Here is a 144,179-nt window from a genome sequence, read left to right on the forward strand (position 1 = left end):
AAGGTCGATCAAAGTTTGACTTTTCAAAGTTAAAAGTCAACTCTTTGGCTTTTTACATCTTTGACCATTTCCATTATTTTCGAGCTTCCGAATATGAACGTATTCATATTCTTGATATTTAAATCACATTTAAATATTAAAGTTGTACCTCTAAACTGAAAAATTCGACCACTATATCACATTACTTGTCGGTTTCTCTTTCTTCACCTAATTTGAACACTTCGAATTATTCTATCATACTATTCTAAGTTTATTCCATATGAGCTAGTAGGGGAACCTAATGGACCTATAGATCATGGGCTCCAACAATCCGAGATCAACCAGTAAAACTCTTTAACCTAATTAATCCACATTTGTTAACTAACAGGTCATTCCACTAAAGTCTCGTAGTTACACTCCCCTCACTGTAGATATATTTATGTCCATTTGATATAACCATGATTAGTAAGCTAATCCTTCGCAGGTTGTTCGTAATCTCGGTTGGGTCATAAAAATCGTTTTACCTCCGAGACTACATCTTGTTCCTTAAGTTCCACTGATCCTCTAATGAACAATTGGTTTAAGGTCCAACCGAATCCCTCTCGGGCCAAGGAGAGGGTGGGGCCTCTTGTTCAAGACCTGGATTCAGTACTAAAGGAAACAACCTATCTACTATCCCTATAATGGGTAGGAGTGAATTCCGTCTTGCACCCTATGTTCCCAGCTATCCACTCGATCTTACCCCTTAAATGGGAGGTTTATTGGGCCAGCAATGATGAGCTGCCTTCACCTATGCAGATCTAAGGATAATTCCAAGTGAACAGGAGTTCATAGTTAGCTCAGAATTAAGATTAAGTTACCTAGGTCATCAATTAACAAAATAGTCAGTTTTATACATAAAACGGCATGGTTCAATCTTATGCAAACTCATTGCATAAGATGCCCCCACTCACATCTCTATATGAACGATTCAGGATCACATCGTTTGTACTAACTACAAAGTGGGCCGCATCCATAGTGTCTCCAGAATAAGGCGCCCAACCTTATTCATATGTTATAGACCATTTTGGCTATATATTTGAACTTGATCTACATTTATGTCACTACATAAAGTTCAAACTACATTAAATAGCCTTAGGACCTTAGTTTATTGGATTCAAGATTACAATTTCAATAATAACTTTATCGAAAAACAAAACAAAATATGTTTATTAATTTAAAAACTACGAGTTTTAGGACATAAAATCCAACAAACTCCTGCTTGGACTAAAACTCCTAGTGGAGTATCACAATGTTGAATTTAAGTGAGAAACATATGAGTATAATAAACATATGAATACAATAAACTAGGGCATACACCCAAAAGTTCTCCCACTTATCCTAGTTTACAAACTTTGTAGACCTAAACTTTGTAGGTGACCTTCAAATACTTTAGCCGTGAGGGCCTTTGTAAAAGGATCAACAATATTTTGCTCAGAAGATATCTGGGTTACTACAACGTCTCCACGATGTACAATCTCTCAGATCAGATGGTATTTGCGCTCAATATGCTTGCCGCACTTGTGGCTTCTTGGTTCTCTTGAATTTGCAACTGCACCACTATTATCACAATATAGGGTGATAGACAGATGCATATTTGGAACGACTTCCAAATCTGTCAAGAATTTCCTCAACCATACTGCTTCCTTTGCTACTTCATAAGCAGCTACGTATTCAGCTTCCATTGTGGAGTCCGCAATACAGTTTTGCTTCACACTTCTCCACACTACTGCTCCTCCGTTAAGAATGAACACTGATCCAGATGTAGACTTTCTAGCATCTTTATCGGTTTGAAAATTAGAGTCAGTGTATCCAGTAAGGATCAAATCCTTAGTACCATACACAAGCATGTAGTTCCTCGTTCTCCTAAGATACTTGAGGATATTTTTAACGGCAGTCCAATGATCATATCCAGGATTGGACTGATACCTACCGAATATCCTTACTGCGTAGCATATGTCAGGTCTAGTACAAAACATTGCATACATCAGGCTCCCTACTGCGGAAGCATAGGGAATGTGTCTCATATCCTCAACCTCTTGAGGTGTCTTAGGACATTGATCCTTTGACAAATGAATTCCATATCTGTAAGGTAACAGACCTCTTTTGGAATTTTACATCTTATACTTAGACAACATTTTGTCTATATAAGTTGCTTGAGACATGGCTAGTGTTCTGTTCTTGGGGTTCCGAATAATCTGAATCCCGAGAACATACTGCGCGTTTCCTAAATCTTTCATTTGGAACTGCGTTGCTAGCCATTTCTTGATGTCAATTAGGTAACCTACTTCATTCCCAATAAGTAGAATATCGTCAACATATAAAACTAAGAACGTTATAGTAGAATTGACGATCTTCTTGTAAACACAAGGCTCATCAACATTCTGTTCAAAGCCATAAGATTTGATCGCAGTATCAAATCTTATATTCCAAGATCTAAAAGCTTGTTTCAACCCATAAATGGATTTTTGAAGCTTACAAACCTTTTGCTCTTGACCTTGTGCAATAAACCCCTCTGGTTGAGCCATATAGATACTCTCCTCAAGATCACCGTTTAGAAAGGCTGTCTTGACATCCATCTGACAAATTTCATAGTCATAAAAGGTGGCAATGGATAAGAGTATTCTAATCAACTTAAGCATGGAAACGGGAGAGAAGGTTTCTTCATAGTCCACTCCTTCTCTCTGGGTATAACCCTTTGCCACAAGTCGAGCCTTAAAAGTTTGTACTTTATCGGCTTGGTCTCGTTTTCTCTTGTAGATCCACTTATAACCAATTGGTTTTACATCATTTGGTTGATCTACAAGTTTCCAGACAGAATTGAAGTACATAGACTCCATTTCGAGGTCCATGGCTTTGACCCACTGATCACGATCCACATCTTTTATTGCCTGTTTATTGGTCGATGGATCCTCTATGCCGTCATCAGGTATGACGACTTGTGTTTCTGTTAAACCCAAGTAACGGTTAGGCTGATGAACAACCCTCCCACTACGTCGAGGCATTCTCAACTCTTGAGAAGGATGTGACTGACTAGATGTACCAGTTTTATCTACTACTTTAGTAGATGAACTAGCTCTATCTGTAGCGTTTTTGGAAATTTCATTCAATACTAGTCTACTGCGAGGTTGATAACTTCTTATGTACTATTCCTCTAAGAATGTGGCATTTGTCGATACAAATACCTTATTCTCTTGAGGATCGTAAACTAGACCACCTTTTGTTTCTTTTGGATAACCTACAAATAAGCATAGTTTTGAACGACGTTCCAATTTTTTAGGATTTTGCACCAACACGTGTGCCGAACATCCCCAAATCCTAAAGTGACTTAAACTGCCTTTACGCCCTCTTCATAGCTCATAAGGTGTTTCTGAAACACTTTTAGAGGGAACGTTATTCAAAATATAGACAGTAGTCTCTAATGCATGTCCCAAAAAGAATCAGGTAACTCAGCAAAGCTCATCATTAGGTGAACCATGTCCAACAAGGTTCTGTTTCTTCTTTCAGATACACCGTTCTACTGAGGCATATTAGATGCAGAGAGTTGTGACTTTATTCCGTGTTCTATCATATAGTCCTGGAATCTTAAGTTCATGTACTCCCCACCTCGATCTGATTTTAGTGTCTTAATTGTTTTACCTAACTGGTTCTCAACCTCAGCCTTATATTCCTTGAACTTTTCAAAAGAATCAGACTTATGATGCATTAGGTAAATATGACCATACCTTGAATAATCATTAATAAAACTGATGAAATATTCATACCCACCTCGTGCTTTGACATTCATCGATCCACAGAAGTCCGAATGTACGAGCTCTAAGGGTATTGTGGCTCTGAGACCTTTTCCCGTAAAAGATCTCGTAGTCATTTTTCCCTCAAGACAAGACTCACATGGAGGTAAAGAATTGTCTTCTAACTGATTTAGGAGTCCATTCTTAACTAATCTCTCAATCCTATTGAGATTTATGTGACCAAGTCTTAATTGCCATAGATAGGCATTAAAAGAAACTTTTTGTCTTTTATTCTGAGTTTCAACTGTTCTAAATATCTCAGTATTTAAGACAAATTTTACTTTAGTTGGTCTTAACTTATATAAGTTGTTTTCAAGTATAGCAGAACAAATTTGAATGCCTTTTCTGAAAATGAGCGCTTCATTAATGTCAAAAGATATTTTATATATTTGTTCCATAATACAATCGATAGATATTAAATTCCTCTTCATAAGAGGTGCATACAAAACATCTTTAAGTATGATATATCTATCGTCGAAAAACAACTTCAAGTCTCCCACTACTTCGCCCGAGACAACCTCTCCTGTTCCAACTTTAAGGGTGATTTCGCCTTCTTCAAGCTTTTTCCAGGAACTAGTTTCTTGAAAAAAGAAGCAAATATGATTAGTGGCAACTGAATCCAATATTCAGGTTGAGGTATCATCCTCCACTAAACATGTCCCAGCAACTAGTAAAGCATATTTACCTTGTGCTTCTTTCAAGGCGGGAGCCTGAAGACATTCCTCAGCTAAGACAAATCTCAGGTCATCTATTACTAGTGTTGAATTCATATTGTTTTTCCATGTTGAGTAATTATCGCCATTTAGTTTATCGGAAGCTAAGAGTTGATCTAAAGAGCTAGTCATGCTGAAAAAGAAAACATTTCCTTTTTAGTAAAAAATATTAATCTTTTAAATCCAATCAAATTTAGCAAAAAAATCTAATAATGTACCCTTCATTATTATATTTTGCAACGATATTTCAACGGTTTAGAATAACCTTCACCGAGGGGTGATAGACTATTCCTCCGTTGAACCAAGACTATCTTGACTAGATACTATCACCATAATAACTCTTATTCCTATAGCAGCTCAGTTATCGCTACTTTGGTCAAGAATTTACTAACACTTAGTAATTCTCGTAAGTATGACCCTCCATTTTCAGACCTCAAAGATTTGAATCATTATGCTCTCGAAGTTGGAAAGACAAGAATGAAAATGGACCTGAGAAACCCTATCTATTTCTAGAGTTCGCGGAGTTTCGAATCCTATAATATAGCCCTCCGATTGGTAAGGTCGCTTCAGGGCAGACATTCAGATGCATTATAGGAATCTCACGGTGCGACCTAATGGAAGAGACTGTAGGATGCGTTGACACACTTCCTTCTCCTACTTACTATGAACAACTTCCCCTATTCACCTTGGTATTGACTCATGCAAACACTCTCCGAATGGAGTCCGCTCCCAGGGCGGCCCAAAGCCAAGCATGAATCTCACGGTGTGAACTCTTAGGGACGCTAGAGCTAAAAGTATATTACTTTTCTCCAGCTGAAGTGTTCTAGACGGTTAGGGTATAAAATACTTAGCGATACATTTCGGCTAACTAAACATATCCTAAGTCTAGGTGATTCATCCGAGTATAACTTTTATACTGGATTTTTAACCTACGATGTCTAGGTGATAAACAAATTTTATTACCTCACACCGCTCACGCATGCTCATAAAACTGGTTTAACCTAACTCAGACGCCGACTTGATCTCCAGATAGTAGGTGTTCCGTGAACCGCCAACTTAAAAACCTTCAACCTTAGTCATCTTATCTGACTTTTTGCCAAGATCTTGCCTGGTGAGTTTTCTTGTAACTTCGATTTTACAAGATATCGACCTATTTTCTATGAAAATTGGGATTGCTCCATGGTTAACTCTAAATGAGCATGCACCTTATCTTTGTTATAGATTTTAGAAGTCTAGGTTATTTTATAACAATTATAAAATAAATTATAACAAATATAACCCTAGAGCATTCATCTATAACATGCTTTCTTCAATCAAACATGCTTTAATATAACACTTATATTAAAACTAAGCATGCATAGTATATATTTTATAACACTTATAAGATATAACAAATGCATGTCACATACTCTTCCTATGGTGGGGTTTTAAAACTATATGACATACTATATGCACACATAATCATACAACATTATACATCACATGCATAATAGGTAAACAACACTAAAGTGGACCGATTTTGGCATTAAAAACAAACAAATAATTAATTTATTACACAAATTAGCAACCAGCTTCCCAGAATTGGCTTCAAACACTTTGAACTATCTTGAACCGGCCAAAACACTCTCGAACCGGCCCAAAAACTCCAAAAACCAAGTTGAACCGATCAAATCGGCTCAACCAGGTCAAATGGATAGGTCCAGACTGTCTGGACCAGCTGGTCAACGCACGCTGGTGTAGTCAATGGAAGTGCGGGTCGGGTCGAGGGAGGCGGAGCGGGCGTGCGGGTCGCGAGTAAGCGGGAAGCGCGAGGGCAGCTTTGAACTGAGTCGCGCGAATCGGAGCGGGCAGGTGCTCGGGTCGGATCCGGCCGGGCAGGCGTGCGAAGCCAAGTGCGCGTGCGAGGCTTCTCCGAACTGGGTCGAATTGCTCAGGCTGGCGGGTCGGGAGAAAAATTCGGGTCTGTGATGCAAATTTTCTCCAATTTTCTACTGTCCTCTCTCCCGAAATCAAGAAATTACAGCCTAATTTCAACTCTAATGACTCCAACAAATTTACAGGCCCTTTTTCACACATTAATGCTCATAAACATGTGAGCATTTACAAATTTCCACAAGAAATTTAGAGAAAAACAATGCCAAAATCATAATAAATTCACTTTAGTCCACATTTCATTGAACACTTGAATAAAAAGGAGAAAAACACCCACCAAAAGCAATTGAGCATAATTCTAGCATGCTCTGATATGACATGATGGAACACGAGACATACACAGCGGAATTAGGATCTAATTACACTCTAATTGCTTTTAATGTAAAGGAAAAACATGTAATTTGAAAGAAAAAAACAGTAATTAACTTACCTTTGAAGCTCCCGAAAATCACTTTTCCTTGCTGAATCTCGACCCGAACTCTTTCGAACCACCACTAGAGTTGACCTACTATCCTCTTGACTCAGAACCGAGTTGTGGGACCCGGTGGATGAAGAAAACCGAGAGAGAGAAAGATATGGAAAAAATAAGATGGAATTTTGGGTTTTGGGTTTTCCCTTTGTTTTTTAGCCCAATTTTGAAAAACTAAATTTGACAAAATTGCAAGAGTTTTAAATCCAAATTCAAAAGCCCAATTTATAGAAAAAATCATGCAACAATTGCATAAACCAAATCCATAAAAACCCAACACCTATAATCCACTATCTTAATGGGCTTAATGTCTCCACTTAAGCCAACACCTAGCTCACTATTTTGTTAGTGGAATTATCCAACAAAAATTTGGATTTTCCCACTAACTTTAGTCAAAGGACAAAATAGTCATTTGGTCAAAGTCAAACTTTGACCAAAAAGTCAACATTTAGACTTTTTATGATTTTTTCCGTGTTGACTAATTTTGACCTCCCGAGCATGAATCCGTATTCATATTCTTGAAATTCAAATCACATTTGAATATAAGGTCGGTCAAAGTTTGACTTTTCAAAGTCAAAAGTCAACTCTTTGACTTTTACATCTTTGACCATTTCCATTATTTCCGAGCTTCTGAATATGAACGTATTCATATTCCTGATATTTAAATCACATTTAAATATTAAAGCTGTATCTCTAAACTGAAAAACCCGATCACTATATCACATATACTTGTTGGTTTCTCTCTCTTTACCTAATTTGAACAATTCGAATTATTTTATCATACTGTTCTAAGTTTATTCCATATGAGCTAATAGGGGAACCTAATGAACTACAGATCATGGGCTCCAACAATTCAAGATTAACCAGTAAAACTCTTTAACCTAATTAATCAACATTTGTTAACTAACAGGTCATTCCACTAAAGTCTCGTAGTTGCACTCCCCTCACTGTAGATATATTTGTGTCCATTTGATATAACCATGATTAGTAAGTTAATCCTTCACAGGTTGTTTGTAATCCCGGCTGGGTCATAAAAACCGTTTTACCCCCGAGACTACATCTTGTTCCTTAAGTTCCACTGATCCTCTAATGAACAATTGGTTTAAGATCCAACCTATAAACTGAATCCCTCTCGGGCCAAGGACAGGGCGGGGCCTCATTTTCAAGACCTGGATTCAGTACTAAAGGGAAGAACCTATCTACTATCCCTATAACGGGTAGAAGTGAATTCCGTCTTGCACCCTATGTTCCCAGCTATCCACTCGATCTTACCCCTGAAACGGGAGGCTTATTGGGTCAGCGATGATGAGTTGCCCTCACCTATGCAGATCTAAGGATAATTCCGAGTGAATAGGAGTTCATAATTAGCTCAGGATTAAGATTAAGTTACCTAGGTCATCAATTAACGAAATAGTCCGTTTTGTACATAAAACAGCATTTAGAACGTAAAAAGTAACTATTTCATGGTTCAGTCTTATGCAAACTCATTGCATAGGATGCCCCCACTCACATATCTCTATATGAACGATTCAGGATCACATCGTTTGTACTAACTACAAAGTGGGCCGCATTCATAGTGTCCCCAAAATAAGGCATCCAACCTTATTCATATACTATAGACCATTTTGGCTATATATTTGAACTTGATCCACATTTATGTCACTACATAAAGTTCAAACTACATTAAATAGCCTTAAGACCTTAGTTTATTGGATTCTTCAATAACAACTTTATTGAAAAACAAAACATAATATGTTTATTAATTTACAAACTACGAGTTTTAGGACATAAAATCCAACAATCGGGAGTTCCATTGGAACTCCCGACGCCTATTTTTAATCGTCGGGAGTTTCTGGGGAACTCCCGACATCGGTTTTAGTCGTTGGAAGTTCCCAGGGAACTCCTAACGGGCCTTTACGGCGTTGGGAGAGACCGTCTCTCCCGACGACCCAACTCCCGACGCTCTATTTAGGCATCGGGAGAACTCATTTTTCTTGTAGTGATAAATGAAAATTTACTCGTACATCTGGTATTTATCTATCTTCCTAGACAATTCACCCAAATTAAGATAACCTATAATACTCAGAAAGACAAATGGAGTACTAATGAGCATATCACACAATGTGTGAAAGAAGAAAACAGGATTAAGAGAAAAAGGGCATAAAGCGCTCACTTGAACATTGATTCACGTGATACGAAGAAAAGAAAATCTACAGGTACTACAAAAGGGACATCTCAATAGAATAAGAACAAGAAGCAAACTATTGAAAATTCTTGTTTTTCTGCAAAAAATAAGGTCACTTCAAGAAAGATTGTCCCAAATACGCCAAGTGGTATGTGAAGAAGGGAAACTTCTTATTTTAACTTTTTCTGAAGTTAATTTAGCTTTTTTACCTATAGATACTTGGGTGGTAAATTCTGGTGCTACTATCATAAGTATATCTATGCAGAGTTGCCTGTAGAGTCAGTCGCCAAGTGGGCGATGACAAAGCAATTCCAGCTAAAACTTTTAGGAATTTTATATTACTTTTAAAAAATGGTTGTTATTTGGATTTGAATTAGGCTTTTGTTGTACCATCATTTAGACAGAATTTAGTTTCTATTTTTAGTTTGGACAAATTTGGTTTTTCTTGTTCCTTTGGAAATAATAAAGTTAGTCTATTCAAAATTCAAAGTTATTAGTACCGGTTCTTTATTTGATAATTTATATATACTTGATTCTTTTGCTTCGTTTAATAAGATCCTATTATCTAATTCTTGTGGTACAATGCATAAATTAAATGAGAATTTTGCTATGTTATGACACAAGCGTTTAGGTCACATCTCTAAACAGAGAATTCAGAGACTTGTATCAGATGGAATTCTTGATCCCCTTAATTTAAGTAACTTTGAAGTTTGTGTGGATGTATTAAGGGAAACCAGACAAACATAAGAAAATTAGATGCCAGCAGATGTTCGGACATCTTAAAACTAATACATACAAACATTTGTAGTTCATTCCCTACGACTTCTTGGAATGGACAACAATATTTTATTACGTTCATAGATGACTATTCTGTTGGGTTTTATGTCCTAAAACTCGTGGTATGTAAACAATGGAGCTTATTCTGAAAATTCAATAAAGGTGTTTTGAATAGATCTATTGCTTGAATAGAAATCCAATAAACCTAAAAGTCCCTATTGGATGAGTACTTGAACTTTATGTGGAGACATAAAGGTGGATCAAGTTCGAGTAAATAGTCAAAATGATCTATAGTACATGGATAAGGTTGGGTACCTTATTCTGGTAACATTATTGGATACGGCCTGCTCTGTAGTTGTCACAAGGAGTTGTAAAGTGCTACAAACGAAGTGATCCTAATTCGTTTATGTTGAACATGAGGAGTGGGGGTGTCCTTGTGCAAAAGAGTTTGTATAAGATCGAACACAAAATGAGTCACTCTTACTTTATAACGTTGTTTACTGTTTAAGAATGACTATTTCAAAGCGATGACCTAGGTAACTTTACCTTAATCCTGAGCTAATTATGAACTTCTGTTTATCTGGGATTGCCCTTAGATTTGCATAAGTGAGGGTTGGCTCAATAGCGCCGGTTTAATATGACTGTCATTTCAGGGGTAAGACTGGATAGATAGCTGGGGACATAGGGTGCAAGAGGGAATTCACTCCTACCCACTTTAGGGATAGTAGAGAGGTTGTTCCCTTAAATGCTGATTCTGGGGCTTGAACAAGGGATCCCGCCCTTTCATTTGACATGAGAGAGACTCGGTTTTGTGATTGGATCACAAAACAATTGTTCATTAGGGGATCAGTGGGGACTTAAGAAACAAGAGATAATTTCGAGGGTAAAACAAAGATTTGACCCAGCCGTTATTACGAATAACCTGTGAAGGGTTAACTTACTAATCATGGTTATATCGAATGGACATAATATATCTACAGTGGGGGGAGTTCAACTATGGGCTTTAATGGAGTAACCTATTAGTTAACGAATGGGAGTTAGATCGTCTAATGAGTTTAGCCGATTAATCTCGGGTCGTTGGAGCCCATAATCTGTAGGTTCATGAGGTCTCCCACTAGCTTGAAAATAGATTAGCTCTAGAGTAGTGTGATAAGTTAATTTGAAACGTTCAAATTAGAATCAAACTAAATTGGAGAAAGTATATTTAAATATGATTTAAATATATAAAAATTAATTTGTGTAAAAATTAATTTAATATTGGATATTAAATTAATTAAAATTGTTTAAATTGTTTGAATAATTATTTATTAATTTTATTAGAAAATTAATTTGTAAAATTAATAAATTTTTTATTTTAGAAATAAAATATGATTTTAAAATCAAAATAGATTTTTGGAAATTGAAAAATTACACAAACTTGAAAATGGGTTTTTCAAGTCATCTTCAACTTGCTCACAAGGAACCCACCCCCTCTTCTTTAGTTTTCTCCAAGCATGAGCTGCATCCCATGTAGCACATCTCTTTGCATGATAGTCTGCAATATATTGAAGAGATTGGAGTGAAAAATGAGTGAAGAACCGACTGAATTTTTGCTGAAAAATTCGGATGAAGAAGGTGTTCTTCAATGGGTTCTGTTTAGTGAGTTTTATCCGTATTTCCTTTGATTCCAGGTTATTTTGAGTCCCACAACTCAATCTAGAGCATCAAGAGGATAGAAGGGAAGATCTTGCGGGGTCTACACAAGGATTCGGAGAATTTTGCAGCCGGAAATGGAGATTTTGTTAGTTCGGCCAAGGTATGTTCATGAAACCCATTATATTCTATTTTTAACATGTTTCTTTTCAACTAAAATTAATGAATTAGAATTCTTATGGATCCTGATTTCTTCCGTTGCATGATCGTGTTGATCCAATAATTGGTATCAGAGCATCTTATAAGCAATCAGTTCAGATTAATTCTGGTTTGGTGGGTGTTTTGTATGAAAATATGAAACTACTGTAATGATATGGTTTTCTGAGTTTTGGCCTTTAATTTCTCTTTGATTTTCCATTTAAATTTGTAATTGGCTCTTGCTTGATGAGCTTTAATGTCTTCCCAAGAGTCTATAATTTATTTGGAGTCATTAGAGTTGAAATTAAGCTGTAATTCGAAGAAAAATGCGAAGGGGCTGAGTTGCAGATTCCAGACGATCAACCTCTGTTCATATCGTTGTTAATCTTCAGTAGCTAAATGATCGTTTAGCTTCATACGTTAGACTATATGAAGGAAAAGCTAAACGATTGTCTAGCTTCGGGCATTAATCGTTTAGGTATTGTGCACTAGACCATCGTCTACCTCGGGAGCTAAATGATGCGTTGTTTTGCTATGCGATGGCACTACACGATCGTGTAGCTTCGGGTGGGAGCTAAGTGATGAAGCGAAGAACTATGCGACAACACTGAGCGATCGCTTATGATCGGGAGCTAAGCGATGCGGCGAAGAGCTATATGATGGCGCTGAGCGATCGCTTACACGATCGTTTACCTATGAGCTGCAACTGGTGATGCGTCGATTGCTATGCGATAGCACTAGATGATCGCTTACCTCGGGCGCGCGCTAAACGATCAAGATGCGATGCTAAACGATGGAGTTATGTGATAGTGTTTGACACTAAGCGATCGTGTAGCATCCTTCGGCACTAGATGATGACACTATATGATAGAAGGCGAACTTATACGATTGTGTAGCTTTGTTAAACGATAGGCGTTGGTTGCTAAACGATCAAGCCAATTGCATGACGATGGTCGTCATTGCTAAACCATCTGACTTAGCAAGATTTTGGGCAAGAGCAAGATCAGCCGATTCGACCGGTTCTCTTAAGTTTTGGTCTGGTTCAGCTTCAAATGTTTGTGGTTGGTTCGGTTCAGTCTCTGCTGGTCTAATTTAGACGGTTCGGGTCTGGTTCAAGCGGTTTTGGCGCGGTTCGAGCGGTGTTGAAGTTGTTTTTGTAATAAGTTAGGCTTTTTTTTTCCTTATTTTTGCCAAAACTAAAACCATATCAGTACATGTTTAATTATTTATGCATTGGATATATGTTATAATTAAATAAATCTTGTATGTACATATAGTATGCCATTTAGATTTAAAATCCCACCATAGGAAGCATGCAACATGCATTGAAAGTATGTTATAATTTGTTATAATATATAGTATGTACGTTATGGTTTCTTGTATTTAATATAAGTGTTATATTAGATATTGAATGTCTGTATGTTGTGGATGTTTAGCATGTCTAAAGTTTTATAAGCTGTTATAAAATTGGGTTAGACATTTAAAATCCATAACGAAGAACAGTTGCATGCTCACGTAGGTTAACTACTTGTTTTAATTAGTTAAAATAGGTCGTTAAACTTGTAAAACTAGGGTTGCAAACTCAACCGGTATATAATCATGTTGAAGGTTGGGGGTATTTAAGTTGACGGTCTACAAAACACCTCCTACTTAGGGATTATGGCCGAATAATTGAGTGTTGGTAACCAGTTTTATGAGTATCCGTGAGTGATATGAGGTAATAAAAGAATTTATCACTTAGACATCGTAGGTTTAAGTCCATTTATAAGAGTTATACGTGGATAAACCACATAGACTTAGGGTTATGTTTATTTAGCCGGAAAATAAACTAAGTACAAGGTTACCCAAACAATAGAACACTTCAGTGGTAGTGAAAAACTTCTATATGATAGAATTATTAGAAAACTTCAGCGGGAGATTAATAACATACGCGGTATGTTATTCTTAGCTCTTGCGTTCTTAAGAGTTCATAGTCTGGATTTAAGTGGTACTTCGTGTCACCCTAGGAGTGACCTCCCTTCGAAGAGTATTTTTAGCTTAAATTTAGATTCGGGTGAATAAGGGGAAGTTGTTCGATCAGAGATCAAATGTATGATTTCAACTGCCACGTCTTTATATAATTCACATCGTGAGATTCATATGACGATTCATGTCACCCTGGGAGTGACTCCCTTCGGAAAGTGTTTTGTATGAGTCAATATCAAGGTGAACGTAGGAAGTAGTTCATAGTAAGTGGGTGAAGGAAATGTGTCAACATATCCTGCGGTCTCCTCCATTAGTTTGGACCGTGAGATTCCTATGTTGCGCCTGTTGGTTAGCTTTAAGCGGCCCTTTGCTAGTCGTTTAACAACGGCTATCCCCTCGAAAGGTTGTAAAAAGGATTCGGAACAACTCAAGCTCCAGAAATGGATAGGATTTCTTTGGTCATTAGTGGGCTCTGACATCCGAAAATGGTGGGTCTACACTTATAGAATTATTAATTGTTAATAATGTCTAACCAAAAGCGGTACCTAAAGGACTATCGGAATATGAGTTATTCTGGTGGTAGTATTTAGTCAAGAATGTCTTGATGTAGTATCGTTGCAAAAGAATAATCTTGGGTAAATTATTAAAATTGATAAAAGTTGATTGGATATTTAATTTCATAATGACAAGTTCAATAATACAAGTGTTGGCATCAGGTAAATTTATTTGGGATAATTATGTGAATTGGAAATCAAATTTGAACACGATACTTGTGATAGACAATTTGCAGTATGTCTTAACTGAGGACTGTCCTCTCATTCCTAGCCCTAACACAAACCGAAATGTTCAGGATGTATCTGACAGATGGGTCAGGGCTAATGATATAGCCCGTGCCTATATCCTCGCCAGCATGTCTGATGTGTTGACAAAAGAAGCATGAGGATGTAAGTATTGCCAAAGAGATTATGGAATCTCTACGAGGGATGCCATTAAGCATGTTTACAACAGTCGCATCAAAGTGGGGACCAATGTTTATGAACATGTCCTGGACATGATGGTCCACTTTAATGTGACAGAAGTAAACAGTGTTGCCATGGACGAGAGAAGTCAAGTTGGTTTTATTCTAGAATCTCTTCTGAAGAGTTTTCTGCAAATTTTGAATGCATTAATGAATAAAATTTGAATACTCTACTCAATGAGCTACAGGCTTACCAGATAATATTGAGAACAAAGGGTCTGATGCCAGAAGTAAATGTTACTACTGTCGAAAAGTGAGAAATGTCCTCCAAGCCTGAAGCTGCTTCCTCTTCGAAGAGTAAGAGTATTCTTGTGAAGAAAGGCAAAGGGAAAGAGAAGAAGAAGCCTACTGAATTGAAAGGCAAGGATAGCGCTGCAAAGGGAAATGTTTCCACTACAACGAAGAAGGGCACTGGAGGAGACACTGCCCTCAATATCTTGTCAAGAAGAGAGCAAAGAAAAGATAACCAGGCTTACTTGACCCTGGGACCATTTGCTTAGCTCATCCAGTGGGAGAAGTTGCTACTTGGTTTTAATTGTTAAATCTTGTATAGAACAAATTGTATATATTTTTGGGATAAATGAAATGTTCATTTTCAAAAATTTTAGTTGTTCTAGCGACCTCTGTTGAGAATCAAATTGTTAAATGTCATTTGAAGATATTTAGATATCTAAATGGCTAGATCAAAGTATAGAAAGTTTAAAGATTTATAGATCTGACTGTTAACAAAGAGTTGTTGAGACAGGTCAGATGCATCTTGCTCAAAGAGTTGAGAGTATCTCAATGTAGTGGGAGGAAAGTGTGCTTCTTGGCCATTATTGAGATTAAGATGCTAGTTTTATCTAAAGCCTATTGTATACTAAAATGTTTACAATAATTCTTTCGGCTAAAGTGTTTGAGAATTACCTAGTAGGACTAGGAATGCCAGATAACCTAGGGCAAGTTGGAGAAATATCGGGTATAAAGATACCGAATGGTAAAAGATGGGTATGGAATGCCTTAGTTTATTGTATTTCTCTATAAAACTAAAAAAACTCAGTCTTATATATCGGATGTATAAGTTACCACTGGATTTTTAGTCCAAGTGGGAGTTTGTTGGGTTTTATGTCCTAAAACTCGTGGTATGTAAACAATGAAGCTTATTCTGAAAATTCAATAAAGATGTTATTGAATAGATCTATTGCTTGATTAGAAATTCAATAAACCTAAAAGTCCCTTGACTATTGGATGAGTACTTGAACTTTATGTGGAGACATAAATGTGGATCAGGTTCGAGTAAATAGTCAAAATGATCTATAGTACATGGATAAGATTGGATACCTTATTCTGGTAATAGTATTGGATACGGCCTGCTCTGTAGTTGTCACAAGGAGTTGTAAAGTGCTACAAATGAAATGATCCTAGTTCGTTCATGTTGGACATGAGGAGTAGGGGTGTCCTTGTGCAAAAGAGTTTGTACAAGATCGACCACGAAATGAGTCACTCTTACTTTATAACGTTGTTTACTGTTTAAGACTGACTATTTCAAAGCGATGACCTAGGTAACTTGACCTTAATTCTGAACTAATTATGAACTCCTGTTCATCTGGGATTGCCCTTAGGTTTGCATAGGTGAGGGTTGGCTCAATAGCGTCGGCTCAATATGACTGTCATTTCAGGGGTAAGACTGGATAGATAGTTGGGGACATAAGGTGCAAGAGGGATTTCTTCAAACTCAATGGGGATTTAAAGTTCCTCAAAATCGAAATTTAAAAAATAAAAAAAAACACTTCAAAAACTCCTTCTCTGTCGAAATAAAACTTGATGATATATTATAACAACTTTTCTTTATTTCTAAAGTTAAATTTTACAGAATTTCCAACTAATTCAATATAATTGACACATCATCAAATACAATTACTATTATTGTCCACGTCAATACATAACAATCTAGTAAGCATTCTATTAACTTAAAGTTAAGTCATGAACCATTTAGAAGTATTTAGCAAATGTGAGGGACTAAAATGTCTATTTTCAAATTTCGAAAAACAAATAGACATTAATCTCAAACCTCAGAGACTAAAAGTGCATTTTATCCTTTTTATTTTTAGGAGAATCCAAACCTACAGAATTTCGTTTTCTTTCCTTCTTAAAAATCTCTTCCGGTCCTTGAAACCTTGGTGTACCAAATTTTTTGTCAATGGCCAAGATGAGGTGCACTTAACTAGACACAGACCAATTCATAAAACTGCAGCATCATCTATAAAAAAAAATAAAAATCGTCAAAGGTCTTTTTTTTAGCCATGACATGATGGAAAGGAAACGAACATTCTGTCGGTCTAGATTCTCCCAAAAATAAAATATTTCATTTTTTACTTCAAAATAATTTAAATTTAACTATCTAATTTGAGTGAAAATAGACATGCAAGTAATTCTACCCCATTATTTAACAACCTAATCAACAATCGTTAAGTCAACTAATGGTAAAATGGGTTAAAGAACTATTTACAACTATTATTAAAACATGAGAGACTAAAAGTGTTCATTTTAAAACACGATGACCAATTAGATACTTACAAACTTTAGAGACCAAAAATATATTTTTCTCACAACTCTATTATTCTTCTAATTTACCTGACTTTGAAGTACTCAACCTATTCTAAATCAAACCTTCTTGAAGTCTCTCAACCAAAGGCAATAATGGACTTCTTTAGAGCCTATTCTATAGCCTTAAAACAATTCTACATTCTTTGGAATTTATTACTTTTCAAATGGTGAGCTATAATTAAAAAAATAAACTTGCTAAAGGATAACTTGGAGGAACACAAAATCAATTAGAGCCAATGTAAACTATAAAATGTTTCATTTCTTTTTTAATTTATCTTAAATTATTGGATTTTATTTTATTTCCTTCAATTGTGTGTTGAGCGTTCGGTGCCACCCATCATGTCGCCACGCCGCCACCGCCACTCTCAGTTGGTTTTCATTTAAAGTGATGTTGGTGAGGGTTATAAACTAAAGCTCTAGAAAAGAACTTAAGAGAGAATTCACCAACTATCAAAATTGAAGACTCCTAAAGATCTTGAAAATGAAAGATTATTGAAGATTAAAGTCCTTTGAACATAAGAACATTCTTCAAATACTTCGATTTCAAGCACATAACATTCAACGTTCCATCTCTCATGTGAAATATATTTTATTTCTTTACAATACGTGGACTAAATGGAACTTTTAACCTAAAGATTGATATATAATATGTAGAGAGAGTGAAGTACACTTCTGAGATAAAGAATTAAATAATTAAATGATTAAATGATTACACGGAGTGAACTAAATTTATAAAATTTTGATAGTACAATATGCAGAGTTAAAGGGTATGAAGCATAAGTGATTATAGGACTAAATTTTAATATTTGACCAAATCAAGCTTGATAATGGAGGAGGTGAACCCAACCGTGGTAGCAATCTAATTTTGCTCGACCTTTCTTTATTAATTTGATTTAACATGTTTATTTGCATGTTTATGTATATTATTTATTAATTAAATCGTCAATCCATACGTTAGGTCAGGCCAGATGACAAGGTCGGTTTGATCTTTCTTAGTTTAAAATCTTTCTATATTCTTCTTCTTAGTTTTAATTCAAAGTTTTTAGAGCAATTATTAGGTGCAGTCTAGGTTGCACTTTACCTTCATGCTCCCTTCCTCTTTATCACACAAATAAAAAAAATAAAAATATTTTTTAAAAGAACATAATTGCCACGTGGCAATTTTTTACTAGGTGCAACTTGGGTTGCACAAAAGATTGGTTGCACGCAAGTTTTTTCCTAACTTTTATCTTTGTGGATTGAATTATATATTCTTTGCTCGTTATGTCCACGATCATCCTAATGGAAGATACATAACCTATTATTACCTATGATTACATTGTAATTCCATATACATTTTTATTTGCATCTTGTTGCATTGTGTTTGCAAATTAAATCATATTTTCATCCAAACTATAGGCTAATTCAAGCAACCAAGTTGGATTGACCTCTCTTAATTTGAAATCTTTCATAGTTTTCTTTTTAGTTTTGATTCAGAGTTTTTATCTTTGTAGGCTGAATTGTTTATTCTTATTAATTTTGCTCGTTATGCCCACCTATGATTACCAATTTAGGTGCATCGTAATTGAAGATACATCCACCTATGGTTACATTGTGATTGGGAAGATACATGTATTATTTTTTTAGTCTTTATGTAGTCACCTGATTTTTTATTAATTTGAATTAATATGTTTATTTACATATTTTTGCATATAAATTACTAATTAATTCGTATATTTATTCATACTTTAGGTCAAGTTAGGTGACTAGATTGGCTTGACCTCTCTTAATTTGAATCTTTCCATGGTCTTCTTCTTAGTTTCTATTCAAGGTCTTTTATCTTTGTGGATTGAATTGTTTATTCTTATTAATTTTGCTCGTAATAGCCACCTATGATTCCCTAAGTACAATGAGGTATCTACACCGACCTCTTTTAGAGTTTTCATAGACTAAAAATCATTAATAATGGAATGTGAGCAAGGTCGATAACAAAGAAAGAAGACACTAAAAAGGGTAATAACATAATTTCACATAGCTGCTGAACCAAGCAAAAGGTTATACAACCTTCATGTCATGATCGAAAAACAAAGTCTTATTTTGGGTCTTTCTAATTAGTTTCAAACCAACACTTTTTTATTACCAATATTCATCTAATTCACCTCAAGATCACATAATACAATAGCCCATGCACCTATTTGACCAAAATCAATTATTTCAAAAATCGACCATGTCCCAAGATCATAACTAATAGTAATAGATCAGCAAGTTAAATTGTAAACATGATTTTTCCTTCTTATATTTTCATAAATTAATGTTCAAATAAGTCTTTCAATTTGTTAGGTGACCTCAAACCAAATGCAAGAAATAATCTTTTTAAGTTTACAAGTTACTACTCATTTGAAAGAGTAATTTCCTACTTTATAGAAGGGGAAAAAAAACACCAATTAAAAAGAGAGTTTATGCACATCAAAGAGTTTGTTTTATTCTTTTTTACCTGTGTTTGGTCAGTTCTGTTGAACATACCAATACTAAGAATACATGGAGAATTTAAGACTGGTGAAGAAGAGTTACTAAAACATTGGGATTCATCCCCACCCTCTAAATGGAACCTAAGTTAGTTGCTCTACATTCATCACTTTTTTGCTCTAACCTGAAAAATATTAGTCAATATGAAGGCTTAGTTTTAAATTTTGAGGCTCTACACTACAAAAAGATGACCGCAAGTCGCTTCTCTGCTTGAACATAAATTATATCTTTCCAAATCATCGTCGTATACACGATTATAGCCACCGCTTGGTTGCCTGGGTTGATGGATGGACCGGTGGAGGGGTCCTCGCATTTCTAGTGTCAATTACTTTTTCAACATCTGCAAGAACACAACATGAAGCTCAGATCCTCAGTCCAGTTTTGACAACAATGAAAAACTACCATAAAAGCTATAGGAGGAGAGAGATGGCAATATGTAAAATCTATCAATGTTCAAGTTAGTTTTACTCACTTGAGTCACCTGGTTTCCCTCCAAGAGATGATCTTCTAGATTTGCTTGACCCTGTCATTTGGATGCCAGTTAAAGATTGTCTCCTCTGCATCCTTGAATTAGTCGGAAACGGTGACATCTCGAGATCAATGTTACAATTAACTTGCATTGGAGTACGCAATTCTATCAAATTCTGTCGATTCCTGCAACATTGTTGGGAAGAGTTTAAGTTTATTTATGTGAACAAACATTATGCTTCTTCTTATAGTAACAAGAATAGACTTAAGGTGTTTGGTTTAACTTCTCAAGTGTTTAATTTTGAAGTGTTTGACATCTACTCAAAATAGCTTTTGAAACACTTTTAAAGTGTATTTTAAACGGTTTTTATCAAAAGAGTTTTAAAAGATGATTAAAACAATAAAAAATAAAATATTTTTTCTCTAGTTATTCCAAATGGGTCCTTAGAGTGTCTAACTACTCTCTCTCATATAACATCAAAGAGAAATGATTTAGATAGAACCTACCTTTTCTCAGAGCCATTAATTAGCTTCCCAATCGTCCTCATGGATCTTCTTATTCGAGACCCTTTTCCACTTGTTGTACTCATCATGTTGGGTGTTTGGGCATCAACGGAAAACATCGCAACATTTTGCATTTGATTTTGGATGTCATTTCTAACGTGTTTTGGTGCTTCAGGTGTCTTTGGTAGCTGAAGGTTAAGAGTTTGGGTACCTTCAACGTTGATCGCTCGCTTCTTATAACCAGTACCACCTAAAGGACTTCGAGGACTCTTGAGACGGCTCATCTCCAATGAAACATCAACATTGCTGATGCTATGAGAAACTCTAGAGATTGTCTCTGAATTCTGAATTATGCCACATTTCTGGGATTTCAGAGTTTGATTCTTACTTCCATCTTCTAAGATCTTCATCCTTGAACCATCCTTTATAATACATGTTGGGCCCTCCAAGCTTGATCTTCTGGTGCGTACAGAGGGAGTCTTTGAGCCCTTTCTCATCTCTTGTTTGGAAGGTAGCTCAATTTTAGTCGTGCTACAACTCTCAATGCTCAACCTTCGAGGGCGTGGAGGAGTTCGATCAACTACTTGTGTAGGTGATCTAGGTTCCTTCGACTTATTGGTTAATGTTTGTTGAGCTTCACTATTAACCAAAGCTTTCTTGAGATTCTCAACCTGCATAGTGATAAGGAGAAATAATCTCATCATAGTGACTTACCTAACTTACAATGAACCAATGACATATATGACAGACTGTTGCCCAAATGGCACTTCTATAAAATAGACTTTTCAGAGAGAATTAAATTATGCAAAAAGCAAATCAAGACAGTACTTTACAAATCCAAGTAGGTGGCCACTTTGTGAACAAATATTCAAGCTTGTAGCTAATACTTTTCATAACTGTATGGCGATTACCTTACTGATCATATGAATTTTGTCCATGTAATTTTAAAAGTTCAATTTTGTCCCGAAACTTAAATTGTTATCCTTATTAAAAAGCTGTTAAGCATTAAATAAGACCATCTTTGTTGGCTTGAAGATTTACCTGAGCCTTGAGTTGCATGACTTCACTGCTTTCCTTGTTCAAACGAGCAGCACCAAGTTCAACAGTTGAAACACTTTGGGCAAATTTCAAAGTGCTTAATGTTTCACAGAAGGAATCTTCTTCTGGACTTACATGTGCAAACATTACTGTTTTAGCATGTCCACCTGCAAAGTAAATTTACAAAAGAATCTTTGTCAATATATGAGATCAAATGATCATCAAACACGAACTTCTCGATTACGCCATGGAACGCCATGGAAAAGGTTGATTAGAATTTATTAGGGACCATTATTAGGATTTAAGGTATGTTTGAAAGTACTTTTTAATGTAGCACTTGAAAAGATAAAAGCTAGTAACAAATTGTTTTGATGTTTGGTTGTACCACACATAAAAACAGAAGTATTTGATAGCACTTTCACAAAGCACTTTTAAATCACTTCCGAATATAAAACTTTGAGGAGCAAATTTAATATTTTTAAAAGAATTTTTATGTTACTCCCCACCGTTAGTCAATCTTCTCCAACATGGAACATATGTATGTTAGGATACTTCCGAATAAGAAAACTCAAGAACAACAAAGCACGCCAAAAGATATCGTATATTACAATATCAAAAGAAGTTACAATATATCAGTCAGTCGAGAGGGTTACACTCTCCCAAATTCCCCCTCTTGAAATTCTACTAAAATCTTCACACTTCTCAAATCTCCAACACCCTCTCTTCATAACCCAGAAACCGTAACCAAGTTACTAGGTTAATTACTAATATGCCCCTCACTAATAGTGATAACCAGAACAATAGTCATACTATATCCATTTCTATGTACTCTTAACGTTGTTTGACATTAATCATAACAAGAAGACACAAACACAATCTCCATCACTTTATACTATAAAGAGAAATCCCTAAAAGAATTGGCAGTTAAAGCAAAGACAATACCTAGAGAATCTTGCAAGAGAAGTGTGAGTTTACTGTTTCTGTAAGGGATATGAGAATTCTTATGAGCTAATGCCATAATCACATCTCCTAAACAAGAGAGAGACTTATTAATATACTGCGCCTCCCTAAGCCGGTCTCCCGAAACCTCGGATTTGTTGACCCTTTCACTTCCTGCAAGATCAACCAAATGTAGGCAGCTACGAATAGTGCTCCCAGAATTGTCCATTCCATGAACATAAACAGTCAAAATACTGCAAACAAATGAAAAGTCATGTCAGGAAATTGCATAACTTCAAGACTAAATAGAAAAGGAGCATACTACAGTAATAGTTTACCTGTGTGAGCGGCTACTTCTATTGTTCATAGCAGTGAAACTTACAACACGGTTCAACTCTCCTAGTTTCATTAGATTGAGAACATCATCAGTTGATTTCACAGAATGTCGAGTTGCATCTGGAAGGCTCAAGCCAGTGTCACTAGTACAGCTTCGAATCTCTAATTTATTATTAGTTAAAGATGTAAAGTCAAATGTAAAGCATCGTCACGAAAAATTTGATTTTTCTAAGACTAAGAACCTGATTACATAGATCAGAGAAGTTTTGAAAATTAAATAAACTGCAGGCAATTATTAATGGTGGTTTCTTCTTTTTATGAGAACAAAGGTATTCGTATTTCATAGTGATGAATCAAATTTAAAGAAAATATCTGTTTCTTTTTTTTTTTTTTTTTGTAGAAACAGAATCTGGGCAGATCAGAAAAGATTTGGCAAAAACACAAGGTTAGCACACCATTTTTTGGCTACTTTGGGTCTCAATCGATTTTAATCTATGTACTTTTAAATGTCCAAATTTACCCCAGTACTTCTAATAAATCTTAAATTTAATCTTTCGACATAAAATTTTATAGAAATGGTAATAATAATTTTATGCAAGAAAAGACACTATGTGAATATGTTTACATATTAATAAAAATAACCATAAACTAAAAGTAGGGACTATTTTCAAGATCCATACTATTGGGACTAAATTTGGACCTTTGAAAATATAGGAACTAAAATAGAACAAGTCTCATACAAGAAGGACCAAGATGGTATTTTAACCCAAAAAATATAATAGAATAGACAGCAGTCAGGATATTTGGTATTTGATGATTCTGCAACAAGAAGGTCTCGTACTTGTTCATTGTAAATTTCGACCATCTGGACATTGATTTCATAGTCTATGTCCTTCCTTACATTCTGGATCTGGAATAGATCATTAAGAGCTAGATAATTAATTCCGAAGTCTTTGTCAGCTCCTCCAGACGGACCATTCTGTTAGCATACAATACATTTTAGAAGGGCGAACTTGCACGTTGGTTAAAATTATAAGTCACTTGATGGAGATGGGAGAAATGCTTGAGATGAAATATTAAATGTGGATATCTTACCATGGTGTGTGTTTTTCCTGATCCAGTTTGACCATAGGCAAATATGCATACGTTGTAGCCGTCCATGACGGATCTAATTAATGGTTGAATATCCTTAAAAACATCATCTAAACAACATAGATAAACGAAGCACTTTGGTCACCTAACAAACAGCAGTAACATTATAAAGTACCATTAGTGATTGTACCTTGCTTTGCAGCTGGGGCAAATACACGATTAAATCGAAAAACCTTCCTTCCATCTTTTTTGGATTTTAATGGATCCGAGATCATTAGTGAACCATCCTCCCCAATAAATTCTATCACATTTTTTGATAAACAATTGAACGAGGGCCTTACTCTGCAGTAAACTCGAATATTGCCTGAATAAAAATAAATTACGACCATTATGAATAGCTCAAGGTTCCCCAATCAAAGTAGTAGTCAAAAGATTGTTAGTACGTTTGTATCGTTAAGCATACTAACCCTTTAGATCCTGAACAATGTTATACAAGCTTCTGTTCTCCTGAACCACACTATGATAACCAAGAGCAGCATTTGATAGTTCCTGCACTAGATTTTCTGAAAGCCAAAATAAACAACTTGGAAATTATCGATGAGTCAATCTTGAAAGTAAGTATTAATAATTCAACCTTGGTTTAGCATCTATGTGTAGAAGAAAAAGGGGGGGGCAAATATTGGTAATAAGAATAACACTTATGACCAGTGTTTTAAAATGCCCTCCCTAACACGGGCATAGGTATGCTGAGGCACCATACTCAAATGTAGCATCTCGTCTTGAAAAGGCGAGGCTCACAAAATAAGATGCACCTTAACCGCATGCCGTTTGTGAAGCCCCAACGCTCAAAGCTCTGGGCCATGGAGATTTTTCATTATTTTTAAAAATAATAATTATTAGAGTTTTTCCTTTTTTATTAACTAAAAAATCAAATTTACTAAGCCTATACGAAAATTTTCTAGTGTTTAGGGATCTTTTTTACATATTTCCACTTCAACTATGCTTCTCTTCTTTATGTAGTACTTTTATGCACACAATAAAAAGTTTGCGTCTCCTTTTGCACCTTGCGCTTAAGCCCCATAAGACTATAGCGCTTTATTGCACCTTGAGCTTTAAAAAACCCTGCTTATGACTAATTGTAAAATGTTCATGAAAAATAATTACAACTCAAGGCATTTTCACGTGTAGGGCATCAATAGTTCAAATAAAGGAAAAGAGTTCTTCTAATTGTAAAAATACCCAAGTCTTTCAAGTCCCTTTGTAACTGCAACTGCAGGTCATGAAATTCCCCTTTTGTCTTAGATAAAAGGGCTTTGAGATCCTGTATGATAAAGAAGATATTATATTAACAATCCAACTTTATATGCACATACTTGCAACAATTCTTTACTCTTGTAATGCATTACTTGCAGTTTCAAATGGGATCTGCTCATGTTTAAAATATTTGAAAGTATATAATCCAACCAGACGGAATTGATAAAAGCATATTCCTTTTTTTTTATATAAGAAACCATTTCATTGATAGATGAAATATCCAAAGAGTACAAACAGATAAATCACATAAAGAGATGCATGAAGATCCATGGGGAAACCCCAAACATAAGAAAAAGAAACCAAAACCAAGGGTAAAGGGGATGACAAAAGGGAGAGGAAAAACAGAATGATATACGACGGATTATCAATGTATGATCCTTAATACAAACCAAACAAAATAATAATTGTCCATACGGAGAGAAATCCATCAAGAGAGATGAAAGTATATTTATAGTCATATTTAAAAATTAATATATATATATATATATATATCATATCCAACACATCAGGAGATTACAATGAATATAATAAATATCATATACTATATTAGATGAGAAAGATAGGAAATTACCAAAAGCTCCCTCTCTTGAACACAAAATAATTTGTGGTGATTGCAGCTTTTCCTTTTGAAGCATGCTCTGAATCGCTTTAAGGAAAATGCATAAGCTGATATTAGCATATTTGATAAGTCGTTATTAAATTATATTATGCAAGTCATTTAGGCTCATTGGATAATTATTTTCTTTAAAGCTGTTTATTATTTTTTTCCCTTTAAAGCTGTTTTTTACTAATTTACTAAAATTAAATAAAAGAAACTCCTAATTAAACATAAAATTAAAAGCAAAGTACAGAAAAAGAAAACAAACACTTCTTCCTCATCCTATAATTCTTCTTCTTAAACCAAAAGTAAACATCCGAAAAAATCAATTAATTAAAAAATTCTACTCAAATCCCAAGCCTCCTAGCACAAAAACATAAAAAGATGGGGTGGAGAGAAAAAGCAAATCACACACAATTTGTGAGATAAATTATAATAAAAATTAAAAAGAACATTGATTAAAAAACAAATATACAATTAAAAAAATTGCAACATAAAATTAATTTTACTGATGAGTAAGCCCTAACTTTAAACTAATAATTGTATCATTTAGATTGCTGAACTTGAAATCAAATGATACCTTGTTTTTCAAAAAAAGAAAAAGAAAAAAAAAAAAAGAAAAAGAAAACATTAAGATTCTGGTTTAGTAGCCATTGACACACTCATTCACTTAAATATGGAGGTTCAAATCCACATAACTGGTTATACTAAAGAACGTCATATTCAATAACATGTGAGGTAGGGATTCGAACCTTTGACCTCTTGATCGAGAGTTTAGACTTTTATGTTAGTTGAATTGTGCTTGTAATGGTTATGTAAAACTTTTTTAAATACAAAGGTTTGAGAAAGATAATAAAATTACATGGATAGGAAAACTCATTAGTATTAGTCATCATCTACTTATTGCTCTATTTTCTTATACTTGCATATAAGTAATAATTTTTCTTCCTACGTTGGTAGGACTTTGCAAGACTATTAATTTTTTTAGGTAAAATTAACTTAATTTGATCTAGATCATTAACAAAGGATATAAACTGATTCACTTATGAAACTAATTATTAATTTCTCCCTTATCTATTTTAACAAATATGCACTAATGTAGTTTGCCCTCATTTTTGAGATTAAGTTGACAAATTTTGAAATTGAAACAACGCCTTAAAAGACTTGGTTACATGTTAAGAAAAAGAAAACAATATAGTTCAAAGAAAGTAAAACAGATGATGCATACCTGTGAACTATCAAGGTCCGAAATGTCATCTAATACTGTATCAAAATGAGCAAGGGGGCTGCTCCTTTCTTTTAATTCAACTAAAGTTGTATCAATCTTTGTATTCTTCTTTTTCGTGGAAGATTGGAGGAAAAAAAAAAAGTAAAAGTATTTCAGTTATAATAGAATTTTATTGAAAATATACTTGGCAAGGGCGAAAAGAAAAGAGAGATTAAGATGAACAAGATCCTGTTTTCGAAAGACGAGCAGTTGAGCTTTCCGGTTGAAAACCAAATAATGGAAGTAGTTGTAATTAAATAAATACAGTTCTTCTATAACGGTTAAAATTTAAAGTCATACGATAATGATTATGTGCATCATTCCTAATAACAAGAATACTAAATTATGTGCAACATCCTAATAACAAGGAAACTAATTAAAGTAGTAGCCTACGATGACACTAGGTGGAAAAATGTCCCTTTCATTCATCACAATTCACAATGAGTTCACTCATTGCAACTGAGCATCTTTGACTTCTTTAGCGATGTTAAAAATGGGATTTTAGAGAAAATTAGTAAGAGTAAGAGATTTTCACAATCAAAGCAAACTGACCTCTGAAAAGTTTTCTTGAAGCGATTCTTTTGAACAATTTGATACAATACTTTGGAATAACCTTACTGCATCCTGTGTATAAGCTACGAATTCATAAAAGGAAAACAAAATCCACTAAAAGCTATCTGTATAATCAGTAATGAATAGTAAGAAGCTTTCAGTCGACCTTATCTCGATTTCTCAAAGATGCAAGAAGATTCCCATCAAAATTCTCCTTTTCCTGAACTAGGGAATCAACAAGTGACTTGACAATTAACTCTAGAAAAGTCAAAGAAAACCCATTGTTAGAGTACAATAAAACATGTCTTGAGGTGTTGATATTCTATAGCTGTAGATCTCATATGTACCTAACAAATATTTTCCATATATTCCTATACATGAAGAGTAAGCAATTCTTTTGTTGTCCAAAAGAGAACAGTGATCTCGTGAACTAATGTTGCAGCTTATTCTTTGGGAAACATTACCAAATTTCCATAAACCTCAGTTATTATAGGAGTAACTATCTAATTGAAACGTTATCAAACTATCTCCTATGCATCATCCCGTTAACTTGGCTGGAATATCTACAGTAAAACTGTACAAGCATAAAATGTAGGAAAGGATGGTTAAACCTTCAAGTTTTTCACTCCCAACAAGTCGCTTTTCACACGTGGCAGACATATCCAAGCGTCTACAAGAGTCCAATGTGACTGTGGACAAAGGTCTTGGATGCGTCCTGTTGGAGGAATGCAAAAGCAGAGGAGATTTCACATGTTTGTGAAATCCATTTTCATTACTCATCTGCTTCGACTCATGAAGAGATTTCAGAGCCAACACACAATCCACTATCTTCGCTTCAAATGTATCCTGATCAGTTCAGTCATGGTTCCATGTTTCAGTTATTCATATAATAACAATTAAAAAAAAAACATATATTCAGAATGAAAAAGCACCCTTTCTAGATCTGAAGCTTCAAAAGCAGGTAGATTCAGCTCTTTCGCTGCAACCAAAAAATTTCGAACGTTCTCAAAGTATTGATAGGCAGGCAATGGCTGACAGTCCCACGTAAGTGATTGTAAAGAACATGGATTATCCACCACCTTCAATTTATTCACCAGAATATGGTAAGGATGCGTAGAAGAATAATAGATTCAAAAAAGATAGAGGTCATACAAGCTCCAAAAAGAAAATCAACAATAACTACAAAACCTTGGGCACTGCTCCTGGTTGAATCTTGTTAATTGCATTGCACAAGATCAAACCATTTCTCAAACAAGAAATAAACTCCACCTCCGATGGCTGATTTGGCAGGCCTAGTGGGCCAACAAAGCTGTCAAGCCACCTGACAGCTTCATACCGCCTCCAAGCTGTAAAATTAATCAACTTCACTTGAATTACCCTATGGATTACATTCTCAAATATAAACGATTGTGTCTATTCAAAATCTAGAAAAACACAGGAATCAAGAACAGACTACGAGGACCACCAGTTGACTGCGTGAAGTAAAATTCACATAAATGGATAATGAATAGATCAACGAGACTTCAGTACAACTATACTATTTGGATGAATAAAAGTAAAATGAGAGGAACGAGGAAGAAAAAGAAAACCAACCAGCTTCTTCAGCTTTTCTTGACGCGAGAGTCAAACTAAAACCATGGAGCCCATTTCTTGAAGAATCATCCATTGAAACGCAACCTTCTTGCTTCTATTCTATCAAAGAGAATATGAATGAGCAACAGTGACTAATTGGTACATTGCTCGTTTGCCATGGCTATCGAAAGTACGAAAACAAAAACTTAGGACGGTTTGGTAGAGAATTCATATTATGTTTTATCTTTTCGGATTCATTGAGTTCAACAAATATGCGTTTAATAGACAATTTGGATTTTGTTTCTAAAAACTGTTTTCAGATTCTGTGATTCAAACGTGTAAATTCTGAAAACAACATTTTTATGTTTTTATTAAATCCAGATTTTGAATTTTGAAATTTAAAGTGCTATTAAACAAAGATAAAAACACTTAGAACTACAATATGTCATATTATAAACTTAATTCGTTTTTTGAAGAGTAAAACATGTATTATGTAATGTATTATAAATTATATCATATGACAAAATAATAATTATACAAAAAAATTTAACATAAAATATGTTCATAAATAAATTAATAGTAGTTTATTGTTAATCTAATATTCAGTTTGTAACTTCAACAAGTTTTATGATTTATAAATATAATATCAATCACATTTTAAAAAATTATTCAAACTAGAATCTTGTTTTGAATCTGCTACCAAACACATATTTGAAAACATGAAATACAACTCTGTTTTCATTGAATCCCTTGTTTTCAAATTTTTGTTTTCAAATTCTCTACCAAACAGGCCCTTATACTTTCAAGTGTCCAATTTTAATTCATGTACCTTTATGTTATTTATCATTCCATACTGCTTGATTATGTTGATTTTTTCAAAAACTTTTTTGTTATTTAGTAGTTTTACCATAAGTTTTGAAAATATATTCACATATTATATTTTCTGACATGAAAATTACTATTATTATTTAGCCAATTTCAATAATAATTAATTGAAAAAATAAATTTAAGATTTATTAAAATTACAGGAGTAAAAATTGAATACTTCAAAATACTAAAATTAAATAAACCTCAAATACAACCAATAGTGTGAATATTTCATATGAATTCTAATATAGAATTTGGATGGAAATGAGATAAAGAAAAGTACATGTTTGATTCTTGAGGTTTGAATTATGGTGCATTTGAATCCTTAAGTTTTCAAACTCCACCACTTTATCCTTAAAGTTTGAATTTGGTTTTATTTTCATCCCTCCATTAATTACTAATGGAAAGTTAACATGTCACTTATTTTTTATTAAAAACATTATTTTTCTAATCTTTTAATTATTAAAATTTAAAATATTTTTTATTTTTCTTTTTATTGTTCTTTTTATCTCTCTTCTTTCTTCCTGTTTCCTCTTCTTTCTCCATCTCTCTCCCCATCTTCTTCCTTCACAATCAATATTCAATGGCATCTACCACTGCTTGTAGCTCTTGTTGCCACTAGGGCTGTAACTGTTTTCCTTTTGTCTTCTACCACTTCCCCTCCTCTCATTTGTTCTTTTTCTTTATTAAAAAGAAAATGCAAAAAGAAGGGAAAAAAAAAAAGAACAACCCTACAATTCTATCTCTAATCTCTTCCTTCAAAAAAACAATAATTGCATGCCCCATCTTCTTCTCACTCTCTTCTCTAGCGACATCGTTTCCCTAAAGAAAGTCTTTGGGATAACAACCATTCTAATTCATAAATCTATATTTAGAATATCCATATTCCTTAAAGTTTGTCAACACATTGTCCATGTAAGAGAAAACATACAAGTGGCACCCCCAGTCTAAGATTCAAAATCCAAATTCGACACCTCACAACCCTGAAATCCATTGTGACCTAACTACGCCGCTCATAATCAACTTCTTATTAGTTGACAAAGTTACATAGATCCATCTTTCTTCCTTAACAAATAAAATTGGTTCGCTCCGAGATAAAACATTAGGGCGTATGAAAACATTGTTAAATAGTTTATGTATCTATGACTTGGACTACTTTAATTCAACTATAGGAACTTCTTGCTATCAACTCAAGTTCTATTCTCAAGTCCACCTCTTGTGTCAATGGTGATCTTGGAAGATCTAAGTTACCTTACTGTCACAAACACAACTTATTGTTTCCTTTGAGCAATATTACTTTTCCCTATTCTAATCAACATGATGGTATCACCAGTTTCTAGTTATCACACATGCCCAAAGTCAAAATCTCTTAAGCTTTCTAATACTTCCAACGATTTACCTTTTCACTAATTAAGTCTCAACCTTTCATCTCAATAGTTCCTAAACAACTATTGTTTCCAAACAACTCCATCTAAAAGATTTTTCCCTTCAACTCCTCTGCGACTCAAAAGAAGCTTATCAAGCACTGTTCGACGCTTCTAAAGGGTGGAGTAGGATCTTTGTCATAAGGAGGTTGAGACTGTGGATCATTTATTTTTACACTGTGATTTCGCTTCCAAAGGATGGAGTTGGATCTTTGATTTGGGGATAGATGGGTGTCTCCCCAAGAAGATTGATGATTGGACGATGGATGGCTTAAATGGTGGTAGCTTTTGTGGAAAAGGAAAAATCCTTTGGAGATGTGCTACTCACGTGTTTTTGTAGCATCTTTGGAATGAAAGGAATAGTAGGATGTTTCAAGATAAGTTTATTTCTTTTGATTCTTTTTGGGCTCTCGAGCAACATACTTCTTGGTGGTGTACAAACTGCACAAAGTTCTTTTGTAATTATAGCCTTCTCATGATTATTAACAATTGGAGAGCTTTTCTTGTTTAAGTTTGTGGGAGCGGTCTTCTCTGTCTTTCTTCTTTTTAATATAAGTATTGGTTTTTATTAAAAAATAATAAAAATAAAAATAAAAATCAATGCTTACTTGTCCCTACTTAATCTTTTATTCTTGAAAAGAAGAATATCACGCTAACGCTAAGTTCCACGGCCATCAACCTAAGCAAGCTATTTATTCAACCAAAACATACTAAAGATCCAAAGTTTTAAGTAGTAACAAGATTGCTTATACCAATTCTGAAGGCTCGTAAACATCCAAGTCCTATCTTAGAAACCAAATCATACTTAAGTACTTGTACTTAGGAGTCCCAACACGTTAATATCTTTTATCTTTCCAAGATAATAAAACCTTTCTTAAATACTTTTCTTTTCTTCACGCTTATTATTGTTTAGGCCAACAAAAAATTAAGGTGCTTTTTTTCACTTTTTAAGTGTCTCATATACTCATTATACAAAGTATGGCTCTACTTAACTACTTTCTTTCAAATTCAAAATTTTCATAAAATATTTTTCCTTCTTTCCACAAGTTGCCTTTGCCAATTAAGGGTTATAAACTCAAACTACAGCAACAATAACTAATCCAAAATGGTTTCGAAGCCTTAATACTTACTAAAAAAGGGTGCCAAAAAGCTCTCAATCGTGATAGACCAGCTTAACTCTTCCTTTAAACACGAATCCAACATCCAAATACCAGATATAAACCAGCACTAATCAAGAACACAAAAGAAAACTCGTCAAAACTTGAAAAGGAAACTATTACCGGCGAAGACTGACGGCGGGTTACGGCAAGGGAGACGCCGGAAACGCGTGGTGGCAGCGGCTGGAGGAGAGCAAATAGAGGGAGAGAAAGAAAGAACACAAAGGTTAGAGAGAGAGAAAGAGCCGTGAGCCCCTTCCCGGCGGCCGGAGGCGACGAAGAGCGGCTGTGATCGGTGGGAGGTGAGCGGCGTTTGAGTGAGAGAGAGGAAATGGCTGCGTGCGTGAGAAAAAAAGGGTAAACGAGAAACTGCCAACTTATTCTTTTGATTTCTTTTTTAAAACCCATGTAACGTATATATATTTCAAATTTAAACCTACACTTTTCCCTCTTACATTTCAAATGTTCCAAACTTCTTAAATATTTTATTCAATAAGATACTCAAATATACCAATTCTCTCTCTAAATTTGCTCAAATTTAGGTTCAAAAATCTAAAATTAAAGAAGTAAAATTTTATATTTTGAAATAATGGGCTTGAGATGTTACAAAGTTGAATTGCATAAACATTATTACATATTATCAAAGGACTAAACACATGTTTTAGTTTAGTTCTAGTAGAACTAGAAGCAGAAATACAGACACGGATACGGATACGGATACATGATATGAATACGATACGATACGGCAATACATTAATTTCTAAAAAATTGAGATACGGATACATTGAAGATACGTTATATGCATATATATATGTGTGTAATTAATTGCTATAATACTTATTTTAAGTTAGATTAAAGTAGATCTAAGAAGAGAATGAAAACTTGAAAAAAAAATCTAGTAACGTCGAGTGATTTTGAGCGACTAGAGTAGACGGTAGGAAAGAAGTAGAAGATGAAGATTGAAGAATGAAATTGAGGATAAAGGGGTATGAATCATGATTTAAATAGCGAGAGAAAATGGAAGAATAAAGATTTAATTACGTTTCAGATTTTTTTAAATTTTTTATGTTTTTATCATTTTAAATTTATTTTGTCTTAGATTGCTCAATTTAAGTGAACTTTTATATTTGGAAGTGATTTTAAAATGGTTAAAATTATTTTTGTTATTTTCAAAATCACGGTGAAACATGTTTAATCCTTCAAAACTAATTTTGACGATATAAAAATTGCATTTAAAAGTGTAAAATTAAAAACTAAATTAAGTTTGAGTATTAAAAATGTGTTTTCGAATGATTTTAAAAATGAAAAAAAAAAAAAACGTATTTTTTTATGATTTTAAAATCACTCCTAAACATGCACTAAAATAAAATGGGTTGTGGGTTGGGTTTTTTAAGTGGTTGGGCTTAAATTTGAAAAAAAAAAAAAAAATTGACCCATGTATCTGGAAGCATATACATGTATCTGAAAATTTAAATAAAAAAAAAAAAAAAATCAGATACTTCAAATCACGTATCAGACACGTATCTACCACATATCTGGACGTATTCATGGTAAAAAATCAGATATCGATTCTCTGAATAATTAGAAGTATCTATACTTCCTAGACTAGAAGCTAATGTTTTATATTCATGTTTGGTAGAACTTCGAGAGACGATAGATTGACGTGAGGAAAAAGTGCAAAAACAACAATATTATCAATAAAGGCTAGAGCGAAAAAAATCGATTTCGTCTAGATCTTTAGTGGAATAAACAGACTAATTATGTATTTCATTCTTTGTGATTATGAACTCATTGTTGTCATTTAAAATTTTCTGATATTGTGACATAAACTAATCAACTTTTAGGTGAGGATTAAGGATGGTGTTATGAACCTAAGTTTATAATTGAAGCGTTATTGTTTAATCCATTTGTTTTATATGTGTTATCTGTTTAATATTGATGTATGTGTGGTGTGGCCAACCTGCATGAATAGTTTGTATGATTTTTGGAGGAAAAAATTGTAAAGGTAAGTTACTTCTAAAATTTGGTAGCCTCTTAATTGGGTTAATAAGTGGCTAAGTGAGAAGGTTGGGAATACCTATTCACCTAAAGCACAAAATTGTAGGATTGACGATGGCAACCCACAACCAAAGAGGGTGAATAAGGGAGCAAACAAGCTTTATTCAAGCTAATTAAACTTTTTACTGATGTGTGCTTAATTAAATAAATTAATAATTTTTTTTTTGTTACAAGTAATTTAAACAAGAAATTGACATAAATAGATTCAAACATCCAAATTAATTTTCATAACAAGATTGATAATAAATATGGAAATAAACTTCAACAACCTAAATAATCATATATGAGCAATTAATTTAAAGAACAAATATTACGATTAATATCATGTAATAAAATATTATAATAAAAAATTAATTGTAAAATTAAAGACGTATAGGGATAGAGAAATTGACACCGAAAATTTTATATTGGTTTAACATAATTTGGCCTACTCCAAGCTCGTCCTCTACTAAGAGTATTCAAATAACCCGAACAACCCAAACTACCCAACCCTTACATTTTGGATTGGGTTAGTTTTGATATTTGGTTGGATTTGGTTAAACTTTTCTATTTGTGTCGGGTTGGGTTGGGTCGAGGGTTGTCTAAAAGAAAAGCTGGGTTAACCTAACCCAACTCGAATGATATATATATCTTTATTTAAGATTTGATTACTTTGGATGAATGAATTTGTGAATTTTTAATATTTTTCTTTTAGAATTGTTATGAAGTTTATCTTTATTTAAAGTTCTAATAAATATCATAGATATTTGTTATTTAACATTTGAATTTTATAATATATTAGTTATTAATCACGTGTTGTAGATAAATTTACGTATTTTAAATTATAAAGAAAAAATAAGTTATAAACGAACAACCCAATCCAAATTTTAAGGGTTAAGTTGGATTGGGTTGAAAACTTTGTTCAGGTCTTTTGGATTAACAACCCAACCAACCCGAATTTCTAGGTTGGTTCAAAAAACACTCTCAATCTAACCTATGTACACCCCCTAGTCACTACAAACTTGACTTTTTCTAGAACTTAGATTCAAACTACTACATCATTATTTTTTTGGGAGTAAGAACAAGCTCGATCATTTCTATGATTGAAGATAAAATTGTAACAACCCTTTTTAGGATCAAGAACAACTCTTACACTAATTTGAAGATGAAGAATAAGATGTTGAAATGAGTAGATGCACAAATTTAACCTCAAACACTTTGTGAGAATAAGATTTTAACAAATAAAGGCCTCTAATGGCTACGGAAAAAAAAAACAAAAATTGAAGCTCAAAAATTTCTCCCAAATTGGAATAAGCTCTCAAGAGGTTCTTGAATCTTTAAGATTTTAAAGATTTTTTTTCAGAATTTTCAATTTTTTTCGGGCTTTACGTAGAGTTAGGATGGCAAAAATTAGCCATTACTGCCACATGTCATCGTCTGATTGGCTGCAATAGAAAATATTAATAAAAATAAAGTTTGACCGTTCAACCCAAAATATATGTTTTTTATTATTTTTCTTCTCCATGTGTCAGCATTTTATTGGTCAACATAAACTAATATCAAAATTTTCAAGTTTGACCGTTGGACTCTTATTATTATTATTGTTAAATTCTTTTTTATTTAAATAAATAAATCACCACGTGATGCAATATGATTTATCCAACATGTCACCACATTATCATCCACGCCATCTAACACATTGTCACTTTATACCGTTAGAGGTGTCACATCATCTAACACATCAACAAGTGGATTGTTAACTATCCACATATCATGTGACATATCATCAATTTGACTGTTGACTCCCCATATTGCTTACGCGTGTAGGCCCAGACTCGACGACCGCCTTGACCAGACCCATCCGTTCGCTCCAGTTGAAGCCCAGCGCACGCGTGGCCCAGCCCATTTTCAGCCCAATTCTCCTCGCCAGCCCATCCGATCCGGCCCAGCAGCTTCACTACGACCCGCGCCCAGCCGACCCAGTGACCCGCGTCCACTTCAGCTGTTGACCTGCATGCCTGATGGTGGCTCAGCTGGTCCATATGGTCTAGATCGGTCCAGTTCAAGCTGGTTTGACTAGTTTTGATCAGTTTTGGGCGGTTTTTGCTGTTTTTTGGGTGTTTGAAGCCGGTTCAAGCGATTCAAGCTAGTTCGAAGTGTTCGGAGGCGGTTCATGGCTGTTTTCTGCTTATTATTGTAATAAGTGTAGCTTTTAGCTAGCTTAGGATGCCAAAACTAATCCATTTTAGTGTGCATATTTAATTATGCATTGTGAATATATGAATTAAATAATTTATCTATTGTGTGCATATTGTATGTCATGTAGATTTAAAATCCCACTATAGGATAAGCATGTAGCATGCATTGCAAGTATCTTATAAATGTTATAATGTATAGTATGTGTGTGTAGAATTTCATGGCTTTTGATACAAGTTGTTATATTAATGCATGGAATGAATGTTTATATAATTGTTATATAAAAGAATGTTATGGATGCAAAGTATGTCTATTATTTTATAAGTTGTTATAAAACTGGATTAGACATTAAAATCCATAACAAAGATAAAAGCATGCTCACGTAGGTTAACCACTTGTTTTAATAGTTAAAATAGGTCGACATCTTGTAAAATATGGTTATAAACTCAACCGGTATATAATCTTGTTTAAGGTTGGGGTACTTAAGTTGACGTCTACAAAACACCTCCTACCTAGGGATTATGGGTGAATAATTGAACGTTGTTAACCGGTTTTATGAGCACACGTGAGGTGTTAAAATTGGTTTATCACTTAGACATCGTAGGTTAAATCCAATTATAATCGTTATACTTGGATAAACCACATAAACTTAGGTTGTTTAATTAGCCGGAACATTCCTAAGTAAAGATTTACCCAAAAACAAGTAGAACACTTCAGCGGGAGTTTAATAACATATATGATATATCGTTAGAACGCTTCAGTGGGAATTTAATAACATATATGATATGTTGTTAGAAAAATTCAGTGAGATATTAATAATATATACAATATGTTTTTTTTAGCTCTCGCGTCCCTAAGAGTTCATATCGAGATTCATGCGATGCTTCGTCACTCTAGAAGTGACCTCCATTCAGAAAGTGTTTGCATGAATTGTGATTAAGGTGAATAAGGGAAGTTGTTCACAGTAAAATCAAATATATAATGTTTTGATTTTAATTCACACGTCCCTAAAAGAGTTCACACCGTGAGATTCATACGATGCTTCGTGTCACCCTAGAAGTGACCTCCATTCGGAAAGTGTTTGCATGAATCAAGATCAAGGTGAATAAGGGGAAGTTGTTCATTAGAAAACCAAATATGTGATATATTGATTTCAATTCTCACATCCCTATAAAGTTCACACCGTGAGATTCATATGATGTTTCGTATCACCCTGGAAGTGACCTCCATTCGGAAAGTGTTCGTATGGATCAAAGATCAAGGTGAATTGGGAAAGTAGTTCATAGTAAGTGGGTGAAAGACAAGTGTCAACATGTCCTGTGGTCTCTTCCGTTGGTTTGGACCGTGAAATTCCTATGTTGTGCCTGCTAATTAGCTTTAAGCGGCCTTTGCTAGTCGTTTAACAATGGCTATCCCCTCGGAGGGTTGTAACATGGGATTCGGAACAACTCAAACTCCAAAAATAGATAGGATTTCTAAGGTTGTTTCCAACTTTGACTCTCCAATTCGGTAGTATCGTTGGGGTTGCTAATCTCTGAGATCTAAAAATGGAGGGTTACACTTACAGAATTACTAAGTGTTAATAAGTTCTTGAAAAAAAAATGGTAGCTAAATGACTATCGAAATATGAGTTATTCTGGAGATAGTATTTAGTTAAGAATGTCTTACTTTAGTGAAGGAGTATTTGACTGCCCCTCGGTAGCACTTATTCTGACACACTATAGTATCGTTGCAAAAATAATGAAATTTAGGTACATTATTACTTTGCTAAAACATGATTGAGTTTAAAAGCAATTTACTAATTAGAATTTGTTTATATTTTCAGCATGTTGAATTCTTTAAATTTACTCGTTTTCAACACTTTTTAACGGTAAATCAACATGGAAATCGAATATACTAGCAATTGATAATTTAGACTATGTTTTAATAGAGGAATGTCCTCTATCTCCCAATTCTGCTACTGACCAGAAGACACGACAAAATAAATATGATTTACTTGTCATTGAGACGTGCTTGGTGGAAAATGATAAACTAACCTAGATAATGGATTCAGGAGCAGCTAATCATATATGTACTTTTGCTCATGAAACTAGTTCCTGGAGACAACTTACAAAAGGTGAAGCAACCTTTAAGGTAGGGATCGGAGAGGTTGTTTCGGCTAAAGTAGTAGGAGATATAAAGTTATTTATTGAAGATAGACACGTTTTACTTGAAAATGTTTATTACATTCTTTTTATGGAAAGGAATTTAATTTCTATCTCATGTTTGCTAGAACAAAATTACAAAGTTTCTTTTGAATATAATGAAATGTTCATTATCTCAAAAGATAATATAGTATGTTCTGCAAATCTAGAGAATAACTTATACATGTTAAAACTGACTGAGGTAAAAGCCTTTTGAAATATAGAGATGTTTAAAAAAACTCATCATAAGAAAAGGAAAATTTCTTCAAATGTCTATCTTTGGCACCTAAGACTAGGTCACATTAATCTTAATAAGATTGGGAGATTGGTTAATAGTGGACTTCTAAACCAGATAGAATATAGCTTTTTACTGCCATGTGAATCTTGTCTTGAGGGTAAGATGACCAAAAGATCTTTTATTGGAAAAGGTCTTAGAGCCAAAGAACCTTTAGAGTTGGTACATTCAGACCTTTGTGGTCCGATGAATATTAAAGTGAGAGGGGGGTATGAATATTTCATCAGCTTCATCGATGATTATTCAAGGTATGGCTATAATTACCTAATGTATCATAAGTCTGATACACTTGAAAAGTTCAAGGAATATAAGGCAGAGGTTGAGAACCAATTAGGTAAAAAGATTAAAACACTTCGATCAGATCGAGATGGTGAGTACTGGACTTAAAATTCTAGGACTATTTGATATAACACGAAATTCAATCACAACTCACAACACCTTGCACACATCAACAAAATGGTGTTGCAAAAAGGAAAAATAGAACCCTGTTGGACATGGTTCGTTCTATGATGAGTTATACTCAGTTGCCAAGTTCTTTTTGGGGCCACGTAGTAAGAACTGCGGTGTATATATTGAACATGATTCCCTCAAAAGTGTTTCAGAAACACCTTACGAGTTATGGAGAGGACATAAAGGTAGTTTACGTCACTTCAGGATTTGGGATGCCCATCTCATATGTTGATGTAAAATCCAAAGAAGCTGGAACGCCGATCAAAGGTATGCCTATTTGTAGGCTATCTCATAGAGGCAAAACTACCTTTACAATCATTTTGAACGGTGTTCCAGCTTAGGAATATGGTTTCTTTCAAATGTGGTTTCTTTCAATACATTCCATATATTGAAATGTGGTTTCTTTCAGTAATACAACATTTCAATATAGGCAAATGTGGTTTCTTTCAGCAATACAACATTTCAATATATACATAAAAGGACCACATTCCTAAGCTGGGCAATACATTCCTGGAAATGGGCAAATGTGGTTTCTTTCAATATACGGGATAGCCTCTATGGGATGTATTACTGACTTCACCATAGAAGCTGAGTATGTACACCGAGGAGACATGATTGTCATGCAGATTGCCTCTGAAGAGAACTTGGCTGATCCATTTACAAAGGCCCTCTCGAGAGGGTATCTCTGTCCCGTCCTCGTCCCCGACCCCATCCCGATTAGGTATATATATATATATATATTAGGTATTTAACTTTTTACATTTAGCCTAGTTTTTAATTTAGCCAAATCTAAGTCTAACTAAAGTGTCCAAGCCCAAACCAAATATAATTTTAGGGATTTTTTTTTTTTTTAAAAAAAAGTCCCCATGGGGAAACAAAAGGGAAAACGGGGACCCGTTTCCCCGATGGGGAATCCTTGCCCCCGTCCCCGCCTTCAAATGGCGGGGACGAGGACGGGGAACCCTCCCTCGCCCTGCCCCACCCCGCCCCGACCCCATAGTCAAACCTAGACATATAATTGTTGGACTCCAAACCCTACTCTCCGAAAATTTAAACTTTGTAATCATATTTAGACACTGTATATGTGCATGAGTCTTTATCACAATCTTTTTGCATTGTTGATGAGTATTTCATGAATTATGGGTAAAAGTTATACTGTTGAGTAATAAAACTTAGGTTTGAGAAACTCAAATAACCTTATTTTGAGTGGTCCAAAATAGAAAGGACATTGAAAACCAAATATTTATTGACTTTAAATTTTTAGTTAAATTTTATATGGATATGTCAAATATGTTATATAAACTTATGTGTATGTTTAAAATTATTGTATAAAATATGTCATTTGGATTAAAATTTATCATAAACTACAAATCGTACATCTTATTTTCAAATATAATTCTTATTTTTGAAAGATTTGATTGAGATGCTTTTCGAATCAATTCATATTTTTATAACTTTGAATATAATTATTATATATGAAAAATTAAAGAAAGATATTTGTTTTCTTAATTGGATTGCATACTTCTAGATAAGATTTGAGTTTCTTTTAAATAAAGGTAAAATTCTCTCATATTAATATTATCTTTTATTCGTTAAGATTCTCTTCTAATAATACTATTTTATCTTTCAGATATGAGAATAAATATTCAAAATTATTCTTTAATTTTATTTGCAAAGATTCAAGATAATAAAGATTGTTTCTTAAAGTGAATTTGTTTTAATAAGATTAACAATGCATTTAGATTCAGTTGTCTATTAACTCACTCTTAATTAAAAGATTAATGAATTAGAAATAAAAATTGACTAAGAGAATCCTGTCTAAGGATTGTTCAGGCTAGGCTAAGGTATTTAAGTTGATCGCAAGGAAATACCTCTACTTGAGAACTAACGTGGGAGTTGAATTAGTCAATTTTTGTTTGGTATACTGGAATTGAAATTTATTTGATTGTTGAACATTTAAATTTGCTCACATGGATAAATTTGTGAGCTTTTGGAATATATATATATATATATGTATGTATGTATGTATGTATGTATGTATATATGTATGTATGTATGTATGTATGTATGTGATAAATTCCTTTATGATAAAGTTTGAAAGTTATGCATAATAGCTAATTACTCTTCCTAAAGCTAATTTTGATTTAATACACCTGAAGCTGCATAAATCAATTAGTATTAATTGTTTTTTCCATGCACCTGTAGTTGCACTTATTTTAAATTAATAAATGTTTATAAACTAATGAGTATATATCAAACATGTTATGCTCTTGTATTAGTAGTTTGAGAAAGAAAGTTTGAAAAATTGTGATGAATATTTATCTAATATTTTTTTAGGTTGAATAAAATATACGAGTAGATGTTTCTATGAAAAAATGAATTTTGACCAAATAATATCATATCATTCCCTGAATTGAATGTTTCAATATTTAATCATTGAGGCCAGAATCATGTTAATAAAAGAAGAAGTAATTATTATACTAAAATTACCACACACATATATAGATTGTTTTCTTTAGAAGAAATTCTAAGTCTTTTATTTTAAGTTTCCACAGTTTTAAACATTTCAATGTTATGGAGGGCTTTAGTTGATAGCGGTCTTAGCACATAAAGATTGTTTTCCAGTTCAGCAGAATAAATATTGACACCATTCTTTGAAATAAATATTTTATTTACAGAGAAATATATACAATAACTTTGTTCTAATAAACACTTTACAAAAATTAAGTTCCTCTTCAAACCAAGAACTACATGTACATTTTCTAGCAAAATATATTTATTCTAGTTAATTGGAGACCTCCCACTGCCACTGCTGAGATGACATGCCTAGCTCCAACCTATTATCATCTTCCTAGCTTCTAGTTGCCGCCAGGAATTAATTCCCTAAAATGAAGAACAAACATGGTTAGTGGCACTCGAGTTAATTATCTAGGTCGAATCATCATTCTCAACTAAATAGGTTTCCAAAACAAGCAAATCATATTTACCTTGCTTGGCTTTCTTCTTTTCTGTCAAGTTGGGACAATTTCTCTTCCAATGTCCCTCTTGGTTGCAATGGAAATATATTCCTTTGGCTTTCTTGCCATTTTGGGCAGCAACTGGTGGGTTAGCTTTCCCCTTTCCACCTTTCTTCTTCTTCCACTTTACAAAGGCCAAACCTCTGTGGAACTTCTCAGAGGATGAAGCAACATTTTCTTTACCCTTCTGTTCCTTGGTTTTCATTAAGGACTGGAAGGTCTGTAGCTCATTGAGCAAAGTGGTCAGGTTGTAATCAACCTTTTCATAAAAGCGTTGCTACGAAAGTGTAGGAAACTTTCAGGCAAAGATTCCAAAATAAACCTAACCTGACAGGCTTCATCGATGATGGACTCATTCATCTCCGCCACGTTAAAGTGGACCATCATGTTGAGAACATGTTCTCAAGCAGATGCCCCTTTTTGTATACGGACAATAGAGATGTGTTTGAGAGCGTCGTGTCTGAGCTGTGCGGACGGTTATCTGAACATTCCTCTCAGAGACTCCATAATCTCACGGGTCGTGAGTATGGGCTCATGCTTCTTGGAAAGACTTCGAAATACTTTCCAAGATGTACACTTGGACCTTCTCATTTGCCCGTGTCCATCGCTTGTATGCTTCTCGAACATTTCGAGCAACATTTAGAGTTGGAATGGGAGGACAGTCCTCCATTACATCAAAATGGAGGTCATCGATGATTAGGATTGTGTTTATTGTATTTTTTCAAGATGTGTAATTTCCGTCCGATAATTTGTCGACGACGAGTAAATTAAGCATTGCAAAAGTCATTTTAAATAAGTTTGCTGAAACCATACAAATTATTTATATTAGTCTATTTGCATTAAACCACCTAGAAAAACCAATCAATTTTAGCAAAATAATCTAATGTACCCTAAGTGACATCTATTTTGCAATGATGTTTCAGTGAGGCAAGACAAAAGCCACCGTAGTGTGATCAGGTGCCCCTTCACTAGAATGAGACAATCTCAACCAATAGACAGAGCAACTGCTTGTTACTGTAACTATCGGCCACTATTGTTCGGTCCATAAATTGTTAAACTCGCTTAACATTTTTTTTTGTAAGTGTAACCCCTCATTTTAGATTCTAAAGTTTCGCCCTAATGAGCCAACCATAGGGAAAAATCGATTGAGACATGAAACTAAAGTAATCCTATCCATTTCTGGAGTTTGAATAAAGCGTCATGCAACAATGTCATCTGTAGGGGGACACTCAAGGTGCCACGAGGCCATGCATGAAACTTTACTTCAAACTAATGAGAGAAACCGAGGGATGTGTTGTCACATGTTCCGCTTCCACTTACTATAAACACTCTCTCCATTCACTTTGATATTGATCTATACAAACATCATCCATAGGGGGACACTTAAGGTGCCTCGAGGCCGAGTATAAATCTCACGGTGTGAACTTTTAGGAAGAAATGTGAAGAGGATAAATGAAATATTATATACCCCATATTCCTCCCACTGGGTGTTTTACCTAAGGTTAGTTAGAAAAATTTGGCTACTGATTTTAACTAAGTGAATGTTTTAATTTGCCTAAAAACAACACTTGCCTTTAGGTAGTTAAACAATTTTGATTAAGGTCTATTAAGCATTTTAACAAACTTTAATCAAATATTGCATGCTTGTAACAAATCTATCTAATTCACTTTTCCAGATAAGTTCCCAAGTAGGAGTGTTACATTTCCGTCAACTTAAATACCCCAACCTAGATAGAACTAGCCTTAGACAAAAGGTCCCTTATAGATGTATTTGTTACAATATTAATCTTTTAATTAAGAATCGATTTAATCCTATTAAATCGATTAAAAGATTAAACTTAAGTTTCTAATCTCATTAGAAAAATGATCATAGGTTTATCTGAATCATGTTTTAAAACAATTTCAAAAGATGATTTTAACCTAAGGTTTGCATGCAGTTCTGAATTATCAATTTTAATTTCTAATTTCATTTAGTTATAACCATTATAAATAAATGAAATAAATTGAAACATATATTACATGCTTTGGCATACTTTAGTAAATTATAACATTTATAAATTATCTAAGGTAGTATCATGTTTCATGCAATTTCATTTCATTACTAACATATATAACATTTATATAATTAGGTAATGAAACATACTATAGCATACATCCATACATACATTGAAATATATATTATAACAATAATAATATAAATGATGCATGGATATGCGATTAATGCATGCATGCATATATTATAACATTTATATTATATGATGCATGAACATGCTATAAAATAAAATCATGCATCTAAAATTATAACATTTATAATATGATGCATGAAATTAAATACATAACCTATGGTGGGATTTTATACTATATGGCATACATGATGACATTAATAATAAAATTAAATCATACATCACATGCATAAAATAAAAGCAATTAATGGATCGGGATTGGACACCTATAAAAAAAAACTATTACAAGATCAATATCCATCTGGTTTGAAACAGTGACCGGACTTTGAACCGCTCAAACCAGACCAGAAACCGGTCCAAATGAACCCGCAGACCATGAACCACGCACGAATCAATGCTGAACCACATGAAATCTCTATCTTGGATTGTCGCGACGCTGTGCCCTAGCGTTGCAACACTATGAAGATTTTCCTCGTCCACCGCATCGCAGCGTCGCAACGCTAGGACACAATGTCGCAAAGTTGTAGTACAGTCACCCATTGTACTGCTTCGAACTTCTTCGAAACGCCATGAAAATTCTCCTAGTTTTCTTCAGAATTCGATCGGAAACAAGAACGAACGACTCAAGGACAATCAATACAGACTCAATAGCAAATTTATGCCCAAAAGATGGGCCTTTACAAAACAAATTTGTAAAAACAAAATAAAATTCTAAATGCCCAAGCCCGTAAACCATCCATAATTGCAAACAACATTCATAAACATTCATCAACATTCAACATATGATTATACAGAATGCATGAATAATTAAATCCCACCATAAATTGTAAAATTATTCTGAAATTTTGGAAAAATTAGGCAAAAAAAAAAAAAACTCCGCTCTGATACCAATTGAAGGAACCTATAGATAGGGATCCTTGAGCAGAAGCAGATCGTCCCAATTTACCATTTTTCATAGAATAGAATTTTATAGAGAAACAACAAGAATTATGCATTTAATTCTAAATATTTAGCATGCTAAAAAAAAAAAAAAAAACAGAAGAGGAATAAGGGTTTTAGAACCCTTACCTTTGAAGACATTCTTCAATTGAATTCCCTCGAACAACAGAATCAACACCATGAAAGCTACCTCGGTATTCTCTAGGTGAGAATATAGAAGGAGTGGGCTTTAGCTATTTTAGATGAGAGGGAAAAATATACAGAGAGTTGAGAGAAGAAGAAGCACAGGAGATTACAGAGCCCTATTCTATCAAAAAAACTCAATGTGGAAGAAGAACAAAAACGTTCTGTTCCAACCTACTTCCCACTAATGACATGGAGAGAAAAGAAGGAAGCTCCCATAATAATTTTCAAAAATAAATAAATAAATTTATTAAATTTATTTATTTATTTAATAAATAATTCAATATATATTCATATGAGAACTACCTTATCATATATATTAAACTATATGTTATATCCAATATAACATATAACTTATAGTTTTTATATTGTATCATAAACAATATAACCTATACTTTCCTTTCTCTCACCAATAGTTTTTAATATGAATCACATTCATATTAAATTTAACTATATGAATCGAATTCATATAATTAATATTTGAATCATAGTCAAATATTTATTTCCTCTCATAAATACTTAATATTATAATGTATGAAATAAATTATAGTAATTATATCACATATAATTATATTAACCTAATTATATCACATATAATTAATTCCCTTAATTCATTTGAATAATTCAAGTTAACCCAAAGACTGATTCTCATTAATTCCTGTTGAGCTACCAAGAGGACCTCATGGACCTGTAGCTTGAAGCTCCAATGGTACGTGAATAATTAATTAAACTCCTTTAATCAAATTATCCACCATCCATTAACTGTCAAGCACTCCACTAAAGACCGATAGTTGCATTCTTCGCACTACAGATATATTTCTGTGTCCATTGGATATAACCAGTCAATAGTACTATGACCCTTCACAAATTACTTGTAAGTACAGTTGAGCCAAAATTATCATTTTCCCTTGTAGTTACATCTAACTTCTTAAGTACCACTGATCCCTCTAATGAACAATAAATCATAGTCTAACTATGACGAAACCCCTTTCATGCCAGGAGAGGGTGTGGTGCCACATTGTTCAAGCCTCGAAATTAGTCCTTAAGGGAGTAATTTATCTACTTGTCCTGACATTGGGGAAGGAGTGAATTCCTTCTTGTGTAGTTGTGTTCCTAGCTCCCCAATCAAATGAATCCCCAAAATGGTAGGCTTATTGAGTTGGCGATCTGGCCACTCTCACCTAGGGTTCGCAATGGGGCTAGGGCAAGGCGGGGGGTCCCCCGTCCCTGGCCCCGTGGGGGAAATTCACCTCCATCCCTGCCCCCGTCCCTACCATTTAAAGGTAGGGATGGGGGCGGGAATTCCCTATAAGGGAAATAGGGTTCCTATGGGGCTCCATTCCCCATTTCCTCGCAGCCGATCTCATTAGGGCAATAGTGGCTTATCGTGCACAGATCTCAGCTTGAACAGCAGGGCAACAACTCTAACGGATTGATCTCGACAAGATAGCAGTGGCTTGAACGACGTGTAAGACAAAACGACAGTAGTCTTCTTCAAAGCTCTGTCGGACAGTCCTGAACAGCTTGAAGTTGAACTGCAGCAGGCTTGAATGGCTTGTGGTTCTTCTTCACTGTTCAAAGCAGGGGCACATAGAACGAAAACATGCATCAGTCTTCTTCAGACTTTCAGTGTTTGTGTGACTGGGAGTTTTCAGTTTAGGGTTTTTTTAGTTTTTAGGTTTGGGCTTGACTTGATGGTTGGGCTTCGAGTTAAAGTTTGGATAATTAACTTTGGGCTTCAATACTATATATTATAAATATATATATAAATCAATTATATTATATATTATAAATATATATTTAAAAAAATATAAATATATCAAACTAGGGTCAAGGATTAATCGGGGTCGGGGTAGGGACACCGTCCCTATCCCCGCCTCGTCCCCGGACGGGGACTCAAAAATATTCTTCGGTTTGACCCCACCCTCGATCAAACTGGGGATCCCCAACCCATGCAGGTTTTTCTGCCAACCCTACTCTCACCTATACAAATCAAAGGAACACCTTCATAGGCAGGAGTTCACACCTCATTCAGGATTCAGGTCATGTTACTTATGAAATGTAAGTCTTTCTTATGAACGACGTTGTATAATAAGATTAAAAATTTCGTGGTTCGGTCTTATACAAACTCCTTTGTATAGAATATCCCCGCTCATATGTCTCCACATGAATAATTAGGATCAGATCATTTGTAACACTCTACAACAATTGTAACATCTACAAAGCGAGCCATACTTGTAGTGTCACCAGGATAAGATATCCATTCTTATCCATCTACTATAGACCATTTAGGTTATCACTAAAATATGATCCACTCGTATGTATCTACATACATGTTTAAGCTATAAGATAACTTTGGATGTTAGTTTATTGATTTATGGTTAATGCAACTCAAACTGAAATAAAACATCATATATTTTATTAAATAAATAAGATGTTTGTACAATTACAATTACAAACTATAGAACCCTATGAGATTTAGGGCATCAACCCCAATACTATACACTTGCATGCATTAATAACATAGCCATGATCATTTACATTATAGGAGTTATGATATATAGTTGAATGTATGGATGCAATATATGTTATTAATTATTTCATTACTTTAATATATAAGTGTTATGTATGTTTAGTAATGAAATGGGAATTGCATGATGCATGAAATTACTTTAGATAATCTTATAATTATTATAATTTTATTAGTATGTCATTAGATGCAATAAATGGTTTTAATTTATTTCATTTATTTTATAATCGTTATAATTAAATGAAATTAGAATTTAAAATCCATAATTCAAAGTTGCATATAAACTTATGTAAAATCATTTTTTAAAATAGTTTTAAAATATGATTCACATAGACCTAATATCACAAATTTCTAATGAGATTAAAAATTAATTTAATTTTTTAATCAGTTTAATGGGATTAAATTGATTTTAATAAAAGATTAAAATTGTAGCAAACGTATTTATAAGAGATCTTTTGTCTAAGGTTAGTTCTATCTAAGCTAGGATATTTAAGTTGACGGAAACAAAACATCCTTACCTTGGAACTGGCCTGAAAAGGTGAATTAGATAGATTTGCTACTAATAGCTGGTAGAAATACAAGTTATTATAGCCTTTTATTTAGAATTATGGGGGCTAACAAGTAAAATATGCGGTGATTATACTAAGAATTCATGTGAAAAATGAGCTTGCGTCGACCAGCATTGAAAATCTCGGCTAACCCAATATTATGCGTTATTCTGTGTCAAAATGTCTATTTTTGTAGCTATCACAGGAATCAGTCGCATGCGGTGAATCCCAACCCATCGCAAGGGTGATCGCATGCGTTCATCGCATGAATGTTGCGGCTATAGAGTAATAACCATGATAGAAGGGTGAATGCAAGGTTGGTGGAATGCAATGATACTTCTGCAAAAACGAGCATGAACGCATACCTTGGTAGTACCAAAAATATGATGTTGACATTTTACCTACCGCGCCGTTAGTGGCAGAGGTTCAGAGCTGGACCATCACGCCGTTAGTGGCAGAGATTTAGAGCGGGACCATTAATGCTATCGACGTTTGAGCTCTATAAATAGAGCCGCAAAGCCCAAATTCAAGGCAACCGAGCTTCTGCCTTAAGGCAGATCCTTGTGATCACAGATGAGAGCGTGAGAAGACGTTTTTTAGAGTTCTTCATTCCTTCACCCATTCCGAGTGACGATCGGAGCTTTGCCGGGGTTAGATCTCGAGAGATTACTCCACCACCCTTCCATGGCACCACCGGCAGCCTTGACATACATCTGATGGAAGCAAGAGAGTGCCTACATCTAGCCCTCCATCTCTCTTTTATCTCTGTATTGTATTACGTTTTGGCTTAAGACATTAATACATTTTGTAATCAATGCATCTTTTTATTTCTTTCGACTCCATCTTCATTAACTTCTTATTTATCATCCCTTGCTTTCATTGCAATGAACTAAGTAAGATTGCAAGAGTATCACATACTCAATCATGCGACATAGACATATGAAGCATGTAGCAAACCACCGAGGTGTGCGTTGTGCGAGTATGGTGAGTAAATCCTCTTTACTAAGTGTGAGGCTGTAGCAACGCTTGTCTATGAGCGGTTGCAATGCTTGTCTATGAGCTGATCAGCGATGACTAATTGCCCGAGAGGGTAAGTAGTGGAACTCACTAAGCAAAGTAAGCAGTGTTCCTAGAGATAGAAATAATCTTATGTTCAACCATGCTTTATGTGATCATCTTGTCTTATGAGTGCATCATTCATCATTTGGACACACTTGGAAGAGTAGTCTAAAGAAAAAATCCAGGCTTGGGAGAGTTAGATTGGATCGCATAAGCAAGAGTAGAAACTTAGGAATAAGTTCTATTGCTATTTACACATTGCATGCACCCTAGAAATAGGATATGGTGGTATGCGGTCATCTTGTCTTAAGTGCGCATAAGCAAGAATAGAAACTTAGAAATAAGTTCTCTCGACATTTTTACATATGCATCGCATGCGTATATTTGTGTATAGCATGATCGCATAACTTGTGCTGGCTGGGATTGCCCTTGCGATCACGCTTAGTGATGCGGTGAATTTATCCCCTTCACCATTTTATCTATTTTTCCATGCATCTTATTATGCATTAACAGTTGCTGCATCCCTACCAACTCTCATAGTCATACTTTCATTGCTTAATCTGTTTAATTAGGAGTAGGAGTAGCGCATAGTCCTTTAACTTCATTATTCTTTTATTCTTCGTCGCAAACACATCACTTCGCTACATTTAGTTACAAGTCCCTGAGTTCAACCTCGGATCACCCCGAGAAACTTGCGATCTCGTTATACTTGGCGAGAGAGCAAGAAAACTTGTGGCAGGAATGCATGGTCATTATATATTCTTAAACGCATATTACATATTCCTTAGTCCAACGCATGACCATCGACGCATGGAGAACGAACGCATATCATAAGATGCATGCATATTTACTCTCCATTTTCCACCCATCAGCTACAAGCATGCAATTATTGATTGAAGTTTGTTAAAGCGTTTAACGAATATTAATCAAAATTGTTTAACTATCTAAAGCCAGTGTTACTGTTGGGCAAACTTAAACAATCATTTAGTAAAAATATTTAGCCTTATTTTTCCTAAGTTAAATAAACCTTAAATTTTTTTTTTTAAAAAAAATACTCATTGAGAGGAAATACGATTTGTCAAATTTTTCACTCATGTTTCTCCCTTAATGTTCACACCGTGAGACTCATGCTTGGCCTTGAAGCACTCTAGGAGCGTCCCCCTTCAGATGGTGTTTGAATGGGTTAATATCAAAGTGAATGGAGAGAGTATTTATAGTAAGTGGGAGAGGGATGTGTGTCAACATGTCTTATGGTCTCCTTCATTAGTTTACACCATGAGATATTCTTGCATGGCCTTGAGGCGCCCTAGGAGCGTTCCCTTCGGATGGTTGTGCATTAGGTCAATATCAAGGTGAACTCTAGAAATGGATAGGATCACTTTAGTTTTTACCTCAATCAGTTTGTTCCTTCGGTAAGACATTAATTTCCTTTTTCTCTTATTTTTAAAATTTTTTCTCTTAATTTAATATTTTATATATCCTCAAAATAACTATAATATAGACAAAATTTTTGAAGAAAATCTTGGGAATTAAAGTGAGCTTGTTAACTTTAAAAATCATATTCAATTAATAAAATTCTAAAATAAATAATTTAATACTTAATTATTTTAATCTAATTTAATCAACTTAGATTTTATAAAATAACTTTGATTAGTTTAATCAAATCTATATATTTCTTCAGAAAGATAAAATTTAATCTTTCATGTATGTAATTTATATTTATTTAAATATATGAACATGTGTGTTACACGTGTGTGATAGATTTTATACTCTATATATATGTGTGATAGATTTTATACTTTATATTTTGATATTATTTTTGTGATGTTCAAAAGAATGTAACTTTACTCTACTATCACATTTTCAACATCATTATGAAATGAAGGGTAAATATTATATGCACAATTTCAGTTTGACATAGACGATGCATATTATATAAACATAAATGGTTAAGTTATCGATTTATTCAACATTTATTGCAATTTAACATTGTTCACATGAGGTTTCCGGAGAAACGTGTCAAACAAGGGGTTGAACTTGAGTTTGTGTTGATGTTGAAGTTGATTTGATGCGATGTGGTTCAATCTCTAATACTTGAAGTTAATTAATCTCATCTGATTTAACGGTCATGATAAAATCGCGTGACGTCGTCAAAATTTGTCTTCAATTCAATTCGGGACATATGTCAACTTCTAATTGTATCCAAATTTAATGATTTAGAACTTCGTCATTAATTTAGTAAACGACGTGGCAACTTGTGATTGGTCCAAAATTCCTTATTCAACAAATGCCCTCTTTCGAGATTTAGCACATATATAGGTGGATGAATCTCGAAAAATATAAAGTTGGAATCAAAATCCAAATACATCTGTTCTTGAATTTGACCTCAATTGATGTGTCAGTCACACTATGAATTTAGTACATAAGTCTAACTTGAGTTTGGGATCAAAATTTGAGATATAGCCGAATTTACAAAAAGTTTTGAGCATTGTCCCACTTTAATTTTATTTTAGGATAAACTCAGGGATCTCAAATTCAAAATAATAATAATAATAATAAAGGATTCATCCCCAGTTAATGTAATTCGGGGCTAAAGATGCGATTAACAAAAGGTTCAATGCATGGCCAAAAGTTTTAGAAAATGAGGGACGAAAAAAGAATCAAAGATAAGATTTGAGTGGTAAATTTTTTTTTATTATTATAATTTTTCAACTAATAGAATCTAAATTTAACCAGTAAAGTCTAAATTTAACCAAATCTAAGATTTGTTAATTGGATTATGGATTCAGTGGAGTCCCTATAAATAGGGCTAAAAGCCTTTTGCATTTTCATCCCAGGCAGTCAAAGGTAGAAAAAACTTCCCTCTTTTCTCCTTTTTTTTCCCGAGCTGCCATCAAGAAGTCGAGCCGAGCCGAGTCGCATGTGGTAGCCTTAGTCCTTCACACAACCACCGAGTCGAGCCGCGTTCAGCCTTTTTCATCGCGTCTTCACCCGATCGCAAGCCCACCACTGTCTTGCTGAAGCCGCGCCTGCCGTCTGATCGTCAAAGGCCACCGCCCGCTCACCGCTGTCTTGCTGAAGCCGCGCCGTCGTCTAATAGTCGAAGGCCACCACCCGCTCGTCTGTTGAGGGAATCGAAAAAGATTGAACATGTTCGATGTTCGAGGCTCGTCGGGGCTCACCATCGTCGATGCTCGCCACTATTGTCGTTTGCGTTGCCGCCGCTCGCCGCTCTTGTACTCCGGCGGCTGAAGGAGGGGGCGCCCTAGGGTTCCAGCACCCCTCCGTTTCCTCTTCTTTTTTTTTACTCTTCATTTTTTTCTTTTTCTTTTAAGAAGATTTCATTTTTTTTCCTTTTTTTTTTCACAATCATCATCACCTCACCCCACCTCCCCCCCCCCCCCCCCCCACCCCTCATTTTTTTAACCAACTTGCCCACTTACTTTTTTTGCGTAGGTTTACTAACTTGTCCCCCTTACTCTTTTGTAGGAGTTAAAGCACAACTCAAGGAGCACAAACCATTTTTTTTTAACTAGCTGACTCGTCAATAATCTCGAAGGGAGGTTTCTCCTCCATAAGCTTGGTTTTGTAACAACAATTTTTTCTCTATTTTTTTGTTGTCAAAATGTCCGGTTGCGTGATCGACTCTTTGGTACACATAAGGATGACCTTGGTATGGTCTATCTACTGTATGCCTATTCGTGCTTCCTGATCGTCATGAGGGACCTGCAAAGGCTTATGACCCTCTTATTCAATCACCAACTACCTTGCAGCGCCGTTCTTGCATCCTGATCGTCATGGGAAGGGCCTTGCCAGGGCTTATAGCTCTACCATGCGATCACCCTAGGGAGGATCCCTTAAAGGTCTACCTTGTAGCATCGTTTGCATATCCTGGTTGTCATGGGAGGGACCCCACAAAGGCTTACAACTCTCTCATTCAATCACCCTAGGGAGGATCCCGATAAGGTCTGCCTTGTAGCACCGTTCGTTCATCCTGATCGTCATGGGAGAGACCCCGCCAAGCAACTCTCCTATTCGATCACCCTATGGAGGATCCTGAAAAGGTCTATCTTATAACACCATTCACACATCCTGATCGTCGTGGGAGGGGCCCTGCAAAGGCTTACAACTCTTCCATTCGATCACCCTAAGGAGGATCCCGATAAAGTCTGTCTTATGGCGCCGTTCGTGCATCCTGATCGTCATGGAAGAGGCCCCGCCAAGGCTTATAGCTTTCCTATGCGATCACCCTAGTGAGGATCCCGAAAGGTCTACCTTGTAACACCATTCACATATCCTGATCGTCGTGGGAGGGGCCTCGCAAAGGCTTACAACTCTCCCATTCGATCACCTTAGGGAGAATCTCGATAAGGTCTGCCTTGTAGCACCATTCGTGCATCCTGATCATCATGGGAGGGGCCCTGCCAAGGCTTACAACTCTCCCATTCGATCACCCTAGGGAGGATCCCGTAAAGGTCTACCTTGTAGCACCATTCACACATTCTAATCGTCGTGGGAGACGCCCCGCAAAGGCTTACAACTATCCCATTCGATAATCCTAGGGAGGATCCCGATAAGGTCTGTCTTGTGGCGCCGTTCGTGCATCTTGATCGTCATAGGAGAGGGCCCGCCAAGGCATACAACTTTCCCATTCAATCACCATAAGGAGGATCCTGAAAAGGTCTATCTTGTAACACCATTCGCACATCCTAATCGTCGTGGGAGGGGCCCCGCAAAGGCTTACAACTCTCCCATTCGATCACCCTAGGGAGGATCCCGATAGTGTCTACCTTGTAGCACCGTTCGTGCATCTTGATTGCCCTAGGGATAATTTGATGTTTTTTTTTAAACCCTATGGTTGAAGCTCATTCCCCTGTGGCCTTTTTTTTTTTTTTTTTTTTTTTTTTTTTTTTGCAGAACAACGGTTCACTTGACCAAGCACGTTTCATCTGGTGAGAGGCACTTCTTGATTCTTAAAAACCAGAGTCAACCCATGAAGGAAGGACTCAACCTTCTTGTGGCAAAATCGTTAATCGGTCCTTTCGCTGATCGCTGGCCAAGTTTAGACGACAACATGATCCTTTCCAAATTATCGACGGAAGTACCCTTGACCCGAGGAAAGCGTGCATGGATCCTGCGATCATCTATTCATGAGGAAACCCTTAACCCAGATCGAGTGCTAACTCTCGGATGTCGCATAATTGAGGGTTAGGTCCGTTGGATCGTTGTGACAAAAGTCCCTGGAGAATTCGGCTTCATTGACTGTTACTGGGAGTGGCTTGAGGTTGTAGTAGGTAGAAACGAGTGATTCCTTTGTGACATTATTTTCTTGGCATAGTGATGGCCTCCTTGTAGACATATGATCACAACGATGACATAGTTCGAGCTTTTTGTGAAGCATGGTGCCCTTCAACCAACACTCTTCATACTGTGGCAGGCGAATCGTCAATTTCCTTATGGGACCTCTGGTTGCTCGGAGGCCTTCTGGTCAAAGGAAACTTTTACGAAAAAGTGATTCCTTCCCTCAAAGGGCTAACTAGTCACCGTGACAAAGAGAAGTACTTGCCAAAAACGTGCGAACACCTTTTTCGGGCGTATTTTTTGATAGTGTGCTCGTAGAGAGAAAATCACATGACTCCTACGAAGCATGATTTCTCAGTGTCTATCAGCTCATGGATCTCTTTTTGGTTCCTGGGGGCTTACAAATATGACAAACCTGTTACACGGAAGCAAAAGAAAGCCTCTCTGTTCTAGTCCACGCAAAATCCTGACGGTACACAAATCACGTTTTGAGATTGGTCAAGCAGGGAGAACATGCTATTCGCAGAGCTAGAGGTAGAAGACGAGTTGAAGGACAAGACCTATCTGGCCGCCTTTCTATCCTACTAGTTATGTCTTTTTGTATTTCTCTAGAAGGGAGGTTATCTTCGCCCCGGGGTCTTTAGAATGGTAAGCTTGATGGCTCACGGAATTGTTTATAGTCTCGTTGTTTCGGTTCTAGCCAACATCTATCATAGCCTAGGGTTGATAGTAGAGGCTTTGAACCCCATCAGGCGTATGGACTTTCACTTCCCCATGCATTATGTCCATGGTTGGCTGACCCATTACTTCGACACACATTACTCCGTTCCTGCAGCTGTTCGAAGTCTCAAGATGGCCCGCTTTTCTGGCGAAAGTGGCTCGATTTACTTCGACGAGTACGAGGCATGGGAATTGATCCATAGCGGCACCAGTATTTAGTGGCACGCAAGCATTCACAACAGGAGTAGGCATGAACGTCTAACTGATAGTAGAGACCCACCTTTCCTAAAGTCCAGTTATTTTTCCAGCATGCGATCAGGTTACTTATCCTTCCAGTGTGGGAATGTCCACATTATAGAGTCGTATAGTCCCTTTCGCTTCGGTCGACAATTTGGCTTCCATCAGGACATTCCGAATGATATAGGGGGAATACTGATGACATGTAGAAATGCATGTCATCTTAAGCCTTTTACTTAGAATTATGAGAGCTGTTAAGCGGAATATGCGGCAATTATGTTAGGAATTCACGAGAAATTGAGTTTTCGGCGTTCAGCATTGAGAATCTCAGCTAACTCGTTATTTTCTGTTATTATGCGTTCAATTGTCTATTTTTGTAGCTAACGCAGGAAGTGGACGCAAATGCAGAAACCGGACCACCACATAGACGACTACATGCAGAGAAACTCTCCATCACAAAGGCGAGCGTGCTCGATCAACGCATGGATGTTGCGGTAATCAGCCGTATGCTTCCATCGCATAGGAGTTGTGGTCGTCAAGCGATTACGGTCATCGTGTAGAAGTTGCAGTATTAAGCGAATGCGGTCACTACAAGATTACGGCTACACGATAACGCAAATAATGGGATCAACGCAAAGTGGGTGGAATGAACGCATCAACGCAAATCAAAAGATGATGTTGACATCTCACCTACCACGCTGTTGGCAGCAGGGATTCATAAAGGACTAAACGCGCTGAATGTCAGAATCAAAGCAGTTCATTAATGTTGTTGGCGATCCAAGCTCTATATAAAGAAGCCGATGAGCAGAATTCCAAACGATCTGGGGTTTTCGCCTAGGGCGGATCCTTGTGATCTAGACAAATGCATGAGAAGAAGCTTGAGAGTTCTTCACCTCCTTCATCCATTCCGAGTGACAATCGGAACCTTCGACCGGAGCTAGATCTCGGGAGAGTCAGCTCCATCGCCCATCCATGGCACCACCGGCAGTCTTGACGCGCATTCGCTGGATGCAAGTCTTTACTTCCAGCTGGTCATTTCATTTTCCTTTCTTTTCTCATATTGTATTGTATGAAATTTTATGATTAAGGAATTAATACAAATTTTTTTCAATGCATTTCTCTATTTCCTTCGACTTCATCTCCATCTTCTTTGCTTAACATCGTTACTTTCATTGCAACACTTAGTGAGATTGCTTGGGTATCGCATACTTAGTCATGTGGATTAGGGATATGAAGCATGTAGCAACCCACCGAGAGGTGTGCGTTGCGTAAGTGTGTGAGTAACCTTATTTGCTTAGTGTGAAGCTGCGATAATGCCTGTCTATAGGCTAATGCAATGCTTGTCTATGAGTAAAGTCAACAACAACCAACTGCCCGGGAGGGTAAGTGGTTGGTCGCATTAAACAATATATGCATTGTTCACTAGAGATAGGAATAATCTTGCGTCAACCAAGTTTATGTGATTACCTTGTCTTATGAGTGCATCATTCATCACTTAGGCATACTTGGAAGAGTAGTCTAAAATCCAAATCTAAGACTCGGAAGAGCGGATTGGAACGCATAAGCAAGAATGGGGAACTTAGGAATAAGCTCTGTTTGCTATCACATAGAGTATGCACCTTACGGAGAGGATATTGCATGCATCCAGGAAGTAGGATATGGTGGCTGTATGCAGTCATCTCGACACTTATGCATGCCTTCCTAGAGTTAGGCTCAAGTGTGTGTTGCATGATTGCATGGCTTGCGTTGACTAGGGTTGCCCTTGCGGTCACTCTTAAGTATTGCAACAAAAACATCTTCGCATTTTATCTATTTTTCCCATCCATTTGTTTCATGTCAAGAGTTGTTGTGTCTCTACCTCTCATGCATATTCTCATTGCATTGTCTGTTAGCTAGGAGTAGGAGTAGTGTTAGCTTAACAACCCCTCCAACATTCTTTTATTCAACCACTGTATGCACATTACCGCATTCATTTTGCTACAAGTCCCTGAGTTCGACCTCGGATCACTCGAGAAACTTGCGTTCGTGTTACACTTGGCGCAAGCGTAAGAAAACTTGTGACAGGGCGCATGGTCATCGCATACATTTATTGGCGCATATTCATTCCAATGCATGACCATCGACGCATGACTATCAACACATACTTTAAGAACATGCATCGCATATTGCGTCCAAGAGATTTTAGTTGTCGATTAAATTGACATCTAATTTTCCGTCATCAAATACCTCCCGCCCCTACACCGAAGAACATTTTATATTACTGGAGAGTATGCATGAGATGCAAGCCCTTGTCTCAGGTATTCCTGTCGTCCCGTACATTGGTTCCGCACACTCATGTTATCCCCCGGTTCAAGGATTGGTGGTTAACGAAGCATGGGAACTACTTTGAAGAGAATCGTCATTTGTTAGTGACCAGTGCTATCCCTCCCCCAGCGCCACCAAGACTACCCAAAGGTAAAGGGATCAATCATGGAGGGAAGCAGCTTCGCCTGACTGAGGAGGCGGTAGTGATCGCACAAAAAGGCACTTCCAAACCGATTGAGGAGGACAATCAAAGTAGTACCGACAACCATTATTGGAAGCGATCCTCCAAAAAACACAGGGCATCAGATGCCAATTTTCTTGAGCGGGCTCAGAATGATCCAGTGGCTTCTAATGCTCTCAACTCACTGGTATGTGGTTTTTTTTGTACGATTTACATTTAATCTTCCTTTTTTTGTAGTCACTTCTGAACCTCTCTCTCCAAGGACTTGAAGCATCATGAAGCGAAGAATCTTTGGTGGGCCCTTTTGTCGTTGACTCAGCCGTTGAGGGAGTTGGTACCTCTGAAGTGCTGCCAGTGGATTCCCTGCCAAGGTTCTGTCAAGCGCGTGCTATCCTCAGAGACATCCCTCATGCCAAGGAGGCGGTGGTTGTCGAGAACATCGAGGCTTCATATTTAGTAGCCAAGGAAACTAGTTGCCCCTTGGTGCTTGTGGTAGGAAGGGTTCTCCAACCCGAAGAAGCATTGAGGGTCTTGGCAAGTCCAAGTGATAGTGAGTTCCTGAGGCGAGTAAATAGGGCACCACCCCTGACCGTTCCCGAGATTTTCGAATTTTGTGCTGCCACTGTGGTTTCTGACGTTCGACGCCACGCAGCCTTGACCATGTGGGAGACTATGCACAAGAAGATCATGTGTACTCCTTTCGAGAAAGTTCTTAATCTGGAGAAAGAAATGCATAAGATATTCCGAGCCATTTCCAACATTTGTGGTGCCAGCCTCCCTTCTCTCAAAAAACTTGTAGATGAGTACTTCCGAAATGTGGAGAAGTATAATAAGTTCCAATTATCCTATTCCTCTCATTTAACTCAGACAAGTAAGGAGCAACATTTGGAGGAGGCCAAGTTTGATATGGAGAAGATAATGTACGATGAGAATAGTGTTTTTGCTAAACGAAAGGTGCTCCTTGAATGCGACTCTCGGGCCTTACAAGAAGAAAAGAAACTATTAGCCAGGTTGGAGGCCATTAGGGCCGAAGGGGCCGAAATATCACGACTGATTTTTGAGAGCGAAGGCCTTTTGATTCGACATAAGTTTGAGGCCTCGGAGGTGCGGGGGGTGATAAACAAGATCGAGACCACCCTAATCCTTTCTGACAAGGACGTTAAAGCTTTGGATGTCCTACGTCATGTGTTAGAAGCAATGCATCAAGAGCTGGAGAGCTACCACTAGGTACCCTGACTTGACGTTGTTTGTCTTATTGGACTAGGCGTACTTCAGTAGGAAGTGGCCTGAAGTTTTTTTTTTTCTTTTTTTTTTTAACTACTGGAGTCGACTATTGTAGCGTTGAAGTCTCTTATATGAACGTTTTTTTTTTGTTATTTCCTCAGTGATGTTTTCTGGCATCGTGTAGCCTCCTTTAAATTTCTGCTTCTCTTATTTGCTTATCTCTCATTGGACACATGTACATGCACACACACATACACACACACATATATATATTATTACGTGACTAAACTTAAATTCTTTTAAGCTGCCTACGTACCCTTTATAATGATAGGGATTAAGTCATAACGTAGTTAAAAAATGAATTTTTTTTATGCACGACTGAACTTAAATTTCTTTAACTTGCCTACGTACCCTTTATAATGACAAGGATCAAGTCGTAATGTAGTTCGTACAAAGGTTTTTTTTTTTTTTACATTTGTTAAGCGTAAAAATTCTTGAGAAACTTGCCGTTGATTGGGCCAATTCTTAGCCATCTTGGTCAACTATTTTGTACGCTCCATTTGTGTAGACTTCTTTGACGACTTAGGGCCCATCCCATTTAGGTGTAAACTTATTCCCCGTATGTCTTGTCATGATAATTGGTCTCCTTATGGCGAGCACTAGATCACCGACTTGAAAAAATCAAGGCTTTACATGCTTATCGAAGGCTTTAGACATTCGCACCTGATAACATTCCAATGCTTGTTGAGCTTCTAATCATTCGTCGTTCAGTGCTTCCAACTCTTTGAGCCACAGTTTGGCGTTGTCCTCTATAGTCAGCCCTTCTTGTACCGCCATTCTTAGTGATGGAATTTCTCTTTCCAAAGGAAGGACAGCTTCTACCCTATAAACGAGAGAGTACGGGGTGACTCCTATAGGGGTATGGTGAGTGGTGGGATAAGCCTACAACGCTTCACCGATCTTTTCCTGCCAATCTCTCTTCGACTTGGAAACAATTTTCTTCAGCAGGTTGCACAATGTCTTGTTAAATGCCTCAGCTAACCCATTTGCGGCGGTGTTATACATGGATGACTTGTACTGCTTGAATTTGAATTTTTCACACAACCTATCCATCAAACTGTTGGAGAATTGTCTCCTGTTATCCATCACGATCTCATGGGGAATACCATACCGATAAATGATATGAGTGCGGATAAAATCCACCACGTTTTCTTTCTTAGCTTCCATGCTTCGAAAAGCCACGAGGCTATGGTCGTATGCAGAGGCTCGGGCGGTTGATGAATGAAATTTACGTGATATTGATAGGCTTCACACTTCTTTGTATAATCCATCGATTCCTAGATCATCCCCGGTCAATAGTAACCCATTCTTTTCAGGTGGAATTATAGCTTTTGTCCAGCTTGATGTGCGTCACATACGCCTGAGTGTGCTTCCTCCAAAGCCTTTGCTGACTCGTCTTTACTAAGGCATCGAATGAAAAGTCCTTCAAGGGATCGACGGTATAGGACCCTTTTGTAGTAAATGAAATGCGCGACCCTTCTTCGAACCTCGGTTTACGGCGGGGGTCATCCGGAAGCCTTCCATGCTCAAGGTAATCTATAATGGGCTATCGTCAGTCTTCCTCGTCAGTTAGGTAGACTGATATCGCATTCGTTTCCCCACATGCAGTCCCGACCGGAGGTACAACCTATCTCTGCCAGAGCAATATATTAAGGGGCACATTATCCAGGATCGTTAAGGCAGTGGCTAGGTTTTCCAAGGCATCCACTTTCTTGTTCTTCGTCCTTGGGATGTGCCCCAACATCACGCTTTCAAACTTTTCCATCAACTGGCGAGCGTCAGTGAAGTAGGGTTTCATGTTGTCATGCTTCACCTCATACTGGCATAAGAGTTGGTTGATTATCAACTTTGAATCACCGTAGATCTTTATACAAGCTACTCCAATCTCTAAGGCCATTTGAAGACCAATTATCAAGGCTTGGTATTCATCGACGTTGTTCGAGCATAACTCGACAAGTGCAAAGCTATAAGGCATCATGTGTTTTTCTGGCGAAATGAGGACAATACTTGCCCCCACACCATTTCTCCGTGCCGCACTAGTAAAGAACATGACCCACAGTCTTGAGGTTTCTGTGAAGAGAACTTCATCATTGGATAAGTCTTCCCTTAACTCCCAATTCGATGTTGCCAGGAAGTCGGCCAATGTCTGCCCTTTAATTGCTCTTTGTGGTACATAAACAATGTCGTACTGTTGAAGAATGATTGCCCACTTGGCTAAACGTCCCGAGATGATTGGTCTGGACAAGACGTACTTTATGGGATCGACTTTCGCAATTAAGTGGACTGTGAAGGCTTGTATGTAGTGCCTCAACTTATCTATGGAAAAGAAGAGTGCAAGGCATGTCTTCTCGATAAGGGAATAATTGATCTCGGCTCCGTTTAGGGTTTTACTTAGATAATAGAGAGTGCGTTCTTTTCCCTTTTCTCTTTCTTGTGCCAACAATGCCCTCAGTGATCTCTCTTGCCCTGCAATGGAGGGCTGATCAGGTACCTCTGTTATCGAAAGCATTCTGGCAGGCTTCATCCCATTCAAATTTCTCCCCCTTTCTCATCAATCTTTGAAAGGGTTGACATCGCCCTGCCAGATTAGAAATAAATCTCCGGATGTAGGCCAGACATCCTTGCAAACTTCTCAACTCATGTAGATTCCTTGGTCTTGGCATCTTCTGGATGGCATCAATCTTGGATTGGTCTATCTCTATCCCTCGATGTCTCACAATGAAGCCCAGAAACTTTCCTCAAGTTATGCCGAACACGCATTTGAGGGGGTTCATCTTTAACTGGTACTTTCGCAGGCGATCGAATACGGTTCTTGGATCTTTCAAATGGTTCTGTCATTGCCTAGTCTTGACCACAAGGTCATCCATATAGCACTCCACGTATTTGTGTAACATATCATCAAACACCTTCTGCATGGCACATTGATAAGTAGTGCCAGCATTCTTCAACCCGAAGGGCATTACCTTGTAGCAATATATCCGTCCATAAAGGATAAGACCTCATGTCCCGTCATCGCATCGACCATGATATCTGTGATGGGCAATGGAAAATCGTCTTTCAGGCATGTGCTGTGTAGGTCGCGAAAGTCTATGCAGACACGAAGCTGTCCATTCTTTTTTCTAACCAGGACAATGTTGGTTATTTATGTTGGATATTTAACTTCACGAATGAACCCGGCTTCGATCAACTTATTGACCTTAACCTCAATCTGAGGGATAATTTTTGGCCAAAAGCGTCGCTGAGCCTGCTTAATGGGTCGACACCTGATAACGGGCAAAAATGCATGTTAACATAGCACTAAGTTCTTAAACAATGTTGGATTACGTTGATGAAATATGTTAAATTGCGTCCATTAAGCATAAATTCTATAATATTGCGGTCGCATACATCCAACGCATAAGAGCAGTTGATCTTTATATTTTTGTGCAGAATATGCATTAACGCAATACAGAGATTGTGATCATAGGAATACATTGGTCGAGCGCAACTTCATTGCAAGACTTTGCACTGATCGTGCTCGCAAACATTCACCCAAGAAGAATCACCACAACTTGGTCAGCGCAACATGGTGACACATCCGGGCTAAAGGACAATTAAGAGCGATGAGACAGAAAGCTAACGACAGTCGGATCCAAATTAAGTTGACAGCCGATAACGGTCACGAAGTACATTCAGCTTTATCGGTGACAATTATCCGGCGCATCAGTCAGGAATTAAAGTAGTCCCATCTGTACAACCGAGAGAGAGAAGCCGCCTTTCACCTTTGATGCCCTATAAATACCAAGTGCAATCTTCAAAAAAGGGGTTGATGAGTAACAAATTCATCAGTGCTTCTGTTCATAGTTTTCTTTTCCATTTTACGGCAGAGCAAGAGAAGAGTGGTGGCGTTGGAAATTGCCCAAGGCAGCTCGAGAAGAGAACTTTGGGGGCGTAAGAGCAGAGAGCGGGCCGACTCTCGCGAGAGCAAGAATATCTTAGAGCACGAGTAGAAATAGTGTAAACGCCTGACAGCAAGAAATTGCTACCAGACTCTTTACTATACTTGCATTGTTACTTTGTATTTCATCTCATATCTATTCAATGGAATTTCTACTTCTACATCTGCTCACTCTCTCAATACGCATGAGTAGCTAAATTTGTTGAATGGATTGAGAAGAACTAAGCTAACATGACCTAGGAAGTTCATTGCTTGCAATTGTCTTGTTTTATGCTGTGTTAAATACCCTTTAGAGTTACTAGAGAGAGAATCTAAAGAAAGAATCTAATGTCTTGAGAGAGCTAGATTATAATCTGAACTCGAAAGAGCAAGATTAGACTTGCATAAACAAGAGATAGGAACTTAGAGGTAAGCTCTGTTTGTCAACTTGCATCGCATGCATCCTAGGAATGGGAATGATATTATGTGGTCGCATATTTGTGTGAATGTCATGTTGTCATCGCATAAATAGAGACAGAGGTTTATGTGTAAACCTTGTAGACTTATCGCATATTTATCGCATGCGTTCTAGCCTTAGAAGCCGTAGCATTCACGCCAAGAGGTGGTTTACTATTGTATGCATGTTGCATGATCGCAAAGCATGAACGCATTCTAGGGAGTGTTAGCCGAAACCTTTCTCAACCTGTTCACCGCATATTCATCATATTTCCCATTTGCCAACTCTTTTCAAACTCTATCGCATTCGTTATTTATTTTCATCAACGCAAACAACAAACCCAACGATTTATTTAACTGGTTACCGCAAGTTTTCATAAAAATTACCAACGCAACTATTTTTACAAGTCCCTGTGTTCGACCCTGAACTTACCAGGAAACTCAGAGGAATTTACACTTGAATTCCACTGGGGAAACTTGAGTACACAACACAATCCATCAACGCATATCATCCATATTTTCATTCAACAAAACTAACGCATTAACACCCCTGTTTGATCGCGAGATGGTGGACTGCTACTTTTGGATCTAGTCTCGGCATCTCTTTGTATGACCAGAAAAAAACATCCCTGTATTCGGTGAGCAAACTCATGTATTCTTCCTCTTCCCCTTCTGAGAGGGACGTACTGATGAAAGTCGGACGCGGTTCTTCTACTGTGCCCAGATTCACCTCTTTTAGTTCATCCACCGTGGATTGACCACCGTCCTCTAGACCTTACGGAGCGTCCTCCACTTCCTCTTTGGTTATACCTTCTTCGGATTCTTCTGTGATGGTGATGTGGTGGCACGAAGTTTCGCCTCCCTCCTGTTCTAAATTTCCATTATGAGGATTGGTGAAAACGATGTCGCGCCTCTTTACTTTGAGCGAGCCCTCACTTGTGTTTAGAGTAACGTAGGTCTTTCTCTTCATACGTGAGGGAACAGTACAACGGATTTCTCCATCACTTCTTGCCTCTCCTGATGGCTTCTGGTCCGGAGCGTTTTTAAGGTTGATTCATCACCAGATGGACGCTCGGGATATCGACCCCCTCTTTCTTATAGTCATTTCAGAGCGTCAGCGTAAGCTTTTCCCTTCCCCTGTATCTTACTAGGGACATATTGGTCAAAGGGATCTTTAATCCTCTCGTGCTTCATGCGATACAAAAATGGGAGCGCGGGGTTTTTCTTCGCTTTTCTTTGGAACTGCACCTAGTCTCTGGAAGGCTGACGGTCGCATCACCACCGGCGATTGATAGATGATTTCCTCATTTCCTTCATTCGACAGAGTCAACCTTCGAAAGACTAAACGTCGAGTAGCTCTGGAAATAGTATGTGGCCTTCCCCTCTCTGCTTCTGTCATGCTTAACCACTCGAAGACCAAGGCGCATGCGGCAGACGGTCTAATACGGTTGAAGGCTGAGGCTTTTTTATCTTTGCTCTTCTTTTCTCCTATATCATCGATTTCTTTTGCAGTGATATAATTGCTATTGGCCACTCTCCCCTTCGTCTTTCTGATTATGCAGACTAGCTTTGACGGCTCATATCCGAGTCCTGCCTTCGACGTGGGTATAGAGTGTCCTTCTTGCAAAGGCTTCTTTTGGGTCGGCGAGAGTCGGGGTTGCTCATAAATCTTCAAACTCTTGAACTTAGTGTGAGTTGTGAAGCCATAGCCCGCCTTCGCCAATAGCTTGTAAGCCTTGGATCGAATCCATCTTCAGTTCACCTTTCGGGTAGCTTTAACCCCGTCACTTCTGCCTCCAGCTTGTGGACTTCCTGCTTTGTTATCGGCGTGAGAGGTGTGATGAAACTCTCCTATAGAATTTCTATGTCATCGACCTGCAAACCTTTTGAGCTTTCCGTAAAAGGTGACTCACCCTTTTTTCGTCTCGACAAAGGGACATAACATAGAATTAGAGGTTTTGAGGCTTTTTTGCCCCTCACCACGGGTGTTTCTCCAATGCCGAGGGATGTCCTACTCTATTTTGAGCTAGAGGCTTGTATTGCTACTTGCCCCTTTCTCTGTGTCTATTGGCGACCTCGACCGGGATCCACCTGCTTCCTTAGCCAACAAGTTCTCTGCTGGCATAGTCTCACTAGAATTCTCGCTCTTTAGGTAAAACTTTGCATCTGCGAAGTGAGACTTAGCCTCGGAAAACGGATTAGAATTTGCTTCAACCTTCTTAATCCCATCTTAGTAAAACTTAAAACACTAATGTAGTGTCGATGTAATCACACCATTCCCATGAATCCAAGGGCGTCCCAATAGTAGCTTGTAAGTGGTCCTTGAGTCTATCACATGAAACAATGCGTTAGCCTTCAGATCGCCAATGAGAAGCTCTAACCGTATCATGCCTATCGCCCTTTGGCTGCCTGATTGAAACCCTGAATTACTAATTTGCTATTCGATAGCCCTTCTATGAGTATTACCAATTGTTTCATAGTCGTCTTAGGCATTATATTGACGGCAGATATGTTGTTGATGAGGATTTGACCCACTCTCTATTCTCGAATGTATCCAGAGACGTACAAAGGCTTATTATGTAATTTGAATCCTAGTAGCAGATCTTCATCTGAGAAACCTATGGATGTGCAACATGAGGCATACGTACGTGCTATGGAGGTCGATGCACCAGATGTGTTGGATTCTAATAGTGCCTCAATGAGGGTCGTCTTAGCTTCTCGCATGAGCGAGAGCAGGTTGTCTATGTTGAATGGTCGCGAACCCTTTGGCTCTTTTGTCGATTTTAATGGGCCTGGAATGGTATCTTCTTCTTCCATGGTATTGACATATGACATGTAGCAGCCTCTGACATCTCCTTTGAACCCCACTTGTAGAAGTTCTTCGGGAGGAAATCTACTAACGTCACCTGTCGCCTAGGACGAGGAACATCCTCTCTTTCTCATCAACAGCCTTGGGCCTCCAAGCCTTCTTTCTACCCTTCCTTTTTTACGTCTTGCTCCCTCTCTTATAGCTTCAATGAGAGCGTAACTCTTTTTGGGTAAAGTTCAGTTTTTTCTTCTTACGGCGTGCCACAAGGATCCAGCCTTCATTATTGTCATCGTCAGCGCGTTCTCCTCTATTTTGAGGATCTGTGGCTTGGACCTCTTGCTGAAACTGCACTACCACAGGTTCAAAGATCCCAAATTGGACCGAGCTCTCCCTTTCTTCATAATATATGACTGGTCCTAACACGTTTGGAGTTACCGTCACCGTAGCATGATTCGTTTGGACCACCTTATCTAGTTTCAGCCCTATTTTCCTCTCACGAGCCAATCTGAGGATCAATTCCTTCAGTACAAAACATTTTTCGACTGGGTGGCTAACGACCCTGTGATACTTGCAGTAGTTGGGTTCATCCACTTTGTCGGCTTGTTTCAGTCGTTTACATTCTAGTAGCTGGATAAGGTGGTTCTCTAGTAGTTGCTCGAGCATATCTGCAACGTCGGAGTCGGGGAACGGGTAGACTTTTTCCTGTCGCTTCTTTAGGGTTAGGCGACATCTTTTGCCTTCTTCGTCTTTTTTTTCTATCTTCTTCTCTTTCCGTTTCGAGGATAACTTCAATGGGGTCGTGTTAACGACCACTGATTCTTTTGTGGCACCTTTCACAATTTTCTTGGCGCCCTTCACCTTTTTCTTGTCTTTCTTCGGTTCGTGGCTCAAGAAGCCCTTCGTTCCTATGTTGGCGATACTTAGCTCCATGTTGTGGGCGCGGATCGCCAATTCTTCAAAGGTACGAGGCTTTATTTCCTGCAGGATATAGAGGAGTTCCCAGTGCATACCCTGCATGCACATTTCTACAGCGGATAATTCGGTGAGTCGATCTTTGCAATCTAGACTCAGAGCTCTCCATCGGTTGATATAGTCGATGACTGGCTCCCCTTTCTATTGTTTGGCATTTGTCAGCTCCATCATACTGACGGTGCGTCTAGTGCTGTAGAAGCGATTCAAGAATTCTCTTTCAAGTTGCTCCCAACTGTCAATCACCTCAAACTCTAAGTCCGTGTACCAGTCAAAAGCGTTTCCTTTGAGGGTTCTGATGAACTGTTTGACTAGTAGATTACCCCTTGTTCCCGTATTCTCGCATGTTTCTACAAAGTGGGCGATGTGTTGCTTTGGGTTGCCCTTTCCATCGAATTGGTGGAACTTTAGAGGTTGATACCCTGCAGGCATTCTCAAGTTGTTGTTCCTCTGGGTGTATGACTTGGAATACTCGAAGGAAGTTTGAGTCGACCTTCCATATTAAGCTCTTATGAAGGTCATGATCATGTCTTGCAGTTGTTGAACCGACAGAGAGGCCACCGAGGCTGACTGTTGCAGTTGATTTTCTTGCAGCATGGTTTTCCCCTTGTTAGTTGCTTTGATCGTGGGTGCTTGGCTTGATTCAACAGCCTCTCGAGATTGCATTTGTTCTTTCAGGGCAGCGATCTCATGGTCTCGCTCCTCAACGGCTTTCATCAGAAAGTTAATCTTCCTTTCCATCTCTGCCATGGCCGTTTCCGCCGTCACATCTGCCAGTGAATCTCTTTTTGGCTTGCTGGAGGCGGAAGTAGAGTTGTCAAACAAGGGGTTTTCCTTAATAACCACCCCGCTTTGTGGGGATTCCATCATTTACCTTAAGATGTTGTGGGCGATGAGGGAGCTCTGCTCTTGCTCCTACGTGACTTCTCTTGGGCGACTGTAGGTGATAGGTCCCATGTACGAGCCGTTTGTGGAGAAAGCCTTGGATACCATCTTCTTAGGTGCCATTTTTCTTGTTCGGATGCTGAGAGAGAGATGAGAGGTAGAGAGGTTCCACTGGGCATGCCAATTTGTTCACACGAGGTTTCCGGAGAAACGTGTCAAACAAGGGGTTGAACTTGAGTTGGTGTTGATGTTGAAGTTGATTTGATGCGATGTGGTTCGATCTCTAATACTTGATCCTCTGATTCTCTCTCGGTTGGGTGAATGTGCTTGACTTGAAGAAGGAAAGCACCGAACGTTCTTAAAGTAGAAGTATTGGAAGAGTCTTTGTGTCTTCAAGGGTATTCTGTCTTCTAGGAGTGCAACTTCAGGAGTCTTGGGAGTCTTCTGCTTGTTGGTGAATTCTCTCTGGACTTTCTGAATGTAGAAAATGTTGACCCCCACAAATGAAGAGAACTTCTCTATTTATATAGTTTTCAGGTGGGCTTCGTGGGTTTGGGGTTGGTTGGTCCATGGGCCTGGCTCTTGGGTCCAATTAGTTGGACTTGGGCTTAGTTGGACTCGGGCTTAATTGGTCCATGGGCCTAGCCCTTAGGCCCAATTAGTTGGTTTTGAGTCTGATTTGAAATTTGGGTCCAATTCATTTTTTTTTTTTGTAGTTGGACTTTAAACCCAAATAACAATATCAAATTGAGCCAAATTAATCTCATCAAAACTGCGTGGCGTCATCGAAATTTGTCTTCAATTCAATTCGGGACATATGTCAACTTCTATGTACCCAAATTTAATGATTTAGAATTTCGTCATTAATTTAGTAAACGATGTGACAACTTGTGATTGATCCAAAATTTCTTATTCAACAAACATCTATTTTGATGGTATATTTTATAAATTGAAAAGAATTAGAGTTTTTACCGTTGTTTAAAAGAATACATTGAAAAGAACCCGTTATGTTTTACAATTTGAAAAAATTAGAGCTTTTATCCTTTTTGTCATAACAAGGTTAAGAAAATAGATGTATAGTTGAAAATTAATCAACAATAACAAAGAAAAAAAAAAGTAAAAAAACAAAAAAATTGAACCAATCTCATTTACAAAAACTACATCAATATCCCAACTTAATTCAACCTAGTATCCAAAATACAAACGGACTTCACTCAACTTAGCATTTCAAACCATAGACCAACTCAATTTTGCACTCCAAAAACAGACCATTTAACTCTCTAATTTAAACTAACGGTTTACTAGTTTTGAAAGTGATTCAAATTGCATTATAGAGACAAACTTTAGGATCATCCATACAATCAAGTTTTGACTTATCTCCGAACTATAAATTTTTACTTCAAAGAGCTCAATTGAATTCCTCCGTTGGGCAATCCATAAACCCAGTAATCGATCTGAAACCACCCCACAGCACTATCAAATGCTCAAACTTCTCGCTCTCCGGCGATCCCATTTCTGCCGTCTCCGCGGTCTCCAAATCCCACCCACCACCGCTATTTCCAAACCCCCTTTGAATCCCCCTCGCCCCTTTTCCACTGTTTCTCCTCCACCACAGTCCTCCTCCTTCGATTCCGAGCTTCGTAAGTACCTTGGCTATGGCACTCTCGTCATTATCTGCGGCGCTGCCACTTACTACTCCTTCCCTTTCCCCGAAAACGCCAAGCACAAGAAGGCCCAGATCTTCCGATACGCTCCTCTGCCTGAGGATCTTCACACTGTGTCCAATTGGAGTGGAACTCATGAGGTTCAAACGAGAGTGTTTCACCAGCCGGAGAATTTGGAGCAGCTTGAGCAAGTGGTGAAGGAGGCCAATGAGAAGAAGGCTAGGATTCGGCCTGTTGGCTCGGGGCTTTCGCCGAATGGGATTGGACTGTCGAGGATGGGGATGGTGAATTTGGCGTTAATGGATAATGTTTTGGAAGTAGATAAGGATAGGAAGAGGGTTAGGGTTCAAGCAGGAATAAGGGTTCAGCAGCTTGTGGATGGAATCAAGGAGTATGGGCTTACTTTGCAGAATTTTGCTTCTATCAGGGAGCAGCAGATTGGTGGCATCATTCAGGTGGTTTAATGAGGATTTTGTGTTTTTCATGTTGTTCAATTGCTAATTCAATTGCAATGTTGGATTGTCTGCTGCATTTTCATCTATTTGAAAACTTAAACTTCAATGTCATGGCTGTGTGTTGATAAATATGAACAGTTGTCTTTCCAGGGGTGTACATTAGTCTGTTTTGAGTGAAGATAAAAGATACCATTGATTTTTTGTCTTAAATAGATTGAAACTGATTAAATTTGATCTGTAAACTTCCTATCGGTCTCGATTAGTTTGTATTTTTCTTCTTGTGACTGAAATATGATTTTTGAAAGCTGGGCGAGCTTAGTAGTAGTGCTAGTACTGGTCAAGAGGTTACATTTGAAACAAAATTTATCTCGTTTGGAAGAGAAATGGTCACATTGTTACTACTCTGGATATGAATTGAACATTGATTGGGTGGATTGGTTATTTCTTTTAGATTTTACTTTGCTGGATTGGAGTCCCTTTTTTTGTTTTAGTTTGGCTTTTTTGGTTGGGGGCTTTAACAAAATTTATCTCGTTTGGAAGAGAAATGATCAAATTGTTACTACTCTGGATATGAAGTGAACATTGATTGGGAAGATTGGTTATTTCTGTCAGATTTACTTTGCTTGATTGGAGTCCCGTTTTTGTTTTAGTTTGGTTTTTTTGGTCGGGGCTTTATTTTGTATGCCCCTCGTATTCTTTCTTTTGTTCTTATAAACAAAAAAAAAAAAGAATGAACATTTTTGGTGGCATAATTATTATATGTGGGTTGCGGGGGTGTGTGTGCTATTATTTAGGTTTTGTAGAGGGAGCGGAATAGTAGGGTGTTTAGGGGTGTGAAAAGGGATCTTGTGGAGATTTAGTCTCTTGGTCTTATTCATGTCTCATTCTAGGCTTCGATTTTGAAGATCTTTTGTAACTATTCTATGCACTACATCGCATAGTTGGAGTCCCTTTTTATAAAGGGATCTCCCTTTTTGGTGGGCTTGTTTTTTATATTATCTGTGTATTCTTTCATTTTTTTCAATGAAAATTGTTGTTTTCATTAAAAAAACAAGAAACTTATATGTGGGATACGATGGATGTTTTCAATTTTTACTTTTACAGGAATTTCATCTTTTCTTTTAGATTTTTTGCTTATGTACACTTTTCACAATTATGCATCTAGGTCGGTGCACATGGTACCGGTGCAAAATTGCCTCCCATTGACGAGCAGGTTATTGCTATGAAATTGGTCACGCCTGCCAAGGGTACTATAGAGATTTCCAAAGATAAAGATCCAGAGCTTTTTTTTCTAGCTCGTTGTGGTCTCGGGGGACTTGGAGTGGTTGCTGAAGTAACCCTCCAGTGTGTTGAGAGACAGGAACTTGTGGAGCACACATACATTTCGAACATGAAAGACATCAAGAAGAACCACAAGTAATTTTGTACCCTTTGATAGTTAATTTTTTGCAGTCCTATAGCATGTTACAGACTACAGTTTGAAATGATGGTTTATATCTCACCTTATTTATTCTTGTTCTTGTTCTTATTCTTATTTGACAATGTTTAAAAGGTTAATTGAAATATTTTAGGTGCCAGTATTCTGATAATCTAAAATTTAAAGACTAAATTTGGGTTATTTTGTCATGAAGGGACAGTTTAGGGCACCAACTAGAAGTTGGTGGGGTGGGATATTATAGCCCACTCCATGTTTGAGGCACCAAATATAATAGTGGTGTGTACAACTATTCATAACCTACAATTAAGTATAATAAATACTATTTCAAAACCCTCTTTGCTACGGTATTTACTATTTGCTGCAATATTTACTATTTGTCACTCATCATTTATTTTCTTCTTTGCTACTGTGCTTACTATTTTCTATCCAAAGAAAAAGTTTACACCTCAAACACAAACAATTATAACTCAAACTAAAATAGTATGCGCCCCAAACACTAATTACTATAACCTCTTGATTGTTATAACCTACCTACCAACTATAATAACCAATTCAGTGCCCCAAATGTCCCCTAAAGGAATTTAGCTATAGGGCTCCAAAGAGGTATATGATCGCATCTTTGATGCTTTTACTGAACTAGCATCCCATATCTTATCAAAGGAATTACTGATTTTGAAAGTTGAATTTTGCCATTTCTCAACTATATATATAAATATTTTATACAAACAACTGCAATTGGCCTGCTTTCCTTACTCTTTTATAATTATGTTTTCTTTACGCATGCTGTTAGTTTAAGATTTTTGTCTTTCTTTATCTTTGTTATGTTTTGTTTTTCTGTTTCCTTTTGTATCTCAGATTATTAGTCTCTTTTCATTTACTTAATGTAAAGTTTTGTATCTTTTTTTTTTAAAAAATAATTGTTTTCATTGACAAAGAATGAAAGAATATAAGAATATAAGGACATACAAAAAACCCCATTAGAGAAAGGGTTTTCAACTAAGTAAGATGTTACCTAGAGAATAATTACAAAAAGTTTTCGAGACCGAAGTCCAAAGAAAAACGTAGAACCTCACAAAAGACCAAAGTTCTAGAGCTTGCATGCTATCATTTTTTTTATTGTTTTATAGTATGCTTGGGTAGTAATATGTAGATTGAAATCTAAACTATTGATTCATGGGAGTTGTTGCATAATTTAGATTGATACTATAAATTTCAAATTTTTTAGTGTCAAACAAGCCTCCTTTTCAATCAAATCTAAAGTTAATGTATCGTCTCTACCATCCACGTTACTCACAAATAGGACGAAACTTTTTTTTTTTTTTTGGGTCTTCATCCTCTAAAATCATCCAATTAATGTTGAAGAATTACACATATAAAGTCTGACTTCTCTCTATGCAGGAAATTGTTGGCTGACAATAAGCATGTGAAATACCTGTATATTCCTTACACCGATGCTATTGTTGTTGTGACTTGCAATCCTATCTCAAAATGGAGAGGCCCTCCCAAATTAAAACCGAAATATACTAGTGAGGAAGCCATACAGCATGTTCGTGATCTCTACGTGGAGTCCCTTAAAAAACACAGGTTACTTCTGTCTTCTATTTGAGTATTTAGTCATCAATAATTTTTAGGATGCTGGAAATGGGTTGAAATGGAGATACTTGACATTTCTATCCCCTCAAATCACTTTACATTTCTTTTGATTTGTTTCTCCTTCTCTTTTGGTTGATATTCATTTTTCATCAAAGAGTCATTTATGGACCTTTTTCAAATTCTTTTTGCTACATATCCTTTTAGATATATATTTTTCTTCCCCATTGTTTTCGAAGTACTTTTTAATTTCATCTTATTGCTTGCTTGATAATTGCAGTGTTAGTGATGAAACAGACATAAATGAATTTTCATTTACGGAGTTGCGCGATAAACTACTTGCCCTCGATCCTCTTAACAAAGAGCATGTAATAAAAGTGAATCAAGCAGAGGCTGAGTTCTGGAAGAAGTCGGAAGGATACAGAGTTGGATGGAGCGATGAAATCTTAGGTTTTGATTGTGGTGGCCAACAATGGGTCTCTGAGACTTGCTTTCCCGCTGGTACTCTTGCAAAACCTAACATGAAAGACATTGAATACATAGAGGAATTGAAGCAGCTTATCGAAAAAGAAAACATACCTGCACCTGCTCCTATTGAGCAGCGGTGGACTGCTTGTAGCAAGAGCCCTATGAGTCCAGCTTCAAGCTCAGCTGAGGATGATATATTCTCTTGGGTAAACTCTAAACATCAAACTTCATATTTTCTCTCTTTCAAGTTTTAAATCTATACTTGTGCAGCCCCGAGGGTTGCCCTGGTGATAAAGACGAGGACGTTTAGAGGTATCCTCCAAGATCTTGGAACTTAATAACTTAAAACAATCCTATCTTTTTGGAGTTGGTATCAGTGTAGGCGAGCTTCATAGCCATGGGGAAGAGTGTGCCCCCACGTCTCGGTTAAAAATCGACATTCCACAATTGTGTGCTATTGTGCATGAAGGGAGAAGCATTAGTTATCATGAAATTAAAGATCAAGTATCATGAAGTTTCTTTTCTGCTAAATGGGTCTTATATTCTGAAGAGTGTTGTGATCTTATATGATGATTAGTTGCTGATAAGTGACAACTAAAAATCATTTCCATTCAGTAGCTTTAGGCCTTTGCCATCTCAGAAATCCTTAGAAGCACATACATTTTAGTTTGGCCAATGTGTCCATATCTAACACGTGTTAGTCGCCTGAACACTCCGACACTTATTGGACATTTATCCAACACTTGTTAGTGCAATAAATATGTTAGACACTAGCCGTACAAAGTCAAAATAGGACTGATATTTGTTATACATGCATCAAACATTTATTTCATCTGCTAATTAGCACATAAATGACAGAAAATAATAAAATTTGAGAGTAAAAATACATCAAACTAATTTTTAAAGCATATAAATGCATTACTCATCGACTTTGATGTTCATTCTTGTTTAAAAATGATATATATTTTAAAAAATGTATGTTTAAACCTTTAATACACGTATCCTTGCCGTGTCCGTATCCTAGATTTAAAAAAAATGACGTGTCGCCATATTCATGTCGTCGTATCCATATTTGTGCTTCTTAGCAAAAATATTTACTCAATAGCCAAGAAATTTTATTTTGAAGTCTCACCAATTAGAACTCAGTAAGACCCGACTGTGGTTTGTACTGTAATAAACTTGTTAACTTAATCAATGGTCTTCTGCTGCCATTAGGTCGGAATAATCATGTACCTACCTACGTCGGATGCACGCCAGAGAAAGGAAATCACAGAGGAGTTCTTTCACTATAGGCACCTCGCCCAAACACTGCTGTGGGATCAATATTCTGCCTTTGAACATTGGGCTAAGATTGAGGTACCCAGTTTAATCTTTTGCTGATTAAGAATTTAAGCCCTACAAAAATGGGGCCATAAAATTTTGACATTTTTGTTTTACTGGGTGTAAATTTCAGGTTCCCAAGGACAAGGATGAGCTTGCAGCCCTGCAAGCAAGACTTAGGAAACGGTTTCCTGTCGACGAATACAACAAGGCACGACGAGCATTGGACCCGAACAAAATTCTTTCAAATAACAAGCTGGAAAAACTGTTATCGTCGTCGGACACGGTCTGAGATGCACATATGTTCTTAGTGATCAATGATAAGTTATGTTATCCAGTTGGGTAAGTGTTGTTTTATTGGCTGTACTGTACACGTTCACAGGAATGCTGTATTTGTCATCTCCTGTGGTATATTATTTCTTTGATTTTTTTTTGCTGTATTTGTCATCTCCTGTGGTATATTATTTCTTTGATTTTTTTTGGCCATAAAAAATCTACTTGAGGAAGGAATTTCTTTTCCATGCCTTGTTCATCACAGTTTAAAATGATAATGCCAAAATTTGGATTATTTTTGGGATTTGTACATCTCTCTATAGTATACATTCACTAGAAAACTTAAGTAGAGTATGAGAATTCTTGGATTTTTTCCCCTCTTCTTCTTCAAATGACAGAGGGATCTGGTTTGGTTCTGAGTGTAAATTTTCGTTTGACATTTGATATTTTCATATGTCAATGAGATCGACGTTGATAGTCAAGAAGGTGGGAGACTATTGACCTATTAGCCTCACTACAAGATTCTACAAGATTATTGCTTGTGTTCTATCAAATCGCCTCAAGAAAATCCTCCCATCTACCATCAAGGTCTACCAATCAGCCTTTGTGAAAGGTAGACAAATTCTGGATGCATCTTTGATTGCTAGCGAAATCATTGAATATTGGCATGTAAGAAAAATTAAAGGGGTGACCATCAAGCTCGACATTGAGAAAGCTTTCGTCAAAGTGGATTGGGATTTCCTTGATGAATTGTTAATTGTAAAGGACCTTGGCACAAGATGGAGACATTGGATCAAAAGTTGCATATGCTCCACAAATTTCTCTATCATTATAAATGGCAAAGCTAGAGGGAAATTTAAAGCAACTAGGGGCCTTAGACAAGGTGATCCATTATCACCCTTTCTTTTCATCATCAACATGGATAGTCTCAGCAGAATCCTCACTTTGGTAGATGCAAAAGGCTTCATTAGCGGATACTCTATCCCAAGTTCACATCTAAACATCAATCACCTCCTTTTTGTCGATGACACACTAATTTTATTTATCAACAATGAGAGGAAGATTAAAAACCTCTTAAATTGGATCACCCTTTTTGAAAATGCTTTTGGACTCATCTGAATTCCTGGGTATTAATTGTGAATATGTATGAGTGGATTCTATTGCAACAAGATTTGAATATAAGGTGAGGAAATTGCCTACCATATACTTGGGTTTGCCTCTTCAAGGAAAACCAACTACAATAACCTTTTGGCAGTCGATTTTGGACAAAATAGACAAAAGACTATACTCTTGGCAACACCATTTTCTCTCAAAAGGAGGTAGACTAACCCTTTTGGAAGCAACTTTATCCAATCTACATATCTACTATTTATCCCTCTATCGTGCCTCTGGAAAAATTATTGATGCCATTGAAAAATGTTTTAGAAACTTTCTATGGTCGGGTTATAGGGACAACAAGCTTGGAAATACACTAAAGAACAAAACAAAGGGACAACAAGCTATCTCATTTGTTAAAATGAGATAAATTAAAGAAACCTCTAGATGAAGGGGGATTGGGGATCACAGACATTAAACAACAAAACAAAGCCCTCCTTGTCAAGTGGATTTGGCGTTTTTATTTGGAGAAAGAAGCCCTTTGGAGAATTTTAATCAAAGCCAAATACGGGTCACATCACTTTGATCTCAAGGCAGCCGATTACAAATGTATCTCAACTAGAAGCCCTTGGAAATACATTCTGCATCAAAAGATTTTATTTATGGGAATATCCAATGTGTTATTGGAGATGGCTCCTCTACAACTTTTTGGACAGACATTTGGCTTGTTGGTTCCACACTCAAACAGGCTTTTCCCAGACTCTTTCGGCTATCTAACTCCAAAAATACTTCTATAAGGAGGCTTGGAATGCTACAAATTGTTCTTGGTCCCTAAACTTTAGAAGAAATCTCAAAGACGACGAGATAGAGGAATAGGCTGCTCTTACCCATCTCCTTCCACATTTGAACCTTACTAGTTGAACGGACCACTGGACATGGAAACTCAACCATACCGGTTTCAATACAAAGTCTTTATACTTTTCCCTCATGTCCAACCCGCACCCATCTTCAACTATCTTTTGCAGAAAATTGTGGAGCTGTTTCTGCTCGAAGAGAGTTAAATTCCTCCTCTGGGAAATCACAAATTCATGTCTAAACACTATGGACAAGTTACAGAAACGTTGCCCATGGATAAACCTATCTCCCTCTTGGTGCTGCCTTTGTCGATAAATAACGAAACTATTCAGCATGTTTTCTTTGACTGTCCATTTTCTAGAGGGATATAGACGGAAGTCTTTTCTACCTTCAACTGGTCTTTGACTTTCCCAAATGACTTACAAAGCTAGCTTCACCTACTAATTAGCTAGACTCCTTTCAAAGCTTTCAAAGTACATCTCTGATTAAGCATTATTTGTGCTATTTTCTGGAAGATATAAGATGAAAGAAATGCTAGAATCTTCCAGGACAAGGCCAAGACAACAAATGACATTATTGAAACCATCATTCACAATGTTTTGTTTTGTTTTGTTTTGTTTTTTTTGCAAAGATTTATGGACTATACACAATTATAGTTTTTCTTTCCTTGTTGCAAATTGGAAACACCTTTTGCACTCTTTATGAATGAGTTTTTTTTTGTACACCCTATGATTGGGGTCCTCATGTACATTTGGATATCTTTTGATAATTCATTTAATCAATGAAATTGTTTCTTTTATATATATATATATATATATATATATATATATAAAGATAAGGTGGATGAATTTACTCTCCATCATATCATGAAATAATAATGATAATAATAATGAAAATGTGAATAAAATATTTCTAATATGAAAAAAAGGCATAAATTTATTGATGAAATAATTTTTTATTGTAAATATTCATTTTTTTAATTAAGTTTTTGTATTTATAATTTTTTTTTAGAAATATCCCTAATTTTTTTGAAAATTTTTGAATGTTGCTATTCTTATTTTACGATTTATTCTAGGCTGCACTTATCAACTAATTTCAACTAAAAACAACTAAAAATATATCATACTTACTATTTTTTTTTTAAAAATCAAGCTATAATAGATCACAAAGTAAAAATTGTAGTACTTATTTAAATTTAACGTTCTAGAAATCAACTCGGTTAAGAATAAAATTGATTTTTCCATTAATATGAACGTATGACTAAAGTCTAAGAATGAATTAGAATGGCGTCGTATTACTTTTTTTTTACATTTTTTTTCTAATGCGAATATGGCAAACGTTTGTGTAGACTGGCTCATGTCCATTTTGTTAATTATTTTCAATTGGACTAAAGTCATGTTTATTGCTCCGTAATCAAAATTGCTAATTGTAATGATTTTTGTTACTATTTATAAATCATAGAATTTTGTTAACTAGTTTTTTAAAAATGTATTTTAGTGTGCTTCACTTTTCATATTACGATTGATTTATCATGTTTATTGAAGTAAACATGGCCTAAATTCTTATGGCTTTTGTACCATGTAAGACCACCCAACTCCCACTACTTGAAAACGTGTAACATGAACATTCAAGTGGGCCATGTGCCATCGATCCAAAGGTTTGATTTTAGACTCTCTCACATTTCGCTTATGTTGAACTAATTTCCATTAAGATATTTATATATCTTTAAATTAAAGGTTGGATATAGATATCAATGAATAATTAATATTTTTGATATATTATATTATATTATATATATATATAAAATATTATTCATATAAATAAAATTTTTAAAAAGATCCATTTACACCCCTAGATTTTGAGATTTATATTCACCAGAGTTTAGTCTTCATCATAATTTCATTTAAAACCGTTAATGCATAACTTTCACACGTGTATAAGATTGAAGGATAAGTACAAATTACAAAGAAATGCATTAACCAAATAGATAGCAGTAGTTTTTTGTAATCAAAATTTGAGCATTTTTTTGTTGCCTCACCTTTCTCTAGTTCTTCCTCGATTTATTTAGAAAGAATTACATAATAATTTTACATAATATGGTGAATTTTTTTTGGAGCATTATAATTTAACTAAGGTGGGTTTGAGTTGATTTTGAATAGAATCTAGCAAAAATAGTTGTAGTATAAATTGACTTTTTAATATAAATTAGTTATAAAATTAGAGAGAAATTATAAATTTAGCACATAAAAAATTCATTTAGGTCGAATTGAAAATAAAGTAAAAATATATAGAGTGCAAAATGCAAAAAATAAATTTGTTAATCTTTGAAAACGTTGATTGCTATAATTGCAGGCTGTTTTTCTCTTCAAGTCCAAGTCAACATCACTTCAGATATTCCACATCGGAAACTTGCATATAAAATTAATATTATTTAATTCGAAAGAAGAAATTATCAAATACGTTCTTATTTGAACAGGATCTGTTCTATAGGTTGTACATTTGAACAGGATCGTTTTCCAGTGGGGTTGGTCACAAGGCGATCTGACAAACTTTAAAATATTTTTCTTTTGCCTGTTTCTCATGGATTGCTAAGTTTGTCTGCTGCCTTGTTGCTGCTTTGTCCTTGTTTTGTTTTTGTGACTGAGATTTTGGATGGATTTATGATATCATCTCTCTTTCACTCAAATTCACCATTCATTATGCGTGTATTCACTAGATGTGAGTTATGAGCAACGTGGATGTTCTATTTATGCTCATAAACTGTTTGATGAAATGCCTCCTGTTGTTGCAACTCAAGAAGGTTTGTTTGTTTTATTGCTTCTGCTGCAATATGTTTCTAATTTAACCATATTCAAACATGTTGTGGCTTGCCCCCAAATAAAATGTGCTGAAAATTCATCTTCCAAAAGCTTAAAACCAAACTAACAATCAACTCCCATTAAGGTTGACACCTGAAATTTCCCTTTTAAATTGTTACTCTCATTTATGCTTGGGCTTTGTTTCTACATATTCTGCTGCTGCTCTGAAACTGGGGAAGTACCCATTCCCTTGGTCTATCGCTTGAAAAGCATCCCGGGTAGTTCTCGACCTTCATAAACATGGGAATGGTAATGTAGATTTTTTACATGTCAAAGTCAAACAAATGTTTGGGAAAAGTTTCCTAGTTTGGTTAAAATCCCATTGTTTTATTAGTCTGTTCACACCCTCAACTCTAAACTAAAAGTTTCAACTATAGCCCCAAAAGTGTCAACTAAGTCTTATCTTGTTAATAACACAACTTAAATGTTGTCAAATAAGTACTGCCTTATTCTAGTTTACTCTTTGGTATAACATTGGGACAAATCTTACAATTCTGAATCCACTTACCCGGTCAATATTTCAAGATTTTCATATTTTTCTAGTTGAGGGAAGTAGTGTAACACTAGTTATAAAGTTGGTAAATTATTTAAGAACAGATTACTTGTATTAGTTACATTTCTGTTACACCTGTTATAATTTTTGCCCCCTATTTTTAAAAGAGAAGATTCATGTATAAAGTAAGAGTTTTATGAAATCTTCTTCTTATTAGTGATACCTTTGTTTTTCTTCTGCAGAAAACCAGAGATAGAGGGTCATGGAAAACTTGGATTTTCATTTATGCTTCTTAACTGTTTGCCTGAAATGCTTCAGAAGAGCCCTGTTGGTGAAAAAAACTTTAAATAAATGAAAAACCAAGTTGTTTGAAAATCCCACATTGCTAGTTTTATAACTTTGAGTCTCCTTTATAAACCTCCACTTTTAGTTGTGGGTTTGGCCCCAAGAGGCACCCATGTTTTAGAGAGAGTGAGAAGATAGACAAAGGTGGGTTTGGTGGACATCCCACACACATCGTCAACGCATCAGTTTCAGTGTAGCTCTAATCAAGTTAGATTTATTTTTCTATGCTGTTTTATCCAGCGAGCTCCGCGACTCAGCCTGTAACAAGTTTTTGGTACTTGTTCCAACAATTTTAAGACGATTTTCCATTTGCCGCTGTTATGGTGACCCTTTCTCAGAATGACATTATGTCCTCCGACTTTAACCATCCGTTTCGATTCGAAGGATCAAACTTCAAATGTTGGAAGCAGAAGATGCTATTCTTCCTCATCATCAAGAAGGTTGTTGATGTCTGCGCCACAGCGAAGCCAACTGTCCCAATGGAAGATCCGACTGAACAGCAGATTAGAGATGCAGCTGATTGGGAAGAAAAAGATTTTCTATCCAAACATTTTATTTTAAACTGTTTGACTGACGATTTGTATGATTATTACGGTACAATGAAGACAACAAAAGAAGTATGAGATACTCTGCAAAAAGAATACGATTCCAAGGAGGCCGACTCGGAAAAATATGTCGTCAGCCATTACTTGAAGTTCCAAATGACGGATGACATGTCTGTAGAGGCCCAATCCCCTGAATTGTAGAAGATAATCCACGAAATTATAAGTGAAGGTATGCCTCTGAATGAGCAATTTCAAATTGTTGTCATTATTAACAAATTGCCTCCATTGTGGAAGGACTTTAAGAATACCTTAAGGCATAAGACCAAGGAGTTCTCGTAGGAAAGTTTGATCACCTGCTTGAGGATCAAGGAGGAAACTTGGAAGTAGGACCAGAGGGAAGAGATAAACACCGTACCGAGAAAGCCCTCCTCAACTATTGTGAAACTTGACCAAAAGCAAAAAGGAACCAAGAGGAAAGGTTGGAATCGTGGATCCAGTACAACCAGAACAACTAGAAGAAACATAACCCCTAGAGAAACGATACAATTCCTCTGCTTTAACTATAACAAACCTAGGCATATGACTAGGAACTGTAGGAACAGACAACATCCTGCTGAGTAGGTGAACTTGACAAAGGAGCCCTTAGTAGCCATGATCACAAAAGTAAATGTGATCGGTGGCTCTGATGGGTGGTGGATAGATACTGGTGTTATGCGCCATGTCTGTCATGACCTAAGTCTTTTTAAATCTTATACTGACACTAAGGATAAAAATATACTGTCGGAGGATCACTGCTCAATGAAAGTTATTGGAATCGGTGAGGTGGAGCTGAAGTTTACTGTCGGGAAGACTCTCACTTTGAAGGATGTCCTGCACACTTTGGAGATAAGAAAGAATTTGGCCTCGAGCTATTTCCTCAACAAAGTCGGCTTCACTCAGACAATAGAGGCATATTTATATACCTCCACTAAGAATACTGTATTTGTAGGGAAGGGTTATGTAGCTGAAGGCATGTTTAAATTAAACCTAGACTTAAATAAAATGAAATCTTCCGTTTATATGCCGTGTTCATTCAATGTTTGGCGTGGTAGATTTTGTCATGTTAATAAAAGATTAATTAGTAACATGATTAGGTTGAAAATGATTCCTAAGTTATTTATGAATGAATTTGATAAATGCGAATATTGTAGTCAGGCTAAAATAGCTAAGACTTCACATAAATCCGTACTTAGAGAATCTGAGCATCTAGATTTAATTCATTCTGGCTTATGTGAATTCAACGGTGTCTTAACTAGGAATAGTAAAAGATACTTTATCACTATTGATGACTGTTCAAATTTCACGTTCATATATTTGCTGAAAAATAAGAGTGATGTTTTTGATGTCTTTAAACTTTTTATGATTGAAGTAGAAAACCAATTTAACTGAAATGTTAAGAGATTTCATAGTGATAGGGGAACTGAGTACGACTCATATAGTTTCAACGAATTCTATAATTGCATTGAATAATACATGAAAAGACTGCACCCTATTCTCCTGAAATGAACGGAAAAGCAGAAAGAAAAAATAGAACTATATCTGAATTAGTAGTTGTTATTTTGCTTAATTCAAGAGTTGCATCTTATTGGTGGGGTGAAATTATCTTACCCTGTGTCATGTCCTAAATAGAATACCAAAATCTAAAAACACAACTTCAACTTACGAAATTCTTAAGAATAAGAAACCTAACTTGTCATACTGTAGAACTTGGAGGTATTCAACCTTTGTAGGAATACCAGACCTTGAAAGAAGAAAACTTGCTAGTAGAGCTTATGAGTGTGTCTTTATAGGTTATGGCGTACATAGTAAATCCTAAATGTTCTATGATCTAGTAAACTAAGTGACTATTGAGTTAAATGATGTTGACTTCTTTGAGGATAAATTTCCTTTTAAATCTAGAAATAGTGGGGCTCGAGTTCTAGTAGTCTACCACCTATTAGAAGCCTAACTTCTAACGAAGAAGCTAACCCAAAGCTTAAGAGAAGTAAAAGAACTAGAACTGTCAAGGGATTTGGGAATGACTTCTAGACCTATAATATAGAAGAAGATCCTAAAGACCTAAAAGAAGTCATGTCCTCTATAGATGCCAACTTATGGCAAGAAGCTATAAATGATGAAATGGACCCTCTTGAGTTAAATAGGACTTGGCATTTGGTAGACTTACCCCCTGGTTGCAAAGTAGTCCTAAGGAAGAAACTCAAACCTAATGGAATAGTTGACAAGTTCAAAGTCAAACTTGTAGCTAAGGGTTTCAGACAAAGAGAAAACATAATTTTTTTTTACACAATCTCCCCTGTGACTAGGATCACCTTAATTCATGTGTTGTTTTCTTTTGCTGCCCTTTTTCCTCTAATTTTACGTTTCTCGAGCCATTCCAATTTTTTGAAGCGTGTGAGTTTTCCATCAGTTTTGGTGTAGCTTTGATCGAATCAGATTTAATTTTCTGGGCTGTTTTATCCTGGGGACACGTGGCCATAGTTGAACTGTTTGCACAAAGGGCAGAGTCGCGAAACGTCTTAAAGAGAGCGAGCTCCCTGACTCAACCAACAATAAGTTTTTGTTTTGCAAGTTATTTTTTGACGTCAGACACTGTTTGTTCAGAACTGTTTTCTATTCAATGGAGGTAGTTGTTCCAACAATTTTAAGATGGTTGTCCATTTGTCGCTGTTGTGGTGGCCCTTTCTCGGAATGACATTATGTCCTCCGACCTTAACCGTCCGTTTCGATTTGAAGGACCGAACTTCAAATGCTGGAAGTAGAAGGTGCTATTTTTCCTCACCATCGGAAGGTTGTTGATGTTTGCACCACAGAGAAGTCAACTGTTCCAATGGAAGATTCGATTGAACAACAGATCAGAGATGCAATTGATTGGGAAGAAAAAGATTTTCTATCCAAAAATTTTATTTTAAACGGTTTGCTGACGATTTGTATGATTATTACAGTATAATGAAGACAACAAAAGAAGTATGAGATACCCTGCAGAAAAAAATATGATTCCGAGGAGGCCGGCTCGAAAAAGTATGTCGTCAGTCGTTACTTGAAGTTCCAAATGACGGATGAAGTGTTTGTGGAGGTCCAATCCCATGAATTGCAGAAGATAATCTATGAAAATATAAGCGAAGGTATGTCTCTGAATGAGCAATTTTAAATTGTTGTCATTATTGACAAATTGTCTCCATTGTGGAAGGACTTTAAGAATACCTTAAGGCATAAGACTAAGGAGTTCTCCTTAGAGAGTCTGACCACCTGCTTGAGGATTGAGGAGAAAACTCGAAAGCAGGACCAGAAGGAGGAGGTAAACATTGTATTGAGAAAGCCCACCTCAGTTATTGTGAAACTTGACCAAAAGCAAAAAGGAACCAAGAGGAAAGATTAAAATCATGGATCCAGAACAACCATAACAACTAGAAGAAACAGAACCCCCCTCCAGAGAAACAGTACAGTTCCTTTGCTTCAACTATAATAAACTTAGGCATATTGTCAGGAACTGTAGGAACAGACAACGTCCTGCTGAGCAGGCGAACCTGACAAAGGAGCCCTTAGTAGCCATGATTACAAAAGTAAATGTGATTGGTGACTCTAATGGGTGGTGGATAGACACTGGCGCTATGCGCCATGTCTGTCATGACCTAAGTCTCTTTAAATCTTATACCGAAGCTAAGGATAAAAACATACTGTCGGGGGATCACTGCTCAACAAAGGTTGCTGAAATCGGTGAGGTGGATCTGAAGTTTACCTCTAGGAAGACTCTCACTTTGAAAGATGTCCTGCATACTTCGGAGATAAGAAAGAATTTGGTCTCAGGCTATCTTCTCAACAAGACCGTCTTTACTCAGACAATAGGGACATATTTATATACCCCCACTAAGAATAATGTATTTGTAGGGAAGAGTTATGTAACTAGGAGCATGTTCAAATTAACCTAGACTTAAATAAAATGAAATCTTCTATTTATATGTTGTGTTCATTTAGTGTTTGGCATGCTAGACTTTGTCATGTTAATAAAAGATTAATTAGTAACATGATTAGGTTAGAAATGATTCCTAAGTTATTTATGAATGAATTTGATAAATGCGAATATTGTAGTCAGGCTGAAATAACTAAGACTTCCCATAAATATGTACTTAGGGAATTTGAGCCTCTAGATTTAATTCATTCTGACTTATGTGAATTTGATGGTGTCTTGACTAGGAATAGTAAAAGATACATTATCACTATTAATGACTGTTCAAATTTCACGTTCATATATTTGCTGAAAAATAAAAGTGATACTTCTGATGCCTTTAAACTTTTTATAACTGAAGTAGAAAACCAATTTAACCGAAAGATTAAGAGACTTCGTAGTGATAGGGGAACCGAGTACGACTCAAATAGTTTTAACAAATTCTATAATTCACATGGAATAATACATGAAAAGACTGTACCCTATTTTCCTGAAATGAACGAAAAAGCAGAAAGAAAAAATAGAACTCTATCTGAATTAGTAGTTGTTATTTTGCTTAATTCAAGAGTTGCGTTTTATTGGTAAGGTGAAATTATCCTTACTGTGTGTTGTGTTCTAAATAGAATACCAAAATCTAAGAACACAACTTCACCTTACGAAATTCTTAAGAATAAGAAACCTAACTTGTCATACCTTAGAACTTGGAGGTAGGGTTGGCAAAAAAACCTGCAGGGGCGGGTCCCCACGGGGCTATGACCCATTCGGGTTGGGGATTCCTCGGTTTGACTGTGGGGTGGGATCAAATTGGAAAAAAATTTTGGGGCCCCGTTCGGGGACGAGGACGATATCCCCGCCCAGACTTCGACCCTAATTAATCCCCAAACTTGGTTTGATATATTTATACTTTTTTAAATATATATTTATAATATATAATATAATATATATATTTATTTATAATATAGTATTGGAGTCTAAAGTTAAATATTCAAACTCTAACTCTAAGCCCAACAAGCCAAGTCCAAACCTAAAGATTAAAAAAACCCTAAACTGAAAAATCACACCACAGTCATACAATTCAAGCCTGCTGCTAGTGCCGTTCAACTTCAAGCCTTCTGCCTCTGCGTTCAACCCTATATGCTGCCACTCTGAAGAGTGAAAAAGACTATTGTGACTGCGTGTTGCCATTCTGCGTTCAAGCCTACTGCCAACTGCCATTCAACTTCAAGCCTGCTGCCGAAGTCCTGCCAACTGCCATTCTGATCGAGCTCTGAAGAATACTGCATTCAAGTACTTCCTGTTGCGTTCAATATTGTTCGTTCAAGCCGCTGCCGTCCGAGATCTGTTTCCGTTCAAGCTGAGGTTTGCGCACGATAAAAATTTCCTTTCGTTCTCTTGTTTGATTTTTTTTTTCATTGTAAATTTAATCACTCGAAGTTAATTTTTATCAAAATTAGTTAATACTTTTAATAATTTCACGTAAAGAATATATATTTAAATGCTTTGAGTCTTTATGTATGTTTAAATGCTTTGAATTTTGGGTTTGAATATGTTTGAAAAATATCTCAATAATTCTAATTCTTGAATTTTGGGGTTGAATATGGTTGAATGCTTGAAGTCTTTGTGTTTGTTCAAATTTAATTTAAAATTAATGTTAGAATTTTGGGATTGAATCCCCGTGGGGAATTAATAGGGGAATCCCTGCGAGGCCCCTGTTTCTCCAACGGGGATGGGAGTGAATTTCCCCCACGGGATTGGGGATGCCCCTCCCCCCTCCCCCCTCCCCGACTTGGAGATGTCCAACCTTTGTAAGAATACCAGACCCTAAAAGAAGAAAACTTGCTAGTAGAAACTATGAGTGTGTTTTTATAGGTTATGTCGTGCATAGTAAAGCCTAAAGGTTCTATGACCTAGTAAACTATTGAGTCAAATGATATTGACTTCTTTGAGGATAGATTTCCTTTTAAATTTAGGAATAGTGGGGCTCGAGTTCTTGTAATCTACCACCTATTAAAAGCCCAACTTTTAATGAAGAAGCTGACCCAAAGCTTAGGAGAAGTAAAAGAACTAGAATTGTTAAGGATTTTGGGAATGACTTTCATACCTATAACATAGAAGAAGATCCTAAAGACCTAAAAGAATCCCTATCCTCTGTAGATGCCAACTTATGGAAATAAGATATAAATGATGAAATGGACCCTCTTGTGTTAAATAGGACTTGGCATTTGGTAGACTTGCCCCCTGGTTGCAAAGCAATAGGTTGTAAATGGATCCTAAGGAAGAAACTCAAACCTGATGAAACAGTTGACAAGTTAAAGCCAGACTTGTAGCTAAGGGTTTCAGACAAAGAGAGAATATAGATTTCTTTGACACCTTCCCCCTTGTGACTAGGATCACCTTAATCCGTGTGTTGTTTTCTCTTGCTGCCCTAAACAAATTTTTAATTCATTAGATGGATGTAAAGGCTGCATTCCTGATCGATGAACTTGAAGAAGAGATTTACATGGAACAACCTGAAGGCTTCGTAGTCCATGGTTAAGAGACCAAGGTTTGCAAGTTAGATAAACCTTTCTATGGCTTGAAACAAGCTCCTAAGCAATGACATGAAAAATTTGATAACCTAATCCTGTCTAAAGGTTTCAAAATCAATGGAAGTGACAAATGCATCTACTACAAATTTGAAAACAATCTTTGCACTATCATATGTTTGTATGTGTATGATTTGTTAATTTTTGGATCAAACCTATACGTTATAAATGATGTTAAATCCTTGTTGAGTGCAAACTTTGATGTGAAAGACTTAGGTTCTAATGAAGTGACAAATGCATCTACTACAAATTTGAAAACAATCTTTGCACTATCATATGTTTGTATGTGTATGATTTGTTAATTTTTGGATCAAACCTATACGTTATAAATGATGTTAAATCCTTGTTGAGTGCAAACTTTTATGTAATCTTAGACATAAAAGTAGCTAGGTCTGAAAAGGAAATTTCTTTAAATCAATCTCATTATATAGAGAAGGTTCTAATGAAATATAATTACTTTGAATGTAAACCAACATGTACTTTTTATGACCCTAGTGTTAAGTTGTTCAAGATCACTAGTGACAATGTTAATCAACCTGAGTATGTGAGCATCATAGGCAGTCTTAGATACGTTGTTGACTGCACTAGGCCGGATATAGCTTATGTTGTAGGATTACTTTGTAGGTTTAAAAGTAGACCTAATATAAAGCATTGGAATGTTATAAAAAGGGTTATGGGGTATTTGAAAAAACCCAAAATCTAGGATTACATTATCATAAGTTTCCCACTGTCCTGGAAGGATTCATCAATGCTGACTGAAACTCTCTCTCAGACGATTCAAAGACTACAAGTGGCTATATTTTCAATACAGCAGGCAGAGTTGCCTTTTGGAAGTTCAAGAAACAGACTATCTTAGCCCAATCTACGATGGAGTCAGAAATGATAGCACTAGCAACAACTAGTGAAGAAGTAGGCTGGCTTAGAAGTCTGCTATCAGAGATTCCCTTATGGAAAAAACCGGTACCAACCATAATCATCTATTGCGTTAGTATTGTAGCAATCACAAAAGTTCAGAACCGTTATTATAACGAAAAGAAAAGACAAATACGTCATAAGCACAATACCATTAGAGAATTCCCCACTACTGGTGTAGTTAGAGTGGATTACATACGAACTGGCGAAAACTTGATAGATCATTTGACGAAAGGACTGGCCAGAGAGAAGGTTTTCAAAACTTCAGAAAGGATGGGACTTATAGCTTTAGAAAGATGAATCACTGTGAGGGAAACCCAACTTGTAGACTGGAGATCCCAAGAAACAAGTTCAATGGGTAATAATTAATGTCAAGTGGGGTACCTAGCTGCAGGAGTACTTTTGATAGACTCACCTATGTGAATGTGCAAATGGGGGCTGTTTTCTATGGAGTCTTAGGCAAACTCTCTAGAGCGTTCACTAAACCAAGATACACATGTTAGGGCTTAAAGCACGGGCTTTTGAACTACACCCTAATGATGTTGTGTGTGAGATGTTGTTAGAGATAGAGTTCAAAACCAAAAGTTACTCTAGTATATTTTGAATCATCTACACTATGTAAAGGTTCAAGTCGTAAGACACATTTGCTTATGCACAATATTGTACAGACTGATATTGCTTGATTAAAAAAAAAAACGTTTTCTTGTACTCCTAAAAGTTTTTCAAGTGGGGGATTATTGGTGAAAAAACTTTAAATAAATGAAAAACCAAGTTGTTTGAGAATCCCACATTGCTAGTTTTGTAACTTGGAGTCTTTTTTATAAACCCCTACTTTTAGTTATAGGTTTGGGCCCCAAGAGGTACTCATGTTTTAGAGGGGGCGAGGAGATAGACAAAGGTGGGTTTGGTGAACACCCGACACGGGCGCACCAGCGCTGTTGTCCATCCATTGTGGCGAGGTGAGGCGAGCATGTATGTGGAGATTTCCTTCTATGATTTTTTCGATCGGTTCCAGTGCAGTGGATCACGTCAGATTTATTTTTCTATATTGTTTTATCCTGAGTACGTATGAAATTATTTTTATTAAAATAATAATAATAAATTTTTATTTTTCTCATCCTAGATATAACAACATTCTTCTCCTCTCCTCTCTGCTTACCGGCGAAAGATTTTCCTCCACTATTTTCTCTGATTTTACGTTTACTGAGCAATTCCAACTTTTTGAAGTGTGTGCTTTTCGATCGGTTTCGGTGTAACTCTGATCTAATCAGATTTATTTTTCTGGTTGTTTTATCCTAGAGACGCCATGGCATAGTTGAACTGTTTGCACAAGGGGAAGAGCCGCGAAACGTCTTAAAGAGAGCGAACTCCATGACTGAGCTTGTAACCAATTTTTATTTTGTAGGTACTTTTTGTTGAATTTTATGTTCTAAAGCTCGTGGTTTGTAAACAATAAAACTTATTTTGAAAATTCAATAAGTTGTTATGGAATATATGTATTGCTTATGAGAAATCCAAATAAACCTAAAAGACCCTTGACTAACATTAGTACTTGAACTTTATGTGGAGACATAAAAATGGATCAGGTTCGAGTAAATAGTCAAAATGATATATAGTATATGAATAAGATTAGGTGCCTTATTCTAGTAACACTATTGGATGCGACCTACTCTGTAGTTGTTACAAAGAGTTGTAAAGTGCTACAAACGAAGTGATCCTAATTCATACATGTTTTGTCATGAGAAGTGGAGACGTCCTGTGCAAAAGGGTTTGTACAAGATCGGACCACGAAATCAGTCACTCTTACTTTATAATGTTGTTTAATATTTAAGACTGACTATTTCAAAGCGATGACCTAGGTAACTTGACCTTAATCCTGAGCTAACTATGAACTCCTGTTTATTCGGGATTATCCTTAGATTTGCATAGGTGAGGGTTGACTCAACAACGTCGGCTCAATAAACCCCCATTTCAGAGGTAAGACCGGATAGATAGCTGGGGACATAGGGTGCAAGAAGGAATACACTCCTACCCATTGTTAAGGATAGTGAGAGGTTGTTCCCATAAGTGCTGATTCTAGGTCTTGAACAAGGGGCCCCATCCTCTCATTGGTTCAAGAGGGACTCAGTTTGTTGATTGGATCACAAATCAATTGTTCATTAGAGGATCAGTAGGACTTAACAAGAGGTAATCTCGGGGGTAAAACAAACATTTGACCCAACCATTATTACGAACAAACTGTGAAGGGTTAACTTACTAATCATGGTTATATCGAGTGGACATAATATATCTACAGTCAGGGGAGTTCAACTATGGGCTTTAGTGGAGTGACCCATTAGTTAACGTATGGGGGTTAATTTTTGGTATAATGAGTTTAGCCAATTAATCTCAGATCGTTGGAGCCCATGATCTGTAGGTCTACAAGGTCCCTCTACTAGCTCGTAAATAGATTAGCTATAGAGTAGCGTGATAAGTTAATTTGAAATGTTCAAATTAGAATTAAAGAAGTTAGTAATTATATGAGATATAATTACATGTTTAATTTTAAGAATTAAACGAAATTGAAAAATTAATAATATGATTTAAATATATAAAGGTGGATTTGTATAAAATTAATTTAATATTTGATATTAAATTAATTAGAATTATTTAAATTATTTAAATAATTATTTATTAATTTTATTAGAAAAATTAATTTATGAAATTAATTTTGTAAAATTAATAATAATTTTCAATTTTAGAAAACAATTTGTTTTTTGAAATCAATTAGAAAAATTGAAAAAGTTGGAAAAACACAAAAATGGATTTTCGGTTTTTTCCATTACATCTTCATAGGCTCACACAAAATCCACCAACTTTAGGCTTCAACTACTCCAAGCATGAGCTACATCTCATGCAACTATCTTCTTTGCATGATAGTCTGCAATATATTGAGAAGATTGGAATGGAATTGAGGCATGCAATCGATAGAATTTTTGCTGAAAAATTCGTGGTGAAGAAGGTGTTCTTCAAGTGGGTTGCTGCTGTGAGTTCTTCTCCAAGTTTCCTTCATTCAAGCTTATTTTGAGTCTCACAACTCAATCTAGAGCTTCAAGATGAGAGTGAGGAAGATCTTGAGATGGTCTACAACAAGATTTGGACAAATTTGCTATTGAGGTATGACTTGAAACCCACTTGTTTCTGTATGACTTGAAACCCACTTGTTTCTGTAAGAGCATGCTTTAGCTTCTGCCAAAATTAATGAATTAGAGTGCTTATTGATCCACGTTTCTTCCAATGCTTGTTGATACAATCCATCAATTGGTATCAGAGTATCATTTAAGCATTCAATTTGATTTAATTTTGGTGTGGTGGGTGTTTTTCATGAGTTATATGAATTTGATGCACTGACATGGTTTTATGAGTTTTGGCATTTATTTTCTCTTTGATTTCTTGATTAGATTTGTAATTGGCTCTTGTTTGATGAGCTTATATGTGTTCTCAAGAGTCTATAATTTATTTGGAGTCATTAGAGTTGAAATTAAGATGTAATTGGAGAAATAAGTGAAGAGCATATGAGTGTGGTGGGTATTTTTCATGAGTTATATGAACTTGATGCACTGACATAGTTTTCTGAGTTTTGACATTTATTTTCTCTTTGATTTCTTGATTAAATTTGTAATTGGCTCTTGTTTGATGAGTTTATGTGTGTTCTCAAGATTCTGTAATTTATTTGGAGTCATTAGAGTTGAAATTAAGATGTAATTGAAGAAACAAGTGAAGAAGGTCGAGTTGCAGAATCCAGTTTTTCAGCCTCTGCTTAAATATCATCGTTAAGGTTAAAATGCTAGACGATCGTCTAGCTATGGACACCAAACGATGTGAAGATGAGCTAGACGATCGTGTAGCTATAGGTGCTGGGCGTTGATGTGTCGTGCGTTAGACGATCGTGTACCTACGGGAGCTAAACGATGTGTAGAGGCGCTATGCGATAGCGCTACACGATCGTGAAGCTTTGCGTGGGATCTAAATGATGCATTGAAGTACTATACGATGGCACTACACGATCGTGTAGCTTTATGCGATAATTAAACGATGTGAATAGGTGTTATGCGATATCACTACACGATCGTCTACCTTTATGCACGCGCTAAACGATCAAGAAGAGGCGCTAAACGATGGCGTTAAGCGATCGTGTAGCATTGTCCGGCACTGAAGACACTACATGATCGTGTAGCTTGGTCAGATGCTATACGATGGTCCTACACGATCAGATGCTATATGATGGTCCTACGCGTTAAGCGATCGTGCTAGATGATAGTCTCCAGTGCTACATGATGCTTGATTTTATGAAGTGGAAATGTGAATGATATGCGTTGATGAAATTGCATTGAGCACTCAAGTTTCCTCAGTGGAATCCAAGTGTAAATTCCACTGAGTTTCCTGGTAAGTCCAGGGTCGAACTCAGGGACTTGTGAAAACAGTTTGCGTTGGTAATTTTTATGAAAACTTTGCGGTAACCAAATAAATAAATTGTTGGTTTGTTGTTGATTGCGTTAATGAGAAAATAAACAAATGCGGCAAATTTGAGAAAAGTCAGTTGTGTGATAAATACACTGAGTATGCGATGAACGGGTTGAGAAGATCTTTAGCTAGCGTTACTTGGGAATGCATCAGACTATGCAATCATGCTACAACCATGCATAGCAAGTCATTTTCCAATGCAAATGTGATGCTCCTAAGTCTAGGACGCATGTGTTGAATATAAAAGTATCCATAGAGCTTATCCCTAACTCTCTACTCTTGTCCTATGCGATGATGCAAAATGCATAAAAGCAAGGTGACTGCATACAGTCATATCCTATCTCTAGGATGCATGCGATGCGTTGATAATAAATAGTGCTTATTCCTAAACTATTATCTCTTGGTTATGCATTCTAATTTGACTCTCCTAAGCCTAGATTCTAACCTGACCTTCCCAAGCTTAGATCCTGTCCTTAGACTACCCTCCCGAGTATCTCTAATGAATGAATGAAGCATACATAATACAAGATAATCGCATAGAATGAAGACTCCCTAGTTGTGCTAGCTAAATTCTTCTCAACACGTTCAACTGATTTAGCTACTCATGCGTAAATAACAGAGAGTGAACAAATATAGAGAAGTAGATTCCATTTCGATAAATGAGTGGAGTACAAAATAACAATGGAAGTTAAAGGTAGAGAGCTCGATAGCAATTCCTTGCTGACCGAGGCTTTTACATTGTAATCTCTATTCGATTCCTAAGATGTTCCCACTAGGCATCGACTCTCTTTCTGTCCTTGAAGCTTCCGGCGCTCTCCCAAGCTTACTGGAACGATCTGTCGGCACAACCTCCTTTTCGCGTCCACCTTAAAACGAAAGAAAATCTAAGAATGAGGCTAAACTATGAACAGACTTCTGAACTAGTGGAATGGTGAACCCCTTTTCTGAAGGATGCCTCTGATATTTATAAAACATCCAAGGTGAACGGCGGCTTCTCTCTCATGATTGTACAGATGGGACGACTTTAATTCTTGATTGATGCGCTGAATATTTGTCACTGAAAAGCTGCATGTACTTGTATCGTTAGCAGTTGTCAATTTAATTCAGATTCGACTATCATCAGCTTTCTGTCCCATCGCGATTAATTAGCCTTTCACCCAGATGCGCTGACCAAGTTGTGGCGATTCTTCTCGGGCGAATATTTGCGAGCACAATCATTGCAAAGCCTTGCGGTGAAGTTGCACTCGACCGATGATTTCCTTATGATCATAATTTTCGCCTACGTCAACGCATATTCTGCATAAAAATACAAAAATCAACTGTTCTAATGCGATAAACGCATGCGACCGCAATATTATGAAATTGATGCCTAATGGACGCAATTTAACATATTTTATCAACGCAAGCCAACATTGTTTAAGAACTCAACACTATGATAACGTGCATTTATGCCCGTTATCACACCCCCAAATTTAAATAATGCTTGTCCTCAAGCATAAGCTAAAGATTCCTTTAGCAAGTCAACCACAATGTTCTTTTCCTAGATTTCTCAAGAATACTTCGTTCAAATCCTATATACCAAAATTTTCTTAAGTCTTATTCAAGTCTCTTCTTAAAATATTTCTAAGACCTAGGGACTGCAAGCTTACCCTTCAAAAGGACTTTACTAAATTCCGGAACATCGCATGATTTATTTCAAAAAGAAAATTTTCCACCGGGGTGTCAAATGATTTTATCCTTGCATGTTTCTTGACATTATTATTTTTTTCTGACCTTGTGCTGATCCAAGTGCCTTGCCTTCATTTTGGCTTGCCCCCACGTGTGCATGCGGACATCCAACTACGAGCAATACACTTTTCCTTAGACTAAACTCATGTCAACTTGGCAGTGGAGTTGCGATCATTTATTTATGCGTTGATCTTGGTGACCTACTTTCGTTTTGGTTTGCCCCTACGTGTGTCGTGCAGACATCCAACTATGGGTAAGTGCCTTTCACAACTTAACTCTTATCAACATGGGTTTCCCATTGCGTTGACAGTGGAGTTGTTATTCTCAAAATTTTTCTCTCTCTTTTTTTTTTCCAAAATAGCAAGGTTGAAAATAAAATACCACACCCCCAAATTTAAAATGCGGCAATGTCCTTATTGCCAAAAGATTGGAATAAGTCATGCGATGTTCTTGGAAAGCTTTGTAAAGAGAGTTTGAAAGAAAACTAGCAAACCCCTAACTTCTAGAAATATTTCATGAGGTGACTATCTTAAAGTTAAGTTGACTTTAGTATATATGAAAGAAATAGAAGTATGTTTTTTATCATTGAAATCATAATTGGCAAAGAGAGAGCATATTGTAACCTAATAAAGTTATCCATGTCAAACGATTGCCGTAATAAAAGAGGATGTGATGATAAGACTTTTAAAACTAACATGCGATGTGATAGTGCAAAATTTGAAATAGAGATAAGGAAGAATACATCCCCAAATTTGTGTTGTCGCCCGCATTGTTAATTGACGCATCCATCTTTGCAGCGATCTTTCTTCTTTGGATTGCGGTGATGGAGTGAGATAATTTGTTACTTCATGTAACATCTTCGCAATCCTGTGCCTTAATCATTGTAAACAAACAGTGAGAGGGAAAAATGATTTTAAACAAAACAACATTTTTTTTTAGAGAATAACAGTAGTAATGAATAAAATGCAAATAGATAAATGATGGTTAAAGTGACGAAGGAATGAGAGTTCAAGAACAAAACAAAGGGTATTCTGGGTTTTTTAGCTTTACGAAGGCATTTTCTGGCTGGAAATCACCTCCGCAATATGCCTTAACTCGTTGTCCATTAACCTTAAATGTACGGCTTCCATCCTCAGTGATCAGCTCCACTACACCATGTTGGAATATTTCTTTAATGATGAAGGATCCAGACCAGCGTGATTTTAATTTTCCCGGAAAGAGCCGTAGATGTGAGTTGAAGAGTAAGACCTTTTGCCCGACTTGGAGGTTTTTACCGCATATGCGTATGTCGTGCCAGCGCTTGGTGCGCTCTTTGTAAATCTTCGCGTTTTCATATGCGTTAATCCTCCATTCTTCTAGCTTGACCAGTTGATTTTTCATGCTTCTTCTGCTTTCTTCAAATCAAAGTTTAGCTTCTTTACCGCCTATAGTGCCTTATATTCCAGCTCCAAAGGTAAGTGATAAGCCTTACCAAATACCAACGTATATGGGGACATACCTATTGGTGTTTTAAATGCAGTTCAGTATGCCTATAATGCATCGTCAAGCTTTTTTGCCCAATCCATTCGTGAAGGCCTTACTACCTTCTTAAGTATCAACTCAATTTCTCGATTGGACACTTTAGCCTGACCATTTGTCTGCGGATGGTATGCGGTGGCCACTTTGTGGAGATAGTTGTATTTGCGCAACAGCTTCTTGATATTATGGTTGACAAAGTGGGACTCTTCATCATTTATGATGGCACGGGGAGTGCCAAATCGAGTGAAAATATATTTCTTTAGGAACTGGGAGACTACCGCCGCACTTGTGGTGCTTGCTATTATCTCTACCCACTTGGATACATAATCGACAGTTAATAAAATATAATGTTTACCATTCGAAGGAGGGAATGGTCCCATGAAATCAATTCCCCATACGTCGAACAATTCAAGCTCCAAGATGGTGTTCATTGGCATTGCATGTTTCCATGAAATGTTACCTGTGCATTGGCACCGATCACACTTCATTGCATAGTCAACTGCATCCTTGAACAATGTAGGCCAAAAGAATCCACTCTGTAAAACTTTGGTTACGATGCGCTGCCCTCCAATGTGCCTTCCATATGGTGAGTTGTGACATTGCGATAATATGCGTTGTTGAGTAGCATTTGGTACGCATAATCGAAAAATCTGGTCTGCCTCTCTTTTATACAGATTCGGCTCATCCCAATAATAATGTTTGCATTCATGTTTGAGCTTCTTCTGTTGGTGGTAGGTGCAGTCTTCAGGAAATTGCTCAAACCAGATAATTGACTATGTCCGCATACCAGGGCAATTCTTCAATATGGAACAGTTGCTCATCCGGGAACACTGCACTCACTCAGACTCATTGTGGTCAACCTCAGGATTTTCCAATCTAGACAAGTGATTCGCAACTTGGTTTTCTGTCCCCTTTCGATCAATTATTTCTATATCAAATTCTTGAAGGAGAAGAACCCATCTGATAAACTTTGGCTTTGCGTCCTTCTTTGTCATTAAGTATTTGATCGCCAAGTGAGCAGTATGGATGAGTACCCTTGTTCCCAACAGATATGCTCGAAATTTATCCTACACAAAAATTACCGCCAAAAGCTCTTTCTCTGTGGTGGTATAATTTGTCTGAGCAGGATTTAATGTTTTACTCGCGTATGCGATGAGGTGCAGGATTGTTTTTCTCTTTTGTGCTAAAGCTGCTCCCATCGCATACCCGCTTGCATTGCACATGATTTCAAAAGGAAGTGTCCAGTCTGGTGCAATTAGTATGGGTGCGGTAATCAACGCATTCTTCATAACTCGAAATGCGTTGAGGCAGTTGTTGTCAAACTCAAATTTTCTGTTAGCCTCTAACAACGCACTCAATGGTCGTGCTATTCTAAAAAAATATTTGACGAAGCGTCTGTAGAATCCAGCGTGCCCCAAGAAGCTTCGCACAACCTTCATGCTTGTTGGTGGTGGAACTTTTTCAATTGCTTCGATTTTTTCTTTGTCCACCTTCAACCCATCCCGGGAAACCTTGTGTCCCAACACTATGCCCTCCTTCACCATGAAATGACATTTGTTCTAATTAAATACCAGATTTGTCTCTTCGCATCTTTTCAGTATCTTTTCCAAGTTGGCTAGACAAACTTCATAAGTGTTCCCATAAATAGAGAAGTCATCCATAAATATTTCCACAGAGTCCTCGAGATAATCTGAAAAGATGGCCATCATGCACCTTTGGAACGTGCTTGGCACATTTCAGAGGCCAAACGACATGCGACGAAAAACGAAGGTGGGTAGGTGAATGTGGTCTTGTCTTGGTCTTCTTAAGCTATCATAATTTGGTTGTACTCGACATAACCATCCAGAAAGCAGTAAAAATCATTTCCAGCTAGACAGTCTAGCATTTGATCAATGAATGGCAGAGGGAAATTATCTTTCTTTGTGGTCGCATTCAGCTTGCAATAGTCCATGCAAATGCGCCATCTAGTGATGGTCCTTTGCGGTATTAATTCGTTGTTTTCATTCAGGACTACCGTCATGCCGCTCTTTTTCGGCACATACTGCACGAGGCTGACCCACGTGCTATCTGCTATAGGATAGATAATGCCCGCATCTAACCATTTAATGATCTCCTTTTTGACAACCTCTTTCATCACAGGGTTGAGTCTGTGTTGATGTTCAATCGTTGCTTTGTGGTCCTCTTCAAGACGAATGCGGTGCATATAGTATGCAGGGCTAATTCCTCTAATGTCGGCGAGCTTCCAGCTAATTACTCACACATGCTTCCTTAGAATGCTCATCAATGCATTCTCCTGATCTTTGTTGAGCTTAGAGGAAATAATAACAGGCAACTTCTCATTCTACCCCAAAAATGCGTACTTCAAATGGGTTGGTAGGGTCTTTAATTCCAGTGTTGATGGTTCTACTAGGGAAGGTTATGTTGTTTTTCTTTCTTATTTTTCTGTTGGCTCTTCTTCTAAGTTTGCGATCATCTCCTCTTCCTTGCTTGTTTTTGTCATGATCGCATTACAGTTAACAATGGATGCACTGGCATCCTTTACGATCTCTTCATCAAACTTTTCTTCTTCAACCTAATTCTGGTCATCATCTAAATCATGCAGGTCTTCTTTATCCGAAAAATTCATGGCACGAATTATGTTAAACTTGAGCTTTTGTCTGCTGATGCTCAAAGTGATCTCCCTTTTATGCACATCAATCTGAGCACGATCTGTTGATAGAAAAGGTTGCCCCAGAATGATGGGCACATCTTTGTCGGCCTGTAGTCCAAAATGATGAAGTCGGCTGGTAGGATAAATTTTTCAATGGTTATCAGCACATCCTTCACCTTTCCCTCTGGATGCACCAGAGATCTATCGGCCAGTTGGAGAGTCACCGTTGTGGGCACAAGTTTTCCCACATTCAGTTGTCTAAAGATTGATAGAGGCATCAAATTTATGCTGGCTCCCAGGTCACACAAGGCTTGCCCGATGTACAGTTCTCCTATGGAGCATGGTATAGTAAAGCTCCCAGGATCACTCATATTCGGTGGAATTATTGACTTTGAACTTTGAGTTAGCACCACCATGGAAAACTTACCAGCTTCTTTCTTCTAAGTTACCATATCCTTCAGAAACTTTGCGTAGGCAGGCATTTCTTCAATCGCTTCACTGAAAGGAATATTAATGTGTAATTTCTTTAAAATAGATAGGAAGTGTTGGTACTGTACCTCTTCGTTTTTTTTTCTTCCTTAGTCTCTGCGGGAAAGGGGGTAACTGAACTTTCACGGTTCCTGTCTCAGTTGGCTTTGAGGTCGACGCAACCTCTGGTTCTACTGCTTCTTTCTCTTTTTCTTCTTCTCGCACCACCGCAATCTCAGGTTCAGCCGCAATTGGAGCTGTCCGACTAAGCTTCTTCTTTTCTCCCTCCACAGTCTTCTCACTTCGCAATGTCATAACCTGACATTGCTCTTTACCTAATCCCCCCTGGTTGCATGGGAGTTCTATTGAACTCGACAGAGCCCCTTGCGGTCTACTCTTCAACTCACTCGCAATCTGGCCCATCTGTAATTCTAGATTACAGATGGACATAGCCTGACTTTGAAGCACAGTTTCGTTTTTCTCTACATATTGCTTCAATAGGCTTTCCAATGAAGAGGATTGTGGTGGTTGTGAGCTACTTGCTTGATTGGTTGTCCCCCTGTTGTTGCGTGGGAAGAATCCTAGTGGCCCTTCTTTTTGCGCCACAGGTTAGAAATTCTATTGCTGATTCTTCCAATCAAAATTGGGGTGGTTTCTATACCCAGGGTTGTAGGTATTCGAAAAGAAATTATTTTTCACAAAGTAAATGGATTATGGATTTTGCGGGCAATCTTCCATCGCATGCCCATCACTGCAAGTCGCACACCTTACAGTGTTTTGACTGATTACGTTGATTTGCCCGTTTTGTGGTGTTGGGCTACTGATCGCAATTCCCTGAATTAAGTTCATCATTGCGGTCATCTGATTTTGTAGTTAAGCAATAGCACCATTACTTGCATCATTGCCTTTGATTCTCAATCTCTGGTCACTCTCTCTCCAATCTTCATGGTTCTTAAAGATGCGATCCAAGATATTCTTCGTCGAGTCATATGTTTTATCAAGCAGACACCAGCGGCTGCCGCATTGGTAGCGATCTGCGAAGCAGGATTCAAACCATGATAAAAAATCTTCATCTGAAGGCAATCTGGCAAACCATTATGTGGACAATTCCTGACCAACCTCTTAAACCTCGCCCAGGGATCACTGAGCGATTCGTCCATGTCTTGTTCAAAATTTGTAATTAATTTTCTTCATCTGGCATTCTCAGTAGGTGGAAAGTATTTCTTCATAAACTTCTCCACGATCTGTTCCCATGAAGTGATCTCTCCCGGCTAAAGAGAATACGCCCATTTCCTAGCCTGATTATAGAGAAAAAATGGGAACAAAGTTAGTCGAACTTCTTCGGCAGAGATGTTCGCGAAACATAAAAGTATTGCAGATTTCAATAAAGTTTCGAAGGTGGGCATGCGGGTTCTCACCACACCGGCCTCCGAATTGTCCTGTAGCCTGGATCATCTGCAGCATCACCAGTTTCATTTCGAATCTGCTTCCATATAGGGCAGGCCTCATGATTCCTAGAGAGAAATCATAAAGGTTTGGCGATGCATAGTCTCTAATGGGTCTATTGCGATCGTTTGTAAATAGGATTGGATTCGCCATCACATTGTTATCATTTAGTGCTCCATTTCCAGGCTGCTCCGCCATCTCTTCTTTATTTGACTGTGGTTGCTGTTGGCGGTCTCTCAATCTTCGTCTAAACATCCTTCCAATCTTCGGGTCGTAATTTGCCAGAGATTAAGAGTCTGCAAAGAAATCAGAAAAATTACCGTTAGCAAACTATTTTGCTGAAGTCCTCGGCAACGGTGTCAAAAACTTGATGCTTGATTTTATGAAGTGAAAATGTGAATGATATGCATTGATGAAATTGCGTTGAGCACTCAAGTTTCCTCAACAGAATCCAAGTGTAAATTCCACTGAGTTTCCTGGTAAGTCCAGGGTCAAACTCAGGGACTTGTGAAAACAGCTTGCGTTGGTAATTTTTATGAAAACTTTGCGGTAACCAAATAAATAAATTGTCGGTTTGTTGTTGATTGCGTTAATGAGAAAATAAACAAATGCGGTGGATTTGAGAAAAGTCAGTTGTGTGATAGATATACTGAGTATGCGATGAACGGGTTGAGAAGATCTTTAGCTAGCGTTATTTGGGAATGCATCAGACTATGCGATCATGCTACAACCATGCACAACAAGTCATTTTCCAATGCAAATGCGATGCTCCTAAGTCTAGGATGCATGTGTTGAATGAAAAAGTGTCTATAGAGCTTATCCCTAACTCTCTACTCTTGTCCTATGCGATGATGCAAAATTCATAAAAGCAAGGTGACCGCATACAATCATATCCTATCTCTAGGATGCATGCGATGCGTTGATAATAAATAGTGCTTATTCCTAAGCTCTTATCTCTTGATTATGCGTTATAATCTGACTCTTCCGAGCCTAGATTCTAACCTAACCTTCCCAAGCCTAGATCCTGTCCTTAGACTATCCTCCCGAGTATCTCTAATGGACGAATGAAGCATACATAATACAAGATAATCGCATAGAATGAAGATTCCTTAGTTGTGCTAGCTAAATGCTTCTCAACCCATTCAACTAATTTAGCTACTCATGCATATTCGTGGGATGTGATTCAGCAAATCAGTTGATAAATGTAGCAAATACATGAGAATCTCGACCCAAACTCTTTCGAACCACTACCCATTCAACTCATTCAACCCATTCAATTTGATTATGTTTTCTATCATGTTTACATTTTAAAATTATAAAATTAAAATATTCGTGGTGCACGATCGCTGACAAAATGGTAAAAGATCGCATAGACCATGGTGAGCGATCGATAATTACATGGGATGTGATTGATGATACCATGATAAGCGACCATTGATAGTACGGTAAACGATCACATATACAATAATAAAGGATCATTGATACCATGGTAGGTGATCATTTATACAATGGTGAGCAATCTTCTACCACACACAACGAATGCTTGCAAAGACTTATAGACTCTGTTAACACTTACAATATTCATTTATGGGTATGATGAATGATATTCTTCCAAGAATGCTCGCTCCAGACCCACGAAATAAATTGAATAAAATTAAAAGCGATCAACCAGATTGTTTGACTAAAAGTGAGAGAGAAATGGAGAAAGTGGTAGTGTTTGACTTAAACTAAAGAGTTGAAAGTGATCTTCATGTCCCATGGATAATATCAGTAACATTGAATTTAGTACAATGTTGGTTGATAATAAATGGTGATAGAGAATGGATTGAAATATCAGTAAGTTTGAAGCCAATTGGCTTTGCATTTTCTCTCAAACCACAAATGTGTCAATATTTCATCGAAGAAGATTATATTGTTGTAGATTTTGAGATTAAGTCTAGATTGTGTTGATTTATTCTTCAACAATTTGAAAAGAGATTCTCAAACTTAGGAGGAGCTTAAGTTTTTCTAAGTGAAGCAGTTTTTATTTGAAGGAGGAAACATACAAGTTCATTGTGAAAAGAAGTCTCACAATTAAGGGGAGCCTAGGTGATCATTTACTAATATTCTTATATTTAGGGGGAGCCTTAGTATGTTAAAGGTGAGGGGATCTCACAATTAGGGGAATACAAGCTTCATTGAGAAGGAGTCTCATACTTAGGGGAGCCTAAGTAATCGCTCTCTAAGTTGGTGTTAAGTCGGTATTTACATCGTCAATAAACCCTTGGCCTAAACAAATAAGCTGGAACCGATTGAATAATTAAATCAAATAATGAATTCCTTGGAGGGGTGGGGTGGGGTGGGGTGGGGAGCACTGGTTTGTAAAAGAAATTAAAAGAGAAGAAAATGAAGATTTTTATTATCTTGAGACACAAAAATTGAGCAAAAAATATAGTTTTAAATTCTCTATGGAAAGATTCTTGGGAAATATAGTCAATAGGTATAGTTCTATCATCGAATTAAAAAATATTATGAAATTTACACAATCCCGCAATCTATTAAGCAATGCCTAATAGCCCAATTAGTTAATCAAGAATTGTATTCCAATTAACTTTAAACTAGTAAAAAAAAAACACTTCCTTGATAACAATGATCATGTTTTTATCTTAACTTGTATTAAATTCTAGGGTTTTTTTGTTGTGAAGTTCTTTAAGATGGAAAGCCTATGCTTAAAGACCGATTTATTGGAAGATTCTAAACTAGATTACTCATACAAGAACTCAAAAAAAGTCTTCATTCAATACAAGAAAATCTAATTTTTGCAACAAAATCTACTATTATAAAAAGTAGCCTAGTAGAACTTGCTAACAATAAATTAAGAGTTCTGAGTCGTGAATTCATCACAATTAATTTCTATCGAAAATTCATACAAGAATCAACCACGAATTGTGAAGTTCATAAGAAAGATTACAAAATTCTCAAGAACTAAACCTAATTGACAAATTTCTAAGAGTTAGAACTTACCTAGTCTTGCATGATGTTGATTTCTTCAATCAATCCAAAGAAATTACAAGTATAGAATCAAAGAATACAGAAATATGTGAAAGAACGGTGAAATTTGGGCAGAAATTTTTCTTAAATTGGTCTATTCTTTGTGCAAAAATTAAAATTTAGCTTTTATATTTAGGTCACAGCATCACGACTTTATGTCGAGCGTTGCAATGCTCTTATCAATCCAGACCTCGACCATTGGGGTAAACATTGCAGCGTCACACCACTATTGTAGCCTTGCCCCAATGCTCTTGTCGGAGTTGCAATGCTATCCTCAGTATTACAATGCTGTGATCTAGATATAAAAGCTAATTTTCAAATTTTGCACGAGGAAGAGACTAATTTTGAGAGAAAATTTAGAGTACTTGAAGAAACTATGCCCAAATTTCACATTCCTTCACATATTTATGTATTCTTTGATTGTACATTTGTAATTTATTTGGATTGATTGAAGAAATCAACATCATGCAAGATTAGGTAAGCCCTAACTCTTGGAAAATTGTCAATTAGGTTTAGTTCTTGAGAATTTTGTAATCTTTCTTATGAATTTCATAATTCTTGGTTGATTCTTGTATGAATTTTTAATTGAAATTAATTGTGATGAATTCACAATTCAGAATTCTTAATTTCTTGCTAGCAAGTTCTAATATGCTACTTTGCATAACAGTGGATTAAGTTACAAAAATTAGATTTTTTTTTTGTATTGAATGAAGACTTTTTCTGAATTTTTGCACGAGTAATCTAGTTTAGAATCTTCCAATAAATTGGCCTTTAAGTATAGACTTTCCAACTTAAAGAACGTCACAATGAAGGAATCCTAAAATTTAATGCGAATTAGGATAAAAACATGATAATTACGGTCAAGAAAGTGTTTTTGACTAATATAGGGTTGGAATTCAATTCTTGATTAACTAATTGGACTATTAGACGTCGCTTAATATGTTGTGATGTCTATTCATAATGAAATTGATGGTTTGTCCTTCTATCGACTATGACTTTGAAATTGCTTCGAACAATTTTTCTCATGCTTCTTTAAATTTTTGCAACAAAGATGATTCTTGTATAAAGTTTGGTTCTAATTCTTCTATTGATGTTTGCAATAAAGAAAAATCTTCCAAAGATTTAGTTTGAAATCTTCGAATAATTTTTGCATAAAAGAAAATTCTTCAAATTCTTCAAAACAAAAACAAACAAAAATTTTATAATCTTTGCTCTTTTGATAATATACAGGTTAAAGGGATTGAGTCCAAGGGTCACCCAACTCCTCCAAAGAACAATTTCTTATGTAAATGTTTCAAAAGACTAGAAAAAAAAGGCCCAATGAAGACTGAGAACGTTTGTATTCCTTAAGAAGAAGAAGAAATGAAGAAAAGGCGAAGAGGCTCAAGCTAAAAAAGATCCAAGGAAGAGTGTTAGCTTAGCTCACTTGAGTTTTGTTTTGACCGAACCCTCTTACACTTAGCCCATAATCACTCAAAGTTGAGCAACCGATGATTAAAATGTCTTTCCTAGAGAGAGGCATGTGTCAAAATTTTCTCTTTCTTTCTTTCAAATTTTCTTATTTCTTATTTCTCATTAATTTTAGCATCTTCCAATAATAAAGAACTAAAAGAACTTTGAAATCTCTTATTCCAGGCAATAAATAATCATTAAAAAAAGCTTAACATTTTGCTTGAAAGATCAAGCACCCATCCAAAAACCAAGAGAGTTTTCTGTTTCCCTCGTTCTTTTTTGTCCATGTGCTTTCCTGTATTTACGATATTGAGGACAATCTTAGCTTTTAGTTTGATTAAAATTTGCCTTTGATTTTAGTTTAATATCTAGGTCTTACAATGATGCTGAAATTTTTTAGATAACTCTGGAGCAATCTGAGCTTGGATTTGTGATTTTGATATATATGATTTGTGGTTCTGGTGTTTGTGATTTTATGTTTTGATATTTTGACCATTTTGATATATTTTGATACTTTAAGATTATGTAGCTTTGATGCTTTGATATATATGCTTTGTGGTTTTGGTATGGTTTAGTGATTTTGTTATCATTTTCACTTCTCTAAAATTTTGACCCAATCTGAAAATTTTGAGAATTTGATCAATAAAAATTTACGACTGAGTTTTTCATTTTTGCTTCAAATGCATGAATGTTTGTTTGTATGAACATACATAAAAACAAAATCAATTCATTTCAATATTGATTCAGTATATTTCTTTTACCCAATAATTTCTTCCTAATCAATGAAAAGTTTATAATGCACTCATTTAAGTGTATATTTTCAAAACCTTAGATACAAAAATTTTCAAACAAAATTTTGACCTCATTTTTTTGAAAAAAAGAAATTCTTATCAATCTCATGAAAAATTGAATGTCTTATTTCAAGTTTATTTTAGAAGTTTGGAAAATTTTTATCTTTCTTGACTTTCTTTATCACCTCGAAAGACTCACCTTTAGCTTTTAGAGTAACCAACTTGTTTTAGAAGAAGACTAGACAAAGTGAAATCCCCGAATATAAAAGAAATGGGGGGAGGGAGTGAGAATTTTTTTTTCCCGTTTGCAATTCGGGGCCGGGGACAGGGAATATATTCCCGACCTCGACCCCGTCCCATCCCGACTTTTGTATATAAATGATAAATTTATATATATATAAATTAATATGGTAGACTTTGTTTGTTAGGATAATTATGGAGGTTTTAGTTATTTAAGTTTAAAACTTGCTTTAATTCCTGAGATGTCATAATATTTAAGATAGGATGTTCTAATTGTTGAATTTTAATTTTTACAAATTATGAGAATTTAGCATTTTAATTATATCTTTTTAAATTGAATGTGTATTATTGTTTTTATTACCAAAATTGATAATATTTTATTTAAATGAAAGTTGTATTGGATATATTTAAATAATTGTTAAAAATATATATTTAATTGAAATAAAAAAAATTGTTAGAAAAAATAATTGCGGAAAAATTTTCCCCATAGGAAATCCGACCCCCGTGAAATCCCCTTGAAGAATCCCCACCCCATTCTTATGGAGAAATTTGTGGGGACGTGGAATGGAACAAGGGGCGAGGATGGGGATGGGGCGGGCTTCCCTATCCCCATCCCATCCTGTGGACATCTCTAGTCGTAGGTCAACTTCATATCCAAATCAAAAAAATCCATCTCTAATTCAACAGAAATCTTTGTAAAAAAAAATTAAGTTTTATTTAAAATAATTAAAAAAAAAAAACTCCCTATTACAACTTTTAAGACTATTTATAATGTATAAGTAAACAAGACAATTAAATAATTAATTCTAAAATATTAATCAAATACTAATTAATCTAGAATTGAAAATTAAACTAAAATTAACGAAACTATACAAATAATCAAACTATTTTCGAAAGTCTATTATAGGATAAAATTGCAACACTTTGCAAAAGTGTGTACTCTTCGATGAAATTGAAAGTTTAATATATAATTTGATTGACGTGGTTTAATTCACGATAAAATTTGATATTTTCCTTTTAATAATAGATTGAACTCGAAGAGTAATTAGATATTGCCAAATTTCCAATTTAATCTAAATAAATTATAGTCATGTCTTTTTCTTTTTTTGAAATTAAGAAATTTATAATTCTAGTAGAGAAATTATTTCAAATGGCAAACCTGTTGAAAATATTTACAAAATATAACACAATTTTATAATGATAGACTTATATTAGTGTCTATCAACGTTGCCAATAGCCTATCAATGTCTATCATTGATAAATTCTAAGATTTTACTATATCTTATAAATATTTTGATTCATTTTTCTATATTGAATAGAATCCTAATCTAGTACTTACGAAAATATTTAAAATAAAGTTGAAACATATATTTTTTTTTAATTTTTAAAATTGACCTCTTGTTCTAACTTCTTTATATATAAAATATTGCATTTAAAAGAAATATATATATAATGTTCCATCTTTAGTTTACCACTATTTTTATATAATGCATAATTGATATGTTCTCGTCTTTGAGGATGAAAGTTTAAATTCCAAAGGAAAAAATATTGATTGTTGGTCATAAAAAATTGAAACTTACTTTTCAATTAGAACACATTTAACATCAACACGAACATCACTCAACAATAATTGACATGTATTTGTTCTCCTAAGGTCGAACGGTCAAATCCCCATACACCATTTTATTATACTAAAAAAAACTTCCAATATAATTTAATTATCAAACAACTAGCTTTTAAACATATTAACATTTTTTTTATATACATAGAGTGGAGAAATCTAACCTCTGATATCAAAGCCGATAGTGTTTATGTCAGTTGAGCTTATGCTTACGTTGGATGAAACAACTTCCACGTATAGAACTATATACATACCCATAGATATTATCATTCTTATCTACTTTTATCTCACACATTAAATTTCTTCAACATAATTCTTTTATTTTAAAACCTTCTATAAAATAATAATAAATTTAACTAAATTTTCAAGGCAGGTAGTGCTAAAATTAATTGATGAAGCAGATTTATAATGCCACTGGTGAAGACAAAATTAATATGTATGTATATAAATTACTTTAAACTGAAACATTCCTAGCAAACAAGTAGAAAAGAATCAAAATAATGTTTAAAGATACTAGACAAAAGCAAAGCTATATATTTTGGATCAAAATAATGCTACTTTTCCTTTGGACAAGCAGCCAGTTTAGCCTCATCCTACATTACTATTAACTATATGGATGATTTGAGGCATCATCTATATTCTAAAGGCCAAGGTTGCATGATTGAACAAACTCCAACTCATAATCCACATACCTTGTCCAATATGGCTTAAACTGGGAGATGGCAATGTCTAGCCATGGTTTCATGTTCCCATTGAAGTGCACAACTGCAGCATTTTGAATCTCATCCTTACTAATGCTGGGGTTGTAACCGAGTCCGAGCACGTGCCATGTCTTGTCCAGTGGCTTCGTCGTCGAGTAAAACGTGATTAGACCAGGAGGCAGTGTCCCCAGTTTCCACAATGTACGATTCTCATTCTGCACACAACACAATCAATCAAACAGTAAAATGTGTTAGTGAAGATATAATTGTAAGTTAAGTCAGATATTTGAAAAGGGACTGTCCCCAATTTGTAAAAGAATTTGTTATGAATGAGATGAACGTTCGCCGTACCATATTCTGCCAATAGTGATAATCTTCTGTGCAGTTTTCCCTTCTCCAAGCATCCAAGTCAAAGAAGTTCATTCCATAAGCCCAAGCACATGCCTTGGGATCGAATTTCTGTTTGATTAACGGATGCGAGAAATTCATGTACTGTGCATATCTATGGAACGAGCCGAAACATGTTTCCACTGCCCCGTTTACTTTTCCATCCATATCAATCTTCCACAAGCCAGTCAAGTCCTTCTGCACAACAATGTCATCATCCAAAAACAAAATTCTGTGTAGTTTTGGGTACATCTCAGGCAAGTAAAACCGCAGATGGTTCAAAATCGATAGGTACTTGGGATTTCTGAACTTCATATTCGTCGTGTCCTTTGTTGCATTTTCAACGCTGTTCTCAAAGTAAAACCTCTGTAAATTTGCAGACTCTAATTGGCGAAGAACTGGAACATAGGAAGAATTCAAGAACTTGTAATCCTCCACTGCCTTGACTTCAATGTGAGCACCGATATAGTCCTTCAATTTGAACATAACTTGCATTGCCCCAAGATTCATCTTGTCCGTAACAACATGAAAAACATGCTTCCATGGTTGTTCAGCATTCTTCACAGCGGAATTAACCACCACCGATGCAGCAACTACATTATCTGAGAATATCGCATAATGGTATAGAGTTGGATCCTCTATTTCAGGTGGTACAGGCTTTCCTACATCCGAATATTTCTCAGGATTTGCAATTCTCTCTTCCATCAACCTCATTGCAATGCAATGCAAACTTTTTGGAAGAGACTTTGCAGCAATCAAACTCGAGAAAGCTCCTTGTTTCTTGGCTTTCGACAACAGTTCATTCGCGGCAAAAATTGTATCCTTCAGCTTCTGAATCTTAAGTTGATTGTCAAATGACTCTTTCGCTTCCGAAATCACTTGTCTGGTAACTTTTATACGCTCTTTCACCTCCTTCTCAAATTGACGAAGCAGAGCCTCATCTAAGGAAGGCGTTTCACGCTCAAAAAGACTACCGTAAGCAGGTTGATTATTGAGATCTGTATAGTTCTGAGAAAGATCCGCGAAAACTCTAACGAGCTTCGAATACTCAAGCTTAAGCCTTAGAGCATAAGAAGCATAGGCGTGAAGCAAATTGCGATGGTCATCAGCTTGCTTCCGGATCTGGTCCAACCGTTGTTTAAGAGGATCCGATTTCACACCCAATGGGAATCTTCTCCCGTAACTAATCCGATAAGAGCCAAAGCCAGAGCCAGAACCAGAACCAGAACCAGAACCCTAATTTCACACAACAACAACAGAAACTAACATACTCCATAACTTAAATCATAATCCAACAAACAAAACAATAAATCTTAAACATCTGAAAATCAAAAGTAGTGAAGTGAACTAAGAAAGATTCACATTCATAAAAACTAATCAATTTCAAGTACAATTCGGATTCAGACTAAAACATCAATCAAAGCCGGATCCAAAACACTAAAAAACAAACTGCTCAATTACTAAGTTCAGTGACAGAAAAAGACAGCACAAGCATTACGTTTCTCGGAGACTAAGAAGAAGAAATGCATCGTACTTACCGGAACGGGGAGATCAGAAGTGTCGGTACTGAAAGAGAGGAAGGACAAAGAGACGAAGATGAAGAATGCAATCGAGGCGATGCCTCTGAAGGAGAAGATTCTGGCCATGCTTCGAAGAATATGAATAGGTTCTTCATTGTTTCTACTACGATTTTGCAGGTTCGCCATTTTTTCCCCCTCAGAGAGAGAGGTTGAAGGAGAGACGTTTGAATCGGAATCTGAGACTGCTGAGGTTGAAGGAGAAGAATTGGATTAAATTTTACAGATTGGTTTATGAATCTAATTTACTTTTTAAATTCAAAAAAATTTAATTGATATTTTTTCTTATTTTAATTTGTGATAAAGTGTTAAATAGATAAGCTATGCTTTTAATCATGAATTTAATATGATTTTTTTAGTTCAATAATGTTGAATTTATTGTTTTTTTTACAATAGTCTAACCTACTTAACTAGTTAAGTCATTATACCTTCGTCCTAATATAATATTTGAATTCTCATCTCTATTAAATTAAGGATAATATTTAGGTGCTACATCTATCTAAGGTTTAAAATATTAATTTTGATGAAAATATCAATGCCTTCATTTTAAAAAAAAAATCCCAATAAAAATATCGACAAAATGTTGATGTTGTAGATAATTTTGAAAAAATTATAAAAATAATAAATTAAGAAATGTATTTAAATTAGTAAATAAACTTTTTATGATTTTTAAAAAATAATATATTACCGGTTTCTGAAAAAACCTATTAGAGATATCCATTAATACATTATGGGGCCCCTATATTGATGTCAAATCTTTCCATTTATGGCTATTGTTGGATATTTTAGTATGTTGTTTTAGTCATTTTTTTTTCCTTAATGTAATATTGCATGTCACTTTTTTTTTTGGTTACTTGTCTCCTACATTTTTTTATGTGCAAATATAGACAATGTTCATTGATAATTTGTTGATTTGAGGGATGAGGTGACCTAAGATGAGGTGATCGACAAGAAGCGGCCAGAAATGAGGTAATCGACAAGGAGTCAGAATGAGATGACCTAAGATGAGAAGACTTACAAAAAGAATTAAAGTTGTACACTGGTATGGTACTTATCACATAGACTTCGATACTTAAGTTAAATTAGAGAAATGTGTACACAGTTGTCTTGTCTTCAATAATTGTGTTTATATAACTATGAAAGATCTCTCCTGTTTCTCTTTCAAATTTGGATAGACATTCATTTCTCCTTCCATATCAATACCAAGCATAAATTTGTTGTTAGAGATAAATTTTTGCATAATGTTGTTTGTTTTTCTTGTGGCAACTATGGACATAAAGATTATTTACTTTTATAGTTCCAATGCTTTTAATTCTAATGCAAAAATGAAATTGATTCCTAAGTTTGTAAATGCTAACACAATTGGACCCAAACAAGTGCGGGTACCAAATAATCAAACTTGAATTTTTTGTTTGTAGGTTTGTTTGAAAGCCTCCAAGAATAATAAGTGATACTTGGATAGTGGTTGCTCAAGGCACATGACCGGATACCGATCCAAGTTTATTTCTTTCTCCAAAAAGGATAGAGACATGTTAATTTTTGGTGACAACAAGAAAGGTAAAATTATTGGCAAGAGTAACATAGGTAATGAATCTTCTATTTTAATTGAAAATATGCTTTTAGTTGATGGCTTAAAGCATGATTTACTTAGCATTAGTCAATTATGTGATAAAGAATTTAAAATTGTATTTGATAAAAAGAATTGCATCATTAATGCTTGTGATAGAAAAGTCATGTTTGTTGGAAATAGGGATGAAAATGTGTATACCCTTTATTTGAATGATTGTCCTATTATTGACAAATGTCTTTCCATATTGCATAATGATTCTTGGTTATGGTATAGAAGACTAGGACATGCTAGCATGCACTTAATTTCAAATATTTCCAAAAACTCTTTGGTTAGGTCTGTAATGATAAAGATTAATGTTATGCTATGTTGTTGCATCGCTTATGCACACTACTGATGTATGAATGAATGATATGCTAAATGCGCTCAAGTGCTTTGCGATGAAGATAATTTATGCGATACTACGTTCTAAGAGTATGCATTGATAGTGATATGCTCGTAGTATGCGATGAAGTAGTGCGTGTCACAAGTTTCCTTGTGCTGAAACCAAGTATAATTCCAACGAAAATTTCTCAGTGTGATCCGAGGTCAAACACGAGGATTGTTTTCGTTAATGCGATACTTATGTGATACATGCGACCAATTTTAATAATGAATAAAGAATGTTGGTTTGTACAGAAATATAAATTGCGATTAAAGTAAAAATGCGTTGATAAAGTAAAGTACTAAGCTACTATGATACATGATACATGATACAAGATACATGATACAGGATACTGGGGTCGAGGACTGACTATGAAGTTGTACAAAGAATCGATGTATGTGATGGCAAGTCTTATGAATGAACAGAAAGAGAAAGAGTTAAGAGTAAAAACATCGCAAGTTTGTCAATCATGTTAAGAATGCAACTAAGATTCTGCTTTCCCTTGGCGTACACCTCTCACTGATCGGCCGCGTTCCCATATGTCTATGGGGAAACAGTCTATGGGGAAACAGAGATGAACGTGACGAACGCAAGGTTGTTTCCATCTTTGGAAATACTTCTCGCTTTATTTAATGCATTCTTCCAACCTTCTCTCGATAGGTTGAATAACATCTTCACTTCTGCTCTCACAGGTGAAGATGCCGTCGAGCATGCTTTAGCTAAACTTAATTAATTCCTTAACATAAATTAACTCACTCACTTAATTCTTGCTTTTTACCCCGAGGATTAAGAACACATCATGGAGAAAATTGATGATAAAAGTATGGAAATAGACAGAAAGATGATAATGGTGACGATGATAATATTTAATTCTAAAATTAAGCATTTGATACATGTCTGTGAATAAAGGATTAAAGAAGATGAAATAGAGAATAGAAACAAATACGAAAAGGGTGTCAACGTCTTGACACAGATCCCAATTAGAGATTTGTGCTTGCCGGCGTATGGAAGTGGTGGAGAGGAAAGCTTCCCTCTCAGGCTTGCTTTCCCGGTAGAATTGACCTTTGCACAGAGCTTCAGCTTCGAGAATTGGAAGAATTCTCTGCTCGGAGACTCACCCGGATTTACTCTGTAGTCGCTTCAGACCAGTCACTTTCTCAATATTCGTATATCTCTGTAACTAGGTGTATCTGTATATCTTTCAGCAAATTTGAGGAAGCTATTTATAGGCAAGACCTTGGCTCTTTGAATTTATGGTCCCCACTATCTAATTATGGTCGTTCTTGAAATGGCGGAATGGAAAATTACTTCTGTTACACAATCAATCCGTCAGAAATGCATAACTAAAAGCTATACACTTGTCAGAATCATCCGCGAATGCATTGCTCTTAACATCTTCGATCGATCGTCGTATGCAGTGTTTTTTTTTATTACCGCATGAGGTTGGGATTGCGTTAATCGCTAAAGCTCAAGATCGATTGCCGCATGCACCGTCATTGCGTTGATCATCTATTCGTTCTTGATTGATGGGTGCAATGCGACGTAGATGCGTTGTTTATTTTGTCTTCGAGCCATGAACGCATGCAGTGACCTATTTCCTGCAAAACAGAAACTGAAACATTCTATTCACCATCGCAATGGTGTTAGTGGGTGTATTTATGACTTTTCACAATTTTTGTATTTCTTAGCCAATTTGTATACTAACGACGCAACTTTTCTCTCTTTTTGCCACAGTATCTAAATAAAACAGTATAAATAACTTGTACTCCTATAAGTTATCACACCCCCAAATTTAGATATATGCTTGTCCTCAAGCATATCTTCGACTAAGGCAATTTTCGCTCAATTTCTATCCTCATTTTGCATCGATTGGTTGCTCCAAATGCTCCCCCTATACAACATTACTTAACAACGCAATTTTCTTCTATCCTTTAATAATTCATTAACATGCTCTACTTTATTCTTTTATACAATAAACCTCTACTAAAAAATTCCCTTCTTGTTTTGAGAAGAATGTTTACCTCTTCTTGCAAAAATAACTAGGTGTGTCTTTATGCGGTGGTCTGGTTTGCATCATTTTATTAGAGACTATTGATCATGGTTACACTCTTCATTTTGGCTAACTCCCACGTGTGTCATGCGAGCATCCAACTATGGTTGTGTGCCAATCTCAACTTCAACTCTTGATTTTCAGCTAAGCTTTACTTTTGCTGGTAAGAGGAGTTCTCTTATATTCTTATTTTTTCTCTCTCTTTTTTTTTTTTTCATATTGCATCGATCTTGGAAACCCACCTTCGTTTTGGTTTTCTCCCACGGGTGTCATGCGAACATCCAACCACGAGCAGGTTCCTTTCATGACTTAACTCTTATCAGGTTGGGATTTTCCCTTGCGCTGACATTGGAGTTGATATGAAAATAATTTTTTTTTTTTTGATAATGAACGCATTTTCCTAAGGATAACCGCATCCGCTTGATCGCATCTGCTCAGACCTTCCCCACTCCCAAATTTAGAGATGTGCAAGGTCCTCATTGCGTTGTTTTGTACAAAATAGACAAAACACTTAGTAAAGATTTTGAAAAGAAGGTTTGAGCAGAGTCTTGAAGTATAAAAGGTAAAGCAGTGCTATTGCTATGAATTATCTAAGTGTTAGTCAGAAAGTGCAAAGTGTGAGAAATGCTGCTAAAGGTATGCATATTACTCATCATGGCAACGTAATGAATAACGCAAAATATAATACAAAGAACATCGCAATAATTGACAAAGGATGATAAGGATTGAGGCTAACGCATACGGAAAGAATAGTTACTCAGGTGTATTAAAATTAACTAAGTATACAAAGAATTACAAATATCGCAATACAAAATTTGAGCATGTACGAAGAATCAAGGAATAGCTTCTATACATAAAAATGATGAATGAAATAAAAGAATGACTGCAACGAAAAATTGTAGAATTATTAAGAAGGTGGCACACCCCCAAATTTAGAGTTGCGGCGGGGGCTCAGGAGGAGGATTTTGTGGAGGAACTCCAGGAGCTTCGTCAAAATGCAGATGTTGCTGTAAATGCGGAGGCACCATAAGACCATGTAGATAGGCTGTCAAAAAGTTAAAGTACTCATGGTTGCGCTCTGCCACTTATCTTGTTCAGGTGGATCGTGTAAATATTGTGTTGAATGTTGATCAGCACCTATCGTGTCATCGCAACACTGTATTGCAACTCTACTTGGCTCTCTTGTAACTCCGTTATTTGTTGGTAGAAGAATTTGTGTTGATGAGAGAGAAGAGAATGCATCTCTACTAGTTCAGTAGCTAGGGTTGAGGTGGAGGGATGCACCTGCAATGTTTCACCATCAACAGTTTGGGGTTGGGCAGAAGTGCCTTCACCCAAATTGTGTGGGTCGTTAACATGCGGCAATGGAGGAGAAAAATGCAGTGGAGATGGGAGGGATGGAGATGTTACTGGAAATGCGTTGGGTGAATTAAGAGCAAGGAGGAGATTTGTAAATTGTTTAGGGAGTGGGGAAAGGGGTTTAACTGGTGGGCTTTGAGGACGAATAATCAAAGGTAAGTGGTCCAAGGGTATTTGATCTTGCGGTGGTGGCTCTTGGACTTTTCCCTTGCCTTTGTCAACTTTGCGTTGTTTCTTAGGCTTTGGTTGCTGCGGCACATTCAAATCGATAATGGGCCTTTTAAGTGGAAGCTCGGGGCAATGAGGGGAGTCTTTGAGAAGCATTCTCAAGATCTTTGTGTTGATGGGACCATAGATTTTCGGCATTGGTTCCTCTTCAATATCTACACCCATTGAGAGGCATAAGCTCGAAACTGTCCAAGGAAAGAAATACTGGCCTCTTACATGCCCTACAAAGTCTCGAATTTTCTTTACAATTAATTGGCCCACGTCGATTGGAATGTCGCGTGCTATGCAATATGCGGCCATTACTCGATCCCTCGAAACTGTTTTGTCATGAGATGTAGGGATGAGTCGCCTTTTCACCAAATACACCTAAAGCCGTGCTTCCGGAAGCAATTTATTGGATGCAAGGGTTTTAATGCCTTTTAAGGATACCGACCACTGAGTGCCCGGTTGCGTTAATATTTTCAATGCATCCTCCATTTGTTCTTCTGTGGGATCATCAATAATTTTGTTACCTGGCGCATCTGGGATGTCCTTCATCTGATATAACTCATTGAGTCCCTTGCGCTGAAAGGCACTGTCTCCCCTTTCATGATCATCGCATTTTTGGTGCCATGAAGTCGTCCATTGTAGAAAGCTCTCACTACCGTTGGGATTACGATGGATGGTCATTGGCAGAATGTTTCCCACCCATGTTCCAACACAACACTTATAATTAAATCCGGTAGTGGCATTGACGCAGGAAAGAACCCCATTTCCATCATCATCTCGTCATTCTTCTTCTTCTTTGATGGGCGTCCTTTGGCCACCTTAGGTTCACTGCTTTCAACTTTCGCTTTGCCCTTATCTTTTGCCAACGCAAGGCGGGATCTTTGTCTTTGTCTCCGTTCCCAATCCTTGCGCTGTTCTTCCCTTTCCCACTCCAAAATTTCTTTACTTTTCTTCTTTCGAATGCGCTGCACATTTTCCATGTGCCTTTTCTCCTTCTCTTCCTTCTTCTTCTTTTCTTCCTCTTTTTCTTCTCTCATTTCTCTTCCAAATTGCTCCGAGGCCAGCAATATGCGTTGTTCTTCCTCGAGCCTTATTCTCTTTTCTTCTGCTAAAATTGCGTTGTTACAGTACAATTCTTCATCGTATAGTTTTCTTCTTAGATTCCCTTCTGCGATGATTTGTTGCATACGTAACATCTTCTCTTGTTTTTCTTCTTCCTCTCTTATTCTCCTTTCCTTCTCTTCTATTACACTTTGCAAAAATTGTGGGTCACTTGTTGACCCTTGCGGCGCATTTTCCTTGCGACGCCACATAAGAGGGGTGAGATCCTCTGGGTCTTCAGTCGCAATCGTTCTTATTTTCATTGATGCCTCTTCAGGTTGCATTGATTCTCTTTGTTGCGATGACACCCCCTCATCCACCCTTGCGGTGGTTGATTCACTATCGACCTCTGGGCTTTCATCCCTCTTTCTCTTTTCTTCCTTATTCTTCAGGCGTTTCTCTTCTCGCATGTGTTCCTTCTTCTCACTCGATTTTCTTTCTTTCTTTTCCTTCCTGGCTGGGCTTCTTCATCTTCTTCTGCCCTCATCTCCTTGTTCTTCTTTTTCTTCTTCTCTTCAGCCGTTTCAGGCTGCTTCTCCGCTGCCACTTCCTTCAAAGCAACCCTGATGGGTCCCTCATAAAATTCTGTGTGAACAGTTTTTTAGGATCTGAAATGGCCAGAGTGCTCCTTCTCGAAGCTTCTTCCATCTCTTCCTTCGAAGGCAAGGGCTGATTAATAACTCCAGCTTCGGGTAGCCCTCCCTCTTTCTCCATATTACTCAAGATGCTCCCAAATGCTTCTCTGTCGTCTCTTCTCTTTTTCTCACCTTCGGATGATAGTGTTGGGAGTGGGGCACTCTCCGTGCTCTACCCCTCTCGGATTTGGAGTGGTCTGGCTACACAGGCTTTTGCCGAGGTTTTTAGGCGATTCTTGGGATGGGTTTCGGTTGGGCGACAAGGCGGCGACTTGCTGCAAGGAATGTCACCTCTCTTGCAGTGATTTAGGCTGGTGAAGGTGATGGAGGTAATGAAGATGAATGGGAAGATTGATCGGCTATGGCTATGGTGAGTGAAAGAGTTGGGAAAGTTCTTAGGGCTTAGGAAGAAAGTTTGAAGGTCTGGGTATGCAAAGAAGTTGCTAGGATTTTCGTTTTCGCAAAAGATTCAAATAGACTTTTTCAGACGAAGGGGGAAGGAATTTATAGGTTGGGCCTTGATGGGCCCAATGCAAATTCTGTGTGGCAGGCCTCGAGGTACTCAAAAAGCCTGCTGCTATGCTCCTCACCTTTATGAATTAGCAGAGAAAGATGTCCTTTCATCTGCTAAATCATCATTTCCTTGGAAGCCTAAATGATTGGACTACTCTCTTTGCAAGAAGAATTTGTCTTTTGTGTTTTATTCGGATGGGTGCAAGGTTAAAATTAACGCAATGCCTCCATTAACGCAAATGCATATTTGTAGAGGACGGGCAACAACGCATGTATCAGTGCAACACCCCTTAACTCAACGCATTTCTGGAGGACGGGCGCACGGTATTTCTACTGGTGTAACACTACCTCGACATAGTGCGTTTTCGCTAAGGACGGACGCAAAATACATACGCGTGCAACACACCCCTCAGTGCAATGTGTTTGTGAAAGATGGACGCAAAGTGTATCTTGTCATCGCAAGATGCACCCATTATCGCAATGCATAACAACTTTTTAATTATTTTTTTTTTTATCAACAACGCAAGTCGCTAAGACTTTGCGGTATTCGTTTTCTCTTACATCCATCATTTACGAAAATTTAAGAACAACGCGACTAATGCAGACAAGTAAGAAAATTGAACAAGACAAGGAAATAACACAATTGAATTAAATGAAAAGTAAATTCATAAAGCAATAAAAGCTAATTTAAGAAAGTAATAAATAACGTAATGCAGAGAACAATAAAGAAAGCAATTAAACATAGATTTTAGAAATGCGAATTGAAAGACAATTTGCTCATGATTACCGCAATCCACACCCCTACAGGCGGTCAAACTTGCATGCGCAATGTCGTCAAGGACATGTTCCTTCCAATGAGATCCCGGGGCTTCTGAGTTACTTGGCATCGTTCCCGGTGTTCTGTTGTGAAGCTCGGCTGCCAACTGCTTGACTTGGGTCTTCAAGTTCCTTATTGAAGACGCTTGTGATTGCATGACAACATCGTTTTTCTCAATATACTGTTTCAGTAGGGACTTCAATGATGACAAATTCACAGAGGTGTTTGATGAGGATGGTTGGTTATGCGGTTTCCTTTAATGACTCTGATTCTGATTCTGGTGAAAAGGTAGAGGATTTCTTCGATTCCCAGAATTGTTGTTCTGATGGTTACTCTGGCCCCCTTGGTTTTGATTTCCTCCCCAACCGAAGTTAGGGTGATTCCGCCAACCTGGATTGTAAGTGTTGCTGTTCGGGTTGTTTTGGATAGCAAACACTTGTTGCGGGTTCGGTGGACACATTTCAGCAACATGGCCTCCTCCGCATTGGATGCAACTTATTGCGACCACTTGTGCCGAACTTTGAGAGAGAGCACCTTGAGTAAGTGCCATCGTTTGAAGAAGAGAGATCACCACGGCCATTTGTGCGGCCAAAGTTGTCATTGTATCCGCTGGTACAATGGCGTTGTCATTTCTTCTTCTCTCGGGGCCTTTTCCCCCATACCCATCATCCACCCAGTCATCCATGTTTCGTGAAATGCGATTAAGGATGACCTTGGCTTCTGTGTAGGTCTTATCCATAAATCCTCCCGCTGCAGAGGCATCAACAACGGCTTGCGTTGATCGATTCAGGCCGTTATAAAATGTTTCCATCAGAACGCAATCGGGAATCCCGATATGTGGACAATTTTTCACTAACCTTCTTAAACGTACCCAAGCGGTGCTTAAAGTCTCATTATCCATTTGCTCGAAATTCAGCACGTTCTTTCGTCTCCTTGCAATGACTACTGGAGGGAAGAATTTTTTCATGAACCTTTCGACCAACTGATCCATGCATTGATTTCATTTGGCTCCAACGAATGAGCCCACCTCTTTGCCTCATCCCTCAGTGTGTATGGGAAGAGGTAAAGTCTAATTCCTTCAGGGGTGACGCCAGGGATGGAGAGAGTGTTGCACATCTCCACAAAAACTAGTCAAATGGGCGTGCGGGTCTTCACCTTGTAGACCTCCAAATTACCCCAAGATTTGTATCATCTGGAGCATGACTGGCTTTATTTCAAAGTGTGCATTCTCCTCAACCATTGGTTGTGAAATTTTGGACAAGAATTCATAAAGATTGGGCGTCGCATAGTTTCTCATGGGGATATTACGTTCAGCAGCAAGAAAGATAGAATCTTACGCTGGCCGATTCACCCCTTGATCTCCTTCGGGCCTCTCGTTGTTGTTTGCCATATTGACTCTTCTTTGCCTAACTTTGTTCTGGCGTGCCCTCGCGCGAAAAGTACGCTCGATCTCTGGGTCAGCTTCGAATTCTGGATCGGTTTCAGTACTCATAAACCATCAGCCTACTTTTCGCAATAAACAAACAGTACAACAGAGATCTGTCCTGCAACATACCACAAAAGTTTTCAACACTAACCGTTACCAATCCCCAGCAATGGTGCCATAAACTTGTAATGATAAAGATTAATGTTATGCTATGTTGTTACATCGCTTATGCACACTACTGATGTAAGAATGAATGATGTGTCAAATGCACTCAAGTGCTTTGCGATGAAGATAATTTATGCGATACTACGTTCTAAGAGTATGCGTTGATAATGATATGCTCGTAGTATGTGATGAAGTAGTGCGTGTCACAAGTTTCCTTGTGCTGAAACCAAGTATAATTCCAACGCAAGTTTCTCAGAGTGATCCGAGGTCGAACATGGGGATTGTTGTCGTTAATGCGATACTTATGTGATATATGCGACCGATTTTAATAATGAATAAAGAATGTTGGTTTGTACAAAAATATAAATTGTGACGAAAGTAAAAATGTGTTGATAAAGTAAAGTCCTAAGCTATTATGATACATGAAACATGATACAAGATACATGATACAGGATACTGGGGACGGGGACTGACTGTGAAGTTATACAAAGAATCGATGTATGCGATGGCAAGTCTTATGAATGAACAGAAAGAGAAAGAGTTAAGAGTAAAAACATCACAAGTTTGTCAATCATGTTAAGGATGAAATTAAGGTTCCGCTTTCCCTTGGCGTACACTTCTCAGTGATCAGTCACGTTCCCATATGTCTATGGTGAAACAGAGATGAACGTGACGAATGCAAGGTTGTTTCCATCTCTGAAAATACTTCTCACTTTAGTTAAAGCATTCTTTCAACCTTCTCTCGATAGGCAGAATAACATCTTCACTTCTGCTCTCACAGGTGAGGATGTCGTTGAGCATGCTTTAGCTAAACTTAATTAATTCCTTAACAAAAATTAACTCACTCACTTAATTCTTGCTTTTTACCCCGAGGATTAAAAACACATCATGAAGAAAATGGATGATAAAAGTATGGAAAGAGACATAAAGATGATAATGGTGACGATGATAACATTTAATTATAAAATTAAGTGTTTGATACATGTCTGTGAATGAAGGATTAAAGAAGATGAATACAGAAGATGAAATAGAGAATAGAAACAAATACGGAAAAGGTGTCAACGTCTTGACACAGATCCCGATCGGAGATTTGCGATTGTCGGCGTATGGAAGTGGTGGAGAGGAAAGCTTCCCTCTCAGGCTTGCTTTCTCGGTAGAATTGACCTTTGCACAGAGCTTCAGCTTTGGGAATTGGAAGAATTCTCTACTCGGAGACTCACCCGGATTTACTCTGTAGTCACTTCAGACCAGCCTCTCTCTCAATATCCGTATATCTTTATAACTAGGTGTATCTGTATATCTTTCAGTAAATTTGAGGAAGCTATTTATAGGCAAGACCTTGGCTCTTTGAATTTGTGGTCCTCACTGTCTAATTATGGTCATTCTTGAAATGGCAGAATAGAAAATTCCTTCTGTTACGCAATCAATCCATTAGAAATGCACAACTAAAAGCTATACACTTGTCAGAATCGTCCGCGGATGCATTGCTCTTCACATCTTCGATCGATCGCCGCATGCGGTGTTGTTTTTTATTACCGCATGCGGTTGGGATTGCATTGATCGCTAAAGCTCAGGATCGATTGTCGCATGCGCCGTCATTGCGTTGATCATCTCTTTGTTCTTGATTGATGGGTGCAATGTGACGTAGATGCGTTGCTTATTTTGTCTTCGAGCTATGAACGCATGCGGTGATCCATTTCCTATAAAACAGAAACTGAAACATTCTATTCGCCACCGCAATGGTGTTAGTAGGTGTATTTATGACTTTTCATAATTTTTGTATTTCTTAGCCAATTTGTATACTAACGATGCAACTTTCCTCTCTTTTTGCCTCAATATCTAAATAAAACAGTATAAATAACTTGTATTTCTACAAGTTATCAAGGTCTTCCTAAATTTAAATTTGAAAAAGATAAAGTTTGATGCTTGTCAAATGGGAAAGAAAACTAAGTCTTCTTTCAAATCTAAAAATGTGATATCTACTACAAGACCCCTACAGCTATTGCACATGGACTTATTTGGCCCTTCTAGAATTGCTAGCTTTGGAGGAAATTATTATGCATTGTGATACTTGATGATTTTTTCAAATTTACTTGGATTTTGATGATAAAATATAAGAATGATGTTTTGAAAATTTTTATTAGTTTTGTTAAAAGAGTTCAAAATGAAAAAGAACTTTTTATTTCTAAAATTAGGATTGATCTATGAGGAGAATTTGATAAGGATGCTTTTAAAGCTTTTTGTGAAGAAAATTGTTTTTCTCATAATTTTTCATCTCCAAGAACTCCTCAACAAAATGGTGTTGTTGAAAGAAAAAAATCATACTTTACAAGAATTTGCTAGGTCAATGTTGAATGAGTATGGTTTACCTAAATATTTTTGGGCGGAAGCCATTAATACCTTGCTATGTTTTAAATAGAGTTTTAGTTAGACCAACTTTAGATAAAATTTCTTTTGAGCTTTGACATGGAAAAATTCCAAATATTGGGTATTTTAAAGTTTTTTTTTGTTACAAATGTTTTATTTTGAATAACAAAGAAAATTTTGAAAAAAATTGATACTAAGACGGATGTTGGTATTTTCCTAGGATATCCCTCTACTAGTAAAGGTTATAGAGTTTTTAATAAGAGAACTTTAGTTATTGAGGAATCTATGCATGTTGTATTTGATGAATCATGTAATAATGTTTTTAATGAATCTATTTGTGATGATGATTCAGAAAAAGATTTTGGAGATTTACTTGTTAGTGAAAAAGGCAAAGAAAGTATATCAAGCATGTAAGAAGTGAGTATCAATGAAAAGAAAGAAGATGATTCTTCATCTATACCTAAAGAATGGAGATATGCTCCATCCCATCCCAAGGATTTGATTTTTGGTGACCCCGAACAAGGTGTGAAAACCCGTTCTTCTCTTAATTTATTTAGTAATTTTGCTTTTATTTCTCAAATTGAACTTAAAAGTTTAAAGATGCCGAATATAATGAGTTTTGGATTTTAGCTATGCAAGAAGAATTAAATCAATTTGAAAGGAACGAAGTTTGGGAATTAGTACCTAGACCTTCTAATACTTCTATAATTGGAACTAAATGGGTATTTAGAAATAAAATGGATGAAATGAAAATATCATTAGAAATAGAGCTAGATTTATAACTCAAGGTTATTGTCAAGAAGAAGATATAGATTATGAAGAAACTTTTGCTCCAGTTGCTAGATTAGAAATTATTATAATGTTGCTTGCTTTTGCCTCTTATAAGAATTTCATTTTGTATCAAATGGATGTGAAGAGTGTAGGAGTATATTAGCATGCAACGGAAGTAACAAGAATCAATAAGTATTCTAATTCATTAATTTCGGGTGTAACTAAAGCATGCTCATACAATAATAAGAGGGCTTGAAGAAATACCTTTGTAGAACCTTTAGAATCTCGATTCTCAGCTACAAACATCTACAAATCTCACTGTGAACCACCTCAAGATCTTCCCCACTATTCTCTTGGAGCTTTAGATTCAGTTGTGGGACTCAAAATAAGCTTGAATAAAGGGAATTTGGAGAAGAACTCACTGCAACAACCCACTTGAAGAACACTTCTTTAATACAATTTTTTCAGCAAAAACTCTATTGTTGCATGCTTCAATTTCACTCCAATCTTCTCTATTTATTGCAAGACTCTCATGCAAAGAAGATGGCTGCTTGAGATGCAGCTCATGCTTGTAGTATTGAAGCTTGAGTCAAGTGGGTTATGAGAGAGCAACTTCATGATAATGGAGAAATCCTATTTCTCCAATTTGTATTTTTTTCAATTTTAATTTCAATTTTGTTTTGTAAATTGATTTCCAAAATTAATTTTTAGTTTTTCAAAATTAAAACTTTATTAATTTTATAAGAATTAATTTCATAAATTAATTTTTCTAAATAAAAATAAAATTAATAAATAAATAATTTAATTAATTCTAATTAATTTAATATCAAATATTAAATTAATTTTACACAAATTTATCTTCATGAATTTAATATTTAATCATATTTAAATATTAATTAATTCTCCAATTTCATTTAATTCTAAAATTAAACGTTTAATTATAACACATATAATTACTAATTCCCTTAGTTCTAGTTTGAATGTTTCAAATTAACTTATCATGCTACTCTAAAGCTAATCCATTTATGAGTTAGTAGGGGACCTCGCGGACCTACAGATCCTGGGTTCCAACGATCCGAGATTAATTGGCTAAACTCATTACACCGAGTTAACCTCTATTCGTTAACTAATGGGTCACTCCATTAAAGCCCATAGTTGAACTCCTCTCACTGTAGATATATTATGTCCACTCGATATAACCATGATTAGTAAGTTAACCCTTCACAGGTTGTTCGTAATAATAGCTGGGTCAAATATCAATTTTACCCCAGAGATTACCTTTTGTTCCTTAAGTCCCACTAATCCTCTAATGAACAATTGATTTGTGATCCAATCAACAAATCAAGCCCCTTTCAGACCAACGAGAGGGTTGAGCCTCTTGTTCAAGACCTAGAATCAGCACTTAAGGAAACAACTTCTCTATTATCCCTGAAAGCGGGTAGGAGTGAATTTCTTCTTGCACCCTATGTCCCCAACTATCTACTTGGTCTTACCCTTGAAATGGAGGTTTATTGAGCCGACACTGTTGAGCTAATCCTCACCTATACAAATCTAAGGATAATACCGAATAAACAGGAGTTTATAGTTAGCTCAAGAATAAGGTTAAGTTACTTAAGTCATCGCTTTGAAATAGTCAGTCTTAAACAGTAAACAGCGTTATAAAGTAAGAGTGACTAATTTCGTGGTCCGATCTTGTATAAACCTATTTGCACAGGACACCCCCATTCCTCATGTCATAACATGTACGAATTAGGATCACGTCGTTTGTAGCACTTTACAACTCTTTGTAATAACTACAAAGTAGGTCGCATCCCATAGTGTTACCAGAATAAGGCATCTAACCTCATTCATATATTATATATCATTTTGACTATTTACTCGAACTTGATCCACTTTTATGTCTCCACATAAAGTTCAAGTACTCATGTAATAGTCATGGGTCTTTTTAGTTTATTAGATTTCTAATAAACAATACATATACTCAATAACAACTTATTGAATTTTTAGAATAAGTTTTATTGTTTACAATCCACGAATTTTAGGACATAAAACCCAACAAAGAGTGCTTTTTTAAATGGGTATATTGTGGAGGAAGTTTATGTTGAATAACCTTCCGGCTTTGAAAGTTTTGATTTATCTAATCATATTTATAAGCTGGAAAAGACTCTTCATGGCTTAAAACAAGCTCCACGAGCTTGGTTGTAAGTCCTCTCTTATTTTACTCTTTGTTATAAATGTTAGGGAACTTATGGTTGCGGTTGAACTCGGGGACTCGAGAATAAGTTTGATTTGGGAACTTTAGTTGAGAGATATGTTTGAAAAAGAAAAGATTTGAACTGACGTTTTCTTCACTAAGGAAAAGAAGATAAGGATTCAAGGAATAATTTGAGGGTAACGAACCTAGTTGAACATGTAAAGGAAATTCCAAGATGAATTAGACATGCTTGGGACAAGTCAAAGTTAAAGTCAATGGTCAAACGGTCAAAAGTCAAAGTCAAACAAAAAGTCAACATTTTGAAAAGTGATGAATTTTGGGAAATTTTGAGTTATAAAGATAAATTTTAGGATGTTTAAGGCTTTCTTAGCTTAAATGGGCTGAAAATTGAAGAGAAATTGAAAAGGAAAAGGGATGCAGACCCGAGAGAGAAGAAATTTGAATTTTGAGGATTTTGGAGAAAATTTTGGTTCTTTATCAAATTATTCCTTTCGATCAGCATAAAGGCAAATTAGTCAAAAAAAAAAGGAAAAAAAGAAAAAGAAAGCGTGGGAGACCATAAGCAAGAGCTGGCAGTTGAGGATATAAGCTGGAATTTCTTAATTTTGGGGTGTTTCGGCCGATTTAAAAAGGAAGGAAAAGGGGTTCTATGAAATGTGTTCTTGAGGGTGTTTTTTTGAGAAAACAAATTGGGCAAAACTAACCTAAACTAAAGGGGAAGTAAGGGAAAAGCTCGTGGAAGGATTTGATTGAGAAATCGTGGCTGGAGAAGCAAGGAAAAAGAAGAAAACCAGTGGTGCCGGGAGTTGGATAAAAACAGAGGATGCTCAAGTTTTTAGCAAATTCGCAGACTTTTAGGCAAATTAGAAGCTCCAAATTCGAAGGTGAGATACTAAGGTCGCTCTATAGTTTTATGGTCTGTGATTTGATCATTATTGGGTGGAATTTCTGATTTTAAGTTCTAAAAATTCTGAAACTTTCTCGCTTGCAAAACAGGGGTACAGTGGAGAGATCGGTCGATTCCGGGATTTTTATGGAAAATCGAACGTCCAAATTTTGAGGTTAGTTAGTCTTAGTAGTGGGCAAAAGGTTTATATAGGTTAATTGGGTTTTTGTTGGTCGGAAAGTCTAATTTTTAAATTTGAAGTTTCTCACCAGAAAATGGGCACCCGTGGAGAGTTTGATTGATTATGGGCGATTTAGGGCGATTTGAGGCTCCAAACTTTGGGGTAAGATAGTTAAGGGATGGGTGAAAGGTTTATATAAGTTAACTGGAGTGGACATGGTCGAAATGAGAGAAATGAGTGGCCGAAGGGTCGCCGGGAAACCTGGCCGAAATCTGGGAAAATTTAGGGGCTCGAGGTTGAAGAAAGAGTGTTTGACTTCTGTCTGACATCTATTGTCCGCGATTAAAAGCTGGAAAATTCAATTTTAGTTTAATAGAAGTACTTTTTGAGCATGATTAAGGGTCCAATTGGTATTATGATGATACTTTAAACCTGAAATTAGAAGAAATTTGGATCCTAGGCCAATTTTAAAGTTGATTAAGGAGTTAATTTAAAGTAAACCCTAATTAGAGTTAATGAAAAAATTAGATAAGTTTGGATAAAATTAAGATTAATTAAGGTGTTCCTAACCTTCATTTAAGTTCTAATGGATATTAATAAGATGCTTTGATCTTAGAATTGAATTAATTTGGAATTGTAAATTAATTTTGAGGTAATTGAAGGAGTAAAAAGTAAGGTGAAACCCTAAAATTGGAAGACATTAAGGTTTGAGAAAAATTAATTGTACTTAAGCTTGATTTAAGTTGTAGTTGTTGTCATAAGATACTTTAAGCTTAAATTGGATTAATTTGAGGAAATTAAGGTAGTTTGGGTAATTAAATGGACTTAATTGTGGGTAAATCCTAAATTGGATCAAATTAGGGTTTTAGGGAAAGTTTAAGTGAAATTGATTATATTTGATGATTAATTTTCAAATAATTAGATTATGGTCATGTGGAGGATAACCAAGGGATTATCAATATAATTTTAGGATAAACGGGAGTCGGAGGAATTGGAAATCTTAGGAGAAGCCGATTATTAGTGAGTGGTTTATTTTTAGTATTTGAAATGTGTTTGCATGATCTGTTTGACTTGACTTTGATTTTAGAAACGTTTTGAATAACAATTTCTGAACTCTTGTGGATTTAATATGAACTTGAATTATTAAATGTTGTTTGGAACTTGGCTTTGCTTTACTATGATTTGTATGGTATGCAAATGAAACTGTTGAGGGTGGATTTGAGGTTTTTGAATGATTTGTGAAGCTGGTTCCAAACTACTGAGTTTTGTACCCATGGTTATTTTTTGGTGGGCTACGTGAATGTGTTGCAGTAGTGCCATGTGGTTGTGATGTGATATGTGGATGGTTTGGAACCTTGACTTGCCTTCAGGGCTAATCTATGTGCACGTATGATCTTAGTATTGTTATTATTATTTATCACTGTTGGTTGTTCTGAGTGTGTGTGAGCTCAACATAATCGCATGTTCTACCATAGTTATGGAACGTGTGTGAGCTTTGTTCGACCCATATTTAGAATATATTATAGTGGTAGTGGAAAATTGGGTACAAACTTGGTGTGCTTTTCAGATTACTCATGGATGTTTGTAATGTGCTTTATATGAGATATGATCATGCCAATATTTTACTAGCACGTGTTTGAAATGTTACTGAATCTTATATACTTTACCAATGTTTTACATAATGATTTTGATGAATTTCACTGATGTTTAAGAAAGAGAAAACTTATGTTTATATGAAATTACCACTCACTGGGCTTCAACTCATGTTTTCAATGTTTTATGTTCCCCTCCTTCCCCCCAGGTAGTGATCAAGTTCTTGGTGTCTGTTGAGCCTTTAAACGTCACTAGTGTTGTAAACACCTGATGTATTGTTTGTGCATGTATTTGAGAATATTCCAAGGCAGTTAAAACTTGTGAGTTACATGTCATGGGAGGTTTTGTTAAAAATAATCCTTATTGTTGGTTGTAAATTTTTTAAACAGTGTTGTGATTTAAACTGAGTTGAGTTCTTAAACTATGTTAATGAATGTAAACTATTTTTTGAAAATTGGTTTGGAAGTCCGGGCTTGACTCTGAGTACAGGGTATGTTAAGAGTTGGGGCGTTAAATATCACAGAGAGAAGTGATGTTTAGCGTCTTTACTTTTCATTCTAGGTTAGAGGGAAATTTTGGAACGGGGTATGATATTGGTATGATAGGCTTAGCAACTTTTTACTTGAGAATGGTTTTAAAATGGGAAAAATTGATACTACTTTCTTTATTAAGGTTGAGGATAATGATATGCTTATCGTGCAAATATATGTGGATTCTATTTGGTTATACTAATCCATCTTTGTGTGAAGAATTTTCTAAGTGCATATAGTGAGTTTGAGATGAGTATGATGGGAGAACTTAGTTTCTTCCTTGGACTCCAAATCAAACAACTCAAGAATGGTATATTCATAAATCAAGAAAAATACACAAGGGATTCGCTTAAGAGGTTCAAATTCAATAAAGGTAAAATTGCAAGAACTCCTATGAGCACTACCACTAAGCTTGACAAAGATGAAAAACGTAAATATGTGGATATAAAGACTTATCGAGGTATGATTGAACCTTTACTTTATTTGACGGCTAGTAGACCTGATATCATATTTAGTGTTTGTCTATGTGCTAGATTTCAATCTTGTCCTAAGGAATCGCATTTTTCATGTCGTTAAAAGAATATTTTATGCTTGGAACTATTGATGTAGGCTTGTGGTATCCTAGAAATGTTGAATTGGTTGGAAGATGCGGATATTTTCGGTAGTTTACTTAACCATAAGAGTACTAGTGGGACGTGTGAATTTTTTGGTAGTTCTTTAGTATCTTGATTTAGTAAAAAGCAAATTTCGGTTGCTTTATCCACAACCAAAGCAGAATATATTCGGTTGCTAGTTGTTGTGCACAAATTCTTTGGATGAAACAAGTTTTTTGTGATGTTGGATTAAAGTTTGATAGTGTGCCCATATTTTGTGATAATACTAGTGCTATTAGTTTGACCAAAAATCCTACACATTATTTCAGGACTAAGCATATTGATATTAGGCATCACTTTATCACAGAGCAGGTCAATGGTAATATTACTTTTGAATTTGTAAGCTCTAATAATCAATTCGTAGATATTTTTACCAAGCCTTTCAATGAAGAAAGTTTTTGCAAAAATTGGCTTGAGCTTGGTATTATTCGTTGTGATGCATCTTGATTTCCTATCTCACTTGATATTATTATATAATGCATATTGATAGGGGGAGAATTTAGAAATTTTGTATGTGTTCATGTTTTTAGGGGAACACTTATATGTTTATTGTTCTTTTTTATGATTCCAAAAGGGGAGAAGTATAAGAAAAATGTGTTATGATTATGTTGAATGATTGTTTCTATTGAATGTATTAATTTGGGGGATTAGTTAAAGGGAAGAAGTAAATTCTTTGGAATGATTTTTGTGGTGATATGTATACTTGATATTGAACTTGTTAATCACATGTCTTGCTATGGTTATGTGAATTTCAAGTTATTTTTCATCTATGGTTTACCATCATAAAAAAGGGGAGAGTATTGGTTTTTTGGCCCTTAGTCTCAAATTAATTAATTAATATTTTGATGATAACCAACCTGATTTTGTTTACTCATAATTTTATTATTTTGAGTAGTTCATAGCATAGAGTTCGGAACAACGATTCCGACACATCTTGAATCACCCAAATCGGAATTCGGATGAAAAAGATATAGCAAAAAATACTCGAGATGGTAACATGATGAATTAATCACCAAATTAGACCAATTAGTCACACAAACATGAGAATTAAAAGAAATGGATTTTGTTAAAAAATGATTCTGTTAAATTAAAAAAAGGAAAATGATTTTAATATTATTTCATGTTTGTGTCTAACGGCTAGTTTTTGACAAATGGCGGGCTCTTGTTTTTTTTGTTGGTTTTAAAAGAAATGATTTTAAATTTTCACCATTCAATTTAACTTTTTGAACAATCTAATGACTCAAATTAAAATCCACTTTTTATCCCACTTCCCTATCTTTTTTATACTTCATATTCTCCGAAATTATTTCAACTTGTTCACATTTTACAATCCTTAAAATTAAAAAAGCCACAATTATTACTCTCTCTTCAAGCTTCCAATTTTTCTTATTTTCATCTTATTTTTTAGAGAAATTTCTAGTGTGTTGTGAGATTAAAGTGTGTAAGCTCAAACTTGTATATCCACTATTTTTAGAGAGTTTTATTGTATGATTTAAAGCTTAAAAATACATTGTAATAGTTGGATCCTAACCCATTAAAAGGATCGAGTTTGCTTTTGAACTCATAAAAGGAGCAAGGCGGTTCGACTCTCATCCGTGGAAAGAGTCAAAGAAGATTTTTTAGTCAAAGTCTCAATATATGCTTGAGAAAGTGGATGTAGGTCGTATTTAACTGAACCACTATAAAAATCACGGTGTTTTCTTTTTCTATCTCTTTCCTAGTTATTTTTGCATTTAATTTTAATTGTTTGCTCTTGTTGGTTGATATTGATTGAATAGATTATCACATAATTTTTTTTTTATCAATATTGTTATTTAGTATCAAAAGGGCTTTGTTAGTTTAATTTAAAAATTATCTAATTAGATCAAAGTGAGCATACTTTAAGAATAAGTTAATTAAACCCTATTCATCCCCCCTTTATGGTTGCCATACTGATCCAACACATTTTTTTTTTATTTACTTTACATAAAAGAGGAAGCCTTATCTAGTCACATTACCTTTGTTTTGGCTTGCTCACACGTGTTACGTGAAAGACATCAAACTACGAGTAACGTCTCCTAACAAGGCACCAAAACTTACTCATTCCTTAAGGATACTTAAGCATAGAGAGAAACTACGGGTGTCATAGCCATCCTAGGTTAATCATAACCTCAAGGAAGAATTTGGCAAAAACTTAGGCATGCTTTACTAAGTTAAGTTTTTATTTACTTAACACCAACCTAGGCCTTTCGGGGTGACAACTGTCAAAGTTAAAAATGCATATGCGGAAACAATTAGAAACTTAAGGACTCTAATTACATTAATTTTAAAGATTAAAGCATGCATGTAAATAACTTGGAAATAGGGTTTGAGAAACAACCTTTGAAGAAACTCAAAATTAAAGTTATCTTTTGGTTAAAAAAAATCACGAACACTTCATGGATTATCGTTAGAATCTTCCTTTCTATTCTCTGGTCTTAGAATGGATTGTGGGATCTAATTTGTGAGGAAATCGAAGAGAGTTTAGAGAGTATGGAAGTTTAGGTGTGAAAAACTTGAAAAAAGAACAATTCTTTTCAAAAAAACAAAATTGTATGAATCTTTTAAACAAATAATTTTTTTTCTTATTTAAAGAGAAATTCATGTAACCAAATTGCATGAGAAATTGACAACAAATCAACATGCATTAAGTGAAGAATTAGGTGTTCAAATGAGTGGGAAATTCACATTTCCCCACTAACCCTATTTTTCAATTTAAATTAGAATTTCATAAATTCATTTAAAATGAAATTTAATTTCAAATCTGAATTTCAGAAATTCAAATAATTAATTTTAGATAAAAATTAATTTCTTTTAAATTTTTTAAATAAAATTAATTATAATAATTAACTTTAAATAAAATTAATTTTAAATAAATAATTAATTAAGAAATTTAATTAACAAAATTAATTTAATATCAAATATTATATTAATAATAAACACCAGTTCCGAACATGAATCCTTATTCGTGTGTAATATTTAAATATTTCAACTCTCCTTTCAACAATTTAAACGTCAATTATATCAAATGTAATTAATACTTATTTCCTAATCCGAATTTGAACATTTCAAATTCTCTCATCACATTGTCCTAAGATTAGTCCGATATGATCTAACAAAGGACCTAATGGACCTATAGATCATGAGCTCCAACGATCCGAGATTAATCGGCTAAACTGTCTAATGTAATTAACCAACATTCGTTAACTACTGGGACATTCCACTAAAGCCCAATAGTTGCATTTTCCTCACTGTAGATATATTTTTGTCCACTTAATTTTAACCATAATTAGTAAGTCAATCATTCACAGGTTTTCGTAATTATAATTAGGTCAAAAATTACCATTTTACACCTATAATACATCTTGCTCTTTAAGTCTCACTGATCCTCTAATGTACAATTGGTTTGTGGTCCAACCACCAAACCGAGTCCCTCTTAGGCCCATGAGAAGGGGGTCCCTTGTTCAAGACCCGAAGTCTGCACTTAAGAGAATAACCTATCTACTATCCCTAGAATCGGGTAGGAGTGAATTACATTTTGCAAGACTATGTCTCCAGCTATCTACCTAGTCTTATCCCTAAATGGGAGGCTTATTGAATTGACGATGATGAGCCACTCTCACCCATGCAGATTAAAGGATAATCCTGAATAAATAGAAGTTCATAGTTAGCTTAGGTGAAGATCATCAAATTGAAGTAGTTAGTCTTAACAGTAAATGATGTTATAAAGTAAAAGTGACTATTTCGTGGTCCAGTCTTATGAAAACTCTTTCATAGGATGTCTCCACTCGCATGTCTCCACATAAACGATTCAAGATCACATCGTTTGTATCAAATACGAAGTGGACCATATCCATAGTGTTCCCAGGATCAGGTACCTAACTTTATCCTTATACAGGCCATTTTGGCTATATACTTGAACTTGATCCACTTTTTTGTCTCCACATATAGTTCAAGAATTCATGCTATAACTAGGGGTTCTTAGGTTATTGGATTTAGGGTTCTTAAAGGTGCAATTCACACATTCAATAACAATTTTACTGAATAAACCTCGATAACATATTTATTGCAAAATGGAATAAGTATAATGTTTACAAACCACAAGTTTTAGGATATAAAACCCAACAAACTCCTAGACTAAAACTTCGGTGGGTTATATATATATATATACAATGTTGAATGTGAGAGGAAGAACATAAATACAATAAACTAGGGCATCATATACCTATGACTTCTCACACTTACCCTAGATTTACATAACTCGTATTCCTAGACTCGCTAGGTGACCCTTAAACACTTTAGCCATAAGGGCCTTTGTAAACGGATCAGCAATATTGTTTTCTGAGGCTATCTGATAGACGACTACATCTCTTCGATGCACTATCTCCCTGATGAGATGATATTTGCGCCCTGAAGGAAATCGTACATGAGGATTTCTATGAGCAACAGAAGGATCGTTCAAAATTTCATTCGAAATTGAACATATACAATCAGCACGAACATCTACACGAATGCATTGGATCATTACGTTTGTATCAAATACAAAGTGGGTTGTATCCATAGTGTTACCAAGATAAGGTACCCAGCCTTATCCTTTTACTATAGATCGTTTAGGCTGTATCTTGAACATTGATCCCCGTATGTCTCCATAAACAATTCAAGATTCATAAGACAACCTTGGACGTTAGTTTATTGGATTTAGGATTATTAAGACAAAATAGACAATAAAACAAACAATAACATTTATTAATTTAACATTCTTAACTCTTCATTGATGACGGTCAATTAATAAAATTTACTATCTTCGAGTTTTAGGACATAAAACTTAACAAACTCTCATTTGAACTAAAACTCTAGTTAGTGAGTTGTACACAATCTAAAAGGCGAGATTATTGTAAATAAATACAATAAACTAGGGCATCCATATACCCATTACACATTTTCCACTTGTCCTAGATTATACAATGTACATGTCTCGTAGACCTAGACTCTCTAGATGACCCTCAAACACTTTAGCCATGAGAGCCTTCATAAATGGATCAGCAATGGCTACTGCCTACTATTGTCACAATATAAAGTGATGGGAAAGTCCATATTTGGAACCACTTTCAAATCACTTAGGAACTTCTTTAGCCAAACTGCTTTCTTTGCTGCTTCACAAGCAGTTACATACTCAGCTTCCATAGTGGAATCTACAATGCAACCTTGTTTGATACTACACCATACTACAGCTCCACCGTTTAGGGTAAACACTAATTCTGACATAGATTTTCTAGAATCCTTGTCAGTTTGGAAATCAGAGTCGGGGTATCCTGTAAGGATAAAATCCTTAGCTCCATACATTAGTTTGTAGTCCCTCGTTCTTCTAAGATACCTGAGGATATTCTTAACCGTTGTCTAGTAGTCTAACCCTGGATTGGACTGGTAACCACTGACAATTACCAATGCATAACAAATGTATAGCTTAGTGTAGAGCATAACATACATTAAGCTACCCACATATGAGGCATAGTGAATACGTCTCATATCCTTAGAGGTGTCTTAGGACACTATTTCTTAAATAACTAAACCCTGTGCCTGAAAGGTAACAAACCCTTCTTAGAGTTCTACATCAAATATCGAGTCAAAATTTTGTTGATATAAGTTGCTTGAGACAGAGTTAGCATTCTCTTATTGTGATCCCTGATGATTTGAATCCAAGTACATACTTCACCTCTCCCAAATCTTTCATTTGGAATTGAGCTACCAACCACTTCTTAATGTCAGCAAGGTACCCTACATCATTTCCAATGTGTAGGATATTGTCCACATAAAGTATTAGAAAAGATGTCTTATCGTTGATGATTTTCTTGTAGATATAAGGTTCATCAACATTTTGAAAACCAAAAGATTTGATCTCTGTATCAAATCTAATGTTCTAAGATCTGGATACCTGTTTTGATCCCTAAATGGATCGATTCATCTTGCAAACTTTTTGCTTCTGACCTTGGGCTATGAATCCTTCAGGCTAAGACATAAAGATATTCTTCTCAAGATTTTTATTTAGTAAAGCATTCTTGACATCAATTTTCCATATCTCATAGTCATAATATGTGACTATTGACAAGAAAATTTTTATAGACTTGAGCATAGCAATAGGGGAAAAAGTTTCCTCATAGTCAACTCCTTCCCATTGGGTATAACCTTTTACTACAAGTCTAGCTTTGAAGGTCTGTATCTTTCCAGCTACATCTCTCTTTCTTTTGTAGATCCATTTACACCCTATGGGTTTGACCCCTTCAAGTAAATCTGCAAGCTCCCATACTGAATTGAAATACATGGACTCCATTTCAAGAGCATGGTTTTGACCCATTGGTCCTTGTCTACGTCATTCATCGCCTGTTTATAGAACAATGGATCCTCAACACCATCATCTACCATGACAGTCTAAGTTTCAATTAAACCCAAGTAACGGTCAGGTTGTATCATAACCCTCACACTGCGTCGAGGCATTCTCAATGATTGAGAAGGACGAGACTGACCTGAAGTGCTGGCTCCTTCCTTAGCTCTTGATGAAGGACCAACTTCATCAACAACCCTTGTTGATTCTTCAGTAGCTTCACTTAATATTATTTTGCTACGTGGTTTATGATCTCTCATGTGATCTTCCTCTAAAAATATAGCTTTTTTCGATACAAACACTTTATTTTCTTGAGGGTCATAGAACATGCCACCTCTTGTCCCCTTAGGATAACCAAAAAATTGGCACAATCTTAAATGAGGTTCAAACTTTTTAGGATTTGTCACTAACACATGTGCAGGACAACCTAGATTCTGAAGTAATGTAAACTCAGTTTATGCCCCCTCCACAACTCGGATGGTGTTTTAGAAACACTTTTTTAGGGAACATTGTGCAAGATGTGAACTGTAGTTTCGATTGCATACCCCCAAAACGAGTTAGGAAATTGAGCATAGCTCATAATAGAACGAACCATATCTAATAAGGTTCTATTTCTCCTTTCTGATACACCGTTTTGCTGAGGTGTACCAGGTGCAGAGTTGAGATTGTATTCCATGTTCTATTAAATAGTCTTGAAATTCTAAATCCATGTACTTTCCACCTCCATCAAATTGAAGTGTTATAACTGTTTGACCTAATAGGTTTTGTAAGAGTTAAATAACATGCAGCAGAAGTATCAAGGATCCATAAGCATTCATATTCACTAATTTTGACAGAAACTATAACATGCTTTTCTAAAAATAGGGTTTTAAGATCATACCTTTGAAGAACTCTCCAAGAACTTGATCAATCCATAACAGTCTTCACCAAAGATCACCGTGAACCACTTCAAGATCTTCCCTACTATCCTCTTGGAGCTTTAGACCGAGTTGTGGGACTCAAGAACAACTTGAAACTGTGAAGAACAGGCAGAGACTCACAACAACTCACTTTGAAGAACACTTTCTTCTCACTGAAATTTTCTCTCAAAATTTCTGTGTTAGCATACCTTCAAATCACTCCATACTTCTTTATTTATTGCAGATGAACATGAAAAGAAGAGAATTGCATGGCTTGCAGCTCATGCTTGGAGTATTAATGAAGAGAAGGAAATGGACTTTGTGTGAGCATAAAGAAGATGATATTGGAAAATCAACATTTTCCATTTTTGAACATGCAAAACCGATTTTCCAGTTTCTTTTTAAAATCAAAATTTGATTTCAAAACCATTTTGATTTATAAAACTGAAAAATGATTTTCTAAAATTAATTTCATAAATTAATTTAAATATTAATTAATTTAATATCAAATATTAAATTAATTTTTGCACAATAATCATCTTCATATATTTAAATCATATTTAAATATATATTCTCCTATTCTGTTTAATTTGAACGTTTCAAATTAATTTCTCAAGCTACTCTAAAGCTTAACCATTTATGATCTAGTAGGGGGACCTCGCGGGCCTACAGATCATGGACTCCAACGATTCGAGATTAATCGGTTAAACTCATTAGTCCGATTTAACCCCCATTCATTAACTAATGGGACACTCTACTATAGCCCATAGTTGAACTCCCCTCACTGTAGATATATTATGTCCACCTAATAACCATAATCAGTAAGTCAACCCTTCACAGGTTGTTTGTTATCACAGCTAGGTCAAAACTACCGTTTTACCCATATGAATACATCTTGTTCCTTAAGTTCCCATTGACCCTCTAATAAACAATTCTGATTCATAATCTCTATGAATCAAATCTTTTCTCTATCATGAGAAGGCATGACCCCAATTGTTCAAGACTTGGAATCAGTACTTAAGAGAACAACTTATCTGCTAACCCTAAATAGGGTAGAAGTGAAACCCATCTTGCAAGGCTATGTCTCCAGCTATTCATCTGGTCTTATCTTCAAAATGGTAAGCTTATTGAGCAGTGTTGTTAGACTACTCTCACCATTTGCAGATCAAAGGATAATCCCGAACAAACAGGAGTTCATAGCTAGCTCAAGATTAAGATCGAGTTAACGTAGGTTATTTGATAAATGAAATAGTCAGTTTTAATAGTAAACGATCGTTATAAAGAAAAGTGACTATTTTCGTGGTCCAGTCTATATGCAAACTCATTGTATAGGATGTCCCCACTCACATGTCTCAACATGAATGATTTATGGATCACATTGTTTGTAGCACTTTACAACTTCTTGTAACAATTACAGAGTAGGCTACATCCAATAGTGTTACTAGGATGAGATACCCAATTTCATCCATATACTTATTAGACCATTTAAGCTATATACTGTCAACTTGATCCTGTTTATGTCACTATATAAAGTTATAGCATTCAGACTATAGCCAATGATATGTTTATTGGGTTTTCATAATAAGATACAAAATCAATAAGTCATTGTTATTGATAATAGAATGTTTAACACAAACTATAAGTTCTAGGACATTCCCAACAATCTCCCACTTGGACTAAAACTCCAATGAGAACAAATATATACAATATAATGTTAAGAAACATAATGAAAAAAATACAATAAACTAGGGCATCTATAATACTATAGACATTCTCCCACTCGCCCTAGATTACACTACTTGAAGTCCTAATCCAACTAGATGGCCCTAAAAAACTTTAGCCAAGAGGGCCTTTGTGAATGGATCGACAAGGTTGTCTCCAGAGGCAATCTTTGTGATGATCACATCTCCTTTGTGTACTATCTCACGGATGAGATGGTACTTTCTTTCAATGTGTTTTCCACGTTTGTGATTCCTAGGTTCCTTTGAGTTGGCAACTGCACCACTGTTGTCACAATACAGTGTGATAGGCAGGTACATATTTGGAACGACTTCCAAAGAAGCCAAGAATTTGCATAGCCATACTACTTCCTTAGTAGCTTTGCATGCAGCCACGTATTCTGCTTCCATGGTGGAGTCGGCTATACAACTTTGCTTGATGCTTCTCCAAAATATAGCTCATCCGTTAAAAGTGAAAACTGATCCTGAGGTAGATTTCCTAGAATCTATGTCATTCTGAAAATCAGAATCAATGTATCTTGTAAGGATCAAATCCTTAAGTCCATACACAAACATATAGTCCCTCGTTCTCCTTAGATACTTGAGGATATTTTTGACAGCGGTCCAATGACCATGTCTAGGATTGGATTGGAACCTGCTGACGATTCTAACTGCAAAACATATGTCAGGACGTGTACACAACATAGCATACATCAAACTCTCAGCTGCAGTATGGAATTCTGTTCATCTTCTTAACTTCTTAAGGTGTCTTAGAACATTTTTCCTTCGACAAATGAATCCCATGCCTGAAAGGTAATAAACCTTTCTTGGAATTTTGCATATTATACCTTGACAACATCTTGTCAATATAAGATGCCTGAGATAGTGCCGATGTTCTATTCTTTCGGTTCTGAAAGATCTGTATTCCTAGAACATATTGAGCATCACCCAAATCTTTCATTTTAAACTGTGTTGCTAACCATCTTTTTACGTCAGTAAGAAAACTTGTCTCATTCCCAATGAGCAAGATATCATCAACATATAGAACTAAAAATGATATAATTTTGTTGACTATCTTCTTGTATACACAAGGTTCGTCAACATTCTGTTCAAAGCCATAAGATTTGATCGCAATGTCAAATCCTAAATTCCAGGATCTGGATGCTTGTTTCAATCCATAAATGTATCGATTAAGCTTATAGACTTTTTGTTCCTGTCATTTTTCGACGAACCCTTCAAGTTGAGACATAAAAATACTTTCATCAAGATAGCCATTCAAAAAAGTTGTCTTGACATCCATTTGCCATATCTCATAGTCATAATATATGGCAATGGCAATAAGTATTCTTATTGATTTGATCATGGAAACGGGAGAAAATGTTTCTTCATAATCAACTCATTCTCTTTGGGTAAAACCCTTTGCTGCGAGTCTAGCTTTATAGGTCTGTACCTTTCCAGTTTGATCTCGTTTTCTCTTTAGATTCATTTACAACCTATAGGTGTAACACCATGTGGTTGATCTACAAGTTCCCAGACAGAGTTGAAATACATAGATTCCATTTAATCGTCATGACTTTTATCCATTGTTCCCTATCAACATCTTCCATTGCCTTCTTAAAGGTTAATGGATCCTCTAAATCATCATCTTGTATGATGTTTTGAGTTTCTGTTAAATCCATGTAGCGTTCAGGTTGTTGAATAACCCTCCCACTACGACAAGACATCCCCAACTCTTGGGATGGACGTGACGGGACAACAACCACTGTTGATGGACCAACTTGATCAACAACTCTTGTTGATCTATCTGTAGTATCTTTAAACAGTTCTTGCAATATTAGTTTACTGCGAGGAGATGATTTTTAATATGATCCTCTTCCAAGAACGTTCCATTTGTTGATACAAACACTTTATCTTCTTGGGGATCATAAAAGTATCCTCCTTCTGTTTCTATGGGGTATCCTAAAAATAGGCATAATTTCGAATATGTTTCCAATTTCTTAGGATTCTGTACCAACACGTGTGCTGGACAACCCCAGATACAAAAATAACGTAAACTCGCTTTGCGTCCTTTCCAAAATTCATATGGTTTTTGATGACATACAAAAATGGATGCCATTTTAGTCCTTTTACTTAGAATTATGAAGGTTGTTAGGTAGAATATGCGGCAATCATGATAGGAATTCACGAGAAAGTGAGCTTGCGTCGATTAGCATGTTGAATCTCAGCTAACCTGTTATTTTGTGTTATTATGCATTCAATGTTCTATTTTTGTAGCTAACGCAGGAAATGAACGCAAACGCGGAAACCAGACCACGTATAGATGACCGCATGCGAAGAAAAACTTCATCGCAAAGGCAAACGCATTAATCAACGCATGAATGTTGTGGTAATCATCCCTATGCATCCATTGCATGGGAGTTGCACTCATCAAGCGATTTCGGTCATCATGACTAACTAATTAACACATCCGCGCGAAAACCAAACCACCGTATCAGCGCAACAAGACCCACTAAGATGTATTAATTAGTTAGTCATGTGGAGTAAGGTCCCAGCAGATGTGCGTCAAGACTACCGGTGGTGCCATGGATGGGCGAAAGAACTGACTCTCTCGAGATCTAGCTCCGATCTTCACTCAGAATGGATGAAGGAGGTGAAGAAATCTCAGCCATCTTCTCAAGCGTTTGTCTGGATTGCAAGGATCCGCCCTAGGAGAACCTCAGGCGAAAACCTTGGATCCCTTGAATTTCTGCTCATCGGTTTCTATTTATAGAGCTTAGGTCACCGACAACATTAATTGGACTGCTCTGAGTCGGACGTTCGACGCGTTAGTCCTTTCTGAACCTCTACCACTAATGGCGTGGTAGGTGAAATGTCAACATCATCTTTTGGTTTTTCTCGAGGTAGATGCGTTGATGCTTTCATTCCACCAACCTTGCGTTGATCCCATTAGAATGCATTGTTGCGCAGCCTCAATCATTCAATGGCCGCATTCGCTTAATATCACAACTCTACATGATGACCACAATCGCTTGACGAGTGCAACTCCCATACGATGGACGCATACAGATGATTACGGAAACATCCATGTGTTGATCGATGCGTTTGCC

The 144,179-nt window shown here is 36.2% G+C and overlaps 4 protein-coding genes across 6 annotated transcripts; 1 reads left to right on the forward strand and 3 right to left on the reverse strand.

Annotated features, from left to right (window-relative positions):
* Positions 1-19,719: 19,719 nt before the first annotated feature.
* On the reverse strand, positions 19,720-33,292 carry LOC120074416 (P-loop nucleoside triphosphate hydrolases superfamily protein with CH (Calponin Homology) domain-containing protein). Its single transcript, XM_090311493.1, has 20 exons — positions 33,041-33,292; positions 29,491-29,584; positions 29,086-29,243; positions 28,830-28,976; positions 28,509-28,743; positions 28,064-28,155; positions 27,898-27,969; positions 27,307-27,414; positions 26,052-26,126; positions 25,406-25,487; positions 24,634-24,729; positions 24,357-24,530; positions 24,170-24,276; positions 23,876-24,053; positions 23,077-23,239; positions 22,742-22,992; positions 21,803-21,966; positions 20,765-21,432; positions 20,262-20,443; positions 19,720-20,129 (listed from the first exon to the last, which is right to left on the reverse strand). The coding sequence occupies exons 2-20, from the start codon at positions 29,561-29,563 to the stop codon at positions 20,044-20,046; spliced, it is 3,111 nt and encodes a 1,036-aa protein (XP_090167619.1). The 5' UTR covers positions 29,564-29,584; positions 33,041-33,292; the 3' UTR covers positions 19,720-20,043.
* A 28,899-nt stretch (positions 33,293-62,191) lies between these two features.
* LOC150037440 (uncharacterized) lies at positions 62,192-63,402 on the reverse strand. Its single transcript, XM_090312003.1, has 3 exons — positions 63,282-63,402; positions 63,056-63,142; positions 62,192-62,880 (listed from the first exon to the last, which is right to left on the reverse strand). The coding sequence occupies exons 1-3, from the start codon at positions 63,400-63,402 to the stop codon at positions 62,192-62,194; spliced, it is 897 nt and encodes a 298-aa protein (XP_090168129.1).
* A 7,512-nt stretch (positions 63,403-70,914) lies between these two features.
* Positions 70,915-77,053, forward strand: GLDH (L-galactono-1,4-lactone dehydrogenase). Of its 2 annotated transcripts, XR_016528579.1 has the most exons (7): positions 70,915-71,718; positions 72,884-73,134; positions 74,555-74,740; positions 75,027-75,420; positions 75,485-75,526; positions 76,430-76,570; positions 76,668-77,053. XR_016528579.1 is itself a non-coding variant. In XM_039026910.2 (6 exons), exons 1-6 carry the CDS (start codon positions 71,080-71,082, stop codon positions 76,824-76,826), a joined length of 1,770 nt encoding a protein of 589 aa, XP_038882838.1. In that variant the 5' UTR covers positions 70,915-71,079; the 3' UTR covers positions 76,827-77,053. The 2 variants fall into 2 exon arrangements, 1 of the variants encoding a protein (XP_038882838.1); XM_039026910.2 differs by lacking the exon at positions 75,485-75,526.
* A 33,289-nt stretch (positions 77,054-110,342) lies between these two features.
* LOC120074762 (galacturonosyltransferase 8-like) lies at positions 110,343-112,886 on the reverse strand. Of its 2 annotated transcripts, none has more exons than XM_039027996.2 (3): positions 112,551-112,886; positions 110,977-112,248; positions 110,343-110,840 (listed from the first exon to the last, which is right to left on the reverse strand). In XM_039027996.2, the coding sequence occupies exons 1-3, from the start codon at positions 112,716-112,718 to the stop codon at positions 110,565-110,567; spliced, it is 1,716 nt and encodes a 571-aa protein (XP_038883924.2). In that variant the 5' UTR covers positions 112,719-112,886; the 3' UTR covers positions 110,343-110,564. The 2 variants fall into 2 exon arrangements, with proteins under 2 accessions (XP_038883924.2, XP_090167647.1); XM_090311521.1 differs by having other exon boundaries at positions 112,557-112,825.
* Positions 112,887-144,179: the final 31,293 nt, after the last annotated feature.

The sequence above is a fragment of the Benincasa hispida genome, chromosome 3, assembly GCF_027475165.1.
Source record: "Benincasa hispida cultivar pf3 chromosome 3, pf3_genome.v1.1, whole genome shotgun sequence".
NCBI classification, from domain to species: domain Eukaryota; kingdom Viridiplantae; phylum Streptophyta; class Magnoliopsida; order Cucurbitales; family Cucurbitaceae; genus Benincasa; species Benincasa hispida.

Bases quoted from the DNA above. Each gene is read 5' to 3' on its own strand.
- LOC120074416 (XM_090311493.1), bottom strand. From the start codon at position 29,563: ATGGATGATTCTTCAAGAAATGGGCTCCATGGTTTTAGTTTGACTCTC. The intron at 22,993-23,076 runs GTAAACTATTAC...ATTTGTTTGCAG, and splicing joins AGAAGTAGCCGCTCACACAG to TATTTTGACTGTTTATGTTC. The intron at 21,967-22,741 runs GTATTGTCTTTG...TTTACTTTGCAG, and splicing joins TCTCTTGCAAGATTCTCTAG to GTGGACATGCTAAAACAGTA.
- LOC150037440 (XM_090312003.1), bottom strand. From the start codon at position 63,402: ATGACAGAACCATTTGAAAGATCCAAGAACCGTATTCGATCGCCTGCG. The intron at 63,143-63,281 runs GTGAGACATCGA...CTAATCTGGCAG, and splicing joins GAAAGTTTCTGGGCTTCATT to GGCGATGTCAACCCTTTCAA. The intron at 62,881-63,055 runs GTACCTGATCAG...TCTTTTCCATAG, and splicing joins GAATGCTTTCGATAACAGAG to ATAAGTTGAGGCACTACATA.
- GLDH (XM_039026910.2), top strand. From the start codon at position 71,080: ATGCTCAAACTTCTCGCTCTCCGGCGATCCCATTTCTGCCGTCTCCGC. The intron at 73,135-74,554 runs GTAATTTTGTAC...CTCTCTATGCAG, and splicing joins GACATCAAGAAGAACCACAA to GAAATTGTTGGCTGACAATA. The intron at 76,571-76,667 runs GTACCCAGTTTA...TGTAAATTTCAG, and splicing joins AACATTGGGCTAAGATTGAG to GTTCCCAAGGACAAGGATGA.
- LOC120074762 (XM_039027996.2), bottom strand. From the start codon at position 112,718: ATGGCGAACCTGCAAAATCGTAGTAGAAACAATGAAGAACCTATTCAT. The intron at 112,249-112,550 runs GTAAGTACGATG...GTGTGAAATTAG, and splicing joins CTTCTGATCTCCCCGTTCCG to GGTTCTGGTTCTGGTTCTGG. The intron at 110,841-110,976 runs GTACGGCGAACG...TGTTGTGTGCAG, and splicing joins ATCACTATTGGCAGAATATG to AATGAGAATCGTACATTGTG.